General features: G+C 43.5%; 10 protein-coding genes and 1 pseudogene across 14 annotated transcripts; 3 read left to right on the top strand and 8 right to left on the bottom strand.

Moving 5' to 3' along the window:
* Positions 1-24,105: 24,105 nt before the first annotated feature.
* On the bottom strand, positions 24,106-30,410 carry LOC149284754 (Golgi phosphoprotein 3-like A). The gene is made up of 4 exons (XM_089496411.1): positions 30,243-30,410; positions 26,120-26,251; positions 25,010-25,124; positions 24,106-24,533 (listed from the first exon to the last, which is right to left on the bottom strand). Exons 1-4 carry the CDS (start codon positions 30,408-30,410, stop codon positions 24,106-24,108), a joined length of 843 nt encoding a protein of 280 aa, XP_089352537.1.
* A 2,556-nt stretch (positions 30,411-32,966) lies between these two features.
* LOC149284753 (HORMA domain-containing protein 1-like) lies at positions 32,967-40,446 on the bottom strand. The gene is made up of 15 exons (XM_089496362.1): positions 40,414-40,446; positions 39,784-39,928; positions 39,474-39,537; positions 38,955-38,991; positions 38,621-38,641; positions 38,499-38,525; positions 38,293-38,360; positions 37,816-37,964; positions 36,684-36,940; positions 35,642-35,702; positions 34,936-35,141; positions 34,213-34,293; positions 33,483-33,536; positions 33,255-33,335; positions 32,967-33,053 (listed from the first exon to the last, which is right to left on the bottom strand). Exons 1-15 carry the CDS (start codon positions 40,444-40,446, stop codon positions 32,967-32,969), a joined length of 1,371 nt encoding a protein of 456 aa, XP_089352488.1.
* A 2,985-nt stretch (positions 40,447-43,431) lies between these two features.
* Positions 43,432-46,713, bottom strand: LOC149284752 (cathepsin S-like). Its single transcript, XM_089496277.1, has 7 exons — positions 46,642-46,713; positions 46,360-46,482; positions 45,597-45,758; positions 44,980-45,204; positions 44,721-44,886; positions 44,037-44,139; positions 43,432-43,531 (listed from the first exon to the last, which is right to left on the bottom strand). The coding sequence occupies exons 1-7, from the start codon at positions 46,711-46,713 to the stop codon at positions 43,432-43,434; spliced, it is 951 nt and encodes a 316-aa protein (XP_089352403.1).
* A 6,889-nt stretch (positions 46,714-53,602) lies between these two features.
* On the bottom strand, positions 53,603-56,745 carry LOC149284751 (cathepsin K-like). The gene is made up of 7 exons (XM_089496268.1): positions 56,620-56,745; positions 56,287-56,409; positions 56,051-56,206; positions 55,004-55,222; positions 54,643-54,808; positions 54,387-54,492; positions 53,603-53,702 (listed from the first exon to the last, which is right to left on the bottom strand). Exons 1-7 carry the CDS (start codon positions 56,743-56,745, stop codon positions 53,603-53,605), a joined length of 996 nt encoding a protein of 331 aa, XP_089352394.1.
* A 4,291-nt stretch (positions 56,746-61,036) lies between these two features.
* Positions 61,037-64,322, bottom strand: LOC149284750 (cathepsin K-like). The gene is made up of 7 exons (XM_089496265.1): positions 64,197-64,322; positions 63,936-64,058; positions 63,661-63,810; positions 63,116-63,334; positions 62,267-62,432; positions 61,587-61,692; positions 61,037-61,136 (listed from the first exon to the last, which is right to left on the bottom strand). Exons 1-7 carry the CDS (start codon positions 64,320-64,322, stop codon positions 61,037-61,039), a joined length of 990 nt encoding a protein of 329 aa, XP_089352391.1.
* A 2,883-nt stretch (positions 64,323-67,205) lies between these two features.
* LOC149284749 (cathepsin S-like) lies at positions 67,206-69,449 on the bottom strand. The gene is made up of 7 exons (XM_089496361.1): positions 69,318-69,449; positions 68,781-68,903; positions 68,475-68,630; positions 68,120-68,341; positions 67,686-67,851; positions 67,403-67,508; positions 67,206-67,305 (listed from the first exon to the last, which is right to left on the bottom strand). The coding sequence occupies exons 1-7, from the start codon at positions 69,447-69,449 to the stop codon at positions 67,206-67,208; spliced, it is 1,005 nt and encodes a 334-aa protein (XP_089352487.1).
* Positions 69,450-75,339: 5,890 nt separating this feature from the next.
* LOC149284748 (aryl hydrocarbon receptor nuclear translocator-like) lies at positions 75,340-90,188 on the bottom strand. 5 transcript variants are annotated; one of them, XM_089496260.1, is made up of 22 exons: positions 90,167-90,188; positions 87,956-88,067; positions 87,772-87,825; positions 86,864-86,908; positions 84,825-84,869; positions 82,488-82,701; positions 81,066-81,279; positions 80,857-80,959; positions 80,619-80,684; positions 80,430-80,515; positions 80,205-80,281; positions 79,925-80,059; positions 79,472-79,546; positions 79,020-79,171; positions 78,559-78,669; positions 77,928-78,009; positions 77,434-77,557; positions 77,103-77,205; positions 76,552-76,699; positions 76,043-76,202; positions 75,788-75,936; positions 75,340-75,429 (listed from the first exon to the last, which is right to left on the bottom strand). In XM_089496260.1, the coding sequence occupies exons 1-22, from the start codon at positions 90,186-90,188 to the stop codon at positions 75,340-75,342; spliced, it is 2,367 nt and encodes a 788-aa protein (XP_089352386.1). The 5 variants fall into 5 exon arrangements, with proteins under 5 accessions (XP_089352386.1, XP_089352387.1, XP_089352389.1 ...); XM_089496261.1 differs by having other exon boundaries at positions 76,552-76,696; XM_089496263.1 differs by lacking the exon at positions 84,825-84,869.
* A 3,868-nt stretch (positions 90,189-94,056) lies between these two features.
* LOC149284747 (cortexin domain-containing 1 protein pseudogene) lies at positions 94,057-94,221 on the top strand (annotated as a pseudogene).
* A 4,273-nt stretch (positions 94,222-98,494) lies between these two features.
* Positions 98,495-111,189, top strand: LOC149284746 (histone-lysine N-methyltransferase SETDB1-like). Its single transcript, XM_089496380.1, has 23 exons — positions 98,495-98,679; positions 99,148-99,308; positions 100,066-100,103; positions 101,556-101,634; positions 102,050-102,235; positions 102,448-102,649; positions 103,026-103,099; positions 103,447-103,637; positions 104,125-104,254; positions 104,428-104,554; positions 104,798-104,948; positions 105,273-105,377; positions 105,432-105,502; positions 106,212-106,790; positions 107,100-107,216; positions 107,591-107,760; positions 108,001-108,516; positions 108,965-108,995; positions 109,174-109,303; positions 109,816-109,981; positions 110,219-110,421; positions 110,648-110,736; positions 111,072-111,189. The coding sequence occupies exons 1-23, from the start codon at positions 98,501-98,503 to the stop codon at positions 111,187-111,189; spliced, it is 3,813 nt and encodes a 1,270-aa protein (XP_089352506.1). The 5' UTR covers positions 98,495-98,500.
* A 2,512-nt stretch (positions 111,190-113,701) lies between these two features.
* LOC149284745 (ceramide synthase 2-like) lies at positions 113,702-119,177 on the bottom strand. The gene is made up of 10 exons (XM_089496395.1): positions 119,005-119,177; positions 118,394-118,511; positions 117,765-117,883; positions 117,377-117,434; positions 116,160-116,210; positions 115,886-115,978; positions 114,861-114,989; positions 114,556-114,662; positions 114,094-114,247; positions 113,702-113,836 (listed from the first exon to the last, which is right to left on the bottom strand). Exons 1-10 carry the CDS (start codon positions 119,175-119,177, stop codon positions 113,702-113,704), a joined length of 1,137 nt encoding a protein of 378 aa, XP_089352521.1.
* Positions 119,178-135,036: 15,859 nt separating this feature from the next.
* LOC149284744 (annexin A2-like) lies at positions 135,037-141,801 on the top strand. Its single transcript, XM_089496256.1, has 12 exons — positions 135,037-135,084; positions 135,768-135,864; positions 135,966-136,057; positions 138,823-138,936; positions 139,109-139,199; positions 139,811-139,890; positions 139,974-140,033; positions 140,228-140,318; positions 140,728-140,823; positions 141,023-141,081; positions 141,483-141,605; positions 141,739-141,801. Exons 1-12 carry the CDS (start codon positions 135,037-135,039, stop codon positions 141,799-141,801), a joined length of 1,014 nt encoding a protein of 337 aa, XP_089352382.1.
* The last annotated feature ends 874 nt before the right edge of the window (positions 141,802-142,675 follow it).

The raw sequence follows: 142,675 nt of genomic DNA, 5'->3' as shown, positions 1-142,675 counted from the left end.
ACGGCGGCTGCAGTTATCTTCCGGCTCGAGTCCAATATTCTAGGATTTATTTGTTTTTAGTGGTTTTCGGATTCTGGTTTTTGGAAGTAACGTTTATCAGCCACGGCTTTCTGAGGATCATTAAACTAAATCCCAAACCCATTAGGAAGCCGCTACCTAAACTGCGCTCAAGGTTTCCGTGGGGATGCCGGCACCGTCCGGAAGGTCCAGGACTAGAATAACGCGACACCAAGGAGCAGATCGGCTTCTCTGTGTACCTGCCGACTTTCCTCCAAGCGTCCGTAAAGTCTCGAGTACTTACCGCATATCGCCCTGTACAGCCGCCGAGCGGAAACAGCTCTGCATTAAAGGGTAAACGGCATTTACCTTCTAAACGCAGCGAAGACGCGGCCTTCTGTGTGTCTGTCCGCCGAGACACTAACGGGCCGAGCGATTCTGGAAATACGCCGCTTCTCACGAAAATATTCCGTATTAACGAGGAAATCCCCAGAAAAAGCGCAGAGACGAGAAATCATTCTTTCCGTTTTCTGCAGAACGGGGTAAATTCTCACATTTCATTAAATCGCATTAAACGAGATTCCCAACAGCTCCACGACTCGGATTCTACGGAGTCTCCAGGCGGCCGCCGAGCCGTTCTATCCGACTCCATACACAGCCTGCGCTAAACAATAGAACGGCTTGGTCTTAATAACCCCGCCGGGGACAGACACATGAAAGTCCATAGAGGGACAGACTTCATTGGATAAGAAGATCTGTGACATCGCCGGGAGCCGCAGTCGCGCATCATCCACACCCTCCCAGCACCCAGATGCAGACACACATGGAGCCGCATTGGACATTTCTTTACGTTCCGATGTATTATGAAGCGCTCGCCCCTCTGAGTGAGCCCTGCACAATGTATAGTAAAATCAGCAACGCTCAAGCAATCTGTCCGAGAAGCCGTGAGTTATTTGACACAGCAGAGGTTTACAGGAAAGGGTCATCAATCTGGCCCCCTATGCTTTTTCTGCGGGTGCCACGTACACCCACGTTATATCACACCACATAACTACATACATATACACCCCCGTTATATCACACTACATAACGCCCACATACATATACACCCCCGTTATATCACACCACATAACGCCCACATACACCCCCGTTATATCACACCACATAACTACATACATATACACCCCCGTTATATCACGCTACATAACGCCCACATACACCCCCGTTATATCACACCACATAACTACATACATATACACCCCCGTTATATCACACCACATAAACACGCATATACACCCCCGTTATATCACACTACATAACGCCCACATACACCCCCGTTATATCACACCACATAACTACATACATATACACCCCCGTTATATCACACCACATAAACACGCATATACACCCCCGTTATATCACACTACATAACGCCCACATACACCCACGTTATATCACGCTACATAACACCCACGTTATATCCCACTACATAACGCCCACATACACCCACGTTATATCACACTACATAACGCCCATATACGCCCACGTTATATCACACCACATAACTACATACATATACACCCCCGTTATATCACACTACACAATGCGCATATACACCCACATTATATATCACGCTATATAACACGCATATACACCCACGTTATATCCCATTGCATAAACGCCCATATACACCCACGTTATATCACTCTACATAACGCCCACATACACCCACGTTATATCACACCACATAACTACATACATATACACCCCCGTTATATCACACTACACAATGCGCATATACACCCACATTATATATCACGCTACATAACGCGCATATACACCCACGTTATATCCCATTACATAACACCCACATACACCCACGTTATATCACACCACAACGCCCACATACACCCACGTTATATCCCACTGCATAAACGCCCATATACACCCACGTTATATCCCATTACATAACGCGCATATACACCCACGTTAAATCCCACTGCATAAACACCCATATACACCCACGTTATATCACACCACATAACTACATACATATACACCCCCGTTATATCACACTACACAATGCGCATATACACCCACATTATATATCACGCTATATAACACGCATATACACCCACGTTATATCACGCTACATAACGCCCACATACACCCACGTTATAGCCCACTGCATAAACGCCCACATACACCCACGTTATAGCCCACTGCATAAACGCCCACATACACCCACGTTATATCACGCTACATAACGCCCACATACACCCACGTTATATCCCACTGCATAAACACCCATATACACCCACGTTATATCACACCACATAACGCCCACATACACCCACGTTATATCCCACTGCATAAACACCCATATACACCCACGTTATATCCCACTGCATAAACGCCCATATACACCCACGTTATATCCCATTACATAACGCGCATATACACCCACGTTATATCCCACTGCATAAACGCCCATATACACCCACGTTATATCCCATTACATAACGCGCATATACACCCACGTTATATCCCATTGCATAAACGCCCATATACACCCACGTTATATCCCACTGCATAAACGCCCATATACACCCACGTTATATCCCACTGCATAAACGCGCATATATACCCACGTTATATCCCATTGCATAAAACACGCATATACACCCACGTTATATCACGCTACACAACCCACATATACATCCACGTAATATCATATTACAGAACGCGCATATACACCCACGTTATATCACGCTACATAACGCGCATATTCACCCACGCTATATCCCATTGCATAAACGCGCAGTTACACCCACATTACATAATGCCACATAATGCACATATACACCCACGTTACATCACACTACATAACGCGCATTAAACGCCCATATACACCCACGTTATATCACATGGCATAACGCGCATAAACGCCCATATACACCCACGTTACATCACACTACATAACGCGCATAAACGCCCATATACACCCACGTTATATCACATTACATAACGCCCATATACACCCACATTACATATATTGCATAAACGCGCATGTAAACCCACGTTATATCCCATTACACAACGCACATAAATGCCCATATACACCCACGTTATATCACACTACATAACATGCATATATAGAGAATATACACGCAGCTTCGGACATGTTGGCCACTGAAAGGTATGAGACGTCGAGCCTCTCCGGCTCTATTTACTGTATTCTGTCCCGTTTCAAAACAGGGCCTGCGGGGCTCTTTGCAGGAGAAGCTCGCTGGAGTCGGCCCTTCATAATCCAGAGTAATATCAGTAAATTGAAAATCTTCCACCCCCAGCATAATGCATACACTGCCCTGTCATATGTATAGATAATAGCCTGTCTAAAATGAGAGGCTCAGAAGTAATGCAAGAAGTTCTACTTTACTGAGTGGGTGGTAGATAAGTGGAACAGCCTCCCAGCTGAAGTGTATTACATTCTCTCTCTATTTGCCGCTACCACTTCTGCTGGGTGGCAGTTCCACTTATCTTCCACCCACTCAGTAAAGTAGAACTTCTTGCATTACTTCTGAGCCTCTCATTTTAGACAAAGGCTATTATTTATACATATGACAGGGCAGTGTGTGACGTTTCTTCCTAGTCTATGAGAGCCATCTGCTCGATATTCCTTCTGTAAGCACTTGGTCGTTGGTCTCATCTTATATTCAGGAGCCGTATCCCCGTCCCCTGCATGTTTACATCCCCTCACTGTATAACCTCTACCACTTCTGCTGGGAGGCTGTTCCACTTATTTACATTCCCTCACAGTGTAACCTCAACTTAGAAGTAGGGTGGTAGATAAGTGGAACAACTTCCCAGCAGAAGTGGTAGAGGTTATAGAGTGAGGGGATGTAAACATGCAGGGGACGGGGATACGGCTCCTGGATATAAGACGAGACCAACGACCAAGTGCTTACATAAGGAATATCGAGCAGACGGCTGGACGGCTCTCATAGACGAGCAAGAAACATGGAACCCCTGACAATGCATATTTTATAGCTGTTTGTAATAACAGGATAAACGCATAGTTTAGAAGAGAAGGAAGCCGGGCATCGGCTGTAAGGAGCCTCCGAATGCACATTCCAGGGTTAACTTCCCAAATCCAAAAGCCCCTCTGTCGCTTTCTAAGGCACTCCTACAGGAGCATTTAATCCCCACAGGGTCTCCACTGCATAACCCCGGGGGCAGCTGTAATTAAACACCCCCGTCTCCTATTCTGCTATATTACGCACTAAATGGCAGGGGTAAAAAGGTGAGGCCCCTGCACCTGTATGACAAACACTGCTCATTGTTAAGGGAAAGCCCCCGCATCTGGTTTTAGTAGTTTCTATACTTCAGGATACTGGTCTTCTCCCAGTTGAAACAGGGTTTGACTTCTCTATCCACAGCGGGCAATGTGTATAAAGAATAATTCCCGAGCAGCGGTAGAAGTGGAGCAATCCCCATAGCAACCAATGGAACGTTCCTGCCGATTGATCCACTTTAACCGTTTGCGCCGGAATCCTTCTTTACGCACAACGGTCGCTGTTTGATAGAAAAAAAAAATCTATTAAAAACTGGAGAGAAAAACAGAATTGATCGTTTCTAAGTAACTTCTAACAGAGCCATTTAACCCTTTAATAAGATTTAACCCTTTGTTATCAAGCTGCGTGGGCTGCTGTATGAAGCCCTGATCCGAACCCAGCGCGACGGGTAACTCGGCACTTTTGGGGTTAATTTCCTCGTTATTGTCTCCCGAGCGGCACCTGAGCGGTTGGGCTTCCAGGGCCGTATTTAAGGGGCTACAGAAGCCATCCCCGGCCTTTAGGCGGTCAGTAGAGCGCGTGGACCCGGAGCGCACGGCGGCCTCCCGGGGAGAGATCCCGGCCGGCAGATAGAGCGGCTGCTCACAGGTAACCCGAGCGGCCCCGACTCTCCGCCCGCATCACCAGCTCGCTATACACCGGATCACATCCATGCTTACGGGTTACCGCTTTTCTCTTACAGGGGCCGCCGACGGCGCAGATACCGGCGCGGGAGATCCCGGGAGGCCGAGACGCTCAGCCAGGTGAGATAAAGCTTATATCTGTATGACGGGATGTATAGAATATAATATATACACACAGAATATATACAGCACACTCACCCGATGCATAAACGCCAAATCAGACACTACATGCCAGCATCAACACAATTGCATTTCATTATACAGGTTCCCGGCCAGCACTACAACTCAGCATCCTTACCAAACCCTCGGGTCCCGAGCATCCAGGTCACAGCGCAACTCGGTAACCGGTAAGACAGACTTGTTAAGGCAATGACCCGGCGGGTAAAGGTTTTCTGAAGGGCGAATCGGAACCAAAACCGCTTCAAACTCGGGTAAGTTCTGTGAAACCAGTTTAAAAATCCAACACGGCGTCTACGCTTCTCATAAATACCGAGTAAAGTAACGGGTGGAGCACGCAGGTCAATTAATCCACTGCCCAGCAGGGTGGGTCCCCACATCCAATCAATTACCCAGCAAGGGTGGGGTCCACCGTATCAATTAATCAATTACCCAAGGGCGGGTCCACCAGACACCTGCGCCGTAATTCGGGTCCCAGGCAGGGTTAAATTGAAACTCCCCGGGAAATAGAATTCGCTTTTAAAACACTTTCAGCCTTAAAAATAAGTTGGTTGCAAGTTTATTTCCCGGACTGACCCATCTGCACCTGTTGGGGGGGACGGTCCCCTTTATACCCGATACTCTCCCCCCCTCTATAGCATTAGTATTACTGATAACCCAAGCAGACGAGCACCCAGAACACAAACCCGTTTATTACCGGTACCGACCCCTCATGTACCCCAATCTCTTACCACTTGTGTGCATTTTAGGATGTATTCCAGGTCGCAGCTGAAGCCTCTTAGCCCCGGGCTCTGCATGGTGGGCTGGTGAGGGCTGCTGGTGCCGAATACCATGGAAGCCGTAGAAGCCTCTCCCTCAAAGCCATCCGTATCTTCTGCCGCCCCCCTCAAACCTGAGGGACCTCCCGAGTGCAGGTTGCAACTGGTCGGCTGAGGAACATGCAGCGAGCCCCAGGCGGGGTAGGTGCCGGCTGAGGAGCATGCAGCGAGCCCCAGGCGGGGTAGGTGCCGGCTGAGGAGCATGCAGCGAGCCCCAGGCGGGGTAGGTGCCGGCTGAGGAGCATGCAGCGAGCCCCAGGCGGGGCAGGTGCCGGCTGAGGAGCATGCAGCGAGCCCCAGGCGGGGCAGGTGCCGGCTGAGGAGCATGCAGCGAGCCCCAGGCGGGGCAGGTGCCGGCTGAGGAGCATGCAGCGAGCCCCAGGCGGGGTAGGTGCCCGCTGAGGAGCATGCAGCGAGCCCCAGGCGGGGCAGGTGCCGGCTGAGGAGCATGCAGCGAGCCCCAGGCGGGGTAGATGCCGGCTGAGGAGCATGCAGCGAGCCCCAGGCGGGGTAGGTGCCGGCTGAGGAGCATGCAGCGAGCCCCAGGCGGGGTAGGTGCCGGCTTCGTGCCCTGGAACATTGCAGGAGCGGACAGGGAGCTCTCCAGCCACACACACCCTCTCTCTACCACATCCAAGTTCTTTGTGCAGGCAACCCGGTCTGCCGTACCTTTCCTCAGCCAATCAAATGTTCGCTTTAGCAGCTACGTCACACCAAAGGTCGTGTTTTCTCCCTGCTCCGCCCACTGGGTTCCTGCCTTCCGCACCGGGCTCAAGTTATCAGGTAAGGATTCGCTCTGTTTTGGGTCATTGATTCGGTTTTGTGAGCGCAGTCCGCGCGCTTCCTGCACAGTCTGATTCTAGCTGTTAATACGGGGGGGGGGGGGATAAATAGAAAAATGCTAAAAAGTCGGTAGATACGGAGTAAAAATACATGTTTGCGTAGATGTGTCTGGAACAGAGAAAACTGTACTGGCTTTCTTGCTCTCTTATTGGTCGCTCTGCCTGTCAAAGTTGGTGATTGACATATTTCAAAGCTCCTGTCATTCAAACTAAGGAACGCCCCTAAATGGGTGGTGTCATTGTTCGAGACGGCCCACAAAGGGGCGGTGATACGACGTCACATGTTGATCTGACCAATGGAATATGATGAACAGTATGATGTCATGCGCGGGTCCACCCACTAATTACCATATCCCCGCCCATTTTACGCAGGTGCCCGATTTGGGCGGTACAAAGTGATTATGCAAATATTGATTGTCGGCTTGAATAAATATGAATAATTATTTTTTATATATTTTTTAGATGGCTGTTTTCATTGGTGTCGTCACTCCCTGGGGGAGCACTTGCCGGAGAGAGGTTTTATTACATGATTCTTACCTTGATTTAGTCGGCTGTCATCTTCCTCTGGTTGGATTCGAACTCTGGTCCTCGGCGTTGGTGGTCCTGCGCTGTACACGGTGCGCCACTTTTGAATTTGAGTTTGTGGCGAAAAAAAAATAAAACTTGTCTTTTAATCCCTGCCATTCACACAGCTTTATAGCCTTTAATAGCAACCATTTCAGATATAAAAAGTCATCTGTTTAATAAAAGTTCTGTGTAGGTTTAGATCAAATAAATTAGCAAATTAATATGTTGCTTTCTAGTTAGAAATGGGGGTATTTTGTATGTTTTATACTGATAAGTAACACTTTATTTACAGGCAAGCTGCCCTTCATGTTACGATGGAATGTAGGACCTCATCTTGCTGCTGCTTCTGAATGATCTAGGGGGAGTCCGCTGGGACAGGGATGTTAAACCGGATTAAGGTGCCAGCCGTGGAATGTCTAAGCAGTCTCTCACTGCGTTAATAAAGTGGACAGGGGGGATATAATGATGGGCGGCAGTAAGAAGAGCGGGCGGTTCATTGATTCATTATTAGATTTTCCAGTTTGTTGAGCAGCCTAAATGCCTGAGGTCGGGATTGAACCCACAAACCTCTCATTAGCAGCATCGTTCCCTATGGACTGCGCCACGAGGTTAGTTGGCTGCGGCCGGCGGCTGCGGGTTGGACTTGTCTTCTCTATTATTAGTTGGTGCTCAGCTGGCATGCTTCATGTATCATTCATGTTGTAACCCAGCAGAGACACTTATTTGAACAACTCACTGATAAAGAATTATGTATTTGTAACAAAATCATGAATTCTGAATATGCTTCTGTCTCTGACCCCCAGGTGCTCACCGGCTGAGAGCGCACAACAGTCCCTGAGGTCTTCTGCTAAAATGCCCACCGGAGCGAAAGGAACCAAGAGAGTCTCCCCATTGTCGATGCGATTCATGTGCCTGAGTGATGAACGGCTCCCAAAATGCCCCATTTCTAGTGGGAATCCCTCTGTCACCTTATGTGTTTTTCTAAGAGTTTAGATGCCTGAAATATCTCAATTATGATGTGTTTATAATTCTATGTAAATAAAAAATGTACTTTATCATCAAAATGAAACTCCTTTTGTGTTTATTTTGAGTTTCTTGTATAAACCGCAGCTTTTCAGTGAAACGTTGGGTGGTTTGGTGATGCTCGGCTAGTCTTCCAATCTGGATCACATAAAATAAACTCATTCACAGCAGTTTTTACAGACATGATGTTTTATTATAGAAACACACGTTGATTTTCTCGGATCTTCACGGGACAGTAAAATTCTTTGGGGGAGTTGCAGTTAGGAGTTCGGACAAGGAGAGTCGCTGTTGACGTGTTGCTTGGCTGGGAAGGAGGAAATAAATCCACTGGAGGGGTGATATAATATAACACTGACGCATTTCTGAATTGCCATCCTCCAATATGACTGTAGGGAATATTTAACCCCATAACCACAGTTACATTATAGGAATCGGTACTCTACTCCACCACAAGAGGGCGATACAAACAATTCATTTATAGGGTGCATATAATTTCCGCAGTTATTTACAGGCCATACGATAAGAAGCGTTATTACTAGAACAAACAGCCTGACGGCGTCACATTCTGTAATTATTACAAATAAGCACACGCAGACTGGGCTTACTGCGATTATAGTTTATTGAAGCCAGAAACACCCTCCTCTTTAGTTATACCAGCATTACGAAGCTCCCGCCTGGTTTCTGCTCTGTAACAGGACCAAGGACTGTGAAGTGTTAATGTTAAGCGATGTTCTGTTAAAAATATTGACTTTTCAAGGAAAATCTTTACAAGGTAAGGAAATAAAACAATCCAATACCGGGTTAGAGGAAAAGCCCAGGACCCCAGTTACTTCCGTATTTCTTTTTAAAACCACGGCTTCCGTCTCCTCTAGTTGATCTGAATATATGGAATTGAGGCTTTACATTAATTGTCATCTTTTAATTTTCTTTTGGGGGTCACCGATTGGCAGCGTTTCCCCGGCACGCTGACGCTATGTTTGCTGTCCCTGTCATTTTGGGAGCTGTAATTGAATAAAATATCTGATACATACCGTGATACATGGGAGAGCAAACCAAATCTGAGACCAGCGCAAAGTGACACTGAAGCAGCAGATCCCAGTAACGCTCAGACCGCTGGGTATAACGGGGAAGCCGGGGGAGCCAGCGGTATAAAGCGGGCACATTGAAAGGGCACATTGTGGGCGATGAGTCTATGTGTAATGCATTTTTACTTTCGTCCGTGACAATCAACATAAAAGAAGTCATAAATTGCCCATTCAAGACCCTTTCATTCCCGCAATAACCAGCAAATGTGTGGCAGGATGCCTCACCCAAACTTACAGCAAATCTCTATTCCAACATCCAAGCTTTTCTGCTTTCATGACCCCTCCATTACCCGTTCCTGGAGGAGATCCCCCAAAATCACACCACGCCAATAATGACACCGCAGCCATGCGTGGTTGGAAATTGAATTTGCCGCAGCATTTATTCACCAAATTCTGCAATGTTTCTTCTATGCGTTAATATGTCCATCAATGGTTTTAATGAATGGGTAATAATATACTGATAACAAAACCCCCTCAATCTTGATGGAGGGTACATGGAAGCCCTCTGAACGCTAATCTACGCATCTGGATGTCATTGGGACATTGGGTGGGTCGGGATGACAGATCCCAACGCCGCAGCACCTCTCTCATTTTTAAGGGGGTAGAGAATTTAGAGTCACTCCTCGCTTGGCAGGGATTCAGAACAATCAACGTGTCTGAAGATCAGGGGGGGAAGTCTACAGTATCTACTGTGTGCACAGCCGCCTGGGTTACATCAGTTTGTTATCATTTTATGCTTTTTGCTTTAAGCTGTCCGAGGAGATCAGCCAACTCTTCTTCTACAGAGAACCAGACCTAACACAGTGTCCTGTCGGCGGGTCGTCCTGTCCAGCTCGTCCTGGATGGTGGTTTCTGTCCTGCAGCCAAGAAAAAAAAAATCAGTATCACACCAATTCATAGTCTCGTTTATCTACATAAATAACTGAATATATGCTTAAACAATAATTCAAATAAAAAGGCATAGAAACGGTGGCTGCAGAAACGCTGCACTTTTCAGAAATTAAATATTCTCTTTAAAAAACAACAGTGCTAAATTAAAAAGAAACCTACAGCTCACCCGATAACCCAGATAATCATCCACCACCCAAGGAACGCTCTCTTTGGCATTGAAAAGTAAGAATAGTATCAGTTTAATTAAATTATCTTGATGAGCATCAAGCTCCATACATTCATACCTGTTTTTTTGGCTGATCCTTGTGAGTTCTGCGTGGCGGCCCCCCGGACTGCCTGGGGACCCTGTCTTTTTATGCAGGAGACTGTTGAAGAAACTGTCCAGGACTCCTTCGTTGGCAGCGGCATCTGTATTGGACGAGTCCAGATTATACTTAATGGTTGGCGCATAAAAAAAAATAATTAAAAAAAAAAAAGGTTTCATGACATCATCCATTATTTTTATTGTTCAATAAAACCGACTATTAAAAGAATGAGCTGGTCTACTTAGAATTTTGAGATACATCTCTCAAAGCGATCATTAAGTACACACTATGTATGAAGGAACAGATACATAGACTTCAGAGAACGGCATTATAAATACCTTAACACGGTGCAGGGGTGTCCATGAGCGCAGACATACATCCCAACCATGACGCGTGACGCCATATCTCTGATATCCACCAATAAATGATAGATAACAACAGGGCTCGACAAACCCATTCCTGGCGCCCAGCCTCTTGCAGGGCTGCCATCATCAATCTTTCACCCTACGGCCAGCGGGGTCACGTAATACACGGCACTCTCCTCACCGTGCGGCCGCAGGAAAGCTTAGGGTGAAGAAGCAGAAGGTAGCGGCGTGGCTGGTCTGCACGAGGTGAGGGGTAGTGTATGCGAGTGCGTATATACTATAGTGTCAGAGCGTATGTCTCTAACTTTAAATTATTTAACAACGCTACGGAATCTACTGGCACTTTATAAATAAATGTGATGCAACATAATGGAGTCATTTTGAGTGTGTGCATCAAGCGCTGTAGGGTCAGTGTGTACATGTATAGTGCCGGGGTCAGTGTGCGTAGTACTGTAGTGTCAGTGTGTATATGTATAGTGCCGGGGTCAGTGTGTGCATCAAGCGCTGTAGTGCCAGTGTGTGCATGTATAGTGCCGGGATCAGTGTGTGTAAGTACTGTAGTGTCAGTGTGTATATGTATAGTGCCGGGATCAGTGTGTGTAGTACTGCAGTGTCAGTGTGTATATGTGTAGTACTGTAGGGTCAGTGTGTATATGTATAGTGCCGGGATCAGTGTGTGTAAGTACTGTAGTGTCAGTGTGTATATGTATAGTGTCGGGGTCAGTGTGTGTAGTACTGTAGTGTCAGTGTGTATATGTATAGTGCCGGGATCAGTGTGTATATGTATAGTGCCGGGGTCAGTGTGTGTAGTACTGTAGGGTCAGTGTGCATATGTATAGTGCCGGGGTCAGTGTGTGTAGTACTGTAGTGTCAGTGTGTGTATGTATAGTGCCGGGGTCAGTGTGTGTAGTACTGTAGTGTCAGTGTGTGTATGTATAGTGCCGGGGTCAGTGTGTGTAGTACTGTAGTGTCAGTGTGTGTATGTATAGTGTCGGGGTCAGTGTGTGTAGTACTGTAGTGTCAGTGTGTATATGTATAGTGCCGGGGTCAGTGTGTGTAGTACTGTAGTGTCAGTGTGTGTATGTATAGTGCCGGGGTCAGTGTGTGTAGTACTGTAGTGTCAGTGTGTATATGTATAGTGCCGGGATCGGTGTGTGTAGTACTGTAGTGTCAGTGTGTGTATGTATAGAGCCGGGGTCAGTGTGTGTATGTGTGTAGTACTGTAGCGTCAGTGTGTATATGTATAGTGCCGGGATCAGTGTGTATATGTATAGTGCCGGGGTCAGTGTGTGTAGTACTGTAGGGTCAGTGTGCATATGTATAGTGCCGGGGTCAGTGTGTGTAGTACTGTAGTGTCAGTGTGTGTATGTATAGTGCCGGGGTCAGTGTGTGTAGTACTGTAGTGTCAGTGTGTGTATGTATAGTGCCGGGGTCAGTGTGTGTAGTACTGTAGTGTCAGTGTGTATATGTATAGTGCCGGGGTCAGTGTGTGTAGTACTGTAGTGTCAGTGTGTATATGTATAGTGCCGGGGTCAGTGTGTGTAGTACTGTAGTGTCAGTGTGTGTAGTACTGTAGTGTCAGTGTGTATATGTATAGTGCCGGGATCGGTGTGTGTAGTACTGTAGTGTCAGTGTGTGCATGTATAGAGCCGGGGTCAGTGTGTGTATGTGTGTAAGTACTGTAGTGTCAGTGTGTATATGTATAGTGCTGGGGTCAGTGTGTGTAGTACTGTAGTGTCAGTGTGTGTATGTATAGAGCCAGGGTCAGTGTGTAGTGTGTGTGTAGTACTGTAGCATCAGTGTGTATATGTATAGTGCCGGGGTCAGTGTGTATAGTACTGTAGTCAGTGTGTGTATGTGTGTAGTACTGTAGTGTCAGTGTGTATGTGTGCTATATGTACAGTGCTCTAGCCAATGTGTGTGTGTGTGTGTGTAAATGTATAGTGACAGAATCAGTATTTCTACTGTATTGTAGTGCCAAATTCAGTGTTAGAGTGTATCATTGTATATACGTATAATGTTAGCTAGTGTGTGCCCACGTGTATAAGAGTGTGATGCTAGCATGTATAGCTTTGCTTAAGTTACAGTATGGCATTAGCATGAGTGTGTATGTCAGCATGTAGTGTGTCTATTAGTTTATGGCGTTAGTGTACATGAGCATAAAATGTGCGCGTGTTACTGTAAGGTGTTTGTGAGCATAAGATGTTAGCGTGTGTCTGTTATCGTATGTTGTGTGTAAATATATGTTGGTGAATGGCCAGGCTCGACAAACCCCAGGCGCCAGGTAAATAACAACGTGATTGGGGAAGAAAAAAACCAAAAAAATGGCTTGTAACTTTTTTGGCTGGCTCCTAGATCCAAACCAAATTTGTCAAAGAAGAAAACAAGCTGAACGGCCTATCATGAAGATGACACACAGCATGTAGAAAGAATGGCGTTCACACTTACTGTTAGTATTTGGATCTGATTTCTTTCCTGCTGCCATGGCCGAGGAGCCGGGTACGGCGGCGGTGCCAGAGCGAACAGGAGTTCTAGGGGTCCTGAAGGAGCCGGTGCTGGAGATTCCTGCAAGACAAGCAAACAATTATATCATTCAGAAGCTATAATTTTGTGGGTGAAATTACATGTTCTGCTCCGTAGAGTAGCATTTGAACGCTTCCAGACACAATAAAAAAAACATGAAAGGCAACGAAGCGAGAGTTAAAGCACATCAAGCAGACGTGCCGGCAGCGGAGGCTGTTTACGCGCATCGCCGCAGCCGGTGAACATCTGCGCAATGCGCTTAGACAATTTCCATGCCGTCCCTCCCCTGAGGCTGTCTCAGCGTATCGGAGAGTAGGATCCAGGTCCCCTGCAGCGCTGCGGGGGATCTGTATCCTAACCCTGCTGCCTGCCCGGCGCCTGGAACTGCATGTCCCGGGGGTCGGGCGATACGAATTGCGCATTCCTGTGCTAAACCCCAATTATAGGCCGGATGGTGGGGGGGTGCGGCCTATATTCGGGCAAATACGGTAATTTGAAATCTAAAAATAAGGTTGAGTCTTTTCAGAAAGTATCAAGAGAATAACCCCGAATAATGGTTTTATTGGGGGATTTACAGTTCTGAAATACAGAGTCCATTCAGTGGGGAAAAACCTTGGCAGTCACTCCGCTGAGTCTGTGCAAAGTACTCCGGATGCACTCAGTTTGGCCTGTGACACTTTGGGATTCTTTGTGAATACTGGATTAGTGGATAATTTACCTGTGTGGTCCCTTTAAATCTCAGATTTAATGACATATGTGAATAGTGAATAATCGTCCTACGGTAAATAAATGTGCTAGAAGGAAAATTTAAAGACATTTCCATAGCAATTTAGGGGGGGGGCGGCTTTAATAAATACCTTTTAAAATCAGATTACTTAGAGAAAGGGTTTACCTGTAGCCAGCAGCTTACATACGTGTAAACATGTTTGTATGTGTATTCAGTTACTTTTTTTTATTATTACATGTCACTTACTTACCAATGCCATAACCCAGACTGACGCTGATGACGAGTATTCGCGCCAACGATCGCTTCACAGCCGAAAGTAACTCTCCAAGGATAACCGCTCCTTCAACTGACAGTAAACGGAAAACCAAAACATCGTTTCTGGTTATTGGGCCGACGCGTATAGGAACCGTAACACATTTACATCTGTAATGCTTCCGAGTGAACTTAAAACCTATTAACATTTTGCTACCAATATGTTAGCGGTCGATGAAGCCTTTAAACCCATCCCGCCATCCTTGAACCAAGCGTCGTACCCGACTCTCCTTTGTAATGGATGTTTTGGAACTCCGCATAGAACACGGCTTTCTCCACCATGCCCAGGAAGATAACGGCGCCCACCCAGAACTGCATCCGGAGCAAGTCCCTCCAATAGCAGGCAGACCGAGCCGACCGCAGAACGCCAAAGAGCACGATTACGATGCACATGACCATGAAGAACTGCGGGCAAAGGAAGAAAAATCTGTTCGGAAACATAGACCACGATAGTAACTACAGCTCTTCCCCTACATTACGCCCTTTCATTACAAACTGTAGCGCACTGCCTTTTGTACCATTATATCTTAACCCCTTCACCACAAAGCCCGTACATGAACATGTACAATGTAATGCATGGTCATTAATGGGTTTAAGGACAACCTGTTGTCCTGAAGGGGTTAATATGTGCTAATGTTACTGTCAGTTATGTATATTGTTCAGAAACTGCAATGCGGTCTAAAAATAAGAGATGCAGCCCAACATCACCCGATACGTGAACACTTTACTTACAATCATCCGCGGGTAGTCGGCCAGCGTTAGATATTCATGGGGTCCTTTAACTTCCACAATCACTGGGAAAAAGAGCACAACGGTCACGATATGAAGGAAGGAACGAACAAGAGAACTACAAGGAGGGCAGTAATACCATAATATATGTAGGCTGAGCCAGACAAAGCAAGAACTGGAATATTGCAAAAGAACTGGAAAAGAGCTGTGACATTTGTGACTTCAGGTTAGAGGTCTATTTAAATATACATGGTGCCCCCTTCTCTGCGAGGCATATAAGTGTAAGAGGTGCCCTCGGTATCAGATCAGAGGCAGGTTTATTGGTACTGAAGAATGGCACCAATGGAGAGAAGCTACTTCATGTTACAAATGTAAAGTCCCAGAGCACAGTATCCTTATCAATAAGGAGGAGAAGTAGAGAGCTTGGCTGAATACTATTCAATTATACAAAAGAACGCCCGGGAAATATACCTTAACAGATCAGTCATTACCAGCTTTCCTCAAGGTTTAATCATATAAAAACCATAAAGGCGATGGGAGAGCTTTTAAAACATGCGCACAGGGTCTCAGACAATCTGGAACTCTCACTTCGTTGCCGGCTGGCAGCGAGTATAACATACAGGTTCTTTAGGACAACCACATCTATTGCAAGCGTCAGAGCTGGGGGACAGGGAAAGAGGCAAACGCATCCGTGGCATTCTGCATAATCTGCATGACGAACCAAACAAACGTTTAAAGCGACCACCCAGCGATCGCATGCATTCAAGTACATGAAGGCTGGAGAAGCTCTTATAACAGCATCGACGTTAAATTACGCATCGTTCCCTAGACGTGGATATCTGAAACACAAACATCACACTTACTGGTGAAATCACTTTGTGTGTGGGGGGGGGGTTCATCTATTTGTTGTGCCAGCCAATTTTCTAGGAAACGGAGAGAAGAAAGGATATTTCAGATCATCGGTCTCCACAATTATCTATGCACTGAGATTGCTCTGTTCTGGCCAGCAGGCAGTCAGCGGCAACATTCAGGGAAGTATATATTATTTTAAATATATACCATGACTATTAAATGCAGCGGAACTGGTCATCAATACTTTTTTGAATGCCAGGTCCAAGTATCTGCTACAAAAAAGAAAAGGAAGAAAGGAAAAAGTTACTCACTTGAAGCTCACGAGAAAGCAGAGAGGCCCCCTTGGCCTTTGAAATTGTAGTCATTTGCTGGAACGTCAGTAAGTCGTAGACACAAACATTATTATCTGACCCAAAGAGAGACAGAAGAATGAGTTATAAACGCAAGGGCCCCGCATTACAAAAGCAATAGCAACGTTTAAAATATGAACGGCAACAGGAAATTCTCAAGCATCCTTACTCACCGAGTAAACTGACGAGGATCATTGAGGAACAACATGAATCTGAAACAAAGAAATACTCAATCCAGGCGGAAAAATGTAAGAGATTAGCTATATTAGTAATATCTAGGAGTAACCAGGAGAACCTGAAGGACCCCACACCAGCAGGAGCAACATAAGACCCTATAATTAATGTCTGCGTAACGATGACCTGTTACAGCTCACATTATCCACGACTAATTCCTACATTGACAGAAATCACATTAACCGCGCTTATTTTTCCCCCGTTTTCGCGAATATGAAAATAACCTCCATTGTTTTCTATCGCAGGAGCCGTCATCTTCACGTCACACTTTAAAGTCTTTGGTGTTTTCATGTCCAAATCTTTGCGTTACAAATGCCCGGTTAACTCATAAGCCTGTGATGCGCATGTAATAAGACGAGAAGGACAAAGCCACGTGCAGCGGGGCTCCTCAATCCCCATGCGTATTACTTATTTTCCAAATCAGATGCCTTACCTGTTGAATCTTCTTTGCAAAGTTTTTGATCGATTTCTCCAAAGTCACTTCAAACCGGATCCATCCTAGAAACCAAGCAAATAAGCCATATCTTTATGAATATGCACTAAATTGTCTTTAAAGGGACACTACAGCAATCATACCCACTTTAGTGCATATGACAGCTGAGAGGTCCCTTTAAATTGACATGGTGTCCCCTTTGAAAATACTGGGAGGATTTTGAAGACCCCCCCCAACGCATTTGCCCCTCCATGTCTTATATATTATACTATCCCTTTAATAACCGCATTAAAGTCCATGCATGTAACTGCGTACACTTACATATCTAGACAGGAGCCATATTTATTAAGAGTCATTTTGGAGCAACAACCCAAATGTCCAGCAACCACAAATACAGATACTACCTGCAATCCTCACCAAAATCACTCAATATCGCGAAAAGCGAGCGTAATGACACAGAATTAACAGATTATTACGTGTTGTTAGGACTAAACCGCCCAGGATAATTTTTTCAATTGGTTACATTTAGCAAAAGTCTGGATTTTAGACTGAAAGGCTTCATTTTATTTAAATCCTCAATATTATTGGGTATTCCAAAAACACTCACCCTGCTCCTTCTTCACGCGATATAACAGGAGATGCCCTTGTTTTGTTCCGACGAGAAGCCATTCCTCTGAAAAAAGGGAGAGAAATTATTTGTAAAAATCCTCTGTACTAATTAGAATTTTTTTTTAAAAAAAATATCACTACTTGTGTTGGAATCCATTATTAAAAAGCGTTCTATTTCTGCTTATATACATTTACGTAATAATTATATTATTGACACTTTGATATGCATAATTCTTTAGTGTTTTTGGTTGGATATTCTTGGAATATTTTGTCTAAAATCATCTATTTCCCTCTATTTAATGTGAAAATACAATACATCATAATACCGTGTATGAGATACATGCTCAATACTACATTAGAATATTGCCCGGAAAATTCGCTATTTTGTGTTCTTTTTCTATCCTATTTTTACGATCTCAGTCATATTAAATAAATGGTTACTAAATAACAACAAAATACATCCTGAGCTACAAAAATATTTGTAATCATCACACATCTAAAAACAAAACCGATAATAATAAACAAGACATCGCATTCCACACACACAATTACCCAAAAATAAATTAATGACACACAGAAATGAGTGATGACGTCATGCTATAATTAACCGTATTGTGTCACACCCGAGATTCCATAACATCACGTGACGTCACATCAAATGCTATTAATAAGCTAATTTAATACACTATAATAATAATAATAATAATGATAATAATGTTGAGTAATGGCGATTAAAGGCTGTCTGCTGTCACTTGGGCCTGAATTGCAACCCCTCATACAAGCAAGGGATTTAACCCTGTCCTGTCACTCAATACCCCTGCCGGAAAACGAGATTAACCCTCACAGTTCACAAAATGATAATAAGCTGTCACTATGGCTTTGCTCATGTCCGGTAGACAACCCACATGCCCCGGTCCATGCCCCGGTCCTTGCCCCGGTCCATGCCCCGGTCCTTGCCCCAGGCTGCCAGGCACTCTATCTGCAAGGGCAGCTTCTCCAAAATCAGCACCGGCTCAAAAGCGTCATGCATAGCAGCTGCGGCCTAGACCTCCCAACCAGGCCTCGGGCTCTCCTAGGCAACCGGGGGACCCTCACGATCAAACCCCCGCTGAATATATCGAAAGCGAGGGGAAAATAGTTAAAGAGGGTACGGTAAGCGAACGACGGCTTCCCACACAAGGCAAAAACACAGGCCACTTGTTCCGGGTACAAAGCCCCTCCCATTCGGCCCTAAACCCCGCCCCGTGGGAAGATCATGTGCTACAGGAGGACACATTGGTCAAGGACTCCAACTCCCATCACGTACTGTCACTCACGTGCCTGTTACTGAGTAAGGAGAGAGTGCGGAGAGCGCTATGTCTCGCCCTACCTGGGAACTCTCAGGGGGCAAAGAGACAGCAACCCAAAGCATCAGACTTCACTCTGCCTCGCTATCTGTGCCTCCCCTATCGTGCTTTGCCCCATTAGCAGAACACAGCGGCTTGAACACAGGTGACTTTTAGTTTTACTTAGTGATTGGCACAAGAGGCAGGTTACCTTACGATTAAGCCACCGGAAAACAGAAAATTGCTTTTTTGTGCCACGGAAGTATGACCCTGCTTCATATTTACTGACATATACCCTCTCTAAAACATTACATACACCCTACATATATACACACAGCAACTGTAACAATATATACTCACACTAACACAATAAAGGAGCCTCGAAAACACCAGATACAGAAATACCAAATATAAATAAAAAAATACACTGTTAAAGGCAATAAAGAAGTCACTGGGGTCCGAACCACAAACCCCTTACACGACAGGTAAGGCACATTGGCACATTACCTCTACGCCATCAAAGAACTGAGGCTTCGCTGCGGATATATGACCCTGTTTTCTCCTCACTGACATATACCCTCTCTAAAACATTACATACACCCTACATATACACACACAGCAACTGTAACAATATATACTCACACTAACACAATAAAGGAGCCTCGAAAACACTAGATACAGAAATACCAAATATAAATAAAAAAATACACTGCAACATACTTACACGCAATAAAGAAGCTATTGGGGTCCGAACCAAGAACGCCTTATATACTAGACAGGTTAACTTACCGTCACACTGCCAAACTACACCGCAGCTTTCCGCCGTGGAAATATGACCCTGCTTTCTCTTGACTCGCAGAGTCAGCCACTCTAACACCATAAATCAGTTTACATACAGCAAGTATAAGGTCGTATACTTACACTTTAACCATTTAAAAAAAAAACAGTCGGATTCGAACCAACAATATTCCGCGTGGCGTACAGGTGGCTTTACCGCTACGCCAGCAGGCAGACGATAAATACAGATCCACCAGAACACAAAACAAGCCAAAGAGGTTACGCCACAAGACAGCTGGACATTGTCCTACAGCGTGGATATATATGATGCCTGCCTGCTCCTGACTCACATATAATCATACGCACCCACTCATACTCAAACAGCCAGTCTCTCATATAATTCCCTCTCACACGTTCCATCTCCCTCTTACATTTTTAGCTGTAAATGGTTTCGGAGAGCTAGACGTTTATTTGCCCTGCTCATTACCTACCGAGCAGGTCATTTGTTTCGAATAACTTTGCATTTATTCGCTTCAATTGGAAAATGGTTAATTTCATGCTTAAAATACCTTGAATAATGTGAAAAAGCATACCTCTCGCCTATAGCCGTAAGCTCTCTCAGTCGGTCCAAACCCATGGCGTGGCGTCATGGTATCGATAGTTATTTGTGTAACATTGTATTGTGTTTGTTTCCTGGATATGATGGTATCACAGCGTGTAACGTGTATTATTAAATGAGATGGGGGGGCAGGGAGGACAGAGGGGAGGGTAATTGCCTTCATACCCCTTCTTAATTATGTTTCTTTTGGCATCTGTGCCTAAGCGCCGTTTACTCTCATCCAGTTCTCGAAGAGGAATCGTCACCAGCGCAGCACTTTGGTGAACGGCATTAAGTAAAGCTACCCGCGGCTCTCCTTTTCATCCCCCAGCCGGTGTAATAGTTTGGGGTATCAGCACATCCAGGTTTAGGGGCAGGTTGCGGGTGGCATGAGTTACTAGTTTCCTGCCCATAACTCATCACCATTCTCTTCCTAGGGCGTCGTTTAGTCTAAAAGAAGAGAAATCCTGCGGTTATTAAGGAAGTTCTCGGAGACCTCGCATTCGGATGTGAACGGTGATATTGCTATGACAACCGCCCCGAAGATGGAAACCGTGATTGAAAGCAAGACCCCATTTAAAAATATTGTGATTGTGTGATCTGTATCGTCGTGTGATTTTATGGGGGTTATATATACAAGGAGATGCAAGCGGTCTCATTGTCATAGCAACCAAAGGAACATTGTTTGGTTGTCCCTATAATGTTATGTACAGGTAACAGTCAGTCTGAACTGTGTCATTATTGGTGTCAGAGGAACGTGTCGGTTAACTGCACTATGGCGAAAGGACCATTCTGTTAGTTGCTATGGAGATAAGACCACTTGTCAAACATGGTACCGGTCACCAGTATAGACCCCTCGGCTATGCAGCATCCAGCGTAGATACCTAACATGTTACAGCTCGGTACGCCAAGTAATCGTCCGGTAGCAGCAGTCATCTTAACTTCCTCGTCTCTTCATGGTAATTCCGCCCCAGTACGGTACCTCTCACCTATTAAGTTGCTGTTTCTTGTTGGTTCACCAAGCCGTTGTAAGGGGGAGCGATAAACAATAACATTTGACAAAAGTAAAAACCACAGTTTTAATAATTAACTTTTTATTATGCTGCAGACGTCGGGGCTTCAGTTCGTCTTCCGGATCTCGGGAGCCACTGCCGATACTCAGCTCTTGAGACTCCCCGTACCCGTTTACGCCACGATGTGTTTCTCCTTCCCGCTCTACGCTTTTTAGCAACAGGGTCCCCCTAAAACCTTTGTTATATTGAATCGCTTACCTTTGAGTGACTGATCCAGACGGCTCCAATGTCACCAGTAACAAACCTTTTAACCCCCGGGAGCCGGCTCCTGCAAACAGCAAAGGGTTAAACACGCACAACACCTTTCCACTGAACACATTGACGTTTAAAATCTGCTACGCCGAACGGGTAAACCCAAGGCAGGTTTCTTCCGGCAATGAACAGGTGGGCAGTTGTGGCGCTCCCGTGCCCCCCTTTGCTGTGCTGAAAGGGTTAAACCACATAAGCCACCCTCGGCATCCGTGTCTGCGCCGCGTCCCACCGCTGAGTAATCTTCACACCAAAGCAGCTTTTCCATGGTTGGTGCCAGGACCAGTTACTAACGATGTAATGGAGCAAACGATTCCGATCCCCAGGACTGTCTGACCCGGGTGATATAATACCCCCCCACACCCCCCAGCTTCTATTATTTACCGGGCTCTAAATGCCCCCCCAATGAAGCTACGTCACACATCCATCACACTCCAGCATGAAGCATCCAGAGCCGGGAAATAAAAACATAATCCATTTACAATACTATACAGAAATTTTATTCAAAGACACACAACTCCGAGACCCGACACATTACCTCTGCCCCGGCTTCTGTTTGGCACGAACGGCCGAGATCAAATAATAATAATAATATCCTATAATTACCAGGGTTTCTTCCTCAATCACACCGTGATACTTAAGATCAGAGTAACATAAAAGAAGATGAAAAATATAAATCACTGATATAATGGTTGTGGTGGTGGTGGGGGGGGGGGGCTTGATTTAAACAAACAACCGTACAGTAATATGCGAAAACTGCTAAAAATATAAAATTAAAAAATACTTATATATATATATATATATATATATATACGGCCAAAACCCAGCCTTGAATTCGGCAGCAGGGTGTTGGCCGTGGACTGGGAAATTAAGAAATATGAACGTGTGGGGAGATTCTGTCCTCTGCGTGTCCTCACGTCACCTAAGTATGGCTTTACAGGGTAACAGGGTAACAGGGCAACAGGGCAACAGGGCAACAGGGCAACAGGGCAACAGGGCAACAGGGCAACAGGGCAACAGGGCAACAGGGCAACAGGGCAACAGGGCATGACCCCCCCCCACCCCCCCCAGGTTTAATCCGGAACATATTAGCCCAGAAGCGGAGACGTGTTCTGCGCTGGTGTGTTTTCCGCGTGTACGGTCCTACAGGTGACCGCGTGCGTGTATGTGCATAGATAAACATATCCGGCCAACAAATACCTATAAACGTGAGCATGCGCAGTAAGGAGGGTTCACATTATTCAAAGACAAGGATACGTGTATACCATAGGCAACCCCCCCCCCCCCGCACTTCCCATACCATGTACGTAGAATCACAATGTTTGTGTTGCGGGGATAACGCCTGTAGAGTGTTGGGTGGTTCCAGGCCAACAGTTGAAAGCTTGCACTACGTCGGACACGGCCTCGGGGGTACGCGCTATCGCCCGCTTCATGCCCTCCTTACTAGGCGCAGAACATAATCCCCTAACACCAGCCAGACTAGAATCAACCAGGAATGCATCGACGGATCTATCAACGTATCTCTATCAAAACGGCTTTACGTCATATGAGATAGACAATGCTATTGAGATACAAGTTCATGTTCCTCTGGAAAATTATATATTATATATATATACGTTAATTAAAAAAATAAGGTTTGGGGAAGACGGGGGTCTTAAAAATTGATTTACAATGGTATCAGATACTTAACTAACCTTTGGGTTTGGTCTTCTCCCCAACGTGTTCAGGGGAAACACTGCCCTACAGTACAAAAGCAGGTTTTACCCTCCAGTTAGTAAAAGATGTGCAGGGACCTCTTTGTGCAAAGTGGATAGGAGAGCAGTCCTGAGTTCCAGGAGTATTATTGGGTAAAAGGTTTCACCTGCACACCTGTATACCTGAAGAAGACCCCGCAGACATTGCCGAGGCCTCTAAGAAGATTCTGCGAGAAGACAGATGGTTTCTAGACTCCACTCCTGGTTATGCTTATCGCTACCTTTCAAAGCGCTCCAAGGAGTGGAGCGATATTATCTACTCTTGGTTCCTCCCAACGTTAGGTGTAATTGTCAGAATAGCTAGTTTTTCCTGAAAAAAAAAATGATGGGAGGTGATTGTTAAGGTGAACCAAAGGGTGGGGTAACAGAAGGCTCATGTGTGTCAGTTCCAGAGTCTAACCTAACACAGTTGTTGATCTTGATCCTCCTCCTACCCCACCACGTGCACTCAAAGGCTTCCAAGATTTCATTTGTTGTCATTTGGGTTGTTCCATTTTCTTCATCTCCGAGGATTACGATTTGTTGAAGGCTGAAAGCACGGCCCAGATCATTTCCGAGGCGTTGGCCTTGTTCCCTTCCACGTCCGGGTCCAGATCAAATAGGTCTTTAGAGCGGTTCATGGCCATGTCGTACTTGTCATCTGGCAGCGTGGAGAAGGCATTCTCCAGTACGTCGGAAGAGTGCGCCAGCACCAGCAAAGCCAACGTTCTCTTGTCCATGCGATGCGGGTCGTTGACCCACTTCTCCAGTAGACACTCCTGCAGTTTCTTCACCAGGCGCTGCTTCTCTGTGGTGTTGGTGACAGGGTGGGTGGTCATGTCAAAGAGCAGGAAGTTCTGCTTCTCCGTGGTGAGGATGCCTTTCTCCACCAGGTTCTTGGCAATGCGTTCTCGGACGTTACGCAGTTGGTACTGAAGCTTGAATGGGTTCCACGTCTCACCTGGGGTGAGAAAACACACATTGCTGGTTTTCACAAGGGGCTCACGCGATCTACTGTGTCTCGGAAAATGTCTCGGTTAATTAGGAAGGTCTGCACTGGTGAGGAGGCCTCTAGAACCATCTAAAAACTATTCTAGACCAGTGCTGTTTGGTGTTTTAAAGGGACAATCTGGTGTCCCCAAACTGGTGATCTAATCACTCATAAGATGGTGTCAAACTAATGCCCTTTGTGGAACTGCGGACCTCTGCATAGAGGGGGTATTTAAGGCTCGCTGTCGTGAAACATTCAGTTCCTATGTACCCCATACCTGCTCTGTCACGATGTGATATGGTTTGAGGCCCAAACAGTCCAATATGGAGTGAATTTTAGTAACTCTCTCCGCAGACCGGAAAGCTCTAGATAGGATACCTCTATCAAGTAAATAAAAAAACGGAAGTAGATCCCGAGGTTCTCCTTTGGCATCTTTCGCCTCTTACCTGTAAGTAACTCTATCCAGCTCTGGACGGTCTCCGGAGGATCTGTTGCTTTCATGTGCTTGAGGGTTTCATCCAGCAGAACGTCGCCTGTCAGGGCTTCGGACTTCAGCAGCACCTGGACGTTCACGAGACACGAAAAGTAGTCTTCGACATTGTAACAATCTCTCGCGATGCTACCCGGTCCGGACAATAATCACGACATACCCCACATACCGGCCCAATTTAAGAAGCACTACCCTCCTAAAACGGCTTCACTGTACGAAGAAATAATCCCAATAATAAATTCTCACCGGATTTCATAAAATTCGAAACAATTCATATATTTTAATGCTCTCGGTTTTTAGCAGTGTAGAAATTGAATTATTAAATGTGCTAAAGTAGTTCTATGTCGTAATCAATAGAAAGCCTGGGTCTTAACCCCTATGGCTTTGCGTGGCGGTCAGTCTACAGTTTTTTTTACCCTATTTTTGGGAAACACGTCACGCTAAATGAAGTAGGCCCTTCGTCTGCCGGCCGGTGAGTCGACCACGATTGACCGTTCCAGTAAATGACACAAAAAGTTACCGTTTAGGTCTTAGCAGCGACGTTATCGACGGTGAAAAAGAACACTTTGATTGTTCAAAGCCCGACCTTGAAATATCACCGACGGGAGATAAACCGCCGACACCGAGGAATTGTTCTACGTCCGGAGTGCAGATTAATACGCGATAAGAACGGGGCGTTTAACGGTAAATTCCTTACGTTTTATATAAAAAGTTATAAAAGGAGCTCCATTTGTAAAACGACATTTTATTGACACGGTCACGGGATCCGTTCCTACAGCAGATCCGCTGAGTCGGTAAAACGAACGTCGCCTCGTCAATTAAACTGTCGGCGTAACGTTTTAAGACATCCCGGCAGCTTTAATTTACAAATTAGGCATCTCGGCACGCAACTGCCCTCCGGCTTCCCGATTGGCTGCAGAAACGAGTGCCCACCGTGCCCACAGGCAGGGATAAATACCTTAAGCACTCACCCGGCAGCCCATCCCAGGTCGAGGGGCCTTTTCCTTTCGCCCCGTAACATTCCCCCCACCCCCCCGCGTATACGGAGGAGACGCGGGCGTCTTACCTTCCGATCCAGCAGCCGTTTCCTCCGTAAAGTTGCCGCCTCCAGCACGATACGTCCTCGGAGGGCCAGCTCGATGAGAATCCCCCCGCGCAGGCCAGAAGAGATGCAGTCGTTCCAGAAAGACGTGTAGCCCTGCGCCAAGAACACGGGAAAGCATGAAAACAAGTAAAAAGCGGACGCAACAAGCAGAGTCAGATGCTGGGGCCGGAGGTAAATAATCCATCTGTAGCCTTCTGAATATATATATATATATATATATGTGTGTTATTTTCTGTATAACATGCTGTACAGCGCTATAGACTCTGTTGGCACTTGATGAATCCTTCACGCGTTTAGCACCATACAAGACCCTCATGTGCTAATTTACAACTCCCACTCAGACGTCTGGACCCTGACAACTTTTACACGATGCATAGGAAAGTACTCGGGAAGGATGATTTTGGTTTTGGCTGTTCAGGGGCCGCGTGGGGCCGGTGGGATGTTTCTACGAGAACATGAACTGCACTATGAAACCGTGTAACAATCGCATGATCCCTCAGACGTAAGAAAGATCGTATAACTATGTATCCTCACCACGCCGCGCTCGTTACCGTTAATACATACGACGTTATCGCGAGGAAGCGTTCCGCCGGCCGGCCGACGCGTTTTACCAGGAACTTCTTATCAATAGTCGCGGGCAGATAACGGGTTAAACTGTTCCTCAGCGATTAACACCGTGATATTTGCACAGCAAAGAAATTATGACGGAAGCCATTCTATTCCTGTGTGCCAAACCTTTAACCCTTGCAGCCCGTCCCGGATGTTACTAACACACCGCGCAAACACGGCGACGACGGCTGCCGTCACCGGATTGATGATAGTTATGGATTACGTGCCCTAATACAGAGAAGTCTAACCCCCCCCCCCCCCACGGGGGAACATATCTCCCCTGCTTAGGAGGGGCATTCCTGTTTTTCCTCCCCTGATGTCCCTCTGTGAGGCTACGAGGGTATCACAGGGTCCTAATTCCTTATCAAAACTCCAAATATCGGGTGGGATGATGAGCGATACGTTTTCTCTCCATGGCCTGTAAGTCTATGGCACCCCTGGCACCCCTTTGCTGGGGCAAAACACCTTAAGAGCCAATTATATTCCATAAGCAGCCAGGGCACCCCTGGTTAACGCACTGTGGCAGCGGTCACAGGGTTAATGCCCTTCCTTCCACCTGCCTCTATACAAACACTATCTCCCAGGACGTCGTGTGGCCGATACACCCCGTCAGTCTGGTTTGGCCAGCGGGGCCGGTTTGGAGAAGAGACTGGAGGAATCAACGGGGAGGGACAAGTCTACAGATCGCATTCCGACAGCCACCTGTGAACATGGCTCACAAAGAGTTAAACATTAAATCGGCACTTCCTGAAGACACGGCCGTTAACCGTTTGAGACCCAGCATGTACAGCAATGCATGGCTAAGCCCTCTGGCACACTTAGGGGGTAAATTCCACCACGGGCGGACCGGATACCAACCAACTGCCCCCAGCTCTACCAGGACACGTCAATTAAATCCACCGCACAGGCAGAGCTGGTCCTAAAACGTGGCCTCTTAATAGCCAATGAGCACAGTCTCTACACCCCGCTCAGATTGGGCTCCCGGGTCAGAGAGTCGGCTCCAGCCCCAAATCCGTGGGACATCTGCTTTTCTCTCTCTTAAGCCAAAGCCCCGGATCATTAAACCGCACGCAACGCAAACACGGCGGTGTCATTAGCCACATCCCTGCGCAGACAGAACAAGGAAACAATGAGGCACGCACTGAACCGTCAACCAGGAGTAACCCTTATATAACCCTACGTGTATTTAATGCGAATCCGCAGGCAGGCGGGCGAGCGAGCGTCAGAGGGCAGGCGGGCGAGCGAGCGTCAGAGGGCAGGCGGGCGAGCGAGCGTCAGAGGGCAGGCGGGCGAGCGAGCGTCAGAGGGCAGGCGGGCGAGCGAGCGTCAGAGGGCAGGCGGGCGAGCGAGCGTCAGAGGGCAGGCGGGCGAGCGAGCGTCAGAGGGCAGGCGGGCGAGCGAGCGTCAGAGGGCAGGCGGGCGAGCGAGCGTCAGAGGGCAGGCGGGCGAGCGAGCGTCAGAGGGCAGGCGGGCGAGCGAGCGTCAGAGGGCAGGCGGGCGAGCGTCAGAGGGCAGGCGGGCGAGCGAGCGTCAGAGGGCAGGCGGGCGAGCGTCAGAGGGCAGGCGGGCGAGCGTCAGAGTCTAGTCGCTCTTCCTGCTGTATAGTCCGATTGATCTTATTGATAGAGGACGCAATGTTTCCAGACTCGCCTGCGATCTGGAGGGTGGAAGCGAACGCCTCTGGTTACATATTAAAGACGAGCCCCGGCTGCGTGTGTTTGGAACGTCATCAAACCGGATCTAAGGGGAGGCGGCGGAGACTCTCCTGCCAGAAGGAAGCGGCCCAGCCGGGTACATATTACTGCGGCTACCAGCAGGGCAGGGACTACCACCCCTGCGTTTATGGGGTAATCAGGCACGACAAGATGGCATTAAAATAATAACAACAACATTAATAACAACAACATTAACAACAACACCAAATAATAACAACAACAATAATCTGTGTCAGACTCTAAATGGGTCACCAACACCAATTTTTGTCCCACCTGCTCGGCTGAATCCCACACTTTACCCCCATTCCTCGTCGTGGCAAACGCCCAAATAATTCTTTACCGGGGGCGCTTAACTGTCATGCGACAAAAAAAGCAGGCCCTGATAGGCTGTTGCTATAGAACGCAAAAGGCTTCTGAAATCTTTAATTCTCCGCTGTGTGGGACCCCCGTGCCCCCAATTCGGGAGGGAGGGGGAGTAATAATACAGACAGCAATTATCTTCTATTACCAGGTCAGGGAGCCGCAGCGGATTACCACCAAGCCAGTCCAACACGTTACACGCCAACACATGACTGGGTCATACATAGCCACTACATCCAACACGGGCAAAATATATATATACACACAAATAGATTGTAAGCTCACAAGGCCCTCCCCTCTTTCTGTATGGTTTAACGCATGTTACCGCCGTTATATTAATCTGTCTGTTAATATATTGCCGCGGCTGACGCTATATATATATATATATATAATAATAATGAAGATCTAATTATAGAACAGAAATCTGTATAAGACACGAGTCCTTTAATTAAGGTCTTAAATGTCCACGGAAAAGCAGGGCTCGAGCGACTTAATGTGATTAATCTGTATGGCTTGCTAATGAAGCGTGTATTCACTGCTGCCCCAGATCACCTCGCCTCGACACATCTGGCCAAACTCACCTGGCAAGTTCCCCAGCAAGCAGCGATCACAACCAAGTCACGACTGGGATATCAAAATAAAACCTTGTCCGTGTCCCAGGGGTAACTCGGACCCTGCCGCACTATGTAAAGGCTAACGAGGGAGGTAACATTCAAGGCACAGAAGAGGAGTTTGTTCCGGAGGAGGAGAAACGTTAGAAGAGGACAATCTAAAACCAGATGGATTGTAAGGAAGTTTTACTTTACAAGGGGAACAGCCTCCCAGCAGAAGTGGTAGAGGTTAATACATTGAGGGTATTAAACATGCACAGGATAGACATACGGCTCCTGAACCTAAGACGAGACAGACGACTGATTAAGTCTTTACAGCAGGAACAACGGGCAGACTAGACGGGCCAAACAGGGCCGATCTGCCGGGAAATCCTATGTTTTTAAGCTCACACGACACGGATCGGATAAAATATTTTATGAAGCCCAAAAATAAACAAGGGGTTTGGAAGCTGGGGCAGGTTATAGAACAGGGCCAAACAAGGGCCCCCAGTAAACAGTATACACGCTAACACACCTATTTATTAGGGACTTTGTTAAACCGTTCGCAGCTAGAAGCCATGCCTGTCCTGCTGCGCCGACTAAAGAGCCGCCAACTAAAAGACAAACAACGCCTATTCGCTGGTCTTTTCAGCCAATCAGATGACAGCTCGACCAAGGCAATCGGAAAATTCACGAATGCGCTCGAGGCTTGTTACAGCTCTCCAAAGCCACTGATGGCCACCAAAACCTTTGCGCTCTATCACTCCCCCCCCCGACACTTTGGGTGAGCAAGGACTCTAGTGTTTGTACCTCTTTGTCTTTAAGACCCAAAAGCAGCACCTCCTCCATGAGAGTCAGCCTCATGTCCTTGCAGTCTGCCGAAGCCTCCTCGTCTTTTTCTTTGCTCGAATCGTCGGAGTCCCCCCTCTTATCGGAAGCCTCGTCCGCTCTCCTGCCGCGCCGGATTAAGGTGGTCATCGTTACGGTCCTGCAGACAAAACACTATTTAACAGCAGAACGGTTAAAACAAAGGAAACGGAGAAATAAAAACGCTAACTTTACCTTCCCTGTTCTCAAGGGCCGCAGTCTATCAGACCCCCCAACCCTACAAAAACATCTGGAAAAAGGCTGCGTCCCCTTATAAAGGGAAGCTTTTGTACCAATACTATCGTTATTATCCTTATTATTATTAATCTTTATTTATACGGCGCCAAGAATTCACACAGCGCCTCTTACAGTCCCTGCACGCAAAGGGATTTTATTTGGTAACTATGGCAACCCGCATGCACTGGTGTCTTGGGAGAAGAGCTTGCAATCTAAGAGACTTAGATGACAGTATCCCAGTTCATTGGGATCGCTAATATTATAAAGTAATCTCTGGTCTACCCAGACAGTGGGGCTGAAGCGCCCGATCTGCCCTGTTACCCCATCACCAGCTGGGTACTAGCCATCGCCGGCCATGTTTCTTCTACATTATTATTCCCGTTTGAAATATGTAATAATAACCATAATAACATGACATGTAAACCTGTGACCATTACATGGGGGTCACGATGAATAATACCAGTGCATACATGTACACAGACATGTCATCATACACACACACATGCGACATTCGGGCACACACACCGGTGCCCACGGGGGCAGATAGGACAGTAAAAGCCCCGCCGCCCCGTCTCTTACCTCCTCTCCTCTTACTTGGGCTTTTAGAAAACTTCACTTCCTGGAATCGGACACATCAACTCCAACCAGAAAGCGCAGCTTAACCTGCTACTAATCCGCGCTGACGTCCGGGCCGAGGGGACCAATCAGATGACTCGATTTCTCGGAGGGGCAGAGAAGGTCCGTCGCACGCGTCTTCCAAGCTTGGCAAAAGATGAGTCGTCGCTGTGACAGAAGCTCCTCGGCCAATGGGATAGCAAGGAACCACTGAGATGCAGTGCTAGGGCGCCCCCTCGCGGCCATACTGGTTAAGGGAACCTTGTGAGAGTGACAGCAGGGCGGAAGTGAATCCAACTCAATAGTATGTAGCAGGAAAATATACTTTTATCCCTATTCCCACGTGTCCCTGATCATTGGATTCAATTGTCTAAATGCTTTGCTTCCAATGTTTTAAAGGGCCAGAGGGACAATTTTGGGACACAGATAGAAACATGGCCCGTTTGGCCCGTCTAGTCTCCCAATTTCTCTAGTTGTTTACATGTGGCTGAAGAGAAAATGTAAAAGTGGTTTGGGGAGACCGTCAGGGGCATTAACCAACTTTTTAAGCGACAGGTGAGCTGGCCAAGGGTCTGGATCAGCTTGTGCTGCTCCGAAGATAGTGTCCCCATCTCTATATTCTGGGATCCTAGAGAAGGACCTCAGGGGAGGAATAAGTGACAGAGGGATGTGGGTCCCAAAGAAGGACTGTGCCTCTTAAACAGGGACATTTAGGAGATACGATACATACCAATCCCCTCAGCTAACAGGCTGTAATATAATTGTATTAAATTATATGATGCATGCGACACAGCCGTAAACATAACGCTCTATAAATCATTTTTGGTGTAAATTATCCGCCTGATGAGAGACTTTAGTTTCCATGGAAATGACTCCTTCCTGCATCTGCCTCCGTACCCCACTGTTTAAGAATTTGCTTAAATTGATGAGCTGATAGACATGTACACCTCTTGGCAGCTTATCTGCCCCTCCCCAAAATCAGGGTGACATCAAGGGAGGACCTGAGAACAGAGCAGGAAATGCTAATATGGCAACAACCTATCAGTGCCCGCTTTTTATGTCACACGACAGATGATCCCAGCAGACAATTTGACTTGGCCATAAAATTCTGTTTGGGAAATGTTTGGGTGTTTCAGATACTAGGAATGAGACTTCCAACGCAGGAAGGGTTAAAAAGGGTATCGCCTTCAAGCGCACTACACTCACCACCCAGCCCCTGGAACGTGCGTGAACTGCGGCACTAACACCGGGGGGGCTACCTACATCCCGACAGCCGTGGGACCTATTCCCACGTCCCCAACCTTTCATCATTCTTCCTCCTCGTACATATAGTGCAAGCGACCCCAGATATATCCACTGCGGTTGCGACCGCTACGACTTCCCGTGTAACGGAATGATGAGAAACACGCATTATCATCTCAAAACTATATTTCCAGGAAAACGTGCCTTCATCGGTCACATCACTGACATGACAGCATTTAAACATTCTGCAACAAGCAGTAAATAAAACAGACGGCCAACGTACGTAACGACACACAGACAGCGCGGATTTCATGTTCGAACACGGACATGTAACCGACACGCAAGCTGTGTTTATTATAAGCGTTCCAGCTGTAATTATAAACGCTGCAGGATTTCCTACATGGTACACGCGTGTACATGCATGTTTGACCCTGACCCCATGATATCCTGCATTCTCATGCGATTAAAACTATCCATATATTCAAATATTTGGGGAAAAAATACTCTTCCACATACAAACCATCTCTACTCCACTAACCACAGAACGTTAACCAACTACAGAACGCAGCGAAGCTAAAACAGGTCTTTTGGTTCGCTGAACTTCCTTCTCTTTGGTCCAACGGGTTCATCCTGACTCCGGGGGATTTCAAGCGGCTGGATCTGACGGGGAAACGGAACATATTACGAGCGGCGATGAAAGAATACAGAATAGGGGGACGGTTCATGTGTCACTGCGTGTAACGTTTGGGGTGTATAGCTAAAAAAAAAAAAACGGTCTATGGCAATAATTGCTTAAAAAAGCCACATAATTAGTAACTTTATAGAAATGTCTATGCTTCACCATCGTTCCCACAAACTCACTGCTTTAACCGGCTGCCTGGTCTTCCGGCTCTCTCTGGCGATCGAGGCGGACGACGTTCCCTTAGCGCCCAGATTCACGGTCTACAAGAAAAAGAACAGCGTTTGCCGGCGGATTGTGATGTTTTTTCCCCAGCACGTCTCCTATTTCTCCACTCGAAGGAAAAATAGCACAGGTTTTACATTTCTACTAGTTGGCCAATGCCGCAGGCGCTAAACATCCCGACGTACCATCCGCCCCGGGTTAGCCGGTGAGAAGCTAGGAGCGGTGCTCTGTGATGCCCCCTGCTGGACACAAGGAGGAAGACAGCGGTTCTGTCGTGTGTTTGGAATAGAGGGTTCCATTCAGTACCCGTTCACAGAACATTTAATAAATGCCAGGTCATGCCGCACATCCACCGGCCTCTACGTGAAGCGGTATTTAATCACATTAGATATACGCGTCTATCTTACTAGCTTTACGGCAAATTCTCTCGTCCTGAAGACCTGTGGCATAAGGAGCTCGGAGGAAAGGAGCAGGGTCAAGTATTTTTCAGACCACCTGCATAGTTTAAAAAGAAGAATCCTTCAATAAGGATGTTTACTTCTTTTTGAGCGCAGGCAACAGGTAAAAATCCGAGAGGAAAGGTCACGTCTTATCTGCCTGGGCGCGGGTACACAGCTACGAGGAAACAAAATATAGAATAGCGCTAGTTTATGGCTCCACTTGTCATGCTCCATCAGAGGGAACCAGGGCTAGCAATCAAAGGGTTAAAACATGAACTACTCGGCCGCAGTCGTTTCTCTGAATATGGTGCCACGCAGCGATGTCATAAGTGCAGGACGGTAGGACAAATTCTAATTTAATTTCCTTTGCAAAGTCGTTTGGGAATTTTGTAACTATAAAGCTTACAAGGATTGATTAAGTGAGTCCCATTAAAAAGTTTGCGCCATTACTTGATGATTAACCATTTGTACCAACCACGTATGGAATGATCCTCCCGCTCCTAGTCTTACGGGCTGTGGACAGGGGGCTAGCATTCCCTCGCCGAGACTCTTCAACCTATAGAAAAAGAAAAATAGTGTTATCGGGGGAGCAAAAATCAGGTGAAACGACGACTGCGGAGTGGATGTGGCCTGGAGAGGCTGTTCTACGGCTCCCAATGAAGCTCGTCGTGGCATCAGCTGCCTGTGTGTTAGCCGACCAACTCTACAGACCTTCGCGACATGCTGCAGTTTACTAATAACAGGATTAATGAGAAAAAGTTCATGAAATACATTTAATTGATATGTTTTGTAGGTGCCACGGCAACCTGGAGTGGATTGAAATAACACTTAAGGCTGGGAATGCTTAGAAATTATATCCTAAAACCTGTTAAAATGTAGTTATAAACATTTTTTATTTCAGGTATCAGTGAAACCGGTCCCCGTGATCCTACTACCCATGCTGTACTTCACACTTGGTTCCCTTTCGCCTGCAAAGCTTCATTCACGGTGCAGGGCCGGGTCTGTATACTCTGCCGCGCGTGCTAGTGAATGAAGAGCCTTTATACCCCCTCTATAATGACATAAAGTACCACATTGCTTATAGCTTCCCAGGGCAGACGACTGTTGTTAGACAGTGAATGTTACGCGTGAGCGCTAGAATGACGGGACAGACTGCTTTCTATCACTATTTACAACACCAGAACAGTCAGAGAAATACCTGAACGTGCGCATTCTGTGAGCTCTCATTCTCAGAGTTTTCGTTCTCATCCTCATCCTCATCAGACTTCACAATCTCGTTTTCATCAGAATTTACCATTTCATTCTCGTTCTCATCAGACTTCACAATCTCGTTTTCAGCAGAATTTACCATTTCATTCTCGTTCTCATCAGACTTCACGTTCTCTTGACAAGTCAGGCTTGGTTCTATAAAGAGATTGTAAACCATAAAACAATAATTATATTTTATTGGGTAAGCTCATGTTTTTCCTAAGGAGTAAAAAGGAACCAAATGTAATACAACCTGCTAGGGCCTTAAAGCGGGCCCGAAATTAGCCTTAAACCCAGTCCAGCCTTATGAAAAGACCAAAAACATTCATTTCAGCAGCGGTTGCAATAAGACTATTAAAGCCTTCCTTCCACTCCAAATAAAAGCTGAATAGGGTAATGTGGTTATTTTTAATAAGAAGGGCACAACTGATGAGCTTATATAAAATGATAACACAAGACAGGAGGTGAGCAGGCTTTTGAATGAATGATGTCATAAGCCCCTGCATGTGATACTATGGCACTTCCTGTGTGTGTTATGATGTATGATGTCATGTGCCCTCAAAGCTTTCCTAAAGCTTTGTTTTGACTGATTTAATCCCTCTTCTGCATTTGAATCACAGGGACAAGAGTTTTACATTCTAACGTGAACGTTTTACCTTCAACGTTCACAGAGCCATCGCCATCCTTCTCCCAAGTACTAGCTGCAACTGGATCATCCTTCATAAAGATAAGGAGAGAGAGAGTTTATTCTTCCTGCGGTATATTTAATTTCTCTTCATTGATTGCACTTTTTCTTGGGGAGAACGGAACGAGCTGCAGAAATCTAATTTCCAGCCAGCACCAGGAAGATGGTAACTAGGTTTCAACACTTAAATCACCGAAATGCAGCATTTAACAAATGTGCAGATCAGTTAAAATACAATTGTAAAGCGCAAGCCGTAACTAAACTCACCTGTGACAGAGTTTAGATTAAATTACACCGTAAAGCAAATCTACATATAAAATAGAAAAACGACGGAGGTCTTTAGGAACATATTTTACCTGAACAGAGCTCGGCACTCAGCATTATTCATCAACAAGCTACGTTTCAGAATCTATTCTTTGGGCCATTAGAACCGGCGTGACTTGGAAGAGACAGACCCATAGAGGATGACTTGGTTCTGTTTGGCCTTGACCAATATGGTCAGAGTCTTTGATGCATGCTTCTGAAACTCGAGCCCTATTCTCGCACGGGTTCGGACGCGCCTCTCACTTCCGAAGGGTTCCCGCTATAACCCCCAGCCTACAACTGAAGCTAGCAACTTCTAATGCGTTCCTTCGTTATCAAGAGGAAAGAGAATGTGGTTTATATTTAGAAGCCAGGCGTTTTGTTACCAGCACACACACTAATACATACTAATACACATATACATACATAATCACACATGCCTACTAACACACAGCAACATGCTTAGACATAGACTTACCACACAACAACCCATTCTCACACACTAACACATTTACACATACACCAACACATTTACACACATACACCAACACATTTACAGCCAGTAGTATGCCGGAGAGTGTTGGCGGTACTGAGCGGAGGGCCTCCGTTATACAGTAATTCTTAGGTGCCAAGATTTGTCAATCCCCAATTGTGCTCAATTCTCAAGCCTGCGTAACAAACCCACTTGTGCAGACATGACACTATCTCACCTGTACGGGACTGTCGGGTTCCCCCCCGCAATTCAAATCCAGTTTGACGGACTTTGCAGGCGACGTGGTTTCTCCTTCCCTCAGGATGGTCTTCTCAACACTCTCGATCCTGTCTTTCTCCGTAGTAACTTTTACTTTCAACACATGAAAAGGAGTAGCCACTTCACCCACGTTGAGGTACATGGGCTCCCCTTCAAACATCATATCTCCACAAGTCCCTTCTTTGAAGCCGGGAGGATGATAGTCTGCTGGAGTAACTGTGAAAAAGCAAAGAAATGAACCCAAACCGTAACCCACGGCACTTACCATAACGGCAGCACTGAGATAAACCAAGGGATGCTTGACGTATCGCTTCTTTATATGTTGTTATATGTGACAACCAAAGCCACATTTAAGGTTATAAGTAGAAAACATAACTTTGGACACAGCTCTTCCTCGCTGTTTCAGACTCTGGTGAGTCCGATTCAAGCTACACTGAACCATTGCCAGGCGAGAGAAACTCAGGAGAGCGAGGGGTTTCCCAGGGTAGATCTCCTGAAATAAACCTCCCGTTCGAATGAAAACACAGTTCAGGAAAGTCCATAAAAGTAAGCTGGGAGTTCAATGAATGCCGTCCCTCCCCACATACATTCTTGCTGAAATAACGGTGAATGAGTTTAGTTGACATGTTCCGCCAGCTTCTTACACTGCAATGCTTATCTGTAACTCATCAGTAACAAAGCAGCTCAAGTCAAGCATGATACCCGCAAAATAATGTAGTTCTACATGTGTGTCCTTCAAGGCTGCAGCTGGAGCGTTCTAGACATGTAAAGAATGAGAAAAGGGTTTGTGTGTTTGAATGAATTGCCAACCATTTATAAAACGGTCTTGTTGCTAAAAATATGTGATTCTGCCCTCCCTGTGTAATGCATTCGCTGCGCGCAGCGCTCAGACAGCAGGGAAACAGAGTACGAAGCAAAAGGTTGTCAGCTCAATGACTGACCCTTTCATGTAAGCAACTATATAATGTATGTAACCTCAATGACTATACACTGTACAGACGTGCATAAAGTGCTGTTCTTGTCTGCACCGACAGCTGATGAATACATGGGTCAGATCTATTCCGAATGCCAGCATGATTATTAACGTCTACCTTCATCGTAATAAAAAAGCTTCATCGTCAAACAGACATCACTTGACAGAGGCCCCAGATTTTGCATGAGGATGTACAGCTTGCGGATAAGCATGACGCTGGCTTTCCTGATATCCGAGAAGACAGACACGGAGCTGGTGCCTTTAGTGCTGCAAAGAAGGAATGTATTAAGAAATTATAAAAGGGGGTTTTTACAGGGGCTCAACGTCAACGGGCCTGCGGAGAATGCGACTGTGACTGAGAAAAGCTCAACCCCGTCCATGAGGGCTGTCCGCACCCAGAATATGAGACAAACGCCCCGCCACGAGGGAACACACAAGACAGCAAAGCAAGGGGTCATCTGGAGAGGCAGACACATTCATAGAACACATTATTTCTAGTTCATATTCTCTTAAATATAATATACGGACTAATATTCACTGCTTTATTAATTTAAGTAAGGATAACGGGCTAGTTATGAAAAGGAGAGCCACTGACCTGGTGAGATCCATGGCAGGTCCGCTGGCGGTGTACTTGAATTTAAACTGATAGCACTCTGTAAAAGTCTTAGGAAAGAAATCGACTTCAGTAAAATCCGTGTTGCAGTATTTTACGGTATTTTATAAAAATTCTAGAAGCTTAAAGTTAACGCAGTAACAGGTTTTTGGCTGTTAGTGAACCGCATTACCAAAGAATCTCCCTACCTGTGGATCGTCTGGGTCGGTGTAAATCTAAAAGGAAATTCATTTTGCATTAAAGACTCCAGAAATATATTATTTGCAATATGTAATAATCAAGAAACTAGTATTGGTAATGGTATACTTACTAATAATACAATCATTCTGAGCTGCATGTAACAAAAACAGGAGAAAGCAATTAAATAGGATAATAAAAATCTATACATGACCCCCCGATCTCCTTTTAAATATTAATTACTAGCACGCTGCACCCTGCGGATAACTTATTACTATCGATCTAATGTCTGCTGCTCCCGATCGCTAATTCTCGGTGCTTTGTCTCACAAATGGAAGGGAAGAAGTGGACTCAACAAGCATTGTTCATTTAAACTTGTTATTTTAGCAAGAAAAAGACGCAGTAATATTCACAACACCCCTCGAAACACACTTCATTGGCGGAAGAAACCCATCAGGAATACTTACGTAATTTCTCCCCAAGGCATCGTAGCACCCCAACATCCTAAAAATACAAAAAGTTAAAAAAGTGCATTTTTATTTACAAAGGACGCATTTCCTAAGAATCAAGTTTACTCCCGGCCCCTAAAAACGTAAGCTGCCACCTGCAATTGTGTGTTTGAATCCGAAATTATGCAAATCGCCCCAAATCAGCCACTAAACGTATTTCTAAAATGGTATCGCTTTTACTCAAGCAGTACAATCAGGAGAGAAACAAGAAGTCGCACATGAGCTGTAAACGCTTAATACACTTAAGCAGAAAGGGTTAAATGTACTTAAAAAAAAAATCCCTTAATACTCTGTGGAAAATGTGAATGCATTTGACTAGCAGCTAGTAACGGCATCCATGTTTTTCTTTGGAATATGTTATGTTGTGACAACATTCTTCTTGGCGTCTAACATTAAAAATAAATATAAATATTTCATTTAAAAACAAAAACAAGCATAAATATACTAATTTACCATCAAGTGCATTAAATATCTCACCATTTCACTAGCTGGGTAGAGCCGGGGCAATTTTTATCCTCTCTAAGGATCTTCACACAGATGTCTATAAAAAAACCAATACAATATTAAGTTTTAATACATAAATTTTTACCCTTCTTGATATTGATCCAGCGGTCCTCCCAAACTTGTCCTTCTTCCTAACTTTGATATAGGTTCCCTTTCTGATCTGTCTGTCCTCTCACACCCCATTAAGCAAAAGATTATTTTTCCTCTCCCGACCCCCTTGTGCTTCGCTTCGGTTTTCCAACAGGTTAAAGGGAACGCGGGGGGGGGGGGGGGGGGGCCTTACCTTCTATGTACCTCGTCCCAAACGCGGACTCGGGAAACAAGCCCCTCAGGTAAGCGATACAGGAGACGGAAATCGCGAGGAGCCGCTTCACGAGGAACAGAGACTGTTGTTCTGTGACTACACAACTTGGAAGGGCCACCGAGTTCTGTAAGTGCAGGTCAGTAACATATCATCAATGCCAGGTAACATAACTTGTACATTATTTCACGACTACACAACCGTTGAATGCTTTCCCAAAATATTGGGGGGGGGGGGTGTTTGTACAATTTGTTGGGCGTACGGATTTCAACCCACTTGAAACTCATACAGATGGAGAAAGATCCTTCCTTGAACTCTAGGAAACAATCTCTCCTGAAGCCATAACATAAACCGAGACCCTAGTGAAGGAGCTATGACATAAAAGTTTTGTCCAAGGGTATCATTGGAATTTTGGGGCCGGATACCACTAAATTATCAATATAACACTAAAGCAATGGTTACCAACATATGAAAGAGGGGTTTCTGCATAAAGAAATCTGTGGTAAGAGCAGGACAACCCCTATCGCTACCAATGGAATGACCCAACGTGCACTGGAATTGTAGCGTATCTATACCGCGGCGATGTGGATCCACCACGGGGCGCGCACGTACCGCCGCACTTCTTTGCATCTGAGCAGTCGCCATTTTCAGGTCTTCCCAGCCTGTATTAAGACAAATAACGTGACTTATGACCGCAAGCAGAATGGAACGGCTATTACTTATAACCATGGGAATCGTTAACAGGAAAAAAAGAAAACCATATAGCGCAGGACAGCTGTATAAGAACCTCATATGTACCCTGTATCCACTTTAGTATCACGGATGGCCATTTTCAGCCCTCCCGCCTATCCTCCCTACTTCTGAAACCCACACGGGGTCCATTTTGTTGTCTGTTTGCCCCTTGTCTTCTGCCCTTTGCCCCCACAGATCGTAGGACTGGGTTTGGGACACAAGAGCCGATGAGAATGCGAGGTCACCTGACGTAGGGTGATAACACGGCCTTTAGAGTGCTGAGGACTCCGGGTATATCGTAACCGACGAGCGGCAGGGTTATAACTCACACAGGGTAACCACATGGACCTTTACTTGGAAGATGGTTGGGCTAAGGAGCCCTGATCTGGGGTGACCACGTGGCCCCTTGACCCTGATGAAGGTCATGCTGCGGCGCCCTGTGGGGTGACCGCATGGCTCCTAACCCTGATGGTCATGATGCGGCGCCCTGATGTGGGGTGACTGCGTGGCCCCTTGACCCTGATGAAGGTCATGCTGCGGCACCCTGATGTGGCCCCTTTAAAAAACTAATCTAGTGCATAAAACGCAAACCCTCAGCATCAGATTCCTTATACATGCGCAGCCCTTTATCCAGGAAACTAAGTGATTTTAGTTTCATAATGAGTAATACAAGTCAATAAACAACATGTTCGGCTACTACTTGACGCTTTTCACCTACACGGTGGCTTTAATGTTACAATGGCCGACTTCTCAAGGAAAAAACAACATGAGATAACCAGACATACCATTTTATACAGGGGCTCCCATTATTTATAATGTATCATACACGTGTGTGTATATACATATATAATGTATCATATAGGCATATATATATATATATATATATATATATATATACACACACACACACACACGAGCAGGGGGCTATATCGGTGGCAGGGGGTTAATACACATAAAGCAGCACAGCAGGCCTGTAAGAAACGCTGACAATTATAGGCCTGCCTCGCAAGTCTTAACATTAACATCTATTTTAACGTATATTCAGCTTTAACGCCGCCACGGGCCTCAGTGATACCAACAAGACGTTTCCTCGTCAACAACGTGCAGACACCACCGCTTTCCGCGCCTCGGCTCCTACCAAGATGGCGGCTCCAGCTACTTCCTGCGCGCACACAACATGGCCGCCCCCGATCACGTGACCCGAAGAGCTTGTCTGGCAGTGCGGACAATATTATCACATAGTATATAATATAGTATAGTATAATATAGTGATTAGACTTCCCTTATATGCATTGAGTTACAAGTATACAAATAAATACATATAAAAACTATAAGCTGAAGTGTTGTACGTGGAGCAGTCAGCAGGGGGCATTATATTGGTTTCCATGGAGACTACTCCACGTTCAGAAAGTTGTCCTTTTAAATATGACAGGTTTTTTTTATGTCTTATAAAGCTTTATTGTTCCTAAACAAAGCTTTACCAAATAACATTTTGAAACATTAATTTTTGTTGCCTTAAAATACTCATGATGCGTTACTAAAGCAAAGACAAACATTCTACACAGTTTAACATTTTAATTTTAGGAACAATTTGATCCATAACATGAAACTTCCATAAATTTAAATCAGAAAATTAAGCATATTCATCTTTAGATTTGGTAACCAAAAAAAATCTAACAAAATACTTCAGTGCATTTCAGTTATTTTAACAGAGTTTTGATACAATAATTCTCTTTAAAATCAGTTAACACGTTTGGTTTTCTTTTATATATCAATATATATCTTTCCATAATTATAATTTCATATATATATATATATAAGTTAAATCATAAAGTATTGAGGCTTTTGTCTCTTTCCCTTTCTGACTTTTTTTTCGTTACGACAAAGTAGCCGGAATTTGTATTTTTAAAGCTTTTGCGCTAAGCACCAATTTTTTAATATATATATATATTTTTAATTATACATTAATTATACATCATGTTTATTTTTTAAAATCTAACAACCAAAAATCATGTTTTCCCCCAACAACCGAATTTTAATTTTTTTTTTTAAAGTTGTATTATGCTGGAGGAGCAGCTGACTGTAAACTATGCTTTTAGTTTGTTTTGTTACCGCTTTTTGCGGGAGCGGGGTCTTGACACGCCCCACTCCCTACAAGGGCTCTGTGTAGCCAGAGGCCATAAGATCCCAGGTATGGGGGTGGGCTTTTTGGCCGCCACCACCCCTCTTGAAAACTTTAGTGAGTCTCCTCTATTGGTGAGACCCTAGAAGATATGGCCCTTTCTTGCTTTAGGCCAGGGAGGGAAGGAAGAGGCTGTATATACCCCACCGTTGGGGAGTCAAGGAGTAGATGATTGGGGAGCCAAAGAGTAGACAATTGGGGAGTCAAGGAGTAGACGATTGGGGAGTCAAGGAGTAGATGAATGGGGAGTCAAGGAGTAGACGATTGGGGAGTCAAGGAGTAGACGGTTGGGGAGTCAAGGAGTAGACGGTTGGGGAGTCAAGGAGTAGACGAATGGGGAGTCAAGGAGTAGATGATTGGGGAGCCAAGGAGTAGATGATTGGGGAGCCAAGGAGTAGACAATTGGGGAGTCAAGGAGTAGACGATTGGGGAGTCAAGGAGTAGACGAATGGGGAGTCAAGGAGTAGACGATTGGGGAGTCAAGGAGTAGACGATTGGGGAGTCAAGGAGTAGATGAATGGGGAGTCAAGGAGTAGATGATTGGGAACCCTCGTATACACTGTGGGCTTATCAGTTTGGGTCACTGGTTCACCTTTTTTCATCGACAAGCGGGAAGCATATATATATGGGTAGGTAGGTAAGGCAAGAGGAATATAACGTTCTAGATACACATCTTCCAGTTGTATCCTATGACACCGTTCTAAGCTTTAATATCTTCACAGTTCTGGATAAGATGGATAACTTGCAATCGCACATAGATTCCCCTGGTTCCTTGCAATGCGGACATATCCTTTGTCTCCATATGTCTCTCCCCAGCTTTAACAAAGTTAAAACAAACACAAAAACTGTGAATTTTTTTGTTAATGTTTTTAACACAACATTTTCTAACACACCATTTTATACAAAGCTTAATAACTGTATAATCAATTTTTATATACATTCCTGATCTTGTGTTAAAAAGCTAGGTTTGGAATATAGAAAAAAAAAAATAAAAAAAAAATATATATATATATATATATATATCTGTTTATGTAAAATCCTCACATTGAAGCCATTATTCGGGAACTAAGTCCCTCTAAGATTCAAGTAAATTTTGGATGCTGATTTTTTTCTAACATACAGTATGGTTGACGATACTATGTAACCAGGAAGAAGTAATCCATGTTTAGGGTCTATGGGGGTTTAAACAGGCTAAGGTATACGTGTAATGGAACCTCTAGGATTTTTGTTTATGAGGGTCCACCACTTTGTCCACCACTATATTTTAGTTTATATCAAAGATTCATCATAACGCAGGACTTTAAAGTCAGTCGTGAAGTACCTGTTTTTCACCAGCCAAAAGTCCTTTCCATTGAGATTTCCATAGCCCACCACAAGAACGCCGTGATTTACATTTTTAGTACATGATGGATCATCGTAGACACCTAGGACAGAGACAGTTATCAAAAGAGAATCTTATCCAGATCTTTCGAACCTTACGAAGGTCGAATTCTAGTCTGACCTTGACACCCGAATGGTGGGGTGACCAAATGTCCTCTGTTTTTAAGGGACAGTTCCCTGATTGAGGCTTCACCAATATTGTTCCTTGAAACCTTCCTAAATCTGAAGGTCAATTAAAAAATGGGTAGACTAGGTGGGCCAAATGGGGCCGATCTGCCTGTAAATTCTATGTTTCTACTTTGACGTCCTTCCTTGACCTTATGCGTTTTTCCTCAGTCCTGAACTTTCACTGTCCTGAACCTGGGCGCACGAGCCAAGTGGTCTCTTAAGAAGCTCCAATATCTAATTACTGAGCTTGTTCCTTCTAGTGATCATCTCTGTAGCATACACTTGATGGATTCAAAAACAATGAAAATGTGGCCACAGATATCAGACAAGACGATCATTATGAGGGTTCAGTTATACCCTCTTCCGTTTGTAGCTCCCTCAGCATGATAATAATAGCTCTCCAGAGTTACTAAATGCTAGTATCTACAGTAGTTCCACCATGAAAAACAAGACATACCACTTTTATAGAGAAAAAAAGAAGGTCGGGTTCCATCTATGGCGACCGACACAGGGCCAACCGTAGCCACGGCTTGCTTCAGGTTATCCTCTGTGCCTGGTTCTACTTCTGTGTATTTTATGCAGGTGGACGCTTTGCCAGTTGGGTCATAACGACATTGTTGATCCTAGAACAAAAAAGTAGCAATAATACCCGACTGAATTGAGTCCGTCGTCCATTGTCCATTCTCCCGATGATTATCTGAAATCGATATACTCACCATGGCACTATAAGGATAGGAACTGTCCGAATCAATGCCTTGGTTGTCAATAACGTACTGAAAAGCCTGTGTCATGTAGCCTCCGCTGCATCCCTTATTACCATATTTTCTGGAGCAGTCAACTAGGTTTTGGGGACTGAGAGACACCAGGTTACCCGTTTTAAGTTTCATTTGGCCCTCTAATGCCCCCACTGCACTAAAGGCCCAACAAGAACCGCATCCACCCTAAAATAAAAATATAAAATAGTGTTAGTACATTCCTGATAATATGTCCACAAGCTCTATGGTGTCCTTAACATCTTGGATTTAGTTAGTTTTTTTTGTAATTTCAGACCAAAGCGGAGTTTACCATTTTCCGAAGAATGTTTGGAATGTTTGCTTTTAGGTCTAAAAGCAGATCTTTTATGATTTTCAAAACATCAGTCACTGACCCAAATCCATTAACATTGCCTTAAAATGTCGAAAGTTTTAGAATTCGTTAAATTCAATGGATCTCAACCCAATGAGACAATAGCACTTTCTCACAATTATGGGAAAGGTATTCTGTGGGCCTTTGAGGACACTTTTCATTCAAACACAGAGGCGCGATGGGATAATTCTCAACTGGAAAACAGTACCTGGTTTTTAACATTTGTAACTAATCCTCTCTCTCGCCAGTCCACAGAATCCGGCAGGCTGGTTCGCCGAGTGCTGTTCCACTTGTTTCCAGAAGAGCTCAGCCGCTCGCTTTGTGGTGGTACCACTAAGCCGGTCAAGGTGGCCATCACCTCCTCGCTGGTCTAGATAAAATAAGAGCAGGAAACATGATAGAACTTAGATTCAGGAGCCATATGCCTATCTCATGCATGTTTACATTCCCTCACTGTATTAAACTCTTCCACTTCAGCTGGAAGGCTGTTCCACTTATTTTTCTACGGGAAACATCTCTTCTAGCACAACCAACCATCAAATATGCGCAGACTTCAAAATCAAAAAGAAAAATTATTAAAATATAGCTTTATTCCCTAAAATGTCACTTTGTTCTTAATATATTATCAGTGCAGCTCTTGAAATGACTCATTAACTTTAAGTGGACTTCATTAAATGGAAGCTTGGAGACCCCCGACCTCTGTGCTTCTCACACAATTCATACAATTGACTGAATGCCGCCGAATAAACCTTTAACAATCTGTCTTGTTGACCGCTGCTCACAATTTAGGTGTCACGGGTCCATAACGTGAAAGAACACATTTCTATACAATAATCTAGTATATGGAATAAAATGATGCCTTAATACCAAAGCAGTTCTTTTTCTACAGCCTCATAATGTTCCACACCAGGCCAAGAGGTCTTTTATTGAAGTTAGCATGTCTTTAGAAGGATTTCAAGATCAGTACTCACCATGTCTCCGAGGTGGTTCATGCCCAGCTCGTAGGAATGCAATCCCAAGGAGTGCTCAAGGTTATGCAACATGACCAATTTAAGGTTCTTCTCCCATGTCACCCTTCTGCTGAGGTCCTCTCTCTGTAATACATTCAATATTCACCTTTAGTCGTGGATATGGCCTCTCTTCCACCAGAGCTCTTGTCTCGCAGTGGGCAAGGTCCATAGACTTGAAACTCAGAATAAACATCTCGGGATTAGTTCTGGATTACGAAGACTATTCCTTATTCGATATCATACCAGACTCTCGTAGTCCTTGCCGTAGGCTTCCTTCCAGAGCTGCCAGTGGTTGTCCAGCGCAGGGTCTATCATGGCTTTCGTAGCTCCAATCATAACCATGAGCAGCAATGCGCAAAACGGGGACTTCATCCTGAAGAAGGGAGAGCGGACTGTTATCCATGGTTCTACGGAACGGAATGTAAATTCTGTGCAAACCTCTTTAAATCGATGATGTAATGGCTCGAGTACCGGCACTTCGTATCCACATCATCGCTGGAATTTTGTCACAACGTCACAAAACAAACAAAAGATTAAGTCATCATTATGCGACTGAAGAAACAAGACCCCCCCCCCAAAAAAATATAAGACCAACGTTAAAAAGTTACAAATTTTCAGATTGTTTGCCAAATATTATAATTTCGAGGTTTTGCTCAATAAACATACGTAACCATGGTTACAGATTACAATAAGCAATCTATACATAGTAGAGCTTTGTTTCCTTTATATATCATGGGAGGAGCCATCTTTAGGCATCATTTCTTACACTTTTCTTTACTCTTAAGTGAAAAAGAGATAATGATCTCGTCTTAGATTCAAGAGCCGTATGTCTATCCCATGCACGTTTAACTTCCCTCTCTGTATTACCCTCTACCACTTCGGCTCGGAGGCTGTTCCATTTATCTACCACCCTCTCAGTAAAGTAAAACTTGAATCCCTTTATTTAAAAGTCTCTCCCATCCCCTCTCTCCTCCAAGCCGGACCTATGGAGATCTATGTCCTCCGGATCATATTAACCCCGCAAACCTCAATTTTAACAAACGGAGAAGTTAAATCTCCTCCCTGTATTAAACTCTACAACTTCTGCTGGGAGGCTGACCCACTTATCCACCACTCACAGAGTAAAGTAAAACAGTTAATACAACGCAGTAAGTCTAAATACAAGCCCTCTCTCTCTCTCTCTCTCTTCTGTGACTTCTGGTTATTATATTTTGTACATTACAGACATACAATCCCGAACGTACCTTAACGGTTGTCGCCGGTATCAGTCACAGACGTGTTTAAAGACGGTTTAACGCCGTTTGTGTTTAAGGGCCGTATCTCACAAGTCAGCCTCGGCTGGTGACGCTGGTGTTTGTGAACACAGAACAGGAAGGGTGAATATTCTTAATTTCACTTTCATCGAGTCATGTGCTTTTTCTCCAATTAGAACCTGAAGATAAACAGTTTTTATTTCCTCTTTTTTTTTTTTCTGTGAGCGACATCTAAGTTCATTCGGAGTATCTCCTTCTAGAAGAAAGTTGGGTAAATGCTAGAAAAAACACAGAAAATATTCAAAAAATATATAAAAAAAAAATTAAATCTATTGTCACATGATATCATCGATGTATCTATTTCTAACTAATATAAATATGATTGCAACAACATATAAAAAAAAAATTTGTATTCTTTCTTTTTTTTGGGGGGGTGACTGGGTAGAAGTTTATGTTTTATTGTGAAACACACAGGTTTTTTTTTTTGTATGATTTTGATTAATTAGATTTTCATTATTATTAATATATATTAAATGGGGCGTTGCTTTTGCATAACCCATGTTTGTCTGTGATCACGGTACTGGACACGCATGTACAAACACAGCATTTGATGGTATATAAGAACTATTCGGTCCATCATGCTTGGTTTCTTACCACTGTAGGGGGTGCTATGAGAAGCTGCGTAAAAACTCATAGTAATATGGTGGCAATGGACACAAAACGCCAATGTTTCAGCCCCCCTGACGTACAGACTATTAAGTATTATTAAAAATATGACATATGGATACCATGGTTACTGGGACCCTATGGATCTGCCCCAAAGGTTCTGTATATAACACGCTAACACGTGCCAATGTTTCAGCCCCCCCGACGTACAGACTATTAAGTATTATTAAAAATATGACATATGGATACCATGGTTACTGGGACCCTATGGATCTGCCCCAAAGGTTCCGTATATAACACGCTAACACGTGCCTCTCTGTATAAGCCGCCAAGGTCGGCAAAGTCGTGTTCTGACCATCTCTGTCTCTTGGGAGCCACAGACGGTATGGACGACATGAAGCAATTGATAAGAACGCCGGAAATGGTTAATCATAGAGATATAACTCAGGCCGCTTTTCATATCACAAGACTTACCCGGGTTAGGGGAACCAGGCACCACATTGTATCACGTCATGAATGTCATTTGAAGATTCCTCATTTCTCAGCCGATATCCCAATCGTGATGAAGATGCACACAAAGATTAGTAATGGGTACAGCGTTGCGATAGACGAGTAAAATACCTAAAATGTACACTTCCGGCTGTTTGTGTGTAAAGAAAACCAATTAACACAAACTATCTCTCACTAAAATGAGTCAACCCCCTGAAGAGAATTCATCGCAACAGCACAAATACGATACGACTAAGCAAGGGCTTCACTAGTTGTGCCAGGTGTGCTTGAGCTGGAACTCAACTGCCTAGGGGTTTGTTGAGTGTCACGTTGGACTGCATGTTAGAAGTATGTCTAACGTGTCAAGAGAATGGTCCAAAAAATAAGAGAAGAGATCATCGCCTTTCACAAGGAACAGGATACAAAAGATGAGAAGAACAAAAAATAACCTTATAGAATTAATTTTGTAAACTCTTCATCTCAGCTCTTCCATGGTCAGATTACATTGTCATACAATAAATCTTTCTTACGGATGTTTCCTTTATATAGGTTTGTGGACAGTATTGATGATGTATTTGAAGAAACTTCTATCATTCCGTGAACAATCAACCAAGTTCTATAAATTCCAGGATGGAATTTTTTTTAATTTGGCCTCACTGAGCTCCGACATAATGAAGGACCATGAAGGACCTTTAGAAATATGGTACATAGGACTGTTTGGCCCCACCACACAAGTGTCTTAAACAGTCACATGACGGTTCACACTAATCACTAGAACCTATATGTGGTTTATTATAATCATTATATTTTCAAGATATCTGTACTGAAGGACTTACTGTTTCGTTTCGTTTCCTCTGCCAAGAACTTCATCTTTTCTTCCTGTCTGGTGAAAGAAATTATGCTACGTGGTGCACATTTTTTTCGCAGGTGGGTTGGAGGTTTGTAAAAATACCACTAATCTTAATATATCTGCCCACATTAAACATCTGTCACAAACGCCTTCCGCACGTTATGTCAAAACAAGCAAAACATTTATATTAAATATATTTTTAAAGTCCTCGCGGTATTTCCATCGAGGGGGCTTTTTTTGGATATGCACAAATACAGGGGTTTTTTTTTTATATAAAATGCTCAATAAATTAGCAAAATAAGGCTATTGTGTTTTAGAAAAATAGAATTTAACACTTCGGCCCATCTAGTCTACCTGTTTTTACTGATGCAATACTCAACCCTTAATCAGTCGTTGGTCTAGTCTTAGATTCAGATGCCATAAGCCTGTTCCATGCATGTTTAAATTTCCTCACTGTATTAGCCTCCCCTACTTCTGCTGGGAGACTGTTCCACTCATCTACCACCCTCTCAGTAAATTGAAACAGCTTGCATTCCTAGCACAGCCGGACAGGTACAGCTTCCGGGAAGAAAATATGCACTCAGAATTGTGAAATTATGGATATTGCTGATTATGCAACAATATCGGTATGAAGGAGCTGGTTTATTTTTAGCCACCAGTCTTGGCTAAACATCTTCCACTAATTTATATGGGCCATACTATATAGTACTTATACACCCTATGGTATGTACTAGATCAACAAACCATAATTTCAGAAAGTATAGAGGATGAACCCAAGTGCAAAGATGGAAGACTACCATCGTTCTAAGATGTTCCTGATCTACTAGAGAAGAACTTCTACTTCCAAGCAAGCAGAAACATATTACGTCGAAGTCCTTGGATGAACAGCTGACGAGGTCCCTCCTTGTCAATGCCAGACGGGCAGCTACACAAGTGAATAAATTATCACATATGGGTATATATAGCTGAAGTCCCTGCTTGATTATAGGTGACAAGTCATGGTTTCCATTAGGGTCATAATAAGGACCACTTGGTTGGCACCATTACCGAATTGCTACAGCAGAATCTTTGTGATGGATGATCACAAAGGTTGAACATTTCATCGTAAGAAACGTCTAGAGACGTTCTGGAAAGTTCACCAACATTCATGCTGGATTTCTAATTTAAGTATAGGAAACAGAAGTCCCTGGTTGTTAGAATCTGGTCAATACCAGGTCATTAGAACTCTGAACATCACAAGATATTCTAAGAACTTCACTCAGGTAAACACTTTAAAAGTCGGATCATTATAAAATTTACCTCAACGACTCTTTATAGATTTTTGTGTAATATGCATCAAATGCACAATTTCCTATTTTTAAACTCATTTCTGGTGTTGCAACATATGTTGAGTGAAATTGCTTAGCAAACTTCCTACTTTATGAAAACATTGGTTCCTTTTTTCCATGGAAACCAGGCCTCATGAGATGTTTTGCAATTCTTGGTAAGAACTCTCAACCCTGTGTATTTTTTATACAATTCAATACGAAACAAAATCAGAGATACACAAATATAGAACATTTCTGAGTATTACATGTAGAATGAGTTAAGGACCAAGGAGAAGATGCCAGGTGGAAGTGGGCATCAAGTGGAAGTAATTTCTCAGGTTTTTCTTCAAGTGCAGTGGGTGAGGCTGGCTACCTAACCAACTACAATGTGGCAAGTGTGAGTTCTCTCCTTTCACAAGCACAGTGGGTGAGAGTTGGCTACTTAGCCAAAGACAAGATGGCAGGTGTAAGTGAGCAATGGCTGGTAAGTAAAGTTCCACCTCCTTTTGCAAGTACAGTGGGTGAGGGTTGGCTACCTAACCTAATAATAAGGCTTTGTAAGTGCGTTATTGGAGGGGCGTGATAGGAGTGCTACCAAAAAAAGTTGCAATGTGATGAAAAGTTGGCAAGAAGAAACAATCATGCTTAATTGACCCTGTCAGGCTCCTGAAATAGTGGAACATAAGCCTGGTCTACTTCATGGAGAATCCAGCTTTGGGACCAAGGGGACCCTGGAGGGGAATGTCATTGTAAAACTATGGGCATTATAATTATTGGAATTGAGTGGCCCCAATAGTTCGAATAGCATTAACAGTTTCTAAATTTATATACATGTATTGCATTTTTTTTTTTTTAGTTTGGCTTTAGTTGGAAATAGTCTTGCAAATAGACCTAAATAGCGTATCTCCTGCGTGTTACTTTTGAGCGTGACCTGTGTGCATTTGAGGTTGCCAACAATCTTCTCCATTTACACAAATGCAGCTACCTGCCTCTGTTTTGTGGTTTTAGAGTGACCTATCACCAAGAGTATAATAGAAGTGATAAAAAAACATAGGAATAGATTAAATTCGATATAAAGAGAAGCTCCTTAAACACAAGGAACATTCTTCCTGGTCTATATTTTAACTGGCGCACACTCCTATGGTGTTCTCATGCCATAACCTTCTCTTCGATGCACTGTATCATACGGAAGGCCACCTTAAAATGTCCCGGGGACCTCTGGTGGTCAGATGACCTCAATACGATATTGACCAATCTACAGCGCCACCTGCTGGGCAGTTCGCAGTACTGTAGCTCAGTCCTCCAAACCACTTGTGAACCCTTTTATAAAAGAAAGAAACTCACTGTTAAGATGGTTAGTGCCTTCTTATTATCATTTATTCAAGATACAAAAGAATTACATCATTGGTCAATCACCTATGCAATTAAAACATCTCACAACTCATTTATTGTCTTTGAAGTCCATAAAATAAAAACAATTTTCTTGAATTTGATGAGTACCAGACTCTTGTAAATTATAAAAAGGGAATATACAGTATCCATTAGGACATGCTCATCAACACCTTAATTCACCTTAGCTCAGGAATGGGAAATCTTCTGCACTCAAGGAGGCTCTCACATTTTATCAAAGAGGCGCAAGTGTCGGCGCGTTTCACCTTGACCTGAGGTGAGTTGAAGGTGTTGACTGGCCCTTCTAAGCTAAGGGCCAGAAGAAGGTTTAGTGAATCCTTGAGAGAATATTTCAGTCGGGAAATTGCAACAATTCAGGGCAACGTGTCACATGTTGTTACGGAATTAAACTTCTATGTATCCCTAGTATGCTAATTAAAAAACATGTACAGAAAAAACTGTGCGGATTTTGTATTTTACAAAGGATGGTGGGATTCCAAAAAAATGAGTTATTAACAAAACGTCTTCTGGAATGTAAGTCTTTTGGGTAATCCCTTTATGTAAAAAGGTAAAGGTACAAAGGTATTTCAAACTCTTTGTATTCTGAGTTTCCCCAAATGTCAAAAAGTTGAGCTTCTACAGAATTCCACAGTGAATCTCCATGACCGGTCCCAGATCCTGGGGGGGGGAAGTCATGCTTAAGAAGTTGTTTGTCACCCCTGCACTAATGGTATGATCCAGCACAATCTCATCAGAGTTACAAAGTTACCGTTTCAATTGTTTTGCCTTTAAAAGTGTCTCTTAAAATCTATGTGTAAACAAAGACAAACCCTCTTTTCGCTGTAGAAAGAGGAAAATGTATATGCTGTTTAGCAGTTATTTTTGCCCTGAACAACCGCCCCATCTGTGGTTGAAGGGGGCATTTGGTGAATCTAATAAGCAGTGGTTTTGTTGCCCCTGAAGTATGGAACATTTGGCCTAGTCAGTTTTTATTAAGTGCCACTGGCACATATAATTATTATTCTTTTAATGTAATTATTATTTATTTATTCATTTTTTAAGTGTTTTCAGTTCGATATCCAAAATAATTGACTTGAAAGTTTTGTTTAATTTTGTAAATTCCGCATGAAAGGCCAGAAAAATGGGATTAAAAAATGGCTTTGATGTTTCCGTGTAAACTGAAAAGTAGGTGAGCAGGACGCTCTTCGATACCCCGCATCTTTTGGGTTTGACAGCGGATGGGCGGTGAATCACATGAGAGGGTAGCTGGCCAGGCTCGCGATACCACAGGCATTACCCTTGTCTCTTGCCATTAAAATATAACCCTTATTGCCCCACTCTTCACCCCAGCTGCAAAGACAAAATAGTACAATTACTTATTCGCCAAAGAATAAGACACATGCTATTTAAAATGCACGTTTAACAAAAAGATTACACAAAGCTATGAGGCACTGGAAAAAATACAGAACTAAGGGACATTTGGCTATAGAATGTGTGTCCTGAATCCGCCCGTCCTTCTTTCCTCCCTGGTGCCCCTTTTTTTTCTAGGAGCTCAGAATATTTATTGGGTTTGAGGGTATTACAGCCCCAATAATGTTTATCGATAATTCTTCTTAATGCCTCACTCAGTTCCATAAGTTACTTACCACTATATCTTATACACACCAGCAAGTCCAGCAATGTATTCATCCCCAGCACTACCCTGACCCTTTATCATATGCTGGCACTCGGCAATAAAGACACTGGCCATGAAGGGGGTGGCTGGGCAATCGGACCTGGGTAAGGACGTCAGCAGTGTCTGGGATACACAATCCTCCATAGTATAAATGGGTCAGCTGGGGGGGATCAGGCAAAATTGAGCCTAAGGTAAAAGCGTCCCTCTGACTGTTTGGGTATGTTTTAGGTATGCTTCCATTACTATACATTAAGTTACATTAATAATATTAATATATTAATAATTATTGCACATTCTATATTTTTAGTACGTTGTTTGAGAATGATTACCGCGGGGATCTGTTCCAAAATGTTCCTTACCTGTTCTTGACAATCCAGTGTTTCAAAGACTTTTGAACACCATACCCCACGACGAGAACAGCGTGATCAATAGAAGCGGGATCGCACTCTGCGTCGTAATACACACCTAAGCAAAGGCACCGATGAGAAAATAAAAATACATATATAATAGCCCTATAATACTGTAGTAGTGGTGAGGGGAGATAATCTCAATGTAATAATCTCATATCACAATGGTAGCCTCCTACATATGCAGGGCTTGAGGGAGCTCCCATACCTTTCTTGTAAAATGCAAAGGTGCCTAGACTTGCATCAATGCCTACGGAGATAGGTCCTACAGTCCCCACCGCCTTCATCAAAGCTTTCTCACTGCCTTCCTTCACGACCTTGAAGTTCTTAACTGTGGCTGCTCTCCCCGATGGGTCGTATCTGCATTCCTGGTCCTGCGGAAATTAAAACGTGCGATCGAAGCGGACATTTCACGACTCGCTTACTGGTCAATGACAAAGTCTGACTACTAGGTAATCAGCATCGGCGGAAGAGACCTTCCAATACTGCGTTTATTTGTTAGGAGGTTACATATCTTATCAAGAAATATTAAATATGTCCCTATAGCTCATCAGCTTGGAAAGCCTCACCGTTCCAATGTAAGGATATGCTTCCTCGGAATCAATGCCGTTGTTTGCTTTGACGTACTCGAACGCGTTGGTCATATAACCTCCTCCGCATCCATCATTCTTTTGCACGCAATCCACTAGGTTCTGGGGACTAAGGACCACAAGTGATCCTGTCTTTTTCTTCAGCTGCCCCTCCAAGGCCCCTACGGAGCTAAACGCCCAACAGGAACCACAGCTACCCTGGACAAAGAGCGGGAAAGTAGTCCAAAATTGAATGTACCATAAAACGAGTTCTGCAATTCTAGTTTGATAAGAAAAGGCTGAGGTGAACACTTAAAGAGCATTGCACAAAGAAATTAAAGGAAACTGAACTAGCAAGCCCTCGAACCATCACCTTTTTGTCATTTTGGAGGCCATATCCCTATATGATAATTAGAAGGACAAAAGAAACTACAAAACATTTAAAAGAAAAAATGTAACAACATTGCACATGGCCCATTATGATTGTACAAGGGAGAGTAAGGAGAAGGGAGATGAGATTTGGGCCGGTGTGTGAATATATATGAAGGAGGCCCAAGGTAGAGTTCTGCAAGATTCAGAGACCTTCTATAAATATATTACAGATCAATGGGGATTGCAGACCAAAAACCGATGATAATCCATACGGAACGGAGGCACGGCTTACATTTTAGGGTTCTCTGGGTTTTGCAGTAGAAATGCTGTTTCTGAGCCGCGTGCCTTCAAAATAATAGCTAATTCAACATGGTCACGTTGTCCAGAGACGACACGCCTCACATTATCATCACAAAGAGTTTCCTGAAGCTTTTACAGAGGCCAGCTTGGCTTTACTTAGGAAGACTAATTTGGGTTCTCCCAAGTTGTTCGATCTATGACGGGAACCAAGAGGAAAAACTGGTCGACTTGGTCTGCACTGAGCAATAAAATCCGGGGGGATACGCTATAACTCCATTTGGTTTGGTGAATAGATCACAAATGTGTGATTCCGTAAACATATTTCTGTTCCTACTGACATGCCCCAACTCAAAAACAGAAGCGGTGCAAAGTTACCTGGTTCCTGACCGGGGTTACATAACCTTTCTTCCGATAATCGATGGATGCCGGGAGTCCTTCGAGAACGTCGTCGCCATCAAAGGTGCCGTTCGTGGGCCTGTACCGTGGAGGGACTTTAAGTCCTGTCATCAGCTTCACAATCTCCTCGCTGGTCTGGGGACACAATGTATAATACATTTCTTCAAGATGCAAGCAAGTTATAAGTGGTTTATGTCCTTGATTTATCAACTCACCATGTCACCCAAGCGGTTCATCCCCAATTCATAAGTGTGCAGACCCAGCTCATACTGTTGATTATGGGTCGTGATTAATTTTAAATTTCTTTCCCAGATCTGACGTCTGTAATACTCATCTACCTGAGGACAAAGATTATATATTTATCATAATATAATATATATTAATATAATAATAATAATATATATTTACATAAAATAATGGAGTATTTCAGCCATTACAGGATTTGTTTTTTGTTCACTTTTCCCCCCCAAAACATTTATATTTATTTTTTTTACTTTTAAAAGGCAGAACCCTGTGGTTTTGTAGCGCCTCTCGGCATCCATAATTACCCGGCTGTTATATTGCTTTAGGTGAGCTTTTTTCCACGATTCCCACTCAAAATCCAGCGTGCCATTCTGATGCAGTCTGGCATTTACTAAGGGAATCGACAGGGCCAGGAGGTAAAACAGGTACATTCTGCAGAAAAAAAAATAGCAAGTGTTACGGATATTCCTTTATAGATCGGGAAATCCTGGAGAGGTCACATGTATGGGGGGGTCACAGACTAACCCCTGCCCAAAGAAAGAGAAAAGAGACCCAGAGATGGGGAAGCAGCCTTCCACTCGGAGACTCCAGGTCAATCCTGGCGAGCTCGCATGTATGGGGGGCGCAGATAGACTGAATTCTAACCCCAGCTCTCAGAGGCTTAGGAACCGGTTTGGTTCGTTGACCCAGTAATAGGAATCACGTGCCTTCTTCTGTGTTATGGCTTTGCTTAATTAACGCATCTCTTTGCGCCATGTGTTTTTCTTTTATTCTAGGTCTTGTGATGCGTACGGGATACATTTTAGAATTCTGCTTCCTCATCTTTCGAGACCACTCAGGGGTCACGGAGGGACGGGCCCGTGGCTGGCCTGCATGCACACATCTGGATGCATTTAGAGGCGCTCTATGCATGAGTGAGCGAAAGGAATGAGCCGGGGGGGGGGGGGGGCGCACAGAAAAAGTGCAGAACAAACAGATTTATAACTTTCCAACAAGTCCTCGGCAAAGGAACAGGCAGGACTAAAAAAATAAATGAATACATCATGAAATAAACATGTGTTATGTTAGATATAAACAGAACTTAACCCCCTTATTTTTTCCTCATTTTTCCCATATGATCAGCATCATTCCTTTTTCACGTTTGGGGCACACACAAAGTCATACATATTACGGAATAATCAATGAAACGGTGTGCAAACATTTTTCTTACATCTAATTATCCTTTTTTGTTTGTTTTTAAACAGGGGAAAAAAACCCTCTTATCTCCTTGCCTGCTGATCACACAGCGATCAGGAGTCTGAGCTCCAAAGCCCTGTTCACAATACGCGAGATCAGCAAGACGGGCATCATCAGCTTCAGACCCCATAGCGTCTCCACCATACTGACGGGTCCTTTCATCGGTGATACCGCGGGAAGGGAATGCTAGAACTTGGGTTCCGGAATTCATACATTTTTCCCTCCTGGTGTCCCTCTTTCCACCCTTGTGCCCCTCTTTCCATCCTCTGATGCCCCTCTTTCCACCCCTGTGTCGATCTCTTTCCATCCTCTGATGCCCCTCTTTCCACCCCTGTGTCCCTCTTTCCATCCTCTGATGCCCCTCTTTTCTAGGACCTCGGAATGTTTACTGGGTATGAGGGTATCGCTGGGTTCTAAAGCCCGAAATGCCCCAATAATGTGTATAGAAACTGGTTTTGTACCTTTGTAGTCTCATACATGTAGGCTCGGCTGCGATGTCATCAAAGACAAAAAAAATCCATAAAAATACATTTACAGGCCAGATTTACATAAACTAACTATACCCTCCCCTGGGATATCGTCACCCTATAGAGTTTACCCGGATATACTTTTGTTCTAATTCTTTTAAGCTGTTTATGACCACAACAAAAAATATGAGAACTGAGAAGACAAAGAATCGTATTTTTCGATCAGGTTTCTGATTAGAGGGAAACAGAAACTAGACGTTCCTCTTCTGGTGTAACGTTGGAAATTCTACACGCGTTGCTTTTATGACCCGACTGATTGAGGAAGACACGCCAATAAACTAGTCCCAGAGCTTTATTTTATAGGAAGTATGGATTGTTATACTTTTTTTATATACATGTGACCCAAGCAGGCAGAGATTCTGCATCTAATAAAAAAAAAAACTCTGAAAGGTGAGTAAAACTCTCTTAAAGTGGAACGGTCACCTTAACAGCTTTAAATAATCTTTAAATTAACTTAGACATAACATAAATTGCACTGTGTAATATTCAAATAAATATCATTGCATTCAATTATAAATAATAATACAAATAATAAAAATATTAAATTAATAGAAAAAAACCAAAACATTTTTCTAGTTTTTATGGAAACTCCCAGATAGCTCTGGGATTCCCCAAACATAGAAGCAAAAGGTGATGATTGCTCTGCTCTAAAAAACAAAAAAAAAATATATAAAAAAACCCTCATAATTTCAACAAAAAACATAGTACTGTAACAGCTCAGCCTGCAGGAGTAGTACGTTTAATGCCAGGATGTTGGCGATGGTGGTAACCATAACACTGTATGGCTGAACTACAGGAAATAACTAAGACTTTGTAAGTTTGTTACAACATGTTTAAATGTTTGTAGAGACAAACAGATATTCTGTCTATTAAAGCTCTATGTACCCCCTGCTTCTTCTTATTTGTGTTCATTTTTATGACCCTTTGTGCAGCACTACAGAATCTGCTGCCTCTTCTATTAGAGCTCTCTGTACCCCCTGCTTCTTCTTATTTGTGTTCATTTTTATGACCTTTTGTACAGCACAACAGAATCTGCTGCCTCTATATAAATAAAAGACGATAATAAAACTAAACTTTTTCATAACTCTATATAGTAGACAAAAGAAAATTGCACCTGGGGTATGAAGGAGTGTTCCTGACGGCAGAAGGTCCTCTAAGCCACTTTGCAGCTATCACAGTTCTGTTATACGGATTCTTGTGGGCTGGCCCTTCACAGGAAGCTCCACAAAAACAAAATAGGGAAACTTGGAAGGCAGTATGTAGAGACGGGGATTTTGCGCCTGAAAAAAAAACCATAAAAAAAAAAAAAAGAAACTATTCCGTTCTCGTGATTTCGTGCTGCTGGAACCTCGGGAAGAGGAAAAAAAGAAACACAAAACGTTAATTTCTAAAGTCAGCAGATCTTTAAAGTAAAACTATGATTTGTTTCATATGTAACAATTGTGTAATAGCTGCAAAAAAAAAAAAAAAAAAGTATTTTCTTTGTGTTTTTCCCCCTTTTTCTATAGTTACATCACGTGAGATTAGCCCCTGTCTGTGAAAACAACAGCTTGATCTCACGTTATGGCTTTGCTTCTAAAGAGCTTCTTCTTACACGTAGAGTTAGTTTTTGACTCATGTACGCAGTATAGATCTGTTTTTAAGTAATCTGGTTGTATATAATTCTAATGAATCCATACTGGATCCCGGGATTCATAGATTTCTTTGATTTGTTGCTCTCCTTTGAAGCTGTTGACCATGTCATAGATCTGGAATACATTAATTATCTTCCTTGGACTGTGTAGGAATAGCATGTGTTACAAGTCAGATGCAACCGTCTAAACATTTGGATCAACTCACTTTAACATTTCATTTCAAAGATTATGGAATCACGACCGCTTTTAGATATTGTATGGAGTGCAGTCAATTCCAGTGTCGTAACAGCAATGTGAATATTTAAAATCGCAGCAATCATCTGACGTTACCTTGTGTTTACACAATAGGACCTGGTTTAGAAGGTGATCCAGGTCAAAATTCTAAATGAACTTTTGGGGCGTCTCTCTCCAGCCCTTTTAAAGCTGCTAGCTGCTGTTTGGTGGCAAAGATAGCACATACAAGTGTGGTGACATAAGTATTGTTGTCAATGTTTTTGCCAGTTGAACTCTTCCTGTATTACATGTCTTTTGATATGTTAACGAGGGCACACCTACAGTGATTCAATATGCCTGTGGAATGAAAAATCTTAGTTCAGTTTCTCTCTGCCCACCATCCTGCATGGATGGGGTAATCGGTGGTGTGCTGGGTTATGTTGGACCTTTAGGTTGCAGGTTAGTCTTGGAAAGTGTTGCATTGTATGTTGGGCTGTCACTCATTTATTGTATGCTACTGTATTTCTGTCTCTTATTAAATATCTGTTAAATGTAGACGAACCTTTGTGTTATATTTTTATATTTGGTTTAAACACCACAACAAGTAGTTTGGAGGCACTGACATGCTGTCTGGGCACAAAAAGGCACACACAAGCAGTTTGGGGGCACTGACAAGCTGTCTGGGCACAAAGATGGCACACACAAGCAGTTTGGGGACAAGGATGGCACAGGCAAGCTGTTTGGGCAAAGATGACACAGGCAAGACAAGCAAGTTGTTTGGGGTCAAAGATGGACCAGATGAGCTGCTTGGGGGTAAGATGGCACTGATAAGCTATTTGGGGGCAAAGCTGGCAAAGCGTGGGACACGTTTCTTGGTGATGTCGGTGGTTCACTAAGCTCCCACTGTTAGGACATACACATAATGCACAAGAATAAGCAATATTCTGGTTCCGAAAAAGCAGCCAGATTCAGAGGGTAGAAACAGGGACTTTATTTCACGATGACCAAGGGTTACAACGCGTTATAAGACCACCAGCTGGAGACTGAAGAATTCTTTTTCAGATGAGGTTACATCATCCAGAAGGTATAACAGAGATTTTTCAGGATTCTCCTTACATCACCGGGAAGCTGGCGAGGTTGGCGATACCACATGCGTTCTTCTTTTCTCTTGCCATAAGAATGTAGCCTTTCCTACCCCACTGTTCACCCCAACTAAAAAAAACATAAACCCCCCCAAAACAATCTGTTATGATATGTATTTCTAGATGTTCCCAAGGGAGATGCTTCATACATTGAGCTCTCCTTTGTTCTACTGAATGTTACGGCTACATTGTTTCCACACATTTAATTTAGAAATATATACCAATACGACGATTGAGAATATGTTGGCCCACTAAAAGGTATCGCTACCATCTGTATAATCTGTTGTGGTCATTACAGAAAACCTGATCATGCTGCATACATTGAAAAGAATTGTCAAAATGCATAACATACTAATTATTAATGTGTTTGGTCATCAAATTTCCAGGCAGAGTGCCTATTTAATGTTTTTTTTTTTTGCAAAAACATATTCTTTGAACAAACACACAGTTTATCATGATTTAGTTTATAAGGCAGGAAAGGCCCTACACCTCCTACAGCACACTTTTACGAATTTTGTACCTGTTCTTAATGATCCAATGCTTTGTTCCGTTTATATTCCCGTAACCGACAGCCAGTACAGCATGATTGATGCCTTCGGGGTCGCAGTTACTGTCATAATATACCCCTAAGGAGACAGCATTTTAGGGGTGTGGTTAGAGGTATGGCTAGGGGCGGGGCATTAACATTACATTGGTTTCTATACATACTATTGGGGCTTTTAAGGCTGTAGAACCCTGTGATGCCCTCATACCCAGCAAACATCCTGGGCACCTAGGAAGGTGGGGGGGGCACAATGTATTTAGAGGGGTAGAGGTATTTAAGACTGTACCTCCTAAAGTGGGACACTTGGTAAGTATGGTAAACCTTTTGGTCTCCACTGCAGAAAGAATCCTTTCAAGCCCATTACAGGAACCATAACATTTTTGGAGGTCCACCAGCACATTTTGGAGTCGTGACCTAAAGACTGACCTCCTGCGTCAAGACTGAGAGTCAAGCTGCACACTGTAAATGACAGAGGGGGTTTAAGGAAAGATCAGAGGGCTATTAATGCCAAGAAGTGGTGAACCTGGTTCCTGGGTTTTCCTGGTCGATCCATGAAGTTGGTGGGACGGAGCAAAGAAAATTAAGTAGATAATAGCAACGTCAAGTATATAGGCCGAGGATGCACAGTGTCATTTGTTAGCCAACATGTTTCTCACCTTTGCTGTAGAAGTGGAAGGAAGGGAGGCTGGCATCGATGCCGACCGACACTGGTCCAACCTGTGCCACCGCTCTCTTCAAGGCTCTCTCATTTCCAACCGGGATCTCTTTGAAGCCTTTACAAGTGGCCGCTTTGCCTGTTGGGTTGTACAGACAGCCTTCGTCCTACAGGATAAAGATCATTGTTTTATCCAGGAAACAGGTTAGCGTGACTTTGGTGCCTAACGAGCTACCTCTCCATCAGTTTAAGGCTAACCCAATGCAACATTTTCCACTTTTTAGCCACAGTTCCATTGAAGTAGCTTCTTGGTTTTTGGAGACCTCCGGCAAACAAGTCCTTTCTGTTGATCACTCAGAAAAGACCCCTCATGCAGGGCCAGCCCAAGGCAAAATGCCGCCTGGGCGAATTTTAAAATGACGCCCCCCCTTATCTACCCTTCCTCTCCCTCCGTCCCTGCGGCCCCCCCCCTTATCTACCCCTCCTCTCCCTTCGTCCCTGCCGCCCCCCCCCTTATCTACCCTTCCTCTCCCTCCGTCCCTGCCGCCCCCCACCCAGCATTACAAGCCGGCACCGAGACCGAACAGGAAGACTCGCCGCAGAGGAGAGAGCGAGGGGCGCCGAGCGGGTACTGACAGCTTGGTAAGCGAAAACCACTCGGCACCCCTTTCTCTTTCTTTCGCTTTAAAAAAAAAAAAAGGGCTTGGGGCGGCAAAGTGCCGCCCCTTCAAAAGTGCCGCCTGGAGCGGTTGCCCCACTCAGGTCCATTGTCGGGCTGGCCCTGCCCTCATGCCTCTAATATTAGTGACTACACCTTCAAAAAGTCATAAAGCTCTATTAATGCGCTCACCTGTCCAATGTAGGGGTATGAAGAATCTGAGTCTATTCCACCATTGTCCCTGACGTAACCAAATGCATTGGTCATATATCCACCCTGGCAGCCGTAGTTATCTGTGTCACAGTCTACCAAGTTCTGTGGGCTAAGAGAGATCAGGGTACCCGTCTTCTTCTTCAGCTGACCCTCCAGGGCACCCACTGAGCTGAAAGCCCAGCATGACCCACAAGCTCCCTACAATGGAAGAACATTTACTGGCAGGAAACTATAATGTACTCTTGACGTGGGCTACAACCTTATACGATTTCTACTTAGCAAGGGTGAAAAGGGCAATCTCTTTACTAAAACAAAGTCGTCAGGAACATTCAAGTGCCTCCTGGTATTATAGTGGTCCATGAACGCACTTTGTCGGATTCTCATGCTTGTCATTAAATTGTTACTAAATCTAGGAAGACAACCCAGAAGGCCAACTACGCAATTTATGGACTTTTTTTTTTTTTTTTTGGGGGCCAATGGCAAAATTTGTGTAAAGCTAAATATTTATCGGTACTATTATTTACCTGGTTTTGAATTGGGGTGACATAGCCCTTTTTCCTGTAGTCTATGTATTTGGGGATTCGGGATTTCCAGTCTGGAGTATAGGTGTTGTTGGCCGAGCGAGAAGATGGGATTCTTAAGCCGGTCATTTTTTGAACAATTTCTTCACTGGTCTACAAAACAGAGAGGTGGACAGACTTAGCATCCGTACAATGAGAAGGTTTCTTCTCGTAATAGGTACAGACTAAGGTTAGGGTCCATGACCCATATTTTAAGCCATTTAGTATTATTGACTCACCATGTCTCCAAAATGGTTCATGGCCAGGTCGTAGGAATGTATCCCTTGGGAAAATTGAATATTATGGGCACGGATCATCTTTAGGTTCTTCTCCCAAACCTGACGTCTCTTGAGCTCATCCAACTGTAAATATTAACCATATGTAGCCACTTTACCCCAGAATATTGGTAAGCACAACTGCTCCTAGCAGAAGCCTTTCCAGGCTACTTGTGAACGGGATAGAATATTGCAAGGTTTACTAAAGTCGATGGGAATCAGTACCTGGCCGTTGTATTGCCTGCTGCGAGCTTTCTTCCATTGCTCCCACTGCGAATCCAATGTATCATCCAGATAGAAACCCAACCTCACCAGGGGAAGGGCAAGAACCAACAGGTAGAACCCCAGCATCGTACTGGAAGATCAAGGAGGGCTATACACATGGGGACAATATAATACTCTTTTATTCAACATTGCCGAAAAACTTCAATCAATACATTCACATATCGGAATAAACCGATATTTATAACAAAAAGGTCTGGTTGGAAATTTGCTAGCTTTCTCCAAAACGTCTTTACTTAAAATTATATTTTTTTTACTTCACTGTGTTAATAAAAACATATATTTTTTCAGTTTAAAAAAAAAAGTAATACGCCCATTAAATTATTTATATAGGCAAAATATATGCATTATATATTTTAACAAATAATACAATATTATTTTAAGACTAATCCCAGCCTTGTGACTTACCGATAATATAACTTTAACCCCATAAATTTAATTGGTGTAATTAATTATAATTTGTAATAAGGGATAGAAAACAGCCAGAGGGTCTTTGTACTCCTTACCTATGAGATGATGGACGGATTCCTCGCTGTTGCGTCTTTAGCGAGACCTCGGACTCCTTACGTCTTATACAGTTTCTGATGCGGAAGTCAAACTGGAAAATATTAATACAAGAGATCAAGTCTTCTGAATCACACGTGGAAAGACTAAAGCTTCCCACAACATTTTTATGTGCTTTTATTTAGGTTATGGAGTATATTGAGCCCTTATCTCGTCTGCCGTTAACATTATTTTTGTACGTTTTTTGGGGTAGTCCTTATATGATGAGAGAAGCAGGTGTAGGTAGGACTTACCTGGGGCTAATACGTGACTCGGGTATTTAAAGCGCACCGGACCCCGACTAAATACCCAATTAAAAAATAGGTTCTAAAATCCAGCCGATGACCAACCGAGATACCGCAAGTGGTAAATTCTGATCACTACTAGTTATACTTCCTAATACGTGATAAAGAGTATGCTTGTTGAGCAAGGAGTTATTCTGATTCCATCTAACAGAGGAAGACCAGAAGAAGAGGGACATCAGGGGCCGGAAGAATAGGGACAGAGAACTGGAAAGAGTCAGGGAGGGCAACTTACAAATGTGCCAAAACAATGATAGTTGTTTACATTTTTATCTGATGACTTCAAACTCCATTACTGGTTAATGGATGACTTTTAATTGATAAAAACAGGTTTCTAAGTTTGGGGTTCTACTAATCCATAAGCCAGTTATCTCTACAGGGTTCATGGGGAAGGATCAATTGTCAACCTTTTGTAGGCTGTCCCCCAAATGAACTTGTTTATGGACCTGCCACGACCCTGTAGAACATTACGTCACTTGGCCAATGACTCCGTAATCACATGTTTTTGGGGAACTTTAAGATGGGGTTAGGATTCATCTTCTACAGAAAACGGCTCCGGTTACACGCGGGGATCTGACTGCTTGGGAAATGTTCTGTACAGCATCTGTTTTCCATTGGAAATGAATCATCACATGATCTACAGTCACCAGACCCGATGTCGGATTGAGAAAAATATTTAATAATCATCCTTCCTCAATAACTCAGACAATACATTTCCAGGAAAGAAAGTGGATATATATTTATATATAAAAAATTATATATATAATAATATATATATATATATATATAAATAATAAATAATATATATTATATATATATATAATAAATAATATATATTATATATTTTGTCAGATGTTTTGCCATGTTTTGATAGCAATATTTGGCATTATTTGTCGGGAAAACAGCATATTTGTTACTTAAGTGTATAAAAACAATAACGTGATTATGGTTTAGGGGGCTATTTTTAGATTTGTTAATTGACTTTTTTTTGTTTTATTTTAGTTTGCGCATTACTTTTTCAAACTTGTTTTAGAGATATTACAGTTTATGGTTTTACAGCCGGGGATCCGTGCCTTGTGTGGAAAATCCCGCATATTTTAGACACCTGCCCACCTTAGATTACCCGCCGGGTTCTAATTTAAATCTCATGCTAGGTCAGTGACCCACATGTATGCACCATCAAGGCTTTATTACAGGAAGGCTTCGCCACAAGTAAACTTAAAGTTGAATTATTCGCTTTAATGTGTAGTAAATATATTTTTAATGAAACTAGAAATAGATTGGTAATTGGTAATATTTCAACATGCAGTAGCAAATGAAATGTAGCCACAGCGCGGGGGTATAGTGATATCGGAGTAAGAGCATGAATGTATTTAAAACTTTAGTGGGTATCCTGGTTCCCCCTAGTGGCAAAGAGGGAGAACATTATATATAGAACAATATTTATAAAATATAAAAATTAAAATATATATTTTTTTGTACCGAGGCTTTAGGCAGCATTTCATCCACTACCAGTTGTTTTCTTTGTCCCATTTATGAGCTCGAGAGGAATTCTGTTGATCGAGTGCCGGCGTATTGTGGACGGAGCAGCCCTAGAAACCTTGCGCAGCCAGCGTGGGAGCCTGCACAGGTCCCTTTTCATTTTCTCATGCGAGGAGGCGTGAATACCAGGCTGAAAATTGTATTCATTTTAGGGGACTTCTTGTGGGAAATTCATTAAAATGTAGGATTGGCCCGAATTTTTTTTAGCCATTAAATCACCCGTTCAGTCTCTATTTTACAATTTTAGAAGAAAAGTTCAGACTTTAGATCAGTATTTATTGATGCTTAATGGTTTTTGTAAATATCATCTTTTTAGATTTATTCATTCTTTTCAGTCTCTGAAAATTTCTAGGTATTTCAACTGTAACACATAGAGTGTTCAGTTTTAATCTACAAATAACTAACATACATTAAGCCCATTGTCCTCCATTTTTTTTCAATGAAATTGTGAAATTTCTCTGGAAACATTCACAGGTTAACAGTTTAGAACTACTGGAAATACCAGTAGTTCCCATTTCCTACAATCTTTGAAACATAAGAGAAGAATAGTTGATAGTGAACACCTTCAGATGGTTGGAATTGAGCCGTAGTTTGCTATTCCACAATGGTTGTAGTGGTTTCTGGCAATCTTAATGTATCCTCCTTCACCAAAATTTGTTCCCCAGCTGGGAAAAAAAAAGAGAAGCACAAAGCCAGCAATCATCCGAGTGTGTATCCATCGTGGCGGATTGTGTACTCTGTGCATAAATGTATCTTTTTTACCTGTTCTTCACCAACCAGTATTCCACTCCGTTGTCGGCTCCGTATCCAATCACGAGCATGGCATGGTTTGTTTCTGTGTTACTGCACTGTGGGTCATAATATACACCTGGAACCATAAAAGGTATTTTACTAAACACAAATAAGCAAGAAGTAATAACATTGAATTGTGTATGGCCTTTAAAAGGCCTTACATGAGAACTGTGTCCTTTGAATCACGAGGTCCAGGGCTATTGCGTATAAAATTCCTGTTTAGAGAAGCAATGGTTGTGTATTAGTTGAATACCTGCTTTATACATGTAGAAGGACCTCCTACTGGCATCTATTGCAACAGACACTGGCCCCTCGGTGCCCACGACAACCTTCAGTGCCTCTTCATTGGCATAGGGTAGTTGTTTGAAACTGGTAATGCCAATGGCTTTGCTAGTTGGGTTATAACGACAAATGCCATCCTGAAAATAAGAAGGAAAGAGAACTTGATATCGCTGCGCCCGCGCATGTGGTGTCAATGACCCCAGAAGTGGATGTGATCTTCACCGTGGGGAAGGACCACCAACCCTGCCCGGGACACCAGCAGCTCTAGTAACAACTCTGGCTCTCCATCCCCTAAAAAGACAAGTGTCCATGCAGGATGGTGAAACCTTTATCAATGCAGAAGCCCCCCGGGACTAAACTCAAAAGATCCTGGAACATGCACTTCTATCTGTGAATATTGATTACCTTTCCTTCAAATGGATAAGTGCTGTCCAGCTCAATACCATTTTCTTTCATGTATCTGTAGGTGGCTACCAGGAAGCCGCCTTTGCAGCCATTATTCCCATAGTCGTGGGAACAGTCCAGCAGGTTCTGGGCGCTGAGAGAGGCCAGCTTGCTTTTCCTCTGTTTCATCTGACACTCCAGAGCTCCGACACCGCTGAACGCCCAACTACAAGCACAGGAACCCTGTAAGAGAACATCAGATCTTTGTGATCAGCGATCAACAACCCACAGTTAGGTTGATCATTTATTTTCACTGAATTTATACATTTTATACTGTTCAACATAGTTCTGTATCATAATCTTCGGAAGTACCTACCTGGTCCTTTACATTGGTCACACAGTTTTGATTCCTCCAATCCATTGACTCTGGTACGCGTTTATTTGCCAGATCCTGTGCCAGTTCAGTTGTGTTGAATATGGACATTTCTGAAGCATTGAAGCCAGTCATTGTGGTAGCCACCTCCTTGTCTGTCTAGGTACAAAGGACAAATGTGACCATTAATATTGTACATTTTTCACATTTTGTCTCTAATGACCGCATCTACTATCTAATATGCTACCACCTCAGGCAATTTCCCAGTGGGTGTTGTGGAAAATAAGTCACAGGATAAGGTGGGCTCACCATGTCTCCTAGATGGTTCATTCCAACCTCATAGCTGTGAAGTCCCATTGAATACTCGAGATTATGGATCATGATAAACTTCAGGTTCTTCTCCCAGATCATACGTCTGGCAAGATGTGTATCCTGTAAACATAAACCTAGTTATTAACCCAACAGATAGACGCCATTGGTATCATGGTATAACCATTACACTGACCTGTGGATAAAAAGGCTTGAACAAATACTCAAGTAACAGATACTTCTTCAAAGAAGGAACAGAGGAAACCAGAAATAGCCTTGGAGGAAAGATTGTAGGATACAACATGATAGATTTCAGGTTTGTTGGGAACATCTACTCAGTAGACGAGAGTCAGTTGGTTGAGTCCACCCTATGCCTCAAATAAACATGGACAATCAGATCAACAGTAGCCTGAATGATAGATACTCTCTCATATATATTTAAAGATTTCAAGGAGGCATAACATCAAAGTGGAGAGGAAAGCGCTGGAAACCCATAAAACCGTGTAGTCACCTTTACAAAGATTTCAAAGCACTTACCTCATTGTCGTAATCTTTGCGATGGGTCTTCAGCCATAATTGCCAGTGATGATCAAGGCTGGGATCAGGAATGCTGCGCACAGAAACCAGCATGGCGAAGAGTGAAGCGAGACAGATTCCGTAAGAGACCATTGTTCCTCGAAATCCTGTGATCAGATTCTAGAACTTTAGAGGAGAGTTTGGGTGAAGGAAAATAGTCTGATTGTAGAACTTTAGAGGAGAGTTTGGGTGAAGGAAAATAGTCTGATTGTAGAACTTTAGAGAAGAGTTTGGGTGATGGAAAATAGTCTGATTCTAGAACATTAGAGAAATGTGGTTTTGGTGATGGAAAATAGCCTGATTTTATAAATGTAAAGAAATTGAGAAATACAAAATAACGTGAAGATCTAGGCTAGAATTGCTCAAGGACAACCCATTGATTATGACTAATATTTTACGATCATCTGACAAGAGTACAGCCTGATCTGACAGACTGCAACATTAACAAACTCACCTGTGCTCAATCAGGGGGATCCTGAAAATAGGGGCATTTAGGAGTACTTGAAAACCACCTGTTCATTTTTAAAACAGTGTTATGATTGGCCTAAAGGAAGCCTGAAAAAGTCAACGTACCTCAAAGAAAAGAAGGAATATCCCAGCCAGCAGGTGAAGGAAGAATTAGTGCCGTCCTTAGTGGGTATGCAGGATTTATAGCAGAATATATGCAAATTAAAGTAAAATAATCCCACCAGCCAATCAGATTACACGAGCTAGGAGTCCCTCAATGAAGTTACTTTCCTATCTTTGGATAGGGACCAGATCGAGTTTATGATAAATCCAACAATTCAATAGCACTTGAAATATTTGGAGTTTTAGTTGAAGTACATTTAAAATATGACCAAGGAGCCAACACAAATGAGAAAATAAATACATGAATGGCACAAAAAACAGATATGTGCCCATTATTAAAAATACATACAAATATAACGACGTCCGTGATAAAAGAAGACTTCGGGTACTTTTTAGGTCCGAGTGGGGTTTTATTTGGGGGGGGGGTGCGTGGAGAGGGGTTCCAGGTACATATACGAGGGACGTTCAAAAAGTGTTCGCACTTTTTTTTTTTTAATATAAAATACATATAAAAGTGCGGAAACTTTTCTGACGTCCCTCGTATAATACAATATAAAAAGGAAATCTGAATTTAAAAAAAAATAGCCACACAAGGTCAAAAATGGCTGTAAATCTTGAGGCCACCAAACACATTAAAGGCCAACACAGTTTAATGCCTCTTGTTTGGTAATCTGTAGAACTGTTTTGAAGTTAACCTTGTGGAAGCCCAGACACACGTCTCAATGTGGCAGGGCCGATATTACTTATCCGATTACCTGTACGGAAGTTCTCTGCCTTCTCCTCCCAGACCTTTACATTGCATGGGTAAAGTCCACGGAGGTACAGACACCGAATTTATTGCTGGAAAGATCAACGTACGCCTTGCTTCTTCCAAAGGCAGGACTACATTTTGATGTCGTGGATAGGGTTTTCGGGGCTATGTATGTGAAGAGGAGAGAGAGGCGGCCATACAACCCTGGGTGACCTACTTAAGGTTCTTGGTCAAGTGGCAAAGACGGGAAGGGGCACAGACGAGAAGCGGATGAGGAGAAAAGCTTGGGAAGTTGAGGGTCTAAGACGCATTAGGAAAAATTATATACAATTGCTTACGACACAGTACTAGCATGTGGGCAGGTAGAGGGGCAATCGATTGGGGGCTTTCTTCATGGGCGAGTTAGGGTGCTGTGAGTATGATTGAGAGAATTAATCTTACTTACACAATGTGCGCATAAAGAAGGAAACTCAAAACAGAATGAGAACCGGTTAAGTGCCAAGTCAAACACCAAGCAAGACATCTTAAATTCAGTTTTGACCCTTGTCCCCTTGAATCTCTTGCCAGTCCATCCTTGACTAGGAGGGTCATCGCCAATATAGAGCTTGTTATTGATATCCATGCCAGTTTCACCCAGATAAGAACGTTGGCCAAAGAACAACAATGTGATATGAAGAGTAACTTTTAACCAGAAGTACCTCGTACTTTACAGAGAACTCTGCGATGAGGACACGGGCAGCCTTAACACCAGATTACATCGATCTCACACGCAGTAATAAGTCAGGACACAGACAGCAGTATCTATAGATTATTCCCACATCATATGGGCATTCATTAAACTGCAAACGCTTGCAAATTCATCTCAGACGCAGCTTTTCCTTTTTCTACTTACAGAAGCTGAAAGCCGGCAGTGTTCATTCCGATTAAATAGCAATAGACGTTGAGACGCTTTAATGAACACAGAGACCTTTCCAAGGAGTGAATGGCCACTTCTGAGCCTGTAAGACACTTCACCATTGGGGCTTGTTGCCCTCGACAGCATTTTTTGGCTGTTCTAACTGTCGGCCCTTCTGTTGACTTATGGACTGTGAAGGAATGCTTGCACAGAAAATAACATTCCTAGAATGCCCTTAATGCGAGCATCACGCAAAAAACACATCCCATAAGAATACATCATAACCAAAAAACATCGTTCCCCTATCCTCATTAAATTGAAGCTGATCCTCGTCTACAGAGCCCTTAACAACACGGTGCCCCTATATCTCTGAAAACTCTCCGCCGTCTTCGTTCTTCTCACGACTTAAGTCTCTCTTCAGTAGTTACCAATGCTTCCTGCTTGTGTCTCCAAGATCCCACCTGCGCTGTACCGATCGCCCGGAATCCCTTAGAGTCTTCTAGACCTATTCTAACTTGAGCACCAAAGGCCCAGACAGTCAAGAAGCTTACAGTCTATCCAACGAATACGGTCAACTACATCTTGAATCCATCCTCCTCACGTTGGAGATCTCTGGCCCACCGACTTCTCCACATCTCCCTCTCTCCAACCTAATTATCCTCGCCCAGTTCCTTTCCTTCCATCTTGTTACTCTCCAACCCCGTAACAGATTTTAACCAGGAGTCAGACTCTTTTCCGCAATATGTTAGTATCACATTTTTTACGCTGTCCACATTAACGCTGGGTTCATTTTTACAGTACTTGATCATGAAAGTGCATGGGGATTGCGTTCGAAGCAAGCGCATGAACAACCCAACACAGCGTGTGTACAGATCGGATTCACGGGTGCGATCTTCTCATTCCTGTACTTTTGCATTACTCACTTACAGATATTTTCATAGACTGTTCTACCGATTTTGGAAGTAAAACCTTGGACAAATGAAAAATAGACTTTTGCTCCCTGGCATCTTGTTTTTAAAAGGAGTCCCCCCAATGTCCTCAACGTACGGGATATCTTCCATTGTTCATCCATTCTTCATAGGGGGCCACCAATTCCAAGAGTGGAAAATGTCTCCTGAAATGCCTCCTTTTAAACCATCCCTCATCAAATTCAACCATTTGGTTCCTTTGACCACTCGTACGTTTTTTTAAATGTTTTTTTTTAATTTTTATGGATATGCTAATTCAGATAAATCAGCAAGAGATCAGAACTTTAGGCTTCTGTAAATTATAAACGGAACCCTTACAATTGAATGTGTTAAAAAAAATGTAATCTTTTTCTTGTATAGTCTGATCGTAGGCTGCATTAAGTAGTCACGTAATAATAAAGTGACCAATCTCAGAAGAAACACTTCCTTCCCACTTAACGTTGAATGAATTTGAGCACTTTGAGTACATTTTAAAGGTTAAACATTATAATTGTGTGTTATTTAAAAACATGCTTTTTTGGGGGGGGGGGCCAGAACGCTTTCCTTTTTCATTCTGCGCCCAATGGCCCACGCATCACATCTGCTTGACGTTGCTCTTCAGCGTAGAATCTATCGGGTCCCTAACAGCTAAGATGAGGCTCCCCAGACCTCTTAAATATAACACTTTGTGCGCCAATATAGTAATATTACGTACTTGACCCCCCCACACACACACCATCGTAACTCAAGGAAGTAATAAAAATAAGAATACTGAAACAGGAGCAATTGAAAATTATCATAAAATTATATTATTTCATACTGTATACACATAAAACAATTTGCACAAAAAGAGAGCTGTGAAGTAATTAAAAGGCGTAAAAATACACGGTTTTCCGCTTTTCTATTTTGTGTTCCTCTGGTGGCCAAGCATACAAAATGAGGCTTTGGGATAAGTCCGGTCGCAAGAACAGAAGGAGATCAAGGCCAGCTAATGAGTACAAAGAAAAAATAGACAAAACGTGATTTCTGGTTAAATATATCTGCAACGAAGAACATTTTTCTTGTTACTAACAGAAACATGAACCAAAAAGGGGTTATCGGTTCCTTTAACATTAAAACACATGAGATTCCGCATACAACCCGACCATAAGGGATTCTAAAACCAAGTTCTGCCCCCCCCCCCGGATATAAAATTGATGATTTGTTTTCTTTTAAAATAATGTGAGCTCCACTTGTAAAATAAGCTTACATTTTCTTTAAACACAATGAATTGTGCAAACAAACAAAAAAAGCACCAATGTAAAAAAAAAAAAAAAAAAAAAAAAAAAAGCCGACACGTTGGGTACAGATGCCACGGTCGCTCTTATTTCAGGGGAAATGCTAAATAAATCTCTTCTGCACGATGTGGTGTGACGTTTTTGTTTCCCGATGTCTGAATTAATAAAAGATCAGAAAACCAAGCGTTTACGCTGAAAAGCACTGAATGCAAATTCGATTTAAGGAAGGAAAAAAGTTTTGGGAGCGCTCAATAAACTCTATAAAAACTAAGTGTCGGAGGGAAGGTCATTGCGTTAAAACGTTCCTAAACACTCGTCTGTTACGAGTCAATTAGAGCCCTTCCCAAACTCAAAGGATCGGGGGTTCTGGGCAGCGGGATTCGGACTATATGTGGAAACTGGGGCCAATGAAATATTGTACTCGTCCTAAACGCTCAGGTTAATGGCGGGGGGGGGGGGGGGGGTACTAGGGCATAGTCTAAGTGCTACCACAGCAGCCCACCAACGTGATCTCCAGCCTTGGCCAGGAGGAATGCCGGTTTCTTTTCACCTAAAAGAGAGGCGGGAAAGGATAATAGGCCTCAAAGTGTAAATTGATGGAGATGAGTTATATCACAAGCACAGAGACCTTTATGAGGTCACCGTCACTCCGTTAAAGGCCTCCATATATAAAAATACAATGCTTCTTCCTTTTAACGAAGAGCAACAAGACGAGACCGGCTGGAGTCTCCCCTCCAGTACCTATCCTTATTACTGGAGAGTCCGGTGTTCTGCATCTGTCACTGATATCTTCCTTAACTGGAAAAACCCAATAATACTCCAAAAAAAAACAAAAAAACAACAAGCATCTGGCCTGTATGCCCCCCCGCCCTCCAAACAAAAGCCAAGATGGTTACACAAAGAACTCCAAGCTACACAAATCCTTCAAGTTCAGGACCTGGAATTGGTGCTATACCTCGGCGCAATTGACCGATAGATATGTGAACCCGTCAACGACAAGTTAAGCAAAATGCTTCCTGACATCATAAAAAGGCACCAGCTATGACTGATTATCTTACGCAAATGTTATCCCTGATAGTCAGACCCTAAGATTGATTGCCGGCGGTTTCGCTTATACGTCTGTGCCAGAAACCGCAAGCTCGATCACCTGCAAAGTCTACAAATGCTACGATTCTACGACTCCATGAGTGCTGCACTGTCCCATCCCAACGTTCTGAAAGCCCGATCGAGACCGCTGCGCGTCGTAGAAAAAGAAGATGGGAGGCGTGAAACATGGGGTTTAAAGCTGGTGAGGACCGGAGGGTGGCATCACGCGGCCACTCTTCACGTTCTTACAAAAAAAGGCAGTTCTGCGGTGTCCCTGTAATCGGCCGGCCGTCCTCGTGGCTTAATCTCTCGTTGTCATCATCACAAGCGTTATTCTCGCTTCTCTGGAACGTTTGTCAGACGGAGAAAGAAGAGTTTAAAGCCACCGACGGCAGGAAAGCGAAGTTGACGCTGGTTTCTAAAATCACGCGTTTCATCCCTTGTTGCTGCGACTTATTTACTCAGCGAAGGACTGGAACATGTTGAGCTCGGAGAATTCCTCGTTGTTGTAGCTCGCGCTCTGATCTCCCAGTATGGACAGCATATCCTGGGACACGGCAAGGAGAAGAAGAAACGTTAAGTGTACCGTTTTAGCGAGGCGCCTGGAACAAATGTAACCAACAGCAATGAATCGCTCAATGGCGTCAGGTGGCTTGGCTCGGTTCAGCCATGAACCATTTCGCTTAAAGCAGGTCACCAATGTTACATTTTAACATCATTACAATATAAAACCAAGGGAAATCAGGCTCTGGGTATGTCAGATGTTTAATATTCTAAAATGCAATTACAATAAATAAGGTTGCAAAATGTTTAACCTAAAATCCGTAGTACTGGTGTTTTTTAATCAACCGGCCCATGGATTTGAGGAGGAGCGTTCAGATTTAGAGAGTCGCGCATTCGCTTACCGGGAAGACCTCAGACTGGTTGGATTGTGGCTGAACGTGAGGGTCTGCTGTGGTCTGTCCATGATGTGGACCCTGCCACTGGGGCCACACTCCAACTGCGTCCGCGGGCCGTGTTTGGAACTGACCTCGCGGCTGTCCCACCTCGGTGGCTGAGAAGAACACAAGATTTACCGTACAGATCCGGTCTGTTATTTTCTGTTGTAAAGGTGGAAGAAACAGACTGTTTCGGGTGGACATAAAAGAAGTTTGATTTACCGAAATTGGAGGCGCGGCTGGCTATGTTGGGGTAGACGGCTCCAGCAGGAGAGGAAGTTGAGCTCTGCGAGGACAGCGGGCTGAAGTTGGCAGGTGTGGTCTGAAAGTTGCCCATTCCAAACTGTGGGGACTGAGTCTTTGCTGTCTGTGGTGGTACCTGCTGAAGATAAACCAGAGCGCATCTCGGCCGAGTCAGTAAATTTGCCCGTACAAAATCAAACCAACCATTTATTTTCCCCTTTAAGAAACACGATAAAGGGTTAAGAAACAGTTTCTGCTGCTATGGCAACACTGACAAGTTGGAACTGATCAGACTTGTGGGGGGGACAAAAAAAAGAAAATTGGGCAACAGTAAGGTCCACTCCGCCATTTGTATTTTTCAGATAAGCATTGCGTCACATCAGACATTTAAAGACTGGAGCCTTTACATCAGAAAAGAGGGGCATACTAGATGATGGGCCGAATGGTTCTCATCCGCATACGGTACGAAGCATGTGAAGTGCTGGTACCTGTGCCGTGAAGGAAGGTCGGGTTCCTGAACTCCAGTTGGTCCCGGTGACCTGGGTCGGGCTGGTGTGCCGAGATATCTGAGCCAAGATCTGCCCTGCGGACACAGGCTGCTGGATAATGTTGGCGGGAGGCACCATGCCACCGCTCCTAGAAAGAATAGAGCAGTGGGTGAGGGAAGTTGTATCACAAAACATCGACTTATTCTCTCTCTCTCCCAGCAGCAGAAATGTTAATATTCACTATCGCTGCGATATCCCCAGGATGACATAGTATATTCCCTATAGATGCGTCATGCCTTCTGGCCTCATGCCAGAGATTGCTTCTAGAATTAAAACGGAGATATTGTGGTAAGGTTAGCCCTGAGTGCTATGGCAAAAGGCCAGAGAGGAGGACATGGAAGATGCACAAATAAGCCAAACAGGGAGAAAAGGTAGATGCACTGGAAGAAAGTGTCCAGAAAGGTTCCCAGTTATACAAGTTCCCAGTTCAGCATCTGATCTACAGTACCCCCCAATAAGTCTTGACCACATTTCCTTTCCCCATCACTCACCTGAAGCTATCGACCGGCCGAGGTGCAGGCGGGAACGTACTGGCCGGCGGGAACAGTTGCTGGTTGCCCGAGACGCCGCTGGCGTTGAGTGCTTTGTTCTGGTCTGCAACGCAAATATTTGATCATATCCCCCTCCTTCAAAGTTACAAATGCCTAGTGATCAACTGGGATGTCCGAACAGCACCGGAGCCACCAATAGCGACATTTCAACTTAAGAAGCTGTCACTTCAATGAGAAGAAAATCTCAAAATATGTGGTTTCGTTAAAGCACTCCGATAAAGCGTTACTGTCAGGCAAGAAACGGCCGTCATTAAACGGAGCATAAAGTTACCTGGATTGATGCTGTTGTACATTTCAGCAAATCTGGGGTCTCTCTCCTGTCCATAGAGAGTATCCGGCTTGTCCAGAGGTTTGCCGTGTTCTGGCACTGCTGCTGCCACAGACTGCACCGGTACCTGTCCCAAAACATAACCATTCCTTTGTAATCTCTCGCGAAAGCGGCCCATGGGTGTACGAAATCAGTACAACACCTGTATTTAGTGCTTAAAAATATACAATTTACAACAAAATAAAAACGACCACATTTGCAAATGCACCAACAGATCTAATCAGCCGCCTCCTTGTAAAGGAAGCGGACGGCTTTTATTTTATTACTATCTCTATCGTGTTTTACGTGATTACATGTTGCCGAAAGCATAGGTTGCGTTATTTGATCTTACAGTGAACACCAAGGAGCCAGCTCTGTGCTATTTGTATTATACAGGGACATAAAAATACCGGTATATTCTAAACAGGACAATAACTACACACAGAGCGTCTACTCACCTGAGTGTGGTTGTACGTGGCCATAGCATCTCTGTTGGGGACAACGTCCAGTGGAGCTTGGGGTGGCTGCTGCTGCTGCTGCCTGTTTGTGATAGAGCACAGAAACACACAATGAACAAAGCAAACCTCGGCTTTCCCTAATGGTTTTCATTCCTTAAGACAGATCTCAGGCACAGAAGTCGGGAAAAGCAGGGAAAGTCCAGACTAAGGATCTTCCAGCAGCAGAAACAAAGCCCACAAGTTTTAAAATATATTTACAGGCGCCGGACACCAGACTGAAATAAAGCTGTCGCTCTTTGCCAGTCTAAGAGTCTCCTAGGAAATCATTAATGAAAGACATGCCAAGAATTCTATGGCTTGTGATCCCTTAATGACGCAAGTTACGAACAAATATGTTTAGTTCTCTTGAACTCAAGGATAAGAAATCTAAGGCATGAGAGGATGGTCCACCAGTATTAAATGCCCATTAAATATCACTGCGCGCTTCCTCCTACAATTCTCTATTCCATACCGCCGAGGGGTTACGGAGTCACTTAACAGCAGACGACTGGGTTGGAATAATTAATCTGTGATGGTCCGCTGTAAGAACGCACTCAGAGGTGCACCCGGTACACTTGAGTATGAGACCGACCTGGCTGCCAGCTGACTTGCCCCCATATCCAACGGGTGTGCGACACTGTGCCCTAGCGAAGGTCTCTGCATGTTGCTGCTGAGGGCTGGTCGGGATTCCTGGTTAGAGTTCCTGGAGGAAATAAAAGAGAAACATATGACCGAGGGTATCGCAATAGGTCGGAACTAAAAAAATACATAAACATTTCATGAAGTCCGATCGGTCATTAAAACATTAACAGTCCGTGATCCATTTTAAAAGACCGGGGTTCATGGAACAGGATGTAGGGTAATCTCAGCTCTATAAACCTCAGACGGCCCTTCTTTAAAAGAAAGAAGGAAACTATGTTTAGTAAATTCAATCATTTCCACATTAACCGATACAACCGTGGCATATAGAAACTTTAAGGAACAGCTCTGTACACGCTGGCATTTAATACTTTGTTCCACCTTAGTTACGTCACATTTCGGCATCAGACATACTTTACGTTGGTGTTGGTGCAGATGATATACTCTATCTCATCGGAGTACGGGTTCTGGAAGGTGAAAGAGCTCGTTCTCATCAGTAGCCACTCTCTGTTCTTGGACCGGAATCGGAACATAACAGAGAGAACTTGGCCTTTTAACTTCACCACCTGGAAAAAGGGAATTAAAAAGAAAAAGAACCCCAGAAAAAGGTTTATCAGTTGGGTAAGACGGATAATGACAGATGATCTGTGCTAGAGGTAATGAGGAAGACAAGGAGCATGTGGGAATAATGACAGGATAGGAGAGGCACAATTGTAAGAATCAGGCAAGTTACTCATTAAACATGCAGTTGGCTCTTAAAGGGTAATGGCCACCATTCACATGTTTTTACCATAACTAGAGCCATGGATGGATAAACTGGAGACTACTTTTCCATGGAAAGGTTGCACGTTGTAGTCTCAAGTTACCTGCTGGAAGCTGTCCCTTAAAAGCTGCTGGTCTTCTGGGTGAGCAAACTCAACAATATCCTTCCCTAAGAGTTCCTGTACAAGAGGGGAAAAAAGTGTATTTAGAAGTGAAACTCTAGCTAGTAACGTCCATTATCTGAAATTATCCAAAATCCATTTTTTTTCCCTTTCCGATAAGAGAAGTTCAGATAAGGGATACTTCCCAACTGAGGGAGGACAGGAAAGAAGTGCCTGGCCTCTCCTGTGGTCATATTATCCCTTATCCAAAATACTTCTGGTCCCAAGCATTTCAGATAAGAGATACTCAACAAGTATTAATTGCGCAGCACAAAAGTGGTAACAAAACATTGATAAACGGTCTCCAATTAAAGCTGTGCCTGTGCGTCAGAGTTCTCGATCTGGAACCTTCATCAGAACAGTCACTGAAAATGTTAATACTCATCGGCTCCTCACCTGAGGCTGGTAGCCAACCGTGGCTGCACACCTGTGATCCACGAAGGTGAACATGCCGTCCACACTGTGTCGGGAGATGAACTCAATGGGCTGGCAGATGCTATTCATGTCCGTGCAGTTGGGAGCACTGGTCACCTAAATTAAGACGTCAAAACGGAATAAGCAAGCGCTGAGTGGATATGGTGACGGTGAAAGAAACGGCTTCTTTTAAACCTTCCTTAATTTTGATGTGGGTTCTAAAAATAAGTAATTACACTGAAAAAAAGACAAAACCACTCACCTGCAACCTGCCGATGGCTACCAGGCAATACTTGCTGCTCTGTCCAGCATCTGGATCGTCTTCTGGTAGAGTGACACCTAATCAACGGCAGAGAAGATACAAGCTTTAGCCACGACGGGGAAAAAACGCAGTGTGAGAAGATCCACGGCGCTACCTCCATGCCTCTAGTTTCTAACAGGTGCTCCTCCTTTCAAATAAGCTTCCCTCCTGTACTCGGTTATTTACCTGCGGGTGGCCAGGCTTTGATGTATCCAGTACAATGCACTACCACAAACTGGGGCTCTCCGTCTTTCGATGGACCCAGGCCGTTCCTACAATACCCAACACGAAAACCTCATTACATAAGCGTGCAGTGTCAGGGAAATGCCCCATACGGTACACAGATGCCCTGGCATAAAGCCGTCCGAGCGTTACCTGCACCTGTTCCTCATAAAGCTGAGCCGGTTCATTGCAGACGGGTCAACGGGAGCATTTCCACATCTGTCAAAAAATACACACACGTATACATACATAAACGCAACGTCTGTGTAATTGTGATACATAGCATGGTCACTATATACCCCTTTAGTTGGTATTTATCGGTTATTAAAAGCCCCATGATTATTTGAATGAAAGAATTAAACCAACAACGAAGAAAATAAACGCGCATCACCTCATTCTACAAATGAACGATCTGCGGGATCCCATGCACATTCTCATTGATGACTGCTGGCCCTCTTTCTTCACTGTACCAGTTTTCAGATCCAGTATCCTGCCTGCAGAGTATGATGAGAACATATGTTGGTGGCATGGTGGAGGCGGCGGTGGGGTTAAAAGAACAGACATTCCTGGGTAACGGGGAAAGGCCGAGCGTGAACTCACCGGTCATCGCATTTTCTGCAGTGGAAAGCTGCTCTCGCAGTTTGTCCACGTCATCGGGGTGCAGCTGGTCGTATAAGGTGCTCCCGAACCACTCCGACTGAGGTTGGTTAAGGACGGGGGTTACGGAGTCGGACACGTACACTATCCTGCCCGTTTCACAGGACACCACGAACAGGAATCCGTCCGCTGCCTCTAAAATCAGGTGTTTCAGCTCCTGCACAAAGCCACGTATGAGAATGGATCACAGCCTCCGCTCAAGTCACGTATATCACAAAATACATATATATATATATATGTTATACACGCATGCTGCTCTGGTAAGCTGTATATCCACAGACTTGCATAGTAATAAGATGGTACTACGATTCGCAATTCTCATCACGGAGCGTTTGGTTCTCAGAATATGGCTTTCAAGGTCCCATGATACCCACTGATTAACACCTTAACATAACGACTGTTTATTTTTTGTATAAATACTTGAACTGGGAAAATAAAATGCTTGACTAAACCACCCACAAAGGCAAGCTGTGCAAAGCCAAGGTTTTAATTGCTTCCTGATGGTAGATTCAAGGCCTCGCAGGGTTGGAAATCACCTAGAAGCCACTGGTCGGATTACAAGAGATCTGCTAAAATATATTCTTGCTAAATAAAAAGCCAGATAAAAATATTAAATAAAGAATTTGTTAATTTCCGCGCGTGAATACCCGTTGGCCGGTTTCCGCGCGTGAATACCCGTTGGCCGGTTTCCGCGCGTGAATACCCGTTGGCCGGTTTCCGCGCGTGAATACCCGTTGGCCGGTTTCCGCGCGTGAATACCCGTTGGCCGGTTTCCGCGCGTGAATACCCGTTGGCCGGTTTCCGCGCGTGAATACCCGTTGGCCGGTTCCGCGCGTGAATACTCGCTCGCCGGTTTCCGCGCGTGAATACTCGTTCGCCGGTTTCCGCGCGTGAATACTCGTTCGCCGGTTTCCGCGCGTGAATACTCATTCGCTGGTTTCTGCGCATGAATACTCGTTTGCTGGTTAGTAATTTTCTGTTTGACATGTGCAGGATAAAAACAATGTCCTAAAAGCGATCTAGAACACCAGTCGGTGGCACCAGAGTTAATGTTTCAAGCAAAGCTTATGGAAACACAAATTGCCCAGAGGAACTGAGAAGGGCACTGGCATAGATGGCAAGGGGGTCATTGCTACACACCCCTGGTCCCTGATACGAGAAACATTACTTAACACACACATTTCATGCGAAGACACTTGTCTTTTTTAATGAACCCTTGAAAGGGTTCGCTGGTGGAAGACTTAAGTGCTCCTTACTTAACAGATCTGACCACATAACATCAGTAGATTCATGGCACGGACAGCGTACATTTTGACAAGCTTTTACTCCTACACATCCGATATTTTACCCGAAGCGTACACGTACCTGATCTGTGAGGAAGGAGGGCTTGTAGGTGCCGTCGGTTGGAGTGTTCCCTGTGCCACGGAGCGACTTCATGTGAGACACTGCCATGCGCAGTATGGTGAGTTTGTCTGGTTTGCGTGCGAGGGCACTACAGGTGGGTACCATGTCCGACAGCTCTGTGATGTACGCGGTCATCTTATTCCTCCGTCTGCGCTCAATCTCACTGTGGTTCTCCCTGCAACACGAAATAGAAAAAGGTAAACACGAGGGTCTGGATCTAATCGGAGCCGAGCATTTTAAGAGGAAACAAAGATTTGTTAGCAGTACCGGACCATCTGTGTTATAAACAGGCTGTGCGACCATGCCAACATGCACGACACGGCGAGGATAAAATCAGGTTAGAACAGAGTGGGTGTCATAACCGTCCTGACACGGCGGAGACAAAATTTGGCCCTTTAATAGACCTTTTTCAAGAAAGCCCGACCTTATCTAGAATTCTTTTGAATGTTAGGCATTTGAAGACTGTCAGCCCCTGCAGGGAACATCTCTTTAAACAATTCACTAATTCACCTTCCCCCAGTGAAAAAACAGTCCCCGTTATACCCGGACGACACACGTGCCAGTGACATGTTCCTAGGACGGACTATAAGTCTACTCTGCCAAGTGTCCTCAGGAGCTTTGTTCCATGGGAAAGCCATATGTTGGCATCTGGGGGCAAACTTTGAAAAACCCTCTTATAACCATAGCGACCAAACGGAACGGTGCAGCTGAGTGAATCATTCCATTGGTTACTATGGCGATAAGACAACTTTTCAAGCGTTGGTACATTACCCTCAAAGGCTCTTAGCAACCGCTGCAAAAGCACAATACGGGATTACCTTGCAAAAAAAACATGGAACTTATACAGAAGAGGTCTGGAGACTTTAGATTTTATTAACACAAAAGTGCCACGAATCGTGAATTCCCCACCAGGGGGTATAATACGATCGACAGATCCAGCAAAAGTGTGGAGGAACCACGTATTTCCCCGATCTGTCTCTTTCTTTACGGGAAAAGTGATTGTAAGAACTTCCTCTGTGGTTTCAGATTAGAGACTTAATGAAGCCAATACAAGGAATAGAACAAAACAAAACTAACTAAATTGTCAAACCCCAGCGTTCCCCATCAAGGTTAGTGATCATAACTAGACACGTTCTCAGACCCTTGTGTGTTGGTCAGCAAAACTATACTCCATCTCCAGCTCTACCTATACGTGTCTTCTGGGGGCCGCTGGTCTAGGATAACGGGCTCTGACCACCCTGTGAATTAACGGACCCTCTATCTGTTACGCAAAGCTAATGTCACGCTAAACAAATCCACTAATGATGGCCTAATGACGGGCCTTATCCAGCGGGACATCGAGACGCGTTCCCCGGGGCTAGCCTGGTAAAAAGTTTATGGGTAGGGTGGTTTTTTTATATATATACATATATATATATGGTATTTTTGTAAATATTTTTTGCAGATTTTATTATTACATATTTTATTTAATATATTTTTATGTCCAATAAGCTGTCAGCTTTAGACCACCCTATCTTGCTTGGGGGGGGGGGGTTCCTTCCTTCCATAGTTTCTACCGCTGCTGGTTAGTAAACAACACCTATTGGTTGGTGGTTCGTTAGTGGTTCAAATTTATGTATATTTGACACCGTGACTATAGAATTATATTTTAATGCTGTATCTGTCGATTTATATATCCTGGTGGAGAAAAAGAGTTTTTTGGGGTTTTTTTGAGTGTTATAATACTGTAGCCAAGCACCAAGTTAGTATATTTATTATTTTATTCGGTTCCAATAAGCAGTCATAAGTAGTCAAGTAATATTCTGTGGCACTCACAATCTACAATGAGCGGATTCATTACAGCAATGCTAACGAAGTCCTTTCTTCCATAGGTTTTCATTAGTTAGAAGGTCCCTTCGGTGATTGGGACTGAGCCATTCTATGGTTTACCATACGACAACATAATTACAAAATGCAAGTCACATAACACCGTTTCATACGAGGCGGTGGATCCTTCTTCATATTTTCATGTACAAGCTCCCGGGTCCTCCCACATATCCCACCCCGGCAGGAACACGGTCTGTAAACAAACTAGGACCTAAGAAAGTGGCTTTATCCACGTAAATGAGAAAGAAGAAATTAAGAAGTAGTCCGAGAAGGAATCCATAGTGGTTTTAGTAGAAGTCCAGGTTCAGTACTGCAGCCTGCAGTATTCGTATTACTGAAGAACATGCCACACAGTAAGTGCCGCGCAGGGGCAGGACAGGTTAAGGTTTAAAGCCAGGGGACAAGACGCATGAACCACGTTCCTCCTCCTACCTTGCAAGTCTTTCCTTATCCGCTGAGCTCTGCTCATCGTCCGACCTGGAAACAAAACCAAGCGGCTAAGCTAAGAGGACACGTGACGCTATCCTCAGAAGGACTACGGTCAACAAAATCAGAGGAAATGTAACAAATATATTATAATGTTACATATATATTATATATCATGGTTCTGTGTGATCTGGAAACTGGGTCACTAAGCCAGAGGGGAACGAAGACGAATACAGCTAACATCCTCATTTTGTGATTCTGCAATGCAATGCATACGGCCCCGACGTAGCCCAAAAATGCTGAACGCTGCTTAGGGGACTTCATTTAAAAGCACTATGAGATATCTTCTCGGTCCGGGCGGTTGGGGTCCTATTCAGCATCCACATCTGATGGGCAGTGCATTACACTCGGCAACATGCAGTACGACCGAAATAGACCATGAAGCACCGACCACGGTCACGTGAGCTAAGTTAGAAGACAACATTTAGTTATACAGTAAAAAGACAATGGCTCGTCATGTTCCAAAGGTAAAGCCGGTGACCCTGCATCCAAGAACAGACCTGGGTACGGTAAAAAATTCAGAGAGGAAAAAAAAATAGAGGAATAGAAGCCAGGAGGCCAACAAATTGATTTCCAGCGCAGAAATCCCCACCAGCAGCCTCTGGGCATGCGGACGGATAATGCATTTAATTAAAAAACATTGGGCCCTTGAGACTCTCTGGTCCGGCAGCTGCCCATATCAGATAGAAGGTTACTAATTAAAGGTGAACGGCAACCACATAACAGGGTTTACAGCATTAACGGAAATATCAGGTTTAGAATAGAAAATGCCCATCAGATCGGATTTAAAATCTCAGACTGCCCGCAAAGCTCGTCTTTCTATTGGCCCACAGAGCTTTCAAATAATAACACGCAACCAATCGGGTGTGATAGGGGAACCACAGAGGGGTCTGTTAACTAAATGGAGAGCTAACAGGAGGGCTCGACTTCGCTAAACATTATAAAGGGCCTGAACTTGCTAGTATTGGCCCTCTATAATGTATAGTGAAGGGCTTGAAACCAAATTCTCTTGATAAGTCTCCGTTCAGTGAATAAAGCCAAAGTTTGGGGGAGCAGCTCCGCTGTCTGATCCGTTTACAATGGACAGACGTCTCCATTTATACAGCCTTGCCATTGTATGCAACACGTTTATACGTGCACGTGACGCAAAGGCAGCATATACCAAACACACACTACAACAGGAGGTCGGCTGGCAATGACAAAGATCATTTCTCCAATAAATAATTAAGTAATAAAACCGACAAACTAATCAGTAGAACTAACCTAGGGATCGCTCACTGCATAGATAGAACGCATACAAAAAAAATGCAGAATAATTGTTACACTGTATATGTATCTCATACACGGTTACAATCATTCTGCATTTTATATAATACATAATAGCAAACAACGTAAATACTCAGTAATTCCAAAACGCCAGTATTTAGTATATTCAGTATTGAGTAGGGAGATGGCATCGCACTGGGACGTGGACTATTGTACGCATCTGCCAGCTGACGGGCACCAAGCCGCCGGCTAGCGGTGTGTTTGCTAGCCGGCGGCTTGGTGTTGTCCAAAGGGAGTCGCTTGGGGGGGGGGTAACTCAGACGAGACTCAGACTAACATTGTGCTAAGCGTAGTTAATGCATTGCAGGGCGTCCCACCATTACACTCCGGAAGGGTTAAGGGACCCAGCATTGGTGTTGCCGTCCCGATATAAACGCAGGATTCTGAGTAGCCCCCCCAGCTAATGTGAGCTGTCCAAGGCTGATGCAGCAGACAATGTTAAGGTACAAGATTATAGGTACTCTGGAGCTGCAGCCTCCAGCAATTATCTTTAATTAGTTAACCTCTTATTTCTTACAGTTACAGAATGCATATTGAATTCTTTTTTGCACCCCTTTAAATGGGAAAAAAGGAACAAACGGTCTGCGCACCGAAACGCTCACCCCTGCCGCAAACCGAATGCCGCAGGAGACTCTCGGAGGCAACAGCCGGGAATTTACCTTGCGAATCTCTCCTTGTCGGTGGGAAGCTGGTCATCGTCACACCTGTGAAAAGGAAAGCACACAAATTAGACATGGTGACCTCAATGCCCCTTTTCTGGGACCTATTATGATCTTGTCTCTGTCAAAACAGCTCAGGGGGCTTATTGTCACTCGCCATTGCCCCAGGCACCTGGAGCACTTTACAGACCTCAGCAAACCTGTTATTTGAAGCTAGAAAAACAAGCTGATAAAGCAAATATTAACTAAAGTTAAAATAGTTGCATTGCCCCAAGCAAAATCTGAAGCTCCCGCTGTGTTGCTCGGTGGCCCCTGGGACGATAGACACTAGTTACCAACGACTGCCCTCCGGACATTGATCATACAGGTTAAGTGTCGGCATGCCAATAAGCAACCTTTATAAGCACCGGTCAAGGTTCGGAAACGGTTACTTATGTGGGCTTATTAATCAGTCGTACGATACTCAATATCCCATCTAATCAAGGGCGCCGATTAAGCAACCCGGCAGGAAACTGGTTAAACCCCGTTCATTTCTTTTTGACCTAAGGAAACTATTTGACCGCAAATGCCGTGTTAGAAATATTAAACAAGAGCCCCCCCTCCTGGTCCTGTTGTCGCTGCTATTTAGTGCTGGACCGAGAAGGATTCTCCGTGAAGCACGTCAGGCAGCGTAAACGTGACGGGTATCCTTCACCTCCGGCATTGATGTGCAGGATTATCACATGCAGGCTTCCCATCTATAAGCATGGGTGGTGGATGGGGGGGGTGGTTTGACCATAACTGCCAAGATCCCCCATTAATTGGAGATTTTGCACCAGGCCAATGCCATTTGTCCAGCAGGGATCCAAGTCACAAACTCACATGACATCAATTTGAACAAAACCAGACGTTTAGCTCAAGTCGTTTACCTGAGAAATTTGTTGCTGGAGTCGTCGTCGTCGTCGTCATCATCAAAATCCAACCTGTGGGCCGAAACAAAAAAATTGAGGAACAAATAAATATGCAAATCAATCCCAACAATAAAGTGTTAAAATTACATTAATATATTAAGCTAATGAGTGTTGTATTTTAGGTGTAAATACGTTTTTATACCCTGAGCGACGTTTGTTGACTCGCTGCACCATGGAGCCCCCCGCCTGCGCGCTCGAACCAGGATTTCCGGCCCCCATGGTGACCCCAAGAGCCGGGACGTCCGACGCCATCTCTACAACACAAGGGCGGGAGAAAAAAAATTAAAAGAACGTCACTACGACAACGCCGGAGACATTTATTTTAACGCGCTTTCATTTCCTTTTCCACGTCGTGTGCTAAAAGTAATCAGTGACCACGGGGGCCGATACGTTCAATTCACCTACACAAGACAAGTTTACTGGCTACACCTCCATGAGTTTTGGCGAAAAACAATCACCTTGGGGCTATTCTTGGGGCAGTTCGGCCCTTTTTAACGGGGCAAACAACAGGCACGCGGGTTGCTGGGGGATACTATTATCCTTGCAAGCCTTTAGGTTCCATGAGCAAGCAGGGGCAATACTGCCCGCGGGGGCCACTGCTACCCAGGTACCTCTTACATCATACGGGGCAGACGTGAGGTTTTTTTTTCTTCTTCCTAAGCCCGAAATATCCTAAAGACATTACACGCCACATCTTGCTTTCATTTCACTTGGTAAACGAAGCACCAAAAGAAGACGTTCTAAACAAAAAGCAGCTTAAGTGGCCTCCCGGGTGCTGTAACGCACTTCAGAAGGCTTTCTGCTCATTGTTTCCCGAACTTTACTGCTTTAATGTATTCCGGATCGCCAGCAGACACCCCAAAAACGGATGTTCTTGATTAAGAGTAAAATAAACAAACACCCGATCTCTAAAGCGTTAAACTCTTGCTTTGTTTTGCGGCAAAAAAGAAAATAGGCGGAGAAGAACTCCAAACGTTACGCCAAAAAATATAAAGTTTCCGTTACTTCTGCTTTTTCTGGAAAATATGTCCCTGCGAGCCTTAAATCGCTCGTCTCGAGTTCTGTTGCTCTGTGGAATTTTAGAAAGTTGTTTGGTTTTAAACAGATTTTTAGATCTCCGTTGGCCAAAAACGGGTCCCGTCACCAAGGGTTAAATAAAAGGAGGCAAAAAAATGAGGGTCTCTAGCAAAATAAAACCTAGAAAAAAAAAACCATAAATAAACGGGGGGAAAAAAAATAAAAAATATGGTTTTGTCATTTTTTATTTATTTATTTTTGAAGTCATTTATATGGAACTAGACGAAGGGTAGATTTATTTTGCCTTTAAGCGCGTGCTATAATATCCAAAAAGAAGAAAACCGATAGAGGAATAAAATACGTGAACTACATTAAAACACTTAATTACGTTTCTTCGCTCATTCCTGTGACAAACGTCGTTGGAGATCGAATTATATTTTCCTTAAACCCATAAAATTCTTAATTAAAAGGGACACAATGGGAGTCAGTTCTGCACATATGGAATGCGATAATAAATAAACAAGTAATAATGATCATTGCTATCAGAGTAACAGTCAGGGACGGCGTTTATGATGAAGCGATAGGTAGCCTTGGAGGCGACGTTCATCAAAACCAAGCAACGTGCCCATAAATTTCTGCAAATTACTAAAACATGTCAGTTCCGGGAAGAAATACGCAGGTAATTAAAGTATCTTTTGTACATGTCCCGCGCTGGATGCTTTACTTGCGTTCCTAACTCGGCTAATTTCCCATTCAAATGCCTTTCCAGGTTGGTCTGGAGATGTTCTAGATGAAACGTTCTAGACTCTTAAGGGCATAAATCCCGATGGAACGGCCAATTAATAACCGGAAAGCCAACGTATCGCATCGCGGTATGAATCCCGTGTGTGTGGGACTGAAGAAAGCGTCTCCTCGCTCGCTCGTTAGGTTTATTTATTTGGGTTTTTACGGCGTTATAAATCACTGCTTTGACTTTATAGAACTCTAAAAATAAAAAAAAAAGTTACTACGTGTCCCGGACGATACGTGCAAAACAAAGTCACTTAGTGCAGAGAAATTCGGTGATTTAGAAAGTGTAGCCCACTTAATACTAAAATTCTCCAAAACATTATTTATTATATAAATAAATAAATTAAAGTTATATATATTTATATTTTATAAACAAAACAAATCTCATATATATTACTTAAATATTTATATATAAATAAATACATATATAATACTGGGACAGCCTCTCGCGATAGATAGATTAGATAGATAGATAGCGAGCAGGCCCAGTTATAAACGCAAACTTCCTTCCCGGTAAGAGGCCCTCCCCGAGCTTCGCCCTCCTTACCCGGGTGAGCCGCCGCTGCCATGTGTTATGTACCCGTAAAACTCTTTCCGGTCACCAGTGGGCGGCGGTAGCTCCGGTGCGCGCTCCTTTGGTTACGGTATTTTTTTTGTTATTATTTAGCACTAAAACAGGAATATGAGGCACGACTCTCAACCTACACTGCCGGTGAGGGCGGGAACACCCGGAGTAACAGACTTCCATGCAAGCCAATGACGCTCGACCGTAGGCGAGAAGCGACCGCCCAGTGGCTTCAACCGGAAGCCAGCATGCTAGGCTGCGTCGTGACGCGCTCTGCGGTTGCGTAAGAACGCTCTGATTGTTGGAACGAAGGCATTCGAGAGGGTAAAGGAAGTGTGCATTATGATTGGCCAAGAGAGGGAAAGCTTGTAATTGGCTGATGTATGTGTGTTTTGATTGGTTAGTGATGGGAACGCTTTGGGTCATTAGTTATGGTCATAGATTGTCCTTGGAAGGTGTGCCCGTCTTCTCCTATAGTATATATGCACTGTATATATATACAGTAATTATATATATACACTAATTATATATATATATGTTTTATATAAAAAAAATCTTAATCGTGTGCAATAAAATAGCATAAGTTATATTTAGAAAGCAAATTTTATAGCTGAGAGGCCTATTTACATTTCTGTGGTGAATCCCCCACACGCCCTCCGCACACAACTCCACGCGTGTTATATTCCCACGCACTGGCTCGGCCAACACTCCTACCAGGGGTCAAACCTTCTGATTGGAGGAAGAGGGGGGAGGCTGTCCCCCAATAGGCTTAACGGAGAGGCTGTCTGTGGCTCCACCCTTTTGCGGAAGTGCTCCGGGAGGCCGGAATATTGCAAACAGATCCGCGGAGAAAGAGAAGCGTTTCTGCATTATTCTGGCCTCCCGGAGCACTTCCGCAAAAGGGTGGAGCCACAGCCAGCCTCTCCGTTAAGCCTATTGGGCGAAAAAAGAAGACACGAGGAGAAGCGGGCGAAGATGGAAAACAAGAAGAGGCGAGAGAAGAAGCGGAGCTGCAGGAAAGGGAGACAGGGACACGGAGAAGGTAGGGAGCAAGCATATTGCACGAGAGCGGGAGAGAGTGAATGAGAGAGAGGGAGAGAGTGAATGAGAGAGCGGGAGAGAGTGAGTGAGAGAGCGGGAGAGAGTGAGTGAGAGGTCTGAATAAAATACGACCTTGTCTTCGTCAGCAAAGTCAAAATTATTTAATGGCGCTTTAAATAATTTTGTTGCTAGAAGTTTTTGTCTCAATGATGCTTAAAAGTAAATATTTTCACAATAAAATGCATCATGACAGCTTTATTACTGAGATTATTTATTTATTTTTCCTTTTGACGTTTTTGTTACGAAAGACTGGAATGTATCTTTTTTGCCAATTGTTTGTAAATATGGTCAGCTGATTGCGTAATCGGTTGAATCGTGTGTAACGCTTCTGCGTCCTCACTGGTGGGTGATGTATTCCTTTTAGGATTGCGTCATCCAGGCACAGCCGGGAGAACCCCTTGGCATATTGTGGTCTGGCTCTACCCCGATAGGACCATTGAACAAAATAGTATAAAATGTGTAAAATCCATCATATTTACCCTTTTCTTGCATAAAATGTTATACAGTTTTGTTTATGATATAACATTATCTATAACAGTGCGTTTTAGAGGATTACCTATCGGTGGCTGCAAGAACAACTTCAGCCATGTGCTGAATACACACATACGCACGCTCTACTTCACGCACACACACTCTTACACCAGCACACATAAACACTGGCCATTTTTCGATTCAGGAGCCGTATGCCTATGCCATGCATGTTTAATACCCTCACTCTTCTACCACTTCTGCTGGGATGCTGTACCACTTATCAAGCACCCTCTCAGTAAAGTAAAGCTTCTTTACTTTACCTCCAAGCCTCTGACCCTCTAGTTTTAGAATACGATCTCTTTTTCCTCCTGTCATTTGTCTCTCTCCCAACCCCTCTCCCTCTTCCGCAGCTCATCCTGATGCAGGTTATATCATGGCTTTGCGTTTATCCTCCTCGCTTCCCCTGGGACAGCCACAATGTATTAAGAAGGTCTCCATCCTTGCCTCCTGATGAAGAACAACCCATTGGTGTCTTAAAGAAAGGAGGGGGACTCTTCCTGCCCTTGAGGCTGTCTGTAGGATAGCCGATCATGTCCTCTGAAACCGTACCCTGGAGCATTTCTTCCTAAACAATTCATGACAAGGTCCGGCTAACACATACTGCGAGCGCTGAGACTGACACAAATGACGGGATCAGCAGGTAATTTCTAGCCCTGCATGGCTTATTAATTAAGTGGCACTATCCCACGCTATCATCCTCGCGCTATAAACCCGCACGGCAAAAGCTGCAGTATCCACCCCCCCCTTCCCCATTCAAACACACATTTCATTCCAACACACAGACACGTACGATGGAGCTGCACCGAGCACCACACTGGGACAACCATAAATTACGCCGCCGTTCCCAGGCAGTCATTTCATAGATGACCTCATTTAAAAAAAAAATTACAAAAAATAGCGGTTTTTTTTTAATTTGTTATGTGAAAGTTATTTAATCCCGCCAGCCGCAGATCATATTGCCATCTTTGAATTGCTGAAACATTATCTCGTTACGTGTAATATTTAATTAGGGTTTCAGGTATTTAGTAATATCTAAATGTGTCATTAAGTAGGATACTTAATCTAAAAATAATGTTAATCTTACCTATAATAGCTATTTTTTTTTCCTTACACATGGTTGAATTTTAGAGTTTTATACCCTGACTGCGGAAATGAATTAGATTTTGGCTAGCGTCTTATACAGACACACACACATCCATGCTAACACACACTGCTCTTTCACACACACACCCCCTAAGAGAGAGACATAGGCATGGAGAGTCTTTGTGGAGGGAACCTCAAATAAACGCGTGTCCGCTGTTTGCAAACGTTACATTGTCCCTTTTGAGAAGTGCTGGCCAGGGTTTGCGCTTATTATAAAAGAGTTTTCTCCACGAACCTAAAAAAATTATGTAATGGTTTTAAAGTGTTGATTTTAGGAAGCCCTTGGTCTTGGAGAACCACTTCCCCTGCTCCACCACCCTACTTTAATCATCTGGCAAATGGAATCGTCACACAAGAGTAGCTTGATTATATTTAAAACATTATGGTGAAGAATTGGACTCTTGTCATGGAGGTCTTCAGGACCACGGCTGGTCTTCAGACCACACCTTGGGATCCAGTGACTGAAGGACAGAGTAGTCTTGTGTAAGAGTCCCCAATGCCAAAGGGATCTTTCGTATAGGAGAACTTTGTAAAAGGGTTAATACCAAGTCTTTTAAGTAAAGAGTACTTTTCGATGGTTTGCATTACAGAATAAATAGTCATAAAAGCTTAAATTCTAAACTGTTAGCCAATAAAAGTATCACCTTGCATCGACCTGTCCGGTCTAATTGATGACATCATCTCACATAGCCTGCAGCTACTCCTTCAAAAAACTGCATTCTAGACACCAGAATGTAAAATTTCTCTTTATTTTGGGTAATACAGTCATTCCGAAACTTGGTACTATCATATTTTTGAATATTATTAGTTGGGGACAAAACTAAACTGGGTGCCTCTGTGATAGCGGGCCAATAACTAACTGGCTAGCCTACCCCTGTCCATGACCTTTTCCGCCATAGACTGTCCTTCACTTTCAGGACACCCTCCGGTTGCAGGTGGTCATTATCCACAATAGCAGTAGCCGCCAGTCGCATTTATTGTGGTATGATCTAAAGGGGGCTTCGTTATATCCTATAGCCTTTATATCCAAACACGTCTCTGTTTGTTACAGATCTCAGCTCCTTGATGCAGATGAAGAGAGGAGAACCCACCTCTGTATGGATGATCCTACTTTGCTGCCTGTGGTGGATGTGGATAAAGGATTTGCGATCGCATTATTCCTACTTCTCTGCGTCTTTCTGGGCATGATGATTGTCCGTTGTGCAAAACTCATCATGGATCCCTACAAGGACATCCCAAACTCCATGTGGGAGGACCAATAACGGTTACGTAGAAGGTGATTCTCCATAGATTCATGAGAAGTGTCTTCTAGGATGGCTTCTTTCTAGACACGAAAGCACTGGAAAGTTATCAATTGAAAATCTTGACCTCCTGACATCTTAGTCTATAGCATCAAATGACTCAACATTTCACAATGATGGGCTTGACTTGAAATTGAACTATCCTGTGTGATCCAGAAAGCTCAACTCAACATTTGTCCCATAATTCTGGTCACAGTACGGCTGGGGATATATGGTATGGATACATGTCTTCCGGATACATTAGTTCATGGTAATAGCCTTAACCTTCTTGTTTTGTTATTTTGGTCTTTCTTTTACCTCCTAGCTGGATACAATGTAGTCTCCTTGAAGCCTAGTGACCCAACTTTTGTTATAAGGAGTCATCCCAAACACAACCGACTACCTACATGTTAAGTGCATTGATACATTGTTAGCCAAATCACATCAGAGTTTTACCCCGTACCATGTACGTTTGCGTGTGCCTAAAGCACAGCACACACCAGCGACCATGGGAGGTCAAAGGAGAAGACCACAGCTCATGTTACTGGCTGATGGATCTCTATGGACGGGTTATAATTATTCAACAAGCATGGAAGAACGGGGAAATCTGTCCTACCCCTATGACTTATCTTTAGACGGAGGAGGGTTTTAGATCACCGTCCCATAAATGTTTCTGGCTCAGCGATTCAAGAGGAAGCCGCCTTGCCTTTGAACCAAACGCTCACAATCGTCTTCCAGCTCGTGGCTCACCAAGGCTTCCAAACCCCTGCCAGCCAATGGTACAACCGGTACTCTACTGACATGAACGCCTGTAACACGTGTTATAACATAGCTCCCAACTGTCTAGAGAGTAGGGCTTTGGCTAGATGTCACACTCTACTGCATGGTTAGCTGTGTGCATGCACAACCAGACTCTCAATGCACATGCATGGAATTTAAAGCCCCCAACTATGCATGTATAAGTCATATATAACCATGACAACAGAAATCAAGACAGCTCGTCAAATCGAGACTTTCCAGGTATGGAATTCTTATCATTTATTTATATAACACAGATTACAGAGTTAAACAAACAGGCTGCCTCCTCTAATCCAAGGTTTACAACGTATAGAGGGGTCAGGAATGCACTGAGCACCCTTCGAAGGGTTAAGTAGGGCAGCTTTATAACAGACATACCATGGATTTTAGATAACTATGCACTCGATATAAGTTCTATTGTACGGAATGTACATCAATGAGAAGCACAAAGAGATTTGTATTAATTCTCTGTTTTACGCACATTAAATACGTTCTTAAACCAAACAGGTTATACGTTGAGTCTGATTACCGAGTGGAGATACCTTCTGCTGCTTATAGAACCAGAGCATCACTTACTTAGGAGGGCGGTAAATTTAAGGAGCAGCCTCCTGGCAGAAGTGGTAGAGGTTAATACAGTGAGGGGATTTAAACATGCATGGCGTAGGCATATGACTAGTGAATCGAAGACGAGACCAACGACTGGTTAAGGTTCTAGGAGAAATTGCCCGGCAGGTTGTGTTGGTAATTATGTCCACAACGATGGGCCGTCATGGAGGGGTACTGCCAATATGGCAGGCTCTAGACACCCAAACACCCAACATAGGTGATCTAGAATAACCTTGCAATTCTTAATGCTGGGATTAGTTTTTAATTAAGGGGTGTGGTTAGGGGCGGGGCTTTACCATTCATTTTTATGGGTTATGGTTTTTATGTTACAGAGCAGGACGGTTTCATTTATAAAGCAATTTCCTGTGGTTGCTATACACATTATTTGGGCTTTAGAACCCTGTGATACCCTCATTCCCGGCAAACGGGAAAGGGGGCATTTGGGTTTAAAAAGCTATGCTATACGATACACGCCTGATGGGAGTTGTGGTCCACAGAAGGGGGGGGTCCAAAATATATGTCTTCCTACCTGTGCTCCCAGAAACGCTGCACTCCATCACCCACAAAGCTGCTCATCATCAAAAACCGCCCTCTCACTCAAATAACCACGCCCCTTTACAGAGAGCCGCTCCCATACTCCTAGCTGAACACACCCACTCGTCACAAGTCCATCCTCTGGCACCGCCTACAGTGACGTCACGGTTCTGCTCCGTGCTAACCACGCACCCTCTCCCTATAAACCCAGCCCTTCGACTGTACGCGCGGGTTTTTGTAACCCAGCTCTGTCCCGCCTCCTCATTCACGAACAAGCGCTCCGCTGTTGCGTCACTTCCGGCGACGCACGGTGAAGCTTTTTCGGTTCCGGAGAGGGACTTCCGGCTCGTAACCCCGGCAACCGGAGGAGAGAACGACTGGACCGATAATACGAACAAGCCGGTGAGGGAAGAGAGAGTGGAAAACTGCAGCTGCCGGTACTGACACACACTGCGCATGCCCAGACACTCACCACACGTGTGTACTATATGTATACACACACAACACACCGGGCATGCCCCCCCCACACCTCCTCTGGGAGATCTGCACATACATGTCTATACGTAACCCTTAGCATGCTATAGATCGGGTGCATGCCTTGGGGTCACAAGCAATGCACATAGTGTAGTTTTACATGTTTAATCCAGGAATACCCCTACATTTAACAAGTGGTTTATGGGGTGATTTCGTTGCTGCCCGCATAGGAGTGGATGTTGTTCAGAAGAAGCCCCTCAGTGTAATGTTTGATGGTGTTGGATACATTTGTATACATTGTTGTGACATTGTAGTTATCCCAGTTGCAGGATTTCTCAGTTCACAGCTGTACATACATGTTACATACACGATCAAGGCTTGTCTCAGGCATTGTGTGCTGCACAACATGCTTATACAATTACAATATAGTGTAAAGAACTTATTAAAGTCTATATTCTTGGTAGCCCGAGATGTTTAGTTAGTTACTGCTTTACTGTGCATGGTGTGTATATACTGTATACGTTATGGCTTTAAAACCCACATACAGGACGTGGCCATATGTCCCAAGTGTGCCTATTTCGGAAGGATAGTCCCTCTGGGGTCCTCGAGCCCGTCTGTCACTGTTTCCTCCCCTGATGCCCCTCTTTTCTTGGAGCTACGAGTGTTTTCTGGGTACGGGGGTAGCCCAGGGCCTTAAAACCCCCAATAATGTGTATCAATTATGTTAATAAAATACAGTTATTGCCCCAGGACTTCCTCTGAACCATTATCCATATTTATGCACATGCACATTACCTCAGGGTATCAGTTTATGTGCTTAACCTGCTTTAAAATGTCATTCGAAAGCAGGCACCACCGTATCGTGCTGTTTAATGATTTGGGGTTATTTTGTGATTCAAAAGTAGCAATGTAAGTAAGCGTCATTCTGGCCGAACTCCCCGTTCTGTTCTAAACTTTGAAATCGTTACTCTGTATACGTTCTACGTGTATTGCGTATATGACATCGGCTGCGGATAGCTCGGGGGCGGAAATAACTATTTTTTTATTTTTTTTTTATTTAGCCCCAAAAATATACTCTGCTTATGAAGCATCTTGGAGCATTTATTTGTGATTCATGGAATTACGCAAATGCATATAAACGAGACGCGTTCTCCGAACTTTGAATAGGACTCTGATTTTATTCCGTGGTGCCGCCGCCGGGTGTACAGGAAGCGGCCGGCTGACCGTGCAGCTAAAGCCTGATGTCACAAGAGCACATTAAGAGCAGGGTGCTCTGACATATTTAAAGGGACCGTTTAATGTCACCCCAGTGTAGAAGAATGCGCACTAAAGTACTTTTAATATGCATTCTTCAAAAATGACACAGAAGACACTATTCTTGCCACTGATTGGCTGTTTGAAGTCAATGCAGACTCTACACATGCGCACGAAAGGGTATCTTCACGTGGTTATGTGAGTTGGCATCATAGACTAGAGTTATTTTGCTTGAGACATAACGTATCATCTAAAGCGCCGATGCAGGCTCCGACAGGACAAGTTGCTTGCTTGTATCGCATTCGCGCACGCTAGTTTTTGCGAAAGAGGTCCAGGTCCATCTCTTAAGAAAACCCAATAAGCGTGTGCATGACATGAACAGAACTTAACGTAAGCTTGTTGAGCACCGCCATGTTTTTCCCCACTTTGGTTAGGACTCATCTGACGCTACCGACGAGTATGGTTCTCTGATGTGTTTTGTGATAACGATGTGAATGAATGAAAGTTTGTCCTTGTAACAGGCCTAGCATACGTAACAGTTTACCGCTGTCTGTGTTCTTGAGCAGCCATGGACGAGGCGACTGAGCTGGAGCAGATGTTGACGGAGGAGCTGGGCATCTCCATGAGCGAGCTCCGCGAGTTCATAGATCAGGAGGTGGAGAAGATCGACTTTGTGAAGCAGAGGAAGGCTCAGCTGATGGAGCTGGAGCAATGGGTCACGCAGAAAGAGGAAGAGGTCAACCACGTGGACAAGCTCTTTGATAACGCGTCAAGGTAGCAGCTCATCACGTCTGCATACGTGGAAAATATTTCTGTCACATGTCTGTAGTCTTCAACGAATGCAACACTTAAAGCGGTTTTAAAGGGACATCCTAAAGTCCTAAAGCCAAACTTTCAAAATAAGAAAAAAAAAGTGTACAATATACGGGGGCATTTTTAAATAAAATTAAAAAAAAAATGTTAATGAACATATCATCAGTGGGACCTAATTTGTGTAAGAAATTCTAAATAAAATTGCAATTTCTTTTAATATTCATTATAAATGATAGACTATAGAAGCATTAGTAGTATTAAAAGAAAGCCCTGTCTACACTTAACATGGAAAAGGGGAATGGTGGTGGAACAAAGAAATGTTATAAAAATCCGCCCTGCTTGTTTTGCGGTAAGCGAGGTCGTTTCTGGAGGGCATTGCTCTTCCCGTATTAACCCTCGTATTACAGCAGACTTTCTTTTCTTCCCCAGGGCGGTGAATGACTGCGAAATGATTGTGAAAACCCTATATACCCAGATGGGCCTGACTTACAAGGAAAGCAGTTCAGAGGACGAGGGGGCCGACGGGAAACCCGTGGAAGTCATCGAGATCCCAGATGAAGAGGATGATGATGTCCTAAGCGTGGAATCAGGTCGGTAGTACATTACAGAGAAGTCTCCTGGGGACTGGTACTTTCGGACACCCATTTAAACCTTACGAGGGCTTGTCTTGATGAACATTTACCCTATACATCACCAGTTCAGCTGGCCTTACATACATATTTACTCTACCCAAGTCTTGTCCATTGTGACATATTATAAAGCATCCTTTTTACAGGGTGCCAATAGATTCTGTAACGGTGCTACAGTAGAGAAAAGTAAAAACACAACAGATAAACTGACAATATAGAAAAGACAATAACATTAATATACGTGGTACGGGAGGAGAAGAGGGCCCAGCTCTTGCAAGTTTACAGTCTGTAAGCGGATTGTTAATGGGTTCAAATGACGAACCAATGTGGGGTTTTCCAGCCAAGGAGGAAGGGTACCCTTCCTGACCAATGACGTACGTACCTTATACGTCATCGATACTATTTTTAAAATAGTCTCGCGGTGTCAGTGTTGCTGCTGTCGCTGAGTGATCCATGACCGTCTACAGCAGATCCCTTACACTTCCATGCATGTGATCGCTTCTACAGCCAATCGCATGCACAGATAACCAAATGACAATCACACCGCCTATGTCTCTGTCCTCTGCCTCTCGTCTTCTCGCTGTGAATGTGAGCTGAAGAGAACAGTCCCAAGGCCCCGGTTTTGAAAAAATATATGGAAGGACGCAAGGAACGCCTTCTAGACCCCCTTTAGTTGATCACTGGTGTTAAAAAAGTGCATTAAATCCTGTTTTTCTAGGTGACGCAGTAAGTAAGGCGCCAAGAGAAAAGCATCTGGTGAGTACACGTACAAATGAATGATACACGTAAGACATACACGGACCTTATTTCTTTGTTATATCACACTTACGTATGCCGGCATCTCAGGAGACATCAGCTGTAGGTTTCAGTCGGCCTGGTTTCTCCTTTGGGGCTCTTCGGTAAAACAGGAGTTCATTTCAGCTCTTTGGACTCGCTATGCATTATGAAGGGTCAACCCCAACGATTCTCTCCCGCAAGAAGGTCTGAGTTGGCCCTGCATCATGCATAGTTAAACCCATGAGATGACTGAAGACATTTCCCTGGAATGTCCATGAAAGTCCAACAAAGACCTCAATGGAAGTGTTTGGCTCACCTGCCAACTTCTGCTTTAGCACATGGATCACTCTTCATGTAATGTACACGTATGTTGGTGTGTAATGTGGAGGTCATACTTTTATCTAAAACCAGGTGCAGATTAACAATGGGGCATTCTGCCCCCATGCCCCTGGTGGCAAGGGGTCCTTGTTTGCTGCAGTGCCATTTCTGTAGCTTGCAGTGCTGGCTGATGTGGAAGGTCAGAAGAAGGCTCACATGGTGCATGGCACTCCTTTCAGGCCGGAGACCCAGACAGACCACATGATCAGTAATGGCAGAGTTAGCTTCCTGTTTCCTGTCATGTGATGGGATCTGCCAGGAGGAAGCTGTGCCTGTGGTCACTTGTTACATTTATTGAGTGGAAGGCGCATGGTACCCTGGTTGAAATGAAAAGACAGAGATCGGTGTTAAGATGCCGGGATCCCCCTGCCGGGAAGCTGCAGGTAGAAGCTGGGATCTGTGTTTATGGAGTCAGTGTGTATGCAGGTGTGCGTATGTAGGGCTGTCTCTGTATGAACACGTGGGGTTGCACCTATTAAAGGCACAGTCCCTGATACCCCCACCATTCTCCTTGACAAACAAAAATGAAAAGTAAAACAATTACCTGATAGAATTTGCAGCCATGCTGTTTCTGGTTGGAAGCGAGTCCACCACGCGCAGGGAGATGCGTTCGGCCGAATGGATCTCCCGAAGGCCATTTAGAAAGGGGATGGGGAAGGGGGCACATGCCTTTCTGCAGAGTCCTCCATGCATTTGCAAAACAGAACCCATGGAAATTTAAAGGGACCACACACACCTGTCAATCATGCATTGAAGTGCACATGGTGGCTGGAGTGTCCCTTTCAGCGTTTGCCTCTTAATGTCTTCGTGTGTCAGTGATTTATTAACTTTCATACAGTTTTGTAGGAAGAAAAGTTTGCTTACTAGGGTAGCCCCCTAAACCATGGTTCTTGTGGGGGTGCTAATGTCTGAAGCTTTCCAATCCCAGGCTGATTTGTGCTCTGACTGCAATTAAAATGTATCAGAATTGTGTGAAGGGGGCCCCTCGTAATAGTGTTGCCCCCCTCCTGACCTTGATCTGCAGCTGTCTGAGACCTCCATGTTTCTGTTTAGTTAAAGGAAGCGATGGCTGCCATGAAGAGATCGCGGCAAGATGTGCAGAACATAGTGGACGCTATGCAGAAGAAATCAGGTATTATAAAGATGCTTCCGGATCCTTTTTTGAGATTTTTATAGATTGGGAAAAATGTCCCCCCCCCCCCCCCCCCAACATATTTAGGTCCTCGTATACCTAAGCAAACTGAAGTTCTTGGGTACAGCATGAGTGCCAAAAAAAAAAATCTAATTTCTTGTCGCCGTAGCAACAAATGGAATTGGCCAGTATCCAGCATTGGTTGCTATGGTGATACTGGAGAATACTTCTTCTATATGGTCTGCAATACAGTTTAAAAATGGGCCATACACTCACAATTAGCATCTTTATATACATAACCCCATTCTGTTTAATAAATACCAAATGGCTACTTTCTGTAGCGTATGAGACCATAATGGTCAGGTATGGTCTATGCGCAATAACTATATATAAATGTTTTTCTTTTTTAATACAGATGTACCTCAAGGCAGATTTTCCTCCCATCCTTCATCGCCTACGAGCTCTGTAGGGGGATCCAACCAAGCCAGTATGACCAACGACATGAGCAGAGATGGAGACCTCGTCGTCGGGATGCGTATTCTTGGCAAGAAGAGGACCAAGACTTGGCATAAAGGAACCCTGATCTCCATCCAGTTAGCGGGTGAGTTTCATCACTTCAGAGCTGTTGGCCTGGCATGTCGATTTGTTTGCTCGGTACATTTGCTAGCAGTCAGTAGCATGGGTACGCTCTTGTTTGTAGAGTTGCTCATCTTGATAGGTTTATTGTTTTTTTTTTATCATGCGAGCGAATGAACGAGACTTTGTCGTTTTCAGCTTTCCTGTACTAACATGTCTTTTTGTTCTTCTTCGAAGGCACTGGCAAAAAATTCAAAGTGAAGTTTGACAACAAAGGGAAGAGCCTCTTATCTGGAAACCACATCGCGTACGACTACCACCCTTTACCCGAACAACTCTTCGTAGGCAGCAGGGTGGTAGCCAAGTACAAAGACGGCAACCAGGTGTGGCTGTACGCTGGAATTGTGGCTGAACCTCCAAGCAACAAGAACAAGATGAGGTACTGGTCCCACTTTGTCCTAACGTCGTGTGGGTGGCCATGGATGTTGTGGCAAATGGCCACCATTTCTTTCTGGCTATTATTTTTGAGAGAGACCAAGCAGAATTGGTGGAACAGCTTTTAACGAGTTTCCCCACCAGCCTTAGCTAGTCAGATGGTCTCCATCAACAAGGCCTCCTGGAGTCCTTCTTAAAGAGGGCTGAATCTCTGCGGCGCTGCGGGAAGGGAAACGGGGACACGGAGCCGAAAGGGCCGGAAACCAAATCCTTCGTCCGAAAACAAATGGACCTAACAGCTTGACCTGAATTGTTTTTGATCGCTTTGCACAACTCTATTACATATAATTAATATAGCACTTTGCAATCTCATTTTGCAGATATCTGATTTTCTTTGACGACGGATACGCCTCGTATGTTACGCAATCAGAACTGTACTCCGTCTGCCGGGCACGTGAGTTTTGCTTTCTTTGTCCTTCGAGCTTCTTACCCACAAACCCCTGCGTTCATACCGCAGCTTGCACTTTTTTTTCTGGTTGGTGGTTTTAGATGGCTAATAATCTATAAAAATAATTTCAAATGATTTACCCTAAATTCACTTTTTCTATATAAAAAAAAAATGAATTTATGGTTTGGGTATGACACAGGGTTTCTTTTCTTTGGGTTGCAGTCTAATATTTATGAATAAAATCCGAATAATAGAATAGGCCGGGGATAAGAAATGTTCTTGTCTCAAAGTTTACTTTTCGTTAAGGTTCTAAGCTGTTGAGCTCACGCTCCGTACCCTCGGCTCCTTTTTAGTGAACAAGTCGTGGGAAGACATTGAGGATGTTTCCTGCCGCGACTTTATCGAGGAGTACGTCACGGCTTACCCAAACCGTCCCATGGTTCTTCTGAAGAGCGGACAGATGATCAAGACAGAATGGGAAGGAACCTGGTGGAAATCCAAGGTGGAAGAAGTAGATGGAAGCCTGGTGAAGATTCTGTTCTTGGTAAGTCAAAAGTTTTAACCGACAACCAGCTTAACGTCGTAGAGACGTGGAAAAAATTATGCGTTTTCTCATAATTTTTACCTGGACAGGGTTATCTCAGAGTATTTGTGTGGTCCCAACCAAATGAATGCCACAAAGACTTCATTGAAGGTTTTGGTATATAAATATGTCCTAAGTACCTCTGTTTATACTTGTGGCACGTGGTTGGGTCTTATGAAACTCCCCAGATGATGTCTCTATTTGAAGAGGTTTGCTCATTGCATGGTATTGGAGCATGATGATGGCAGAAAATAGGATTTTCTTAGTGACTTGAATATATAAGCAAAACAGAATTCCTACCTCGAGGTGTACTTGCCAGGTAGAGGTCATCAAGCACATCACAGATGGCGTGCAGGGGGTTTCCATTTATTCTTGCAGCCTTGTTAGTAAAACAGTTTGCCTGAACCCACACTTCTGTCCTCTCCGCTTCACGAACTTCCTTCTACAGGATGACAAACGTTGCGAGTGGATCTACAGAGGCTCCACTCGCCTGGAACCCATGTTCAGCATGAAAACGTCCACGGCTTCCATGCAAGAGAAGAAGCAGTCTGGACAGCAGAGGACACGACCTAACGTGGGTGAGTGAGCCGGTGCGGATATGGGGTCGCGTGGACCTCAACCTGATGATCAAGTGGACTTTAAGGAAACTATAGAAGAAATTGCAAGCTTATTAAGATTTAGTGTGCTTCATATCTCCAGCCTTGCTTATATCTATAATATATAAAATAAATAACTTCCGGTATGTCTGCAGGTGCAGTTCGCAGCAAAGGGCCAGTGGTACAATACACTCACGACCTGACCGGGGACGAATCTCAGTATAAGGACGCAGCACCTGCTTCACCACAATCTATACCATCGCCTCTGCTCATTGACACGGAGTATGTGTTTATCACAAGTTTACTTGGTGGGGTTAACTAATGCCTCTGTTTATGTGTAACATATAGATAAAAGCTTCTTCCAGATGTTAGCATGATGGGCCTTTTTAATTTTCAGATGATCTTTAGGCATATCTGCTGGGCTCCATATTCTGAAGCATTGTGTATTGCTCATGAGTGTTGGGTTTGAATCTCATGGATTATATTTATATAACCTGCAATCTGTGTGCTCTATGCCCCCTTTAGCTCTGACAGTCAGCAGGCTCAGTCAAAGAAGCAAGTGGCCAAGAAAAGCACTTCTTTCCGTCCCAACTCGGCAGGCTCTGGCCAGACTTCCCCTGTGCTCAGCGAATCTACACCTGCACAACGCACCATCGAGAACACGCAGCCCGTCCAGGCCAACCAGACCATCCACACCCTTCAACCCAGCCAAACCTTCCAACCCAACCAAACTATTCAAACCTTCCAAACCAACCAAACCTTCCAAGCCAACCAAACCATCCACACCTTCCAAGCCAATCAAACCATTCACGCCTTTCAACCCAACCAAACCATCCACGCCTTCCAAGCCAACCAACCCAACCAAACCATCCACGCCTTCCAAGCCAACCAACCCAACCAAACCATCCACACTTTCCAAGCCAACCAACCCAACCAAACCATCCACACTTTCCAAGCCAACCAACCCAACCAAACCATCCACACTTTCCAACCCCTCCAGGCAATTCAAACTCTGCAACCCATACAGGCTATTCAGACAATACAGACTTTCCAGACTATACAAGGACAGCACATTCAAACTATCCAAACTGGCCAGCCCATCCAGGCAATCCAAACTGGGCAGACCATCCAGGCAATCCAAACTGGGCAGACCATCCAGGCAATCCAAACTGGGCAGACCATCCAGACTCTCCAAACTGGGCAGACCATCCAAAACATTCAACCCAACAGGTGGGTGATCTGCTAAACTGCCCTTGTAGGATGGGAGTTACTTTGTGTGACATTGTAGATGTTGAAAAACCGGCTAGGTGCATAGAATGAAGATAATTACGACGGCAATGTTAATGGTTTCTCCGTATAACAGGTTTTGTATTGTCTCGCGTTTTTGGGGGTCCTTTAAATAATCAACATACTCTATGCACAAAACAAGTATTTCTCTTGAGCTTCTTTGCTGTTTTACTTATAGTAAGTTACATATGATAGAATTAATTTTCCCTGTCAAATATTTCTTATATCTCAAAACCGATGAAATCCGATGTATCGTTTTGTGCTATTAAAAGGTATTTAATGGTACAAATACATTAAAGATGCCTTACCTTGTAATAGTCGGAATTCGTTTCTTTTGTTTGAGATTAAGCATTCTATTTGATCCGGTCCTATAAAAGAGCAATTGTGTTATGTCTAAATGTTACAGAATATATTACAGTATATCAGAAAAATATTCAGAATAGATCATTTCCATTGTGAAAAGTAACACATTGTCTTGGTACCAATAAAAGTTGGTAAGAACAAGTAGTTATAGCGAACGCGAATAAAACCTTAAAAATTATTTTTTTTCCCCCTCGTTTCATGTAGGTTACACATTAGAAAAAATGGCTGAAGTACCATTCTTAATTTCCCTTTTTTTTTTTTTGTTTTTGGTTTCTAATTTTATTTTAAGGTTTTTGACTACTGTACAGCCGATCAAGATAATACAGACGGAGAATCTGCCACAGGAGACGAGCTACAAAGCACCCAAGGATAAACTCTTCTATCTGCCCCATGTCTGCAGCTACTCTTGCTTGTCTCGTATTCGCGTCACCTCCCACAGGGGCAAAAATCCCCTGCTAGTCCCGTTGCTTTATGACTTCCGCCGGATGGCCGCCCGGCGACGGGTGAATCGCAAGATGGGTTTCCATGTTATCTACAAGACGCCGTGCGGCTTAAGCCTGCGCACCATGCCGGAGATCGAGCGTTACGTCTTGGAGACCAACTGCGACATGCTCTTCCTGGAGATGTTTTGCTTGGACCCGTACGTGTTGGTCGACCGAAAGTTCCAACCACAGAAACCCTTTTATTATATCCCAGATATCACGTACGGCAAGGAAGACGTGCCTCTGTCCTGCGTCAACGAGATAGACAGAACACCACCGCCTCAGGTGGCCTACAGCAAGGAGAGGATCCCAGGCAAAGGTGTCTACATTAACACTGCCCCAGAGTTCATGGTGGGATGCGACTGTACAGACGGTTGTAGAGACAGGTAGGATGCAATAATTACTTTTGACTTGCCCTCAAAGTAAATGGCAATGCAGACGGTAATAAAGCAGTTGCCCGATACTTAATGAATCAAAATTCAGTTTTAATCCAAGGGATCCCACTGAATATAACAGTCCTACAGTTCCCTCTTGGGTTATGTTCTATTTTTGTTGCTCGGAGGCTACGTTGCGACTCTGGTTATACGCCTGCACACGCGTTATTTAAACATACACACCCTCGTTTGCACGCCTTTGCGGTAATTTGAGCATGACATGGATATGCACTGTTTGACGTTTTCCAAATCCTGTTTCAGGTCCAAATGTGCCTGCCACCAGTTGACGGTTCAAGCTACAGCCTGTACCCCGGGAGCCCAGGTTAACAATTCAGCTGGGTATCAACACAAGCGTCTGGACGAGTGCCTGCCAACTGGGTAAGGACACATTGGAGATGCATTGAAGATGCTTTCCTTATATAATTATTGAAATCTACCTCTTTAGTGGTTACTGCCAGATTAAGAGACCCTCCTAAAGCCATTAGGAAAGGATGGAAAGACACAATTCTAAATCGGGGACAGCCTATATCTCCTGTATGGTCAGGTAGCCATGGCTACTCTTTCTTTCTTTCGACAAATATGTCTTCCCTCTTTTTTTCCATGCTCACATCTATAAAAATATATATACTTGTAAGGAAATAGCTCTAGGGGAACTCTAAGGGGTGACACATGCCCTATGGTTTTAGAGCTAGTCTGCTAAACAAGTCGTTTCCCCCCCCCCCACTTAATCCCTGTATATTCTCTCCCCGCAGAGTATACGAGTGCAACAAAAGGTGCAAATGTAATCCGAACCTGTGTACGAACCGTCTAGTGCAGCACGGGCTCCAGGTGCGACTTCAGCTCTTCAAAACACAAAACAAAGGCTGGGGGATCCGATGCCTGGATGACATAGCCAAGGGGTCTTTCGTCTGCATTTATGCAGGTAAAATGGACGGAGTCTGTGTCTCATGACCGTATCCTAGAATTAAACTGGCCAAGGGGGGGAGGGGAGATTTCTGGGGTTAGGTATGGACCGGGCTTGGACAATTGATACTAATGCGTTGTACTCCTGTGGCAGCCATGGACATTGGCTAATGTATCGAGTAGCTTAAAGCAATCTGTACCTTGATTTCAGGCATTCATTTTCAGGGGTTCTTTCAATTTAACTTTGTGTCTTCCACAGGGAAAATCCTGACCGATGACTTTGCAGACAAAGAGGGTCTGGAAATGGGTGATGAATACTTTGCCAACCTAGACCATATCGAAAGCGTAGAGAATTATAAGGATGGTTATGAAAGCGATGTCAAGTCCTCCTCCGATAGCAGCGGCGTGGACCTCAAAGAGGACGGGGAAGAGAATTCTGGGAGCGAGGACCAAGAGGAGTCCAATGACGACAGCTCAGATGACAACTTTGGCAAGAACGAGGACATTACCACCAGTTCCGTTTGGCGGAGCTATGCCACTCGTAGACAGACAAGGGGTCAGAAGGAGAATGGAACGTCTGAGACGGCCTCTAAGGACTCCGCTCTGGTCAGACAGACCAGCCAGGAAGAGACCAACGACTGCAAACTACCCGAGGAGACATCCAAGAATAAAGTGGCTTCGTGGTTAAGCTCCAACACCATTACCGACTCTCTTATGGATTCTGACAGTAGGTCCTCTCTAAAGATGGGAGAGACTTCAGAGATGGATAAGCCAAACTTTGCTAGCATAGACATCGCTTCAAAAGGCACGAGGAAAGAAGATCCCAGGAAGGTGAGAACGATTTAGAACAGTGCATGGGTGGGATAGACATGAGGCTATTCTGAACGTTACGCAAGCCCTAGGTTCAAGTGGCTCTGCTTTCAAGTTATTGGCTATTAATTGGCAAATTATTATTTATTCTACTGTGCTTATAGGCTGAATGTGCCAATTTACCTTCAACGGGGAAAAATATTTACTTTAAATCTTTAGTGGTAAAAAATAAAATTGTCCAGATTTTAGGGATCCGTTCAAATCCAAGGGGATGAGAGAGTGGAAAGATTATCTTAATTGTGCTCAAATATATATATATTTAATAAAAATATGAATTACTGGCCACGGCAGCTACTGAGACTATGAATTTTGTTAACGTTTCAGTGTCCTTAAGCTTGTATCTCTTTAATTTCAGGCGCCTGAGGAATCAAGCCGGATGCCTGGGTACGTACTGGTCTCGACCCGAGCCTGAATAGTTCAACTGGAGATTTTATGAGCGTGTTTAATGCTCGAGGAGGAACGTGATTACACAGTGAAAAATAAATAGTAGTTGAGGTTTATTTGGTCCCAAATTGACCGCTTTCACCAGTCTGTGTAAATGCTTCCTACTTACTATGTGCAGGATTGGGGACAGCTCCAGGGTGTATGGATATAACCCTTCCCCGGCCAAACCCGAAGGCATCAGAAGACCTGCGACCAAAACCAGCATCCACCAGCACAGACGCCAGTCCTCCCAGACTCCGGCTCAAGATGTAAGTGAAATGAGAAGAAGAAAGGGCATGCATTTTGCGCATAAATTGCTTAAACATGAACCGCGTTTTAGAAGCTCTGCCTGTCCATCCCTCCACACCCGTTATCAATACACGGATTGCACTTTACATATGTTGGTTATATCTGCACACTAGCCTAGTCAAGAGCCTTGCTTAATTAAGCCAAACCAGAGGTGATGCCGTCACCATGGCAACAGCCAGAATGCTGCTGCAGATTGCTCCACACTTGCAACAGAACCTGCTTTATGGATCGGTTGCATTGTCCAAGCAGCAACCATTGACAACTTCAGACGTCGAGCCGAGGTCCCTCACCCGCCCGCTCCTTACCGATTGATTTGCTTACGCCTCGCCTCCTTCCGTGTCGCACGATTGTAATGCTTGCCTCCTTCCGTGTCGCACGATTGTAATGCTTGCCTCCTTCCGTGTCGCACGATTGTAATGCTCGCCTCCTTCCGTATCGCACGATTGTAATGCTTGCCTCTTCTGTCTTGTAGGAAGTCCTAATGTTATCCAGCAGCTCTGACAGCGAGATGGGGAGCGCGGCAAATAGTACTAAGAAGCAGTCCGCGCAGGCTGCAGCCAATGACAGCGATGACATCCAGACTATTTCATCGGGTTCCGACGAGGAAGAAGAGAAGAAAAATCCCTCTGCCAATACCGGTGGGTCCCAATTTTTTTTTATTTTTTATTTTTTGTACAGCCCTTCAGAAGGGACGCCATTCTTCCCTTTTAAATTCTAGCACTAGTTGAATGGTATTTAAATAGAAGTAAAATTCTATAGGGCGAGTGGTGTGAATAGTGGCTCAGGTAGAGGGCATGCACAGTTTTTCTAGAACATTAGAGAAATACGACTGAATACACGTATGTTTCCGAGCCCTCGTTCGCTCTGTCTTTAAGGTCCAGTGAAAAGGCAAGTGGCTGTAAAGTCTACGCGTGGCTTCGCGCTGAAATCCACTCACGGCATAACGGTCAAACCCAACATGCCGTCTGCCGACAGAGAAGGCACAGGCCGCAGAACGACGCGGCAGTTCTACGACGGGGAGGAATCGTGCTACATTATCGACGCAAAGCTGGAGGGGAACCTTGGCCGATACTTGAATGTAAGTATGTAGGGAAAGACTCTGTGGTTTAGATTGCTATGATGTCACCGGTTAATGAGCGTATTGTACCATCTTTCATTAAGTGTTAAAATCCCTGCAGATCATGTTGAGTAGGGCAGATCAAATCGGATGCCATTACAAAAGTGTCTTTATAATATGCTTTGGAGCTGTGGGTTTTTGGGCTTCGATGGACTTCTCCAATGCCCGCTTATCTGTCTCATTACAGCACAGCTGCAGCCCTAACCTGTTTGTACAAAATGTTTTTGTGGACACCCACGATCTCCGCTTTCCCTGGGTGGCTTTCTTTGCCAGCAAGTAAGTAATCTGCTTAACATTCATGTTTTATTGATCAAGTAGAAACCCAGCTGCTTGAGAGAGAAAACCAAAACCTCTTACAGTACACGACGGGGTTACAAATTAAACTATGGCCGTCCTACCTTCAAGCGGGTTTTCTACATCACTGTGATCTTTATCATATGGTTATTACTTGAAGTTTCTTGTTTTGTTTACCTTTACTGTTCTGATTATTAAATATATTAAATAGTTTATTTGTAGTGCGACATTAAATCTTAAGGTCTCTGTAAGAGGAAGCCGTCCTGGTTTGATCCTCTGCACCCAGCGATATAATTCGATTGAATTTCATCTTCCAGGAGGATAAGAGCCGGCACCGAGTTGACCTGGGATTATAACTATGAAGTCGGCAGCGTTGCAGGGAAGAAGCTCTTATGTTGTTGTGGATCCACCGATTGCAGAGGTCGTCTTTTGTAAGGTGGCAGCCAATCAAAGGCAGCGCTTTCTGAAGCAGAAAGGCTAAGCCAATCACCTAGTCGAAACCCTCTCGGTGTCGTATCTCACACCTTTTTTGTGTTAAGTCACTTTGCAAAGGTTGAAGGGTTCACCACCTTATTTGTAGAGTTAAATATTATATGTTTGTTTGAATTCCCCCCCCCAATGTATAAATAAAAGTATAAATTTCACCTTGAGAAATAAGCACATTAGTCGTTGGGTTGTAATTCTAAAACATGTACTTTATACACCAGGATCTGGAATGTCCTCCCGTTCTTCTGCTTTAACATCCGCATGAAACAAAGCCATCTGTGGCATTAGAAGATCATAGAAATATTATGGGAACAGCTTTCAGAAAAAAGTAACTTCATTGTGATTTGGTGACTTTCCTGATGAAGGTAGTTTTCATCATGGTTGGAACGTCCTTTCAATGCCACTAATACCAGTAACCGAACACAACCAGTAACCACACCAAAGAAAGAGCTGAAGCTTTGGACACATTTCTACTTCTAATTTTATTTTTGTACATTCAGTAGTGGGTGTTAAACTCCAGTATAACTCCAACAGAAATGACATGTAGAAAAACAGATTAACCCTAGAGTACGGAGATCCGTTTACTCTCCCTCCACATAAGAGGGAGCTAAATGGGAGTTGTACATGCGCAGAACATTAATACAGCAATTAACGGAGAACATAAGGGATAGGAAAAAAGGTGCTGCTCCACCTAGGCATGGAATAAGCCATTTCTTGTAACTTTGAATGACAAGTGTTCCCAGATTTTTTTTTTTTTTTTATGTATATTGTAAAATTTGGCCTGACATTTATTTAGGGAACACTTGTCATGAGACAAAGACAGAAAAAGCTTCTTAAAAGTAGGTTTTATGAGGTCAGATCGGTTAAAGTTTGATGAACACAACGGCACCTTAAAGGGAAACTACAGAACGTGATCCTATATATTGGACAAATACATATAATATAATTTGTGGTTTGAGTTAACCAGGGGGAAGTTGTTTCACACAGCACATCTTACTTCCTGTTTTGGACCGTCTCTGAAATGCTTCCCCACCCCTTATATACTTAAGTGTTTGGTCAGATTACTTTAAGTCTGTGAATCTTACAGTAATAGGAGCACTTTGCTTTAATTTCCCTTTAAAAAAAAATGCTCATTTGACACTAGATGTTTATTAAAATGTAGAACATCGTAGAAACTCCCATCTATTTCCCTTAAGCGCTGGGGAATTATTAAACCCACGTAAGAATCACAATCCAGCTTAAACCTGCATTCTAGAATGCAGCACATTAAATAAGGTGTCCTTTTACCTTGTAAAAATTAAATGTTTTGTTCAATTAGATGTTCTAGAACATTAAGCTTTACTGCAATAATAGCGTTAAACGTAGTTTTGGAATGTAAGACTTGCTTTACGACGAGATTGGTTTCAACTCAACACATAACTTACACACGTAACGAAAGGATACATAAATCCGGGTTATAATACTCATTCCAAATCACATGTGATATTTATATGATCTGCAAGGTTTTAATGGCCTCAGAGCTTCAGAAAAAGTCCCACCACTTTCACCCCTAATATTTCACCTAAACTGGCTACTTCAGAATGCATACAAGTTATTTTTTATTCTTTTAGGTCAGCATCAAATCAAACAGTGATAACAAATTAACTTTAAAAAAAAAAATACATATAACAAAAAAATCTTAGGAACGGGTAGAATTGTACTTGAGAAAATGCATTTGCATTGCAGGACGGTGGCTATCAAGGTAAGGCTGAAACTTCTATAATAAATAACTCCGCCATCAATTACATTGTCCTACGGCTCATCAATCCACCTCAACTCTGTTCCAAAAGAGCGTCGTCCCCATTGGAGAGCGCTGGTCAAAGCGACTCTACTCATTAGACGCCATAAGGTGGTGGTGGCAGAATATTAAACGGTTCCTCGTTCACGCTTCTCAAACACATATCGCAACCTTATTCTAAAACAATGGCACAGTGAAGATACTAACAGAACAATGTATCCAGATCATGTAACCCTCCAAACGAGGGTCATCTCCAGAGTATGGCTCTCACCTTATCGGGAAAAATAACGTATGATATTTCACACACAAAAAGAGGTCTTTTGGCGTCTTCGTTCTTCTCTACAGAGAGCAGCAGGAGATATCGTAGAGTGAACGAACCCAGTCCAGTTCAAATCGTCGCAGGGAATATGATTCACATACAAATAATAATGTTTCTTACCTATTTCCGTGGCAAAAAGTGGTTCTTACAAGGAGCTTTCTGCATAATGTTTTCCTTAAAACTGTCCTCACGCAGAAGCTCACCTCTTGGACAAGTGGACATTCAAGTGGCATCCTTTTACATTCCGGCTTTACAGTAGTACGGATAAGATGTTTAGTAAGGAGAAGAACAGAGTTTGCATTTTCTTGCTCGGAAAAAGGGTTTGGTGGAGGAAGCAGAAGAATTACACCACCCTTTGGTCGAGGTCAATCAGCTTTATGGTGACCGTTCTTCAGCACGGAATGACCATTGGAAACAGCGCCGTTCTTATTGATATCTTGTTCCTCGTCTTCGTCTGGAATATCCGTTTCATCTTTGTCGCTCCGTTCATCTTGCTCAAGCTGACGACAAGATAAAAGGTTCATCACCAGATATGTCAATCAACGTGTTCCACATTTAGGACTTTCTATGGACTGTTTATTGTAAGTTAGAATCATGAAGACATTGAAAAGTCAAGCTATAAAGAATTCCTTGAGAAATAAAAATCCGCACTTAAAGTGTCAGAAAATCAAAGTTTCATAAATCATACACATCATAAACATCACGTAACCAGATCACCCAATAATGGAGGATATATATATATATATATATATCTTACCTTCCCCGTGATAAACTTATGGGCCATGCCGAGAATGAGGTACGCCCAGAAGATGTGCAAACACTGGAGAATCCACAGCATCACGTTAAAGAAATAATAGCCAAAGAAGGCTGGGTAGATCTCCATCGGGTAAACCCAAGTGCAGTGTAGGATCCTGATGAAGGACACAGAATTGCTTATTACATTATACATTTTTCAGGAACGCCGGCAGAACGAAAGGATCGTTATTACGCCTTTTCTGAACTCGTCTGACCCCACCAGCAAAGCATTTCTAACTTGCGGATAAGTTTTGGTGGTGTGATATACACTATGACCACCGGGGGCACTATTGTACAATTAAAAACCGATATAAATTTAAATATATAAAAATACATGCAACTTTGCACCGAAATAACCTTTTATGTATGACTCTCGTTGTGCCTCGGGACATGCGCTAGTTCTGTAAATCTACAAGAGACTTACCAGAAAGGAAGGATAATGATTCGAGTTACGATGAACACCAGAGCAAACACCACGAAGATGCTGTTACACGTCTCCTTCCATCCGGCATAGTTAAACATCTTAGCAGACTGCAAAACACATACTAAATATATAACATGTGCATAATGCCCCTTTATCTGAATCAGAGTCCCTAACGACTTTCACGGTCATTCTATTCCATGGCTGAGGCTCGGCTCGGCTCTCTCGGAGACGACTCCCTGCGATCAAGGCAACCTTTAATGTTAAGTCTGCGTTATCAGTTTTTGGGGGGCAGCTTGACATCTCACCTCCAGAAAGTAGTCCGAGGCATCGTGGACAGCCATGATCAGAGTTCCCACTCGGATGTAGTTTGCGCACCAGGAGAAGCTAATAAGGACGATGGTTGCTACGTGATGGATGATCTGTTCTTTAAAGTCCTGAACGGGAGGAAAAAAAATTTACATTTCAGTGACCAAAATTATTAAAGAAAGATGAAATAACCTCCTTACGCCCCATGATGTCATTATTGACCAGAAACCGGCAGTTCGCTTGATTTTTTTTTTTTTTTTTTTTAAACAGGTGTTTCCCATAGGATCAGCCACAGAAGGGGGCAAAATGACGACGCTCCTGCCAGGTCTTTTAGGACGGTTTATGTTCACGAAGTTACTAGTTTCTGTGCGATATTAATTTGCGGACAAACAGGGTGTGATCTACTCAACTATCAAAGGTTACTTTCTGTGATCAAATAGGATAAAGATTAAGGGATCTTGAGATAATACTCAAAATAATAATGCAGACATACATGTATGTATGTACATAGACATATACGTACACAAAGAAATTATAATAATGAACACTCACCTTGCGCTTTACATCAAAGGCTACACGGAAGGGCAGAGACCAGTAGAATCCCAATTCGATCATGGAATATATATATATATAAATATATAAAAAAATATTTTTTATATATAGGCTACCATTCAAAAGTTTGGGGTCACTTCGAAATTTCCTTGCATTTGAAAGAAAATGTTGCCCATTAAAATAACATGAAACGGATCAGGAATCCAGCGCAGACGGGGTTAAAGTGGTAAATGACTATTGTCGCTGGAAACGGCAGGATTTTTTATGGAATATCTTCAGAGAGACACACAGATGCCCTTTATCACTCCCATCACTCCTGTGTTCCAATGGCCCTTTATTACTCCCATCGCTAAGCTATTTCGCAGTTATGTTACAGCGAGAAATGTCCTCGTTTTCCATGAAAACAGCTAAATGACCCCAAACTTTTGAATGGTAGCGTGTATCAATAAAAAAAAAAAAAATGAGAACTCACCTTGCGCTTTACATCAAAGGCTACTCGGAAGAGCAGAGACCAGTAGAATCCCAGTTCGATCATGTAATACCAGTACTGAGAAGGCAGCATGGTCTGGGGAGAGAAGAGAGAGTTAAGACACTGGAAACTGATGTTCTGGATTAATTCCCCCGATTCCCACCTGTCCCATCAGTAAGACCCTCTATGAAACACTAGCTTGTTTAATATGCTGGAGAGAGACCCAACAAGGGGGAAAAGTGTCTTCTGGGGTAGAGAAGAGTTCAGCAGCCATTACCTGCTTGGGGAAATCTCTCCAGACTTCTCGGAGATCATGAAACCAAGGCTTCTGCAGGATAGAAAGCGAAAACATGCTGTAACAAACATGGCGTTAATAGAACAAACGGTTCTACATGGTAAAAGCAAACGCTAGACCCTTCTTGCGGTATGTCACATGTTAGCTCTGTAATGTATGCTGTGGGACTCAACCTATGGCTGTCTGATGATCAGCAAATTATTGTTCCTCAGAAGCTGGAGAGCAACTTGAAGACAACTCTGAGAAAGGCTATGGAGGTCTTTAAGGACTTGGTTATCGTCCCTGGTCAATTCAGCAACACTTTCATCACTTTGCTTGGGAGCAGAAGAAGAAGAACCAGAATAGCAAAGACTCAACTGGATAGAGAGTCAGGGGAGCAGAAGACTAATGTGTCCAGAACATGGACATCAAGAAGTCCATTGTTTACAGCGATTGTCTACGACATTGGATATATTTCTAATGTAATGCTCTGTGTTTAATTTCTGGCTCTAGAAGGTCTACACAATTTGAACAAACCAGGACATCTAAATACGGGTCATTCTAGAATACAACTAAGTCAGGAGGTTAAGAGAAACCCGGCAATCATCCCGTCTGTGGCATCTTGGCTCATCCTGAAATGCAAATGAACGATGGCTCGGAACCTTATGGTTTTGCATATTCGTTTGGCTCATAATCAAAGGGCGGCGCGGTGGAGCTACACCTATCCTGTCTTCTGTGGTTTGATGTCCACAAATGTGAGATTCTCTTTCCGTGTGATTTGTAGAACAGAAATAGATGTATGCTTAGTAGGTCGGTCACTTTTGTGAGAAGGGGGTGGAAACATCTCATCGCCAATTTTTCCTGCTGTAAAGACTTAAACCTTGGTCTCGTCTTAGATTCAGGAGCCGTACGTCTATCTCATGCACATTTTATTCCCTTACTGTATTGCCCTCTAACTCTTCTACCGAGAGGCTCTTCTATATCTACCACCTTCTCAGTAAAGAAAAACTTCCTAACGTTCCATCTAAACCTCGGACACCATATTTATAGATTATGGCCTCTTGTCCTAACATTTTCTCCTGATACAATCATCTCTCCTGTACTCGGTTAAAGTGGGTTGCCGTTGCAAAGGTTTCTCAAATGAGACTTGGCCTAAATGTGCATAATAACGATAAAATTAAGATAAAACAAATGCAAAAAAAGAAAAACCGAGTACTTACGTCTACAAGAACCGCCATGCCAGCAATGAAAGCAATAAGATAAAACGTGAATCTCCAACTGTAAAAGAAGGCAGATTGTGCCGATTGGCCAGGAGTTGACAAAACGGCAACAAGGCAACTTAGCAGCCAAAGCAGATCACGGTTCCTTATTCCCGACCATTAAAAGGGAGCCGTCACACATTATAATATAACAAATTTAATTTATTAAAACATTTATAGGCGTGTAGTAGCTTTTAAACCAAATATGTGCATACGGGTTCTAGATACTCCTACGGAACCTGGTCATGCCAAAATATAGAATACTTCTGATCCAAGCCGCAGAACGAAATATAAAAAGTATGAACTTGGAAAGAACCCAACATATAAAACCCCAGGTGTCCCCCTTTACCTGGCTTCTCGGAATTTCTTCTGCAAACTAGGCCTGTCTTGGTTTCGTCGTCGTCGGAACCATCTTTCCACCTGCCGAACGGTGAAATTACTTGCTCTTGAGAGATTTTCCAAGTCATTCTGGAAGACAGAGACGGTTGAAGTTCAGCGGTATTCATTTACAGGTCATGTAACCCACAGAGCCATTTTCCTAGACCCTAAATAAACCCACATACACCATCTCCAACTTAACAAGAGGACGTAACACCAGAACGTCAAACCCCAGCGTTTGCAGAAGTGACAGAATTCTACATTTTTGTTTCATTCCTCCATGAAGGAATGAACAAGGAACCGCCATGATTTTTTTTTGGGAGCACAAAGTTATCAGTGCCTAAAAAAGAATCCCAGGAAGAATCCATACATTCTTCACCTCTGCTGCTGTATATATTTTTGGTCGTTGACCAAATTTGGACTTCACAGCTTCCTGGATTCTTGAAAGAACGCTTTTGTGATATGAAATTAAATGTTTTTTTTTGTTTTGTTTTTTTCTGCAGCTCTTGTGTTCTGCGTCCTCTACAATCTACGCTACGGTTTTTGTCTACAATAGCCTCAAATGTTTTTTTCTGTCTGAGGTTGTCTGTGGCCTCATACCTGTTTGGGATGCTTTGACGAGCTCTTGTAAAATTTTTCCAGGACCGGGCTGGCGGCGGCTCGAAGACGGATTTTATCCTTCACACCCAGAGCCTTGGCAAGTGGGCTGGCTATGTAACTGCAAAAGAGGCAAACCGCATTGGGGGCAAAAAGGAATAAATTATACCCAAAGTGGGAAAGCATAAGCAGGAACATTAGGTTTTGTACAACAAATTTAACTGTAGCTCCTATGAATGTACAGAAAGGAGGAGGGAGCCTCAACAGAACCAACAAAGGAGACATTTGTATTATTTCTCCATTCTCTCTCTAGCTTCTTTCTCAACTGCTTCCATGTTTCCGCTTCACCGTCAACATCCTTCTCCCCTCTTCAGAGAACTTCTGCAACAGCGCGGAGCTTCCAAGAACCCCTGGGACCACTTCTTCCGCCATCCAATGGGGGGGGCGAGGAGGTTGTCCCTGTGGAGTGCGCGGAGGCTCCAGCCTATTGCAGAAGTAGCCTTGAAAGGGCAGGAATCACCTGAAATTATTCATTTTTTGGGGAGGCGGGGGGGGGGGGTTTGTCATGTATTATGGATCAAATGCTCCTTTTGAATTGTAATCCCAATACTTACATTTCAAAGATGTACCTCACTATGAGGAACCCAAAGGCTAGAGGGATCGTGATGTAGAGGTCCGAAGCTTTGGCGTAGACGCGGCCATCCTGGTCTTCCAGGTCGGCCCAGGTTAGATTCACGGGCAGCCATAGCCGGTGCCACCAGAAATGGTCGTAAAGTGTTTGAAGCATCCTAAAAAGAGGCGAGATCCGGTTAGAATGTAGCATTTCACTACGTCGGAATAAGAACAGACGGCGAACAGAGAACCAACCAGATCAACCGGTCCTCCCGATTCCGGAATTTCAGGTTTCACTCCGTTTTTTTTAGTCTATAGAAATTCAAAGGAACCGGGTGGGTACAGAGCAGAAACAAAGGGAACAGGCTACAGAATCGAGCTCCGTGCCGCTTAGGCTGTCATTATACCAATTACGTCCTATCTTAAAACCCAAGCGTCCCTCTTTAGGAAGACCAGTCCCTCCAAGACAAATCCTGCTGTTCCTCCTAGTGTGGAGCGCAGAATGTGTGTTGGGTATGAAGGCTCTAGATAAGCAGAACAGCCTCCCAGCAGAAGCGGGTCACGGGAAAAAGCTTTGCTGATGCCCCCCCCTCCAGCCAGAGCCCTAATGTGGCCATTTAATGTATTTATAGATGTCTTCCTTATCTATACTTTCATGTCTTAAAATCTACTAACATTAGCGTTATACTTAAATATTAATAGAATCCAATTAAAGCGAAGTCTGTTTTCGGTATGAAGAGTCCGATCCGGATGATTGCTTAAGGACACGATAAGGAAATCTTTTCAAATATTACGTTCTACTTATGTAAAACACGGGCCGGACATTAACCCTTTGGGGATATCATTTACCAGTTCCTAAAATGATTTTGATTTAAAAAGAATATATAAATATATAAGAGGAAAACAAATATATTATTATTTAAATAAATTTATTATTATTATTATTTATATATATATATATATATATATATATATATATATTTATTTATTTATTTATTTATTTTTTTATTTTACAGAAAACCTAAACATTAAGGGAATTTTAGGAGTTCATTTTTGGAAATTATTTTTTGTTTCCGCTACAACCCCCCCCCTAAAATAAATTAAAAAAAAACTAATGGAAAGCGTTAAACTGCTAATCTGGTATTATTCTGGGGTTAAAATGTAACCAGAGGGATTACAGCATTCAGAACCAGCATTTCCAGGGTAATTGAGGCTTGGCCACAGAGCTCGCAACCGTTACTTGTTATTCCAGTTTGCGGGCAAAAAAATAAACGAACAAAAAACCTTTAAAAAGCCGTTTCAGTAACAACCTATCAGTGTCTGCTTTTTTGGTCACATGACAATTAAATCTTCCTGGTTAAAATAATGAACGTTCCAAAATTCTACAGATTAGAGAATTATTGAAAGGTCGCAAAGTAACATAAATTGTTTTACTTTGACTAAATTGAAATATTGGGAGGAATTTCTTGCTCTGGGCAATTAACCCAAAAAATTAAAAATTCTAGATACTACATGACATCATAATGTTTATCAATATTAGAGATATCACAACAAATGTTGCTTTTATTTTTAAAACAAATTTAACCTGTGTTTATAAACTTACAGGCAGAACAATAAGACACGGCAAATCAGACTCGAAACCATACACGTGTTACAGGGCGCAAGCGGGTGGCCTGCCGGCGCATGCCGGACTACAACTCCCATAATCCTTTGTTAAGCTTTGGATGCACGGATAGCCTGTCTCAGGGCACCTTGCCAGTTAAAATCAAGTCATTAAGAATTGGCACAGTTCCCCGCGCTGCAGAGTTGAATGTTAGCCCACGGGGCACGGCATGTACTATCCATGTCTTACACCGACGGGGCTCCCAGCAGATAAAACCACGTAACAGAGATCATTTTATTTTTAAATGTAATTTTTTGTTGGCTGTTTTAGCCCCAAAATATACATAAAAAAAAAAATAATATAAAAAGATTTAATTTATAAGTCAGGAGAAAGACTCGGTCTCAGCCTGCAGAGAGAGGAAACATTAAGTGGGTCCCCAGGGGCCCCCTATTATCCCAGGTGAGCCACAGACAGCTCACATCTTGTGTTTTTATTTTAATCTGGATTAACCCTCTAAATGATACAGAAAAAAAAAGATAATCTATTTCTAATCGCATGCCCAGAATTGGGTTAAATAACAGAGCACAGAGAGTTGCCAGCTGTCCTGAGGTTTTTCAGGACAGTCCTGCAGAACCCCACCGGCCAGTTCATGCAGCCAATGCCCCAAAAGGCTCCAGTTCTGGGCACCGGACGAGCGCAGAAACCTTCCTGGACGCAGAGAGGAGTGCGCCAGACTCCCAGTGCTCTCTGAGAGTGATAGGAGTTGCAATATAACCCCGGAAATGGCTCGCAGGTTTTTTGAAGCTCTCTTTCGGACATTTGCCAGTTTGCCCGGGGGAAAAGGTGCAAATAGTCGCCTTGGCCAAGGTCCCAGACTGTTACCATGGCAACCCTGCGGGCAGCATACTTAAGAAACAGTAAAAATATTTTGCATTTTTAGAAAACTACGGGGATGGGCATGCCAAGTAAAAAGGTAGCGGACACTATTTAAAGGGACAGTCACACGTAAACATCTCCCCCACCCCATGGTCGCCGGATAATCACTTTAGGATAGCCCAGTTCTCCCATGGTGCTCAGCCAACGTTTGGCAGGTGGTAGAACTTGGCATTTGCAAAAGCCGATATAAATATATGAAAGATTTTCATTGGTCGTTGCTTTATACTGCATATATAAGAAGGAGTTGAAACGCACAGACCTTTCTCGCTGCGCACGTCAATGAGATTTAAGGCTCAGAGGGGTTGTATGATGTGTGACGGTTACCGGGGCAACCGACACTCACAACGTAAGAAGTGTGTTGGAAATCTAGCCGTGGCAACGGCTTCCATGTAGGGGACGATGTCACCTGTACGCATGCCGCTAACCTGCACGCAAGTAAACCCTATTTGTCGCCCAGGGCAGTCATAGCGTGGAAGTACCTGTCAGTACTACTACTACGGGGCTACGCAACTCTGGTGCCTGAGGGCCACAGAGGGGCCAGGAATTCTGTATATTCCTGTCTGGATGGTGGAGAAACGACAATCTAGCCGTAAAGGGCACTCTGGCCGCCATATACACCGTAATGCACAGCTGAGTGTGTGCGCACATATCACACCCGTGTATTTTCCGTGTAACGCATGAAACTTGGCAGACTACCCGCTTTCAGTGTGAAGTAATCCGGCTCGTATTTATCACCCCACTTTAATTGTTTGAAGGAGTCCTGCTCAGAACAGGTAAATCCAGTTTATTCTACAGAACACCGCTCCAGTTTATTATACTTAAACTCCCAACAACACACGCTAACCCCAGATCCTCATTTACATGTAACGCGACCGAAAGGAAACTTCCAGGTAACATGTTTACCTGTACACAAACGGGACTCAGAATACGGAAAAACTGATCCGTACCCCTGCATTAAAACACGGGAAAAAAAGAGAAAAAAAGAAAAAAAGAGAGAAGGAAAAAAGGAGAAAAAAAACACAAACACACAAAAAGTGCTTTGTATGTTCTGTTTTTCACGCTCACGATGTAACACTGTTAAGGTGAGGTTTCCCATAATTCTGCTTGCATGGTTAAGGTTTTGATACGTTTTATAGGGAAGGTATTGGGTGCTGGGACAGTACAAGGTCTGCATGATAACACACGGGGAGGAAAAAAGCTATCTTTAACCTTCAGTCTATGCAGAAATGAAAGTGTTAAATGTGCTTGGGGGGAAAAAAAAAATGGCCATCCCTGAGTGCGTGGCTTCCCAATAGATTTAACCAATTATTAAAAAAAAAAGCCCTTTTCAATTAGCGAGACAGCTGTTTAGAGATTAATGAGACCGCGGTGGCGCAGGAACCGGCGAGGGATTGCAAAAGATTCATGGTATGGGTGAGGTAGAGGGAAGTCTGGTTCCCCACCCATACCCTGACCGGGAGTGAACACCTCTCAAAGGCTACGCCAGCTACTTTTATTCCCATATTCTGAGCAACGATACTAACTGCCCTGAAACTGGGACACCAAACCGCGCACAATGTTATCAGCGAGCACAGTACTGCATCATCGCTGTGACATCACACCACATTCTACAAGCAAAATGCCCTTTTGCTTACATACCCTGCCTTTATCACGGGCACTGCGCATGCACAGACGCCAACAGCCACAGTAATCGGGGCTCTGCGGCAGACAAAAGTTATTTGCAGGGACTGTACCTGCAAATTTGGAGAACATGTATGCGCCATTTATTTTAAAGCTCCCTAGGTTGGTCACAGGAGATCAGAGGATCTACCGCGCAACTAACCGGACCATGATCCCGACTGCCCACCAAAGCTAGACAGTGGGGCATCTACACGGCACTGAGCACGGTTTAGTGAATAAGCCCCAATATAAGACACCTATTTCCTTTGTGTGAATAAGCGCTGCCAGCCGGAGCGGCCTCGGTTGAGTAACACTTTACGCTCCATTACAAAAGCCCATTATTAGTAGGAATTGAAATAAAATAATACTTCTGCTGCGCCCCGGCCACAAAGTCACGGGGCCGACCACGAAGGTTGCGACACGAGTTATAAATATATATCATATGCAACCGCCGGGGAGGACCGAGAAGTCAAACGTCCCAAAATGCATTTGGCAGACAAGCTATAAATACACTTAAGATTCACCAGAAGAGGTTTGCGTAGAAAACGGAAGGAGAAAGCATCCAGTCCGGGAGTTAAAGGGACACTTTGGCGTCCCGTGGAGCCCTGGAGCCCTTTAATCAAATCACGCATATGAGAGTCTAGGCTCGTTAATAGGAAACTCTTGTAATGTAAAGGAAGCGACGCTTTACTGAGAGGGCGGTTGATATATGGAACAGCCTTCCAGCAGAAGTGGTAGAGGGCAATACAGTGAAGGAATTTAAACATACACAGGATAGACATACGGCTCCTGAATCTAGCTCCAAATCCAAACCAGAAATCCTTCATTAGCCTTACATACCTGCTAGATTGTAAGCTCCTATGACCAAAGCCTCCTTACTGTATGCTGCTGTCCAAATAGTTATATGATAATGATAATAATAATAATAATCTTTCATATATATTGTGCCCTGGTTATTCATTGTACAGCGCTGCGGAAATAAATGAAAAACATGCTCACTCTGTATACGGACATAATGTCCGCACAGAACGGATATTACGCTTAAAAAAGAACATTATAAAAAAGGTAAAAAAAATATTTTATTATTAAGCTGCGGAAAAACTGCCCCATAGCGTAGATCGTAAATATTTTTGTGCATTGTGAGGTTTTAAGTAAAATTAAACACGTGAACTATCTGTGACATCACAATTGGCATAATCTGACATCACACACACACATTATATATATATATATATATATATATATATATATATATATATATATATATACATACATACACACACATTTATATAAAATAAAAATATATCTCAAACACACTATAATTAAATATATATTTATTGTTTTATATAGCGCCATCATATGCCATAGCGCTGTGCAATGGTGTGTATGAGATTATATATATACATATGTATATATATATATATATATATATGATCTACATTAATAACAAAGCAAGAACAGAAGCACTAGTGGATCAATCTAAGTGACTGGTCTGTACTGGGGAGAGAAGTACAAAGGAATCCAGAATGTTCAGAGAGGAAGGAAGCCCGGCGGGAACATGCGCAAACACGCAGGTAACAACTGTATTTATTCACAACGTCAATATTATTTGGCATTCTCCAAAAGAGATACAATTGCTATTGTGCTTGCAAACACAGAACGCACACACACACTGCTTCCTCGTAACCAAAACACATTATTATTTCCTACTAACAATAATATATTACAGTTCTAATATTTTACAATTACTAGCTTTTTTATATTATTCTAATTGCAATGATATGTATTAAAATTATATATATATATATATTAAAATATAAAATACTGAAAGCATTATTATTAATATTAATAGTAACAATCGACAAATAATAATAATAATACTGTTACTATGAATAATAATAATAATAATGTTACTACTACTACTACTACTAATAATATGGAAGCCTCAATAGGACACTAGAGCTCACACACAAACATTCCTAGAGCTTCAATACACCACATGACCAGCTGATTGTCTCTATGAGAGTGATGATGAGTTGATGATGTCATACGCCACATGGTGCATTAATCAGTGGCACTGTTTATTATAAGGGTGTTGTGAAACTTGAGCGAGACATTGCACGTTAACTCCACACTGATAAATTTAACCCATTAAGTGCCGGTAATGTGATTAACATGCGCACGGGTCATTTTTATTTATTGATATAGCGCCATCATATTCCGCAGTGCTGTACACAACAAGTAGCCCTTCACATAACAATATGGACTTAGAAAAAAAAGACAGATTCCATCTTGTCTACTTAATGGTGCGCTATGAAAGATTACCCGTCAGTCTTCCTCCTACAAAGCGATCGGGCAGGAGAAGAGGACCTGTGTGTGTTTTTGGCAACGCAATGCAGATTAAGTGGAGTCCATAAAAAGCCGTTACAACCACAGGCTAAACAAACAGATAAAAGACGGGCGTGACCTCACAGGACACACAAATCGACCCACTCAACCGGGAAAAAGGGGCGAAGACCACCAAAGGCACCTTTTCCTCAACAGAGGACCAAAGAGCCCACCGCTTCCCAACAGAAGTGAAATATTAAATATAACGCCCAAGAGAGATACCATATGGGGGGGGGCAGGTTACACACAACACAGGGTCTACTGGCCATATAATGTAATGAGTAGGGGGCAGGTTATAGTCAGTATATAATGTAATGAGTAGGGGGCAGGTTATAGTCAGTATATAATGTAATGAGTAGGGGGGGCAGGTTATAGTCAGTATATAATGTAATGAGTAGGGGGGGCAGGTTATAGTCAGTATATAATGTAATGAGTAGGGGGCAGGTTATAGTCAGTATATAATGTAATGAGTAGGGGGGGCAGGTTATAGTCAGTATATAATGTAATGAGTAGGGGGGCAGGTTATAGTCAGTATATAATGTAATGAGTAGGGGGCAGGTTATAGTCAGTATATAATGTAATGAGTAGGGGGGCAGGTTATAGTCAGTATATAATGTAATGAGTAGGGGGGCAGGTTATAGTCAGTATATAATGTAATGAGTAGGGGGGGCAGGTTATAGTCAGTATATAATGTAATGAGTAGGGGGCAGGTTATAGTCAATATATAATGTAATGAGTAGGGGGCAGGTTATAGTCAGTATATAATGTAATGAGTAGGGGGCAGGTTATAGTCAGTATATAACGTAATGAGTAGGGGGCAGGTTATAGTCAGTATATAATGTAATGAGTAGGGGGCAAGTTATAGTAAGTATATAATGTAATGAGTAGGGGGCAGGTTATAGTCAGTATATAATGTAATGAGTAGGGGGCAGGTTATAGTCAGTATATAATGTAATGAGTAGGGGGCAGGTTATAGTCAGTATATAATGTAATGAGTAGGGGGCAGGTTATAGTCAGTATATAATGTAATGAGTAGGGGGCAGGTTATAGTCAGTATATAATGTAATGAGTAGGGGGCAGATTATAGTCAGTATATAATGTAATGAGTAGGGGGGCAGGTTATAGTCAGTATATAATGTAATGAGTAGGGGGGGCAGGTTATAGTCAGTATATAATGTAATGAGTAGGGGGGGCAGGTTATAGTCAGTATATAATGTAATGAGTAGGGGGCAGGTTATAGTCAGTATATAATGTAATGAGTAGGGGGCAGGTTATAGTCAGTATATAATGTAATGAGTAGGGGGCAGGTTATAGTCAGTATATAATGTAATGAGTAGGGGGGCAGGTTATAGTCAGTATATAATGTAATGAGTAGGGGGCAGGTTATAGTCAGTATATAATGTAATGAGTAGGGGGCAGGTTATAGTCAGTATATAATGTAATGAGTAGGGGGCAGGTTATAGTCAGTATATAATGTAATGAGTAGGGGGCAGATTATAGTCAGTATATAATGTAATGAGTAGGGGGCAGGTTATAGTCAGTATATAATGTAATGAGTAGGGGGCAGGTTATAGTCAGTATATAATGTAATGAGTAGGGGGCAGGTTATAGTCAGTATATAATGTAATGAGTAGGGGGGGCAGGTTATAGTCAGTATATAATGTAATGAGTAGGGGGCAGGTTATAGTCAGTATATAATGTAATGAGTAGGGGGGGCAGGTTATAGTCAGTATATAATGTAATGAGTAGGGGGCAGGTTATAGTCAGTATATAATGTAATGAGTAGGGGGGCAGGTTATAGTCAGTATATAATGTAATGAGTAGGGGGGGCAGGTTATAGTCAGTATATAATGTAATGAGTAGGGGGCAGGTTATAGTCAGTATATAATGTAATGAGTAGGGGGCAGGTTATAGTCAGTATATAATGTAATGAGTAGGGGCAGGTTATAGTCAGTATATAATGTAATGAGTAGGGGGGGCAGGTTATAGTCAGTATATAATGTAATAAGTAGGGGGCAGGTTATAGTCAGTATATAATGTAATGAGTAGGGGACGGTTAAACAGGATAGTCACACCAGTAACTGCCCATTAGAAGGACATGCCTTCCCCATCTGCTATTAAGTCACCCCCATGGCAGGCAGGAGAGCCCTCTGTGTACTCACTTGGCAGCAGGTGTTCAGGGCTTCCTCTGCCGGTAGCCAGATCCCAAGAAAGCAAGGAAGTCGCGCTGGAAGACTCCTTGCGAAGTTCTCAGCCCAGCATTGCTGGAGATCAGACCTTGTGACGTCGGCCTCTCCCCACGCCTGCCAGCAGCTTCACTCCTCTCCCTCCCCGCACTCTGTCCACTCCCACTACACTCAGGACTCCCTCCCCGCACTCTGTCCACTCCCACTACACTCAGCACAAGAAAACTCCACAGGGACCTGGCCCTCCCCAGGTTAACCCCTTCCCTCCCAGTCTCTCATGGAAAGTGGTCAAAAAATACTCTGGGCAACTTCTCAGCCTGACTCCCCCCCCATCCAACAGAGGGAATTGTGAGCAATACATGAAAGAAGATGCCCAGATACCCCCATACCAGGGACCGCAGTGTGCTTTTTCCACCCCAGCATTCCTAGACATGTGTAACAGGACATGGGGCATCATTGCTGGCAGGCGCAGCAGATACATTGTTTATTTGTTGTGTTTATAAATAATGGAGTCCACAAATTGATAAACATTTGGCACATATTGAAACAATAAACATCCGCTTCCAGCTATATGATTACCGGTTGTCGTCTTAGATTCAGGAGCCATATGCCTATCCCATGCATGTTTACATTCCCTCACTGTATTACCCTCTACCACTTCTGCTGGGATGCTGTTCCACTTATCTACTACACTCGCTGTAAAGTAGAATGTACTTAGATTCCTGCTAATCCTCTAGGTTTATATTGTGACCTTTACAGCCGCTGCTATGGTGATAAGATGCATTTTCAAACGTTGCACCGTACTCCCTCTTCGTATAAACCCCTCCAAGGCAGCATGTACTCAACGGGTTAGTTTAACCCCTTATTGCACGCCAAGCCGTCACTGTGATACCCTCATACCCAGCAAACATTCTGAGCTCCAAGAAAAGAGGGGCAGATGGGGTCTGGGACCTGAAGAGGGACTGCTCCTACTACACAGGGGCACTTGGATGTTGTGTATCCTCCCCAGAAGAAGTAACAGTTTTGATTGAGGCGTTTGCTGAAACACAAACATTATTCATTAACATCCCAAATACAGCGCACTCCACCACACCAGCGTGCGCGGAACTCTCATTCATTCGACTGTGTCTTTTGCATAATGTCAAGGCCCCTCCCATTTCCCAGAAGTCCCTGAAATGGGGCGTGAATGACCATCTGAAGGCAAATCAGCCATTGGGTGTGTGGGCATGACACACCCACACTATTTAAAGGGATAGCCTTTTATTACAACAGTGAAGCAAAGCGCGTATTTCTCTCACTCCCGCCTCCTGATAGGGCAGACCATCATGCATTGGGGCAAGTTTTCAATCTATCAAGGCTAGTTAGACTGTAAGCTCTATGGGCCAGGGACCTTCTTTCCTAGTATATTTATACCTATTCAGACCTCCCTGCGCATGAGCAGAAAGAGCTCCCGGCGATTTCAATGGGCGCTATTTCCTGCCGCAGTTTCAAACAGCCAATCATTGGCAAGGAAGGTTGTACTGGAGAGGAGGAGTAGGGCAGCTGCAGGGCTGCAGATTCCTGATCAGGATCGGTGCCAATGGCACACTAGCCTCTAAGCCCCCTTGCAGAGGACATAGGCACGGCTCATATATTTGCCTTAAAGCATGTCACACATCAGCTGCCCCTTTAGACGGCACGAGCCACGAGAAGCCCAGCAGGATCCCGGCACAGCTGACGGCGGCAGAAACCCAAAAATATTTGTGCAGAATTATTACTTTGATCAGCGGAACAAAGAGCTGCTTTCCGGAGGAGGAGGTCGGAGAGAGAATGCTTGGTGTTGTACGGAGACATCTTGGTCATGTTCTCAATCTCTAATCGTATAGATGGAATATAGTTTGTTTTTGCTGATATGTAGGTTGCAGTGCATGGACGCCCACAATGCACTGTCCCCAAAACCCATAATGCTTTCTATGCAGTTCGTAAGACTTGCGATCACGTGGGGTCCATCCTATCACACCTCCTGACCATCCCTTTCTCTGGGGGACAGTCTCGACGTTCTCCACTGTCCTGCTTTTGCATCAATTGCGGCTGAGCTGGTTAAGAATCTCTGAAGGTCTCCCCTCAATCATGGCTCCTCCCCGTGCATTGAAGCTGTGCACCGGAATATGATGTCATAAGTCAGCGCTCTGCCCGATAGTGGTGTGAGGAACTTAGATACATTCTGTTCCTCTCTAGCCTCCCCCACCTGCTTCTAACCCGACCATTTCTCAGTCTCTGCGTGAACGACTTGTAAACTGGTCACGCTACGTGGACGTGGGGCAGTTTAATTACACGTTAAAGATAAAATCAACAAAGAATATTTGAATTGCAAACATGAAGGTCAGAGCAGGACAGACGACCCCATCTCTTCTCTTTAGGGTGTGTTATATCAGCGCACCTCTGATGTTTACCCTCATTGAATCAGCCGGTACACTTCATGAATAGCAGGCGCGGTGTTGATTTTCTTTATCAAGGAGCCCTGGCCCAGCCCGTTGGGTGTCACCGACTCTACGCAAACTTTCTGAATTCTTTTTTTTGGCAGGGCCGGACTGGCAAAGATAAGGCGGCCCTGGCACTTTAAGGCTGGCGGCCACCTGATGGTGTAGGTGCGAATGACGGTTGGGTATACGTCACGTGCCGGAGCGGCAGATCCGGGCTGAGTTTGTGGCGCTGTAGGCCAGTAGCCCATGGGGTATTATTTGCCCTGTGCGCACACGCCTGATCATTCCGATGACCAGCTAATCACGCTAACACCGCGCAAACTCTCGTACACGCGCTTGTTCTAAAAGCAATTCCCTGGACAATAAAGTGTAACGGCTTAATTACAATCCATCCAGCCGCTTTGTTTAATTATGACACCTGCGGGGGTTCATTAAATGGAAGTCTTTCTTCGGAATAATTAAGGCATTGCTATAACCCAGCCCACCTATGTAATTAGCCGCGATTCAGTGAGAATACAAGCAGACTTATAATTAGCTCATCTATTTCACTGTATATACAAGAGACGTGCCTACCGGCTCCGGAGTAACACGGAACACCAAACTATGTTTAATAAACCAGCAGCTAAAAATGTAGAATATATATATATATATATATATATAGATATATATATACAGATCCAAAAAGGAAGCACTCACCTGAACTAGCATTTATTATAAGGGGTGCTGCTAAAGACCAAAGCCATACACAATCTCTAAATCAGCGCACGCACATCAAATAGATTATAAACTCTCATGACTGTAGTTAAAGCTACTTGTATTTGTTTGTATTTGAAGCTCTGACCAGGCTTTTGGTTCAGCACCCCTTCCCACCACAGGTGCTCCATTGGCGAGGTCCTTGGAAACCTATAAATTGCAGGAGTGTCTGTATTTAGGAAGGCCTTTTGGCTCCTGGTAAGCAATGTACTTGCAAAGATTTAGCGTTAGGACCCACCTACATTGGAGTACTTTGGCGTAGTGGTGGGCTTAGCATAATATGGCCATATAATGTGATTAAAACTCCAATTTTGTCATCTTAGAAAGGTGTTTTTAAGTAGCTTTAACTACAGTCATGAGAGTTTATAACCTATTTGATGTGAGTGCGCTGATTTAGAGATTGTATATATATATATATATATATATATATAATAAAAATAGTATATACGCTGAAAATGTTCTGAAAATACATTGTTCTGAAAATACATACTATATATAGATATCACTTCTGCTGGGTGGCTTTATCACCCATCTACCACCCTCTCAGTATCTCTATCCCGTAAATAATAATTTACTGATATGATTAGAGTGTTTGGGTCCTGCTCATGAGCAGTTAAAAGGCTTGTAGAGATGTTTGATGTGAAACACATGGAAACACATTAACAGTGTAATGATTGAGAGAGGATTCGCTGACAGCCGGGCAAGGAAGAGTTAAACAGTCTTATAGTTTCCATTAATTATTTACTAGGCGGCCAGATAGGGACATTTTTCACATAGAGATAAAGGTACGGTTCATCATCCGGATCTATATGGCTGGGTTCCAAGTTGGGTATCGTTAGTTAAACTCGCCGGTGACATCATAACACGATGTAAAAAAACGTATTCCCAGTCACTAAAGAGCTTTTAGCTGCCCTGTAACTGGGAGAAGCATGAAAAAAAAATGGATTTCTACTGAAAATGTCCTGAAATCTATATAATTAACTTTTCTGCACAGCCCCGGCTCCTGTATGCTCTGCACAAATTAATCTTCCTACATGCAGATTATACCTCCTGTTTCTCTTCTCAGAATAATGTCCTCCATAGCCTTGTGGAGTGCATTAAGAAATGACACCCCTGGCTGCAGGCACCCCGGTTATTGGTAATGGTGGTTGGTGAGATGATTAGCAGGGACAGATACCGTTTACAGCTGCTGGGGTTTGGCCATCCTGCACATTGCATCCCCGTTATCAGCGGCATTTACAGTCCTGCGAGGGAACATGGAACCTTTGGCCCGCGCGTCACAGAGGGAAGACTAATATAACAGATAGCGTATCACCAGCGCAACGAAAGAGAATAGGGAAATTCAGAAGAAGAATAATAAACGATAATTGATATAAGCATAGAAGTGTCTGTCAGCAAGTGGGCCCCGTTTGTGCCTTTACAGCAGAGAGAAACGGGCCAAGTTTCTCTCTGCTGTAAAGACAAAAACCTTAATCAGTCGTTGGTCTCATCAGGAGCCATTTGCCTCTCCCATGTATGTTTAAATTCCCTCACTGTATTAACCTCTGCCACTTCTGCTGGGAGGCTGTTCCACCTATCCACCACCCCCTCAGTAAAGCAAAAAAGTAACACTGTAACTTTGTGACGAACCAATCCCATCTCTTTCACTCCAACCTCACTGGTTGGCATTATTGTTGACTGGTTGCCTCCTAGTGGTGAAAGTGTGAAAGTACCATAGTAATGTCAGTTGAAAAAGACGATGTATGTTGAGAACAGGGAATTTGGCTGTAGCTGTAAATGAGAGAAGACTGTTCTAATTGAATAATAATATTATTAATAAAAATAATCAATAATTCATAAATGCATTTATTAATACACTTTAAATACACTATTTCAAAATATGTATACTGCTGAATTGCCACTAGAGGGAACTGGCGCTCACTACTTTTTAGTACCAGGAAATCCAATACATTGATTAACTGAATCGTAATAGTTTTTTCTCCAGCTTTTATTTACTATTCCCTGGAGGTTTGAACTCAAATAATAGAGATCATGTGGAACACAGTTGAACTCAAATAATAGAGTAATCCGAGTAAAGATAAGTTAATTTTTCTTATATCCATTATATAAATTCTCTTAAGAATTGTAACTTTAAAGCCTGGTGCATTATAGATACCGCCCAATCCTATTTTGTTTGACACATCAGATTACTAGACGTTAGTTATTTATGGACAACACAGAATTTAGTAACAAAAAAACGTTTTTGATACACTCATATTACAAAATTTCTTGACACTATGTATACATACACAGATGTATTCCCTTATGAAGCCATGGTCTCCAGAACGGGACACATTATTCTAAAATATGTAGCACAAATTATAACTTTTCCTCCTATACTGCCTAACGTTCTACCTACACAGCTAATACATTACTCATATAGGTTTATTTCCAGTAAGAAGGGAGAGAATGCCTCCTGGGTAGAAGCAAGGGTTAACGTGGATGGGGTCGAGCCGGCGTAGCTGAAACTGGCATGCGGTCAGTCTGGTTCTGTGCTGTAATTCCGGAGTGTAAAGGCAACAAAGTCATTAGATCTTCTGGTCAAACCCATTGCAGGGCATGGAACATGCCACAGGGGGCAGTTGGAGGTACACGCCAGCCCGGAGCAACCGACAAATGCAGAGATCAGAACTGAACTATTATATCTGCCCTCTTTTTCACCTTGCAAACACTGATCGTGGGCTAAAAGAGCCTTAACTCTATGCAAGCTGCTAACTCAACACTTCTTTTAACCCCCTTGAAACCCTGTGCGGAGGAATGATTTTTTTTTTTATTTTTTTTTTTAAATACCTTCTCCAGCTCCCCATGAAATATGAACGAAACAATGCTAGTTATCAGTTCATTAGGCATGAGTTCATTAATGGGTAATCTTGTGTCCAAAAGAGGGACTGTCTATCCTGAAGAGGGACACTTGGGAGGTATGCTTTTATGGGTTAAACTTAAGAAATCAGATCAAACAGAACTCACGTTACAAGAAGCGACAAGAGGGTCCTGTGCCTTTAATTAGAAAGGGTGGCCGTTGAGGGTTGATAAGCTAAACCCACCCCTGTGCCAGCGTGCGTCCCACCCCGCCGTCACATACAGTTTGGTGAGCCACCCTCCCGCTCGTAAGTATTGTTTTTACTCTGCCATTGCACTTCACCCTCCGCCCGATAACTCTTATTTGCAGGCTTCCTGCTTCGCTGGAGCGTGGCAGGGAATTAGTCGGCTTCAGAGCTAAAATATTTTAATCCTGATATCCAGGCAAAAGTATTTATATCCCAAAACCCTATTACCCAATCACCTTCCCGCTACCCTAACAGGATCTCAACTAACTACCTCCCAAAGATCTGCCTTTTATTTGAGACCCAACATTCTTTATTCCTCCCTCCTTAGCGGGGGTCCTCTTTCCTAGGAGATACATCGGTGTCCCTCAACCAACTACCGCTAGAACCTGTGTTCCCTGGCTTTCCACTATTAGCTTCTGGAATTAAATGGGCTTTCACGTCCCTACGTCGATACATTGATATTATATTCCCATGAAACCAATGCTTTAGCTGTCAATGTTCCAGGATACAGTCTTCTTACTGTAACAGACACTAAATCTTCCATAATTCTGACCTTCCGAGGTCAGCATAGATTAGGTGGCATCATGAATCCAGACCTCACATGATATATTTGCATGTCTTTGTGCATATTTTTTTTATCTCTCCCCTTATACACAGATACATTTTTTCGTTCCACATTCCATTTTGGTGTTGACGGTAACACACAGTAACTTGTCACACAAGGACACAATAACTACAACATTCCTTGACCCCGTTCGGAGGCCAAGTGCCGTCTCCTCCCCTCTCTCCTTGGCACGGGGTTGTTTGCTTACTTAAGAACTGCCAAAACCAGTTACACATTGTCAATACATAGTTTCGCATCCCGTGTTCTTGGAAGCTATAGACAGCGCGTGATATCTCGGTTTCTGCAGTGCCCCACTCACAGAGATCCCTTGTACTCCAGATCTTCCTGTAAGACAAAATGACGTTGACTCAGGAGATTCTGAGCTCCCTCCACCTGGCAGATAAGGTGAGTGCGTGGATATCATTGGCTTCTTCATTGAACTTTGAGATATCTTTTTCTAAGACAGTATGAACGTCTAACCACTCACATGTACGCTGGACTATTTCCTGGACGATAGAAAGGTTGGGGAGACCAGACAGTTTGCACCCCTAGTTGCCCAGCGTGATACAGCATAGACACTGCTCATCGGTCATACTACAGAAATGAGGGCAGGCGCTAGGTATGAAGTCCCGTACGTTTCCTTCACTCATTCATGTTTACACTTAACCCACACCTAATGCATGGGAGAGGGACACGTTGGTCTAGCAAATGTCTTCTTGAGGGCCTTTCTTTTTCTATTATCTCGACAATGGGTCTCAATTTCCATGACACACATCCTAAACAAATGTATTAAAATATATATTTATACTTAATTATAATATGTTGTCCTCACCTTTCGCATAACACACAAAAAAGTGAATTAACCATGAAAAAACAATCCATATGGTCACCACGTGCTGCTGCTGCTGCTGCTAGAATTGATGACTGTTGTCTACATTGTGGACTTGTTCCTTGGTTTAACATAGTCCTAGAGGTGACCAAGTAGGACTTGACAGAAACAGACCCTTCTGTGGACATGTTATTAGAACAATGCAACGTTGACGTGTTCCGTTATGCTGGATGCTCCATCCTTTTGTATTGTCCCACAGACAGGAGCCTGGGGTACCCTCGGAACCGTGAAGCCTCTTAAGAACTTTGAGCCGGAGAACGACGTGCATAAACTGGCTGAAACTCTAGCAAACAAAGGTAGCGACGGCTGCCGATGGCTGGCTAGATTACTATTATAAACACGCGCATGATTTTACATTAAATATGAATGAGTGACCTGTTTATCCCAACAATGGCAGGAAACCGTCAGACCATTATTGATGTGCTGACCAAGCTGGACAATGACCAACGCCAAAAGATATTGCAGTTGTACAAGAAAGATGTTCAGCAGGTATGGTCAGTCTGAATTAGATTAGATGTGTCTGATATAAACATTTATGGTGCTTCCAAACGCGAGTCCTCCATGCTCTCCTTAAGAAACATCTCCCCAATCCTCATGTTAAATGTGAAAACTGGTCTCTCAAGCCTCCCTGACCGGCTTTTCTGGTTCGGATGAAAATTACATTAGCTTAGGGCTATGCTACATTATCTGTACACGTTATTCTGATGCAATGCAGCTTGTGTATGATGTCATCAAATTAAACCAATCCCTGAATCTGTTCTAAATTGAGGAAATAATGAACAAGTTACATTGCGTGGCTTGGACTGTAACCCTCTCCATGTGTAGTATGGATTCTAGACTCTTGATCCAGGTTCCTACACAAATATATAAAATATAGTACAAGAATGAGGTTGAAGCCATACATTATGCAAAAAAATGGCATGCCTAATAAGCCGAGAAACCTGTTGGGGCTGTAAATGTCACTCTTCTGTAAACATCTCTAGAATTTAACTAACCAAACATGTTGGATTTGAATGGACTTTTAGAATCTGGCTCATTCCGTCTCTCCCGGAAATGACGCATATGTTCTTAAGATCACAGGTTCCTGCAAGCAAATCGAAAATAATTAAAGAAAATGGATGTTGACATAATTTCACCCAAAGTATTAGGGAGTCCTAGACAGGAGCGGCCCTGGTACTTTAAGGTCAGCTTCCTATAAATGATATGAGCGTGTGCTTCATTTATCCAGGAGGACACCAAATCAATGGATCTGCCATTCAAGAAGCCATAAAGCCAGGGCCGGCCTTAGGGGTGTGCGACCTGTGCGACCGCACAGGGCGCCATGGTTGCAGGGGCGCCTGACCGGGACTTAGATTAAAGCATCGTTGTTTTTTTTTTAAACTTTATTTAACATCATTCATGTTAAATAAAGTTAAAAAAAAAAAACGATGCTTAAATCTATGTCCCGGTCAGGGGCGCCGAGCGGTTGCTCGTGAAGTTCTCGGCAACCGCTCGGCGCCCCTTACTCTCCGTGACTCCGTCGCTGTGCCGGCATCTCATGTTGAGCGCCGGACTATTCCGGCTCTCAACATGAAATGCCGGCAGAGCGAGAAGACGGATGCCTCCCGCTCTCACCGCAGGACTCCGGCAACAAGGTAAGTGTGGGGGGGTGTAGTTTGAAGGGGCAGAGGGGGGGTGTAGTTTGGAGGGGGGGTGTAGTTTGGAGGGGCAGAGGGGGGGGTGTAGTTTGAAGGGGCAGAGGGGAGGTGTAGTTTGAAGGGGCAGAGGGGGGGTGTAGTTTGAAGGGGCAGAGGGGGGTGTAGTTTGAAGGGGCAGAGGGGGGTGTAGTTTGAAGGGGCAGAGGGAGGGGGGTGTAGTTTGAAAGGATGGGGGGGTGTAGTTTGAATGGGCAGGGGGGGTAGTTTGAGGGGGCAGAGGGGAGGGGTAGTTTGAAGGGGTGGTTTGAGGGGCGGTAGTTTGAAGGGGCATGGGGGGGTAGTTTGAAGGGGCAGAGAGGGGGGGTAGTGAGGGGGGGCAGAGGGAGGGGGGTGTAGTTTGAAGGGACGGGGGGGTGTAGTTTGAATGGGCAGGGGGGGTAGTTTGAGGGGGCAGAGGGGAGGGGTAGTTTGAAGGGGTGGTTTGAGGGGCGGTAGTTTGAAGGGGCATGGGGGGGTAGTTTGAAGGGGCAGAGAGGGGGGGTAGTGAGGGGGGCGCCAGAGGAGTAGTCCGCACAGGGCGCCAGAACGCCTAAGGCCGGCTCTGCATAAAGCGATTGGTTAGGCACCACCAGCCATTAAAAGAGACATTCCCCCATATGCATTACCCCCTTTTCCTCGGCTCTAACAATTCTCTGGGTTGGGGGTCCAACAGGACGCCTATGGTCATGGGGAGAAAGAGCACCCATTGATTTCCCACTAAAGAAGCTGCAGCTTCTCCAGTAGGCAAGCACATTTGGTTTTTGCAGCTTTGAATAATGCATAAGAAAGTATATACAAAGTACTTTTCTACGCATTAATTATTTAGGGCTCTCCCCAGGACACACGAGGGTTCAGTTCAAACCTGTGTCTGAAAAGTAAGGGAAGAGTTTTATAAACCCAGACAGTACGATCAGCTCTATCTGAGAAAAAAGGCTTTACGATAAATGCACTTTTTTGATGAAAGTATGTTTGATCGATCCTGTTTTTGTTTCAAAATAAAAATCAGCAAATTAGAATCAGTCGAAAATCTGAGATTTTAACATCAGGCAGCCTGGGAAAGCTCAGATTAGATCATTGATTTGCCGATCACAGTAACCTCCCCCCCTGCTGCAAAAATGGAAGGAATTTATGGTTGGAATTTGATTATGTAGAAATGCTTTTGTGCTGTAACGTCAGTGATCTCATACCAAAAAGGCAACTCGCTCGCAAGGAGACTCCAATTAAAGGATGATTCCCGTACGTGTACATAAGCCAAATCCAAAGGAGTAGGCAAAAGCGCGGCCAGACATATCCAAGACGAGGTCATAAACCGGCATAGAGACTAGAAACCTGAGAATCACATGAGCAATAGGAATTTCTGGGGCAATTCCAGGTAGGCAACAAAAATGAGGAAATAAGTCACCTGAATGGAAAGGAGGCAAACCACACCTCAGAGGGCATTTCTGCAGCATCCCCAAATCAGACCAGAACACGTGTCAACATTACTGTCATTTATAATGATACTGTTAGTTTTCGCTGTTATTACATTGTAATAGTCCTATAAAAGTAATCTGATGAAGATGTCTACGCTCACTTTAGGATTTGACAGTGAATCTTAAAAAAGCCTTATCAGGCGATCTGGAGAACGTGATTTTGGGCTTGCTGAAGACCCCCGCTGCGTATGACGCCCAAGAACTCAAAGCAGCAATGAAGGTAAAAACATCTAGAAAAATCATTTTATATATATAATAAAAAAAAAAAAAAAATCTACCCTCCAACTCTCATCCAACTTCTGCCTAGTTCACTCAGTCTCAAAGACCATCGCAAGATGATGACAAACAAAAATGGCTACTAGAGCACTTAGAATGATGTAATTGTCTTTTAGGGGCTAGGTACAGATGAAGCCACATTGTCTGAAATACTTTGCACTAGATCCAGTCAACAGCTTCAAGAAATCCAGGCTGTCTATATGCAAGGTAAGAAGTATCCACAGTTTTACTGAGCAACCACTACAAAGTACAAAAGATATCAGAGGACCACAGCTGGTAAAAGAATCTAATCCCATCCATATGAATTTGCACATTAGATATTGGGATATGGAATTTAATGTAAAAGTATCCTTGAAGGACACAGCTTGGTGGTTGAAAATTACTCCTAGAACAGTGGATCCCAAACCAGTCCTCAAGACCCAGATATGAATTTCTTGAGACTCTCCACAGGAATAGAATTCAGAGTTGCCCTGTTAGCGTACCCCGAGGACAGGATTGGGATCCACGGTCCTACAGCAAATGCCTACTGAAGCTGCTGAGATGGGTTGCATTGGAGGCGGTTGAATGGCAGATTGGAAGGATTCTAAACAGCAAATGTACGGTTGAAATGGAAACACTTCCACCGTGAGCTCTGATTGGCTGAACAGTGTTCCAGCCCACTATGAACTGTACATCAAGTTAGATCTTCATCCAGTTGGATTAAAGATGTCCAACTCCACTTCTCAAGGTCCCCACCTTTGATGACGGGATGGAGACTCATGGTCACCAATATTCTTACACCTACAACAGAAAATGATGTGTATTTCTTTTCTTGGCAGAATATAAAACGGAACTTGTAAAAAACATTACTTCTGATACAAGCGAACCATATACCGGTCTGCTTCTGGCACTAGCGAAGGTAATTAAATTCATCTTAATTAAACAAACTGGGGTATAGTCAATACCAACAAGGAGTAATGATGTGTATGCATTTTATTCCAGGGCAAGAGAGAAAAGGAATCAGGGATTATAGATTATTTGCTCATCGACCACGATTGTAAGGTCAGTGTATGTCTGGATAAAATGATGAAGATGATGGATGATGATGCATTAATTGCTCTAATGGACAATCTTGGCATCTCCTCTAATTTATTAATAATTGATATGTTTTATCTCAAAGATGCCTCCAGCTTCCAAAAGAATAGTACATCTTTCTGTTTAACATTTTATTTCAACTTTCATTTCTTTTTTTGAAGACTTTGAGCGATTTAGGACCCAAGAAGTCCCCCAACATTGCCCAATGGATTACAATTTTGACAGAAAGGAGTCCGCGGCATTTGAAAAGAGGTAACACATTTGTTAACTTATTAATATGGGGAGTTCTTCTTCCTGCATTGCTAATAAGATGAAAGCCTTACAGGCTGGAGGCGTCCGAGCAAATTAATCACCATAGTCTGGTGCTATCCCCCCCATCAATCCTTTCCAGCTCATCTCTATGGTTTTTCCATGGTGTTTTCTATCAAGTAAAGCAACTAGCACTCCATTGGAAGTAGAATCACAAAAGAGGTTTTATCTGCTAAACTATAACAGCAAGGTCCAAGAAGGATAACAAAACGTGGCTTCTGTATAGCAGATCTGCAAAACATTTAGCACCATAATTTATCAAATATATATATATATTTTTGTCTGGATTTGGTTAAAATGAATTACAAAATGTAACAAATTTTGGCAAACTCCCTTTGGTTTTGTGTTTTAGTGTTTGACAAGTACCAGAGCGCTAATGCCGTGGATATAGAGGAAAGTATTAAGAACCATTTTCAGGGGGATTTTCAGAAAGGTTTACTGACCCTAGGTAAGTGCTTTTAATATGACCAACCTCCCAACTATGGCATTAAAAAATATTGCATTCAATATCTAAAAAAAAATATATTTATATATTTATGGGGATTTTTAGTTTGTTATTAGCCATTGGGATTACTTAACTTTGTAGCCACGAAAATACCTCAGTTGTCCAGATGTTGGGTTATTTCTGATTTGTACGTTTTTTGCAGTGGCCGTGATGAAGAACACACCGCTTTATTTTGCGGACAGGCTGTACAACGCAATGAAGGTAAGAACTGGGATTTAAGTCTGAGGCTCACCCGATAGAGGACCTATAGTTTTGTCTATCCTTGGCTGAGCTAGTTGCATACCGTGTCAACGGGATAACTAATTGCCATCAAGCTTCTCTTCAAAGACCGTGGTCATGTAGCGATAATGCTGCCGGTGATGTCACCTGTGATTTTATGGCCGTCAGACATGTGTGATGTCACCCATGTTATCATAAAACACTTTGAAGATGTAAAGCTAATGATATGGCACACATGTTCGTTGTAATTCAATTCATAGCTCTAGGTCAGACACATTTTTGGCTAATATTAAAGCACTTTAAAAAGTCACACTCCCAGTCCTCTTGGTGGTGGCTTAAGATTGTAGTAAGGGATATTGACGTTATATTTTATCCTTTTGCAGGGCATGGGGACAAATGAAAAAACTCTTGCGCGCATTCTGATTTCTCGGAGTGAAATCGATCTCCTGAGCATCCGAGTGGAGTTCCGGAGAAAATATGGGAAGTCTCTCTACTCATTCATCAAGGTGAAACACCATTAACTTATCACAAAGCTCTCTGATTTTTTTACCATGTCATCAACCAGACCCGTCACAGGCCCTCTCACAGATCAGAAAACACAATATAAACAGAAAATGTTTCCATTTTTTTTTTCCCCAGAGTGAGGTGAAAGGAGATTACCAGTCCTGTTTGCTGTCCTTGTGTCGAGCAGAAGACATATGAAGATATGAAGCCTACCAATGAAGACGCTTACTAGTCCCAAAACCAAGACGGATATTGAACCACAACTAGTAATCATACGTAAACATTACGAACCTTCCATAAAACCTATAGGACATGCTCCATAGACCTGCTGTTTACTTACACTCAGTGATGCCACATTAGACTAGGAGAAAATGTTACCACCAGTGAAAGTTGAGATCGGTACTCGGGTCATCTCTGTACAAAAAGATATTCATATTACAATTCTCACGCAGGGAAACGATCACCAGGAAGATTTCAGTAAAACCCAAAGCCGATGACGTATTTCTATACAGCGTGACCCTGAGAATTCGACCTTTTTCTAAGATTCCATGAGTGTGACGTGTAGAAACACTATGTATTGATTTACAACGGATTTTAAAATGCTCTGTCCATCACCTACTGGACGATAAGACAATAAAACATTTTTATTGTAAGATTTGATACACTAACAAAAAAGGGACATTTATTTGTAAGATTCTACCTTTAGTTCATGTGAATATTAGATGAAAAATTTGTATATTCTGTGTCAGTTCTGTCTGGTTGGCAAACGCTTCTTGTCTGATGAATGTGTTGAGTTGTAAGCTGTACTTTGAAAGTCGGTATGCAGAGTGTTTCTCTAGCGCCCAAAATGGCACTTAAGTGCAAAATGGGCATAACGTTGGCTGAACCAAAGATGTTCAGCGGCAGCTTAACGTGTCATTGGTGAAAAGATGAGATTTTGCATCAGGGTTGAAGGAGGACATTCTTGAAGCAAAGTTGGTGGTAAGAAATCCAGAGACAATTTCATTAAATCAATGTCAATCGTATAGAATGTTTCATGGAACTCTGTCCACTTGGGTGTCTCGTGAAGTTC

Source organism: Sceloporus occidentalis, unplaced genomic scaffold, assembly GCF_023333645.1.
Source record: "Sceloporus occidentalis isolate IW3139 unplaced genomic scaffold, rSceOcc1.0.p SCAF_89, whole genome shotgun sequence".
Taxonomy (NCBI): Eukaryota; Metazoa; Chordata; class Lepidosauria; order Squamata; family Phrynosomatidae; genus Sceloporus; species Sceloporus occidentalis.
This window is presented reverse-complemented; position numbering and strand designations above follow the sequence as displayed.

Excerpts from the sequence above, each read along its gene's own strand:
- LOC149284754 (XM_089496411.1), bottom strand. The coding sequence starts at position 30,410 with ATGACCACCTTAATCCGGCGCGGCAGGAGAGCGGACGAGGCTTCCGAT. Across the intron at positions 25,125-26,119 it reads AACGGCTGCTGGATCGGAAG|GTGCTGCTGAAGTCCGAAGC; the intron begins GTAAGACGCCCG and ends GTGAACGTCCAG. Across the intron at positions 24,534-25,009 it reads CTGGATAGAGTTACTTACAG|GTGAGACGTGGAACCCATTC; the intron begins GTAAGAGGCGAA and ends TTCTCACCCCAG.
- LOC149284753 (XM_089496362.1), bottom strand. The coding sequence starts at position 40,446 with ATGGCGACTGCTCAGATGCAAAGAAGTGCGGCG. Across the intron at positions 38,642-38,954 it reads ATGCCTTGGGGAGAAATTAC|CTCAGAATGATTGTATTATT; the intron begins GTAAGTATTCCT and ends TGTTACATGCAG. Across the intron at positions 33,537-34,212 it reads GGAGGATCATTCCATACGTG|GGGGCATCACAGAGCACCGC; the intron begins GTTGGTACAAAT and ends TGTGTCCAGCAG.
- LOC149284752 (XM_089496277.1), bottom strand. The coding sequence starts at position 46,713 with ATGATAGACCCTGCGCTGGACAACCACTGGCAGCTCTGGAAGGAAGCC. Across the intron at positions 44,887-44,979 it reads CCTATCCTTATAGTGCCATG|GATCAACAATGTCGTTATGA; the intron begins GTGAGTATATCG and ends TTTTTGTTCTAG. Across the intron at positions 44,140-44,720 it reads TTTTTTTCTCTATAAAAGTG|GTGTCTACGATGATCCATCA; the intron begins GTATGTCTTGTT and ends TCTCTGTCCTAG.
- LOC149284751 (XM_089496268.1), bottom strand. The coding sequence starts at position 56,745 with ATGTACCTGTTTTACCTCCTGGCCCTGTCGATTCCCTTAGTAAATGCC. Across the intron at positions 56,410-56,619 it reads TAAAGCAATATAACAGCCGG|GTAGATGAGTATTACAGACG; the intron begins GTAATTATGGAT and ends CTTTGTCCTCAG. Across the intron at positions 53,703-54,386 it reads CACTGGATTGTCAAGAACAG|CTGGGGTGAAGAGTGGGGCA; the intron begins GTAAGGAACATT and ends TTGTCTTTGCAG.
- LOC149284750 (XM_089496265.1), bottom strand. The coding sequence starts at position 64,322 with ATGCTGGGGTTCTACCTGTTGGTTCTTGCCCTTCCCCTGGTGAGGTTG. Across the intron at positions 63,811-63,935 it reads TGAACCATTTTGGAGACATG|ACCAGTGAAGAAATTGTTCA; the intron begins GTGAGTCAATAA and ends TCTGTTTTGTAG. Across the intron at positions 61,137-61,586 it reads CATTGGATCATTAAGAACAG|TTGGGGTGAACAGTGGGGTA; the intron begins GTACAAAATTCG and ends TGTTTTTTTTAG.
- LOC149284749 (XM_089496361.1), bottom strand. The coding sequence starts at position 69,449 with ATGGTCTCTTACGGAATCTGTCTCGCTTCACTCTTCGCCATGCTGGTT. Across the intron at positions 68,342-68,474 it reads TGACCAATGTAAAGGACCAG|GGTTCCTGTGCTTGTAGTTG; the intron begins GTAGGTACTTCC and ends GTTCTCTTACAG. Across the intron at positions 67,306-67,402 it reads TACTGGTTGGTGAAGAACAG|CTGGGGAACAAATTTTGGTG; the intron begins GTAAAAAAGATA and ends TTTTTTTCCCAG.
- LOC149284748 (XM_089496260.1), bottom strand. The coding sequence starts at position 90,188 with ATGGCAGCGGCGGCTCACCCGG. Across the intron at positions 87,826-87,955 it reads GTCAACAAACGTCGCTCAGG|GTTGGATTTTGATGATGACG; the intron begins GTATAAAAACGT and ends TTCGGCCCACAG. Across the intron at positions 80,516-80,618 it reads TTTATGAGGAACAGGTGCAG|GAACGGCCTGGGTCCATCGA; the intron begins GTAACGCTCGGA and ends TGGGTATTGTAG.
- LOC149284746 (XM_089496380.1), top strand. The coding sequence starts at position 98,501 with ATGTTGACGGAGGAGCTGGGCATCTCCATGAGCGAGCTCCGCGAGTTC. Across the intron at positions 103,638-104,124 it reads TGGTGAAGATTCTGTTCTTG|GATGACAAACGTTGCGAGTG; the intron begins GTAAGTCAAAAG and ends TTCCTTCTACAG. Across the intron at positions 104,949-105,272 it reads AGAACACGCAGCCCGTCCAG|GCAATTCAAACTCTGCAACC; the intron begins GCCAACCAGACC and ends CAACCCCTCCAG.
- LOC149284745 (XM_089496395.1), bottom strand. The coding sequence starts at position 119,177 with ATGCTTCAAACACTTTACGACCATTTCTGGTGGCACCGGCTATGGCTG. Across the intron at positions 114,663-114,860 it reads CCTCGGACTACTTTCTGGAG|TCTGCTAAGATGTTTAACTA; the intron begins GTGAGATGTCAA and ends TGTGTTTTGCAG. Across the intron at positions 113,837-114,093 it reads ATAAGTTTATCACGGGGAAG|CTTGAGCAAGATGAACGGAG; the intron begins GTAAGATATATA and ends TCTTGTCGTCAG.
- LOC149284744 (XM_089496256.1), top strand. The coding sequence starts at position 135,037 with ATGACGTTGACTCAGGAGATTCTGAGCTCCCTCCACCTGGCAGATAAG. Across the intron at positions 135,085-135,767 it reads CCCTCCACCTGGCAGATAAG|ACAGGAGCCTGGGGTACCCT; the intron begins GTGAGTGCGTGG and ends ATTGTCCCACAG. Across the intron at positions 141,082-141,482 it reads GGCTGTACAACGCAATGAAG|GGCATGGGGACAAATGAAAA; the intron begins GTAAGAACTGGG and ends ATCCTTTTGCAG.